At 42.5% G+C, this 144,179-nt stretch overlaps 4 protein-coding genes across 19 annotated transcripts; 2 read left to right on the top strand and 2 right to left on the bottom strand.

Moving 5' to 3' along the window:
- Positions 1-13,175: 13,175 nt before the first annotated feature.
- IL4 (interleukin 4) lies at positions 13,176-21,022 on the top strand. The gene is made up of 4 exons (XM_069592823.1): positions 13,176-13,366; positions 13,642-13,689; positions 18,431-18,556; positions 20,827-21,022. Exons 1-4 carry the CDS (start codon positions 13,232-13,234, stop codon positions 20,923-20,925), a joined length of 408 nt encoding a protein of 135 aa, XP_069448924.1. The 5' UTR covers positions 13,176-13,231; the 3' UTR covers positions 20,926-21,022.
- An 8,037-nt stretch (positions 21,023-29,059) lies between these two features.
- Positions 29,060-105,409, bottom strand: KIF3A (kinesin family member 3A). 5 transcript variants are annotated; one of them, XM_069591489.1, is made up of 19 exons: positions 105,211-105,397; positions 101,824-102,097; positions 89,342-89,486; positions 89,118-89,202; positions 72,674-72,779; positions 49,392-49,531; positions 48,800-48,997; positions 48,114-48,288; positions 43,193-43,291; positions 41,476-41,547; positions 39,396-39,404; positions 36,196-36,352; positions 35,774-35,954; positions 35,232-35,342; positions 34,624-34,749; positions 33,148-33,201; positions 32,567-32,635; positions 31,871-31,995; positions 29,060-29,495 (listed from the first exon to the last, which is right to left on the bottom strand). In XM_069591489.1, exons 1-19 carry the CDS (start codon positions 105,214-105,216, stop codon positions 29,447-29,449), a joined length of 2,181 nt encoding a protein of 726 aa, XP_069447590.1. In that variant the 5' UTR covers positions 105,217-105,397; the 3' UTR covers positions 29,060-29,446. The 5 variants fall into 5 exon arrangements, with proteins under 5 accessions (XP_069447590.1, XP_069447593.1, XP_069447592.1 ...); XM_069591492.1 differs by lacking the exon at positions 101,824-102,097 and having other exon boundaries at positions 105,211-105,409; XM_069591491.1 differs by lacking the exons at positions 39,396-39,404; positions 41,476-41,547 and having other exon boundaries at positions 105,211-105,398.
- A 4,309-nt stretch (positions 105,410-109,718) lies between these two features.
- CCNI2 (cyclin I family member 2) lies at positions 109,719-116,292 on the top strand. Its single transcript, XM_069591580.1, has 7 exons — positions 109,719-109,794; positions 110,025-110,537; positions 110,947-111,075; positions 111,565-111,639; positions 113,237-113,377; positions 114,046-114,545; positions 115,180-116,292. The coding sequence occupies exons 2-6, from the start codon at positions 110,097-110,099 to the stop codon at positions 114,049-114,051; spliced, it is 792 nt and encodes a 263-aa protein (XP_069447681.1). The 5' UTR covers positions 109,719-109,794; positions 110,025-110,096; the 3' UTR covers positions 114,052-114,545; positions 115,180-116,292.
- SEPTIN8 (septin 8) lies at positions 113,198-140,133 on the bottom strand. Of its 12 annotated transcripts, none has more exons than XR_011257242.1 (11): positions 139,375-139,666; positions 128,186-128,306; positions 126,993-127,188; positions 126,472-126,658; positions 125,273-125,434; positions 124,610-124,706; positions 124,245-124,413; positions 123,904-124,036; positions 123,627-123,817; positions 114,623-114,808; positions 113,198-114,530 (listed from the first exon to the last, which is right to left on the bottom strand). XR_011257242.1 is itself a non-coding variant. In XM_069591568.1 (11 exons), the coding sequence occupies exons 4-11, from the start codon at positions 127,157-127,159 to the stop codon at positions 121,156-121,158; spliced, it is 1,110 nt and encodes a 369-aa protein (XP_069447669.1). In that variant the 5' UTR covers positions 127,160-127,188; positions 128,186-128,306; positions 130,818-130,945; positions 131,317-131,446; the 3' UTR covers positions 118,306-121,155. The 12 variants fall into 12 exon arrangements, 11 of the variants coding, with proteins under 11 accessions (XP_069447660.1, XP_069447659.1, XP_069447661.1 ...); XM_069591568.1 differs by lacking the exons at positions 113,198-114,530; positions 114,623-114,808; positions 139,375-139,666 and adding exons at positions 118,306-121,159; positions 130,818-130,945; positions 131,317-131,446; XM_069591559.1 differs by lacking the exon at positions 114,623-114,808 and having other exon boundaries at positions 113,198-114,527; positions 139,375-140,013.
- Between the last annotated feature and the right edge of the window lie 4,046 nt (positions 140,134-144,179).

The following is a 144,179-nucleotide window of genomic DNA, read 5'->3' as shown; positions in this document are numbered from 1 at the left end:
TAAAAGTCATAAAGCCTCATTATCTTCACTCATTTCTCGGCTCCACCCAAAAGCAACAGAGCACAGGGTTTGCAACAAACTTTCCCAGATCAACTGATTTCTCGGCAGCAAGGGAGGGCCCCATGACGAAGCCATTTGAAATCCCAGAAGCAATTTTCTACTTACGACCTCACTTTCTGTTGCGTTCTCTCCCTTCCCCTCCTGAGTGTCTTCTCTTGTGGAAAGTGATTCTCTCAAAGCATCGTTCAGAAACGCCCCCAGCCCGCGCTGCCTGGGCAGAGGCTGCTGTGTGGTCACCAGTGACGCAGACGCCAAAATTAAATATAGCAACTTTCATCAGCTCTGCTCTCTGCATCACTTAGACCAGTGTGGGGGCCCTAGGGCTCTTCCTGAAACCTACGAGGGTGGAAAGGCCTGAGCTGGCTGTAGTGACCCCTGTAGAGCTGAGCTGATGGCCTCTGGTGGGCCAGAGGGCCCTGGGCCAGAAGAGGTTACGATACTAGAAAAGCAGTTTCTCATTCATTGCCTTTTCTTTCTTCTAATCTATCTTCCCACATTTTCTATGAATAATGAGCATATGTTCATTTCCCACTGGGGGACAAAGACAAATATATTTAGAAAAATCAAGCAACAGAACATGGAATTGATGCCATGTCCATGAAGGAGCTAATCAAAACTGGGGCTGGGAAGGGCCAGCAGTGCACATGAAAGGCAGAGCCCAGGACCCCTCAACTGAGGTCTAACTGCTCCCTGGGGTCAGCTGACTCAGGGGAGGAGGGGCCCTTTTGTAGGGGCCGAGACCCAGGAGGTCCTACACTATTGCCCACATAGGCCAGATCTTCTTGAACCAATCAGATCCTATACTGCCAAACAGAGAGGAAGATGTCCTATTCTTGGGAATCTTCACCTAGCCCAACCTGCCTGGAGGTGGGGCCAAGGGGATCAGAGCAGGAAGAGAGAGGAAAGGGTGGGTTGCCAGCCCAGTGCTGAGACTGAGGTGCCCTGGGGGCAGAGGGACAGCTCCTGCAGACTCCTCAGCCGGCTTCCCTCTCTTTCGGGAGAAGGGACTGCTTTAGCATCTGCTTGGCAAAGACAAGTCCACAGCCTGCTTCCTTCCTTTCCTCCTTGTCAGGGGTCCTCCTGGGTCTATACCCAGAAGCCCACCCCCTTACCTTCTCCAGGGTTCAGGGCAATGACTTCAGCATCCAAACAGCCCTGGTTTCAAGTCCCAGCTGTGCCCTTGACTTCCCCTGGTGTGACTTAGGCAGAGTTTCAGCTGCCCCTGTGTGAAATGGAGCGCCATTCATTCAAGGATCTCCTGAGGCCTTTATCAGGTGCTAGAAACTTTTCCAGGAGCTGGGGACTCATGGTGAAAAACACAAGGTCACTTCTACTGGAGGGACAGGATGCACAAACAAGAGAACACAGGATGTGCAGGGGGCGGGGAGTGTTGTATGGGGCAAAAGAGTGGTTAGGGGGCAAGCAGGGGCTGCCATGTTGTGAGAGGAGGTCAGAGTCAGATATATACTGATATATACTTATTTGTGTATATCATTTATATCAATATTACATATGATACAGTAATTATAAATACATGTATATTATAAGTACATAAATGTATATACTAAATATATATTTAATTTTTCTATCCATATAAAGTTTAAAAATCTTTTACTATAGGAAATTTTCAAATATGTACAAAAGTCACTCTCAGATATCCATTACCCAGCTTCACCACTTAGCAACGCATGGGCTTCTCTGGTGGTCCAGTGGTTAAGAATCCGCCTTGCAACACAGGGGACACCAGTTCAATCCCTGGTCTGGGAAGACCCCACATGCGGTGCAGCAACTAAGCCTGTGCACCAGAACGACTGAGCCCGCTCTCTAGAGCCCACAAGCCACAGCTACTGAGTCCACACACTGCAATTACTGAGGCCCGTGGGCCTAGAGCCTGTGCCCCGCAACAAGGGAAGCCACCACAATGAGCAGCCCACGCATCTCAATCAAGAGTTGCCCCAACACTCTGCAACCAGAGAAGGCAGCACGCAGCAACGAAGACCCAAGACAGCCAAAAAATAAAATAAATAAACCTTAGAAAAAAAAGTTAGCAACTCATCTATCTCTGCCCTACCTGTCCCACTTCTGAGCCAGCACACCATTCAATGCTGACTGCGGTCTGAAGGCAGAGACTTTGGTGGCAAACTGGGTGTAGGGCACAGCAGGTTTGCACCAGGGTATGAGCACCCTGGGGGTGGTAAAGAGTCTGGCCGCAATGTGGGAGACCTGGCTTCCACCCCTGGGTGGGGAAGATCCCCTGGAGAAGGGAATGGCGTGGAGAATCCCATGGACAGAGGAGCCCGGCAGGGGTCACACAGAATCGGAGATGACTGAGCAACTCACACACATGCACACCCGCACGCGCACGCACACACCAGCACCCTGAAGAATGGAAGTGCCGTTGACAAAGGAGGCCTGTGCTTGTGGCCCCATTTAAAAAAGTGACTACTGATCATGTGTTGTCCCCCATCCCTTGCAGCTAGTACCTCAACATAGCTCACCTTCCAGAATGCGCTCATGCCGCTGTTTCCATTTCATGAGCCCACACACTCCAGAAGCCAGCTCCATGATGTCACTGACTATCTCCTATCACTAAATCTAGCAGAAGCCCTTCTGCCCTATCTCATCTGACCCTGAGGAACACGCGACACTGCTGACCTCTCACTTGTCCTCCAAGGCCCTCACGCCTGGGTTCCCTCTAGGGCGCTTGGTTGCCTACCTTCTCTTCTTCCTTCCCTCCCTCCAGTGTCACTGAGGTGCCACAGTCATTTCTAGTTCCCTCTCTTCCGTTTCTGCCCACCCCAGGCAGGACTGTTCCCTTGGCATCCCCTCACTCTCTGTCTACCATGCAGCCCCTCCTCGGGTCAGAACTAGACCCAGCAGCAGGGGCCGCCTCCCACCCACCTTCCCTCCCTCAATGGCCATCTCTGCAAACCGTGGTTCCCCAAGCTAGAATCCTGGGGTCCTCTTTCTCTTCCCCATATTCAGCCAATTCTAAGTGCTATTAATAGTAATGATGATAACAATGATAAAGGTTACAATGATAGCTGGCATCTATGGGTTTCCCACATGCAAGGCACACCAAACACTTTATTACCTCAGATAATCTTCCCAGTTTGACAGAGAAGCCTGGACAGGGTCACCCTTTCCCAAGGTCATCCAGAGAATAAGTGACAGAGCTGAGACTTGGGTCCCCGCTGAGTCCAGAATATTCTATTGCTGCTGAGTAACCCCAGACCCACAGCACTCCATCTCACCCTCCATGCCGGCTCCCTCCCTCACAATGACTGCAGTGTTCTAACTGGCTCCCCCGCTGGCCCGCTGAAGGCCTCTCACTGCTACCCCGCCCTAGCGCCCTCCCCTACTCCAGTCCCCTATGTATTCCAGTCTCTACTAAGCACCACCCCCTTGGAGGAGTATCACCTGTCTCCAGGAAGAAGCCCATGAGGAGCTGGAAGGGCTTTTGTGGGCGTTGTCCGGCACAGCTGACAGAAGAGGAGCAGGGCTTGCGGTGGGATGAGCCATGCGGATGGCGGGCGAGGCAGGAATCACCTGCCAGAGTCCAGAGAGACCGGGCTACTCTGCTCACCCTCCATGCCTTTCCCCTGCATGTTCTACAGCTCTCAGTGGCACCTGAAGTTAGTGATAGTCTGGGTGTAACTGCTCTCCTAGAGGGAGGTGGTGGGCAGGTATGTGCAGACACCATTTTCCATTCCCGTGGACTACGGGTGGGGAGGTAAGGTTCCCCCCGGAGGAGTTTGTGGGTGCTAGGAGGCAGTGGAGGCAGCAGTCCCAGGATCCCTGGATGGCAGCCTGAGGACATTCTTGGGCTCCCAGCCTGTAATGGCAGCCTCATGGGTAGCGGTCCTCCCTGCGGGCCATTTCTCTAGAGTTCTGAACCCAGCCTGGAGCCTTCTCTCTAACCTCTTAACATTTTTATAATACCTACTTTCCTGCATTCAAAGCTTTCTGCATAAGGTGCCACTGCAGTATTTGTTTCCTGTAATGAATCCAGATAAATAATCAGAAGGGCCACAGTGGAGCAGCTAAGAGTGACTCTCCAAACAGGAATGGAGCCTCAAAGGAGGAGATGCATCCACGAGGGACACGGGTGGGGAAGTGGCCACTGGCAAACCTCCACTGGTGCTGCTTGGACTCAAGCTTGCCTGACAGGTAAAAGCACCACAGCTTCCCAGATGACCAGAGATATGGCTAATGTTAACTAACAGCACTCACTAGGCGCTGGGCACCGATCTGACTGCTTCAAAAACATTAACTTAGTTATTCCTCAGAACAACCTCAGAGACAAGTTCCACTATGATCCCCACCAGACAGAGGAGGCTGAGAGGCATGCCTAAGCCCACACAGCACGAAAGCAGAGCAGCCAGGACCAACAGGACTGGAGCTGGCCCACTGTGTGCCCTGGGGGCTCCAGAACAGCCACCCTCCGTGGAGTTGATTTCGGGCGGCCTCGGCCTGCAGTGGCTTGAAGCAGGGCTTTGGCTCCCCGCCAGAGACTGGGGCCAGGTCGCAGGGTAAGGGCTCCGAATCCTAGGCACTAAACCAGGTTACTGACAAGGCCCTGGTATTCAATTTTGCAGAAAAAGAATTCCCACAAAGACCCAAAGTGGTGAAACGAGTAAAGTACTTACTAGGAGGACAGCAGAGTGCAGCACACACAGGTGGGCTCAGAGAGCCGCCGAGCTGTGCCCTTGTGGCAGCTTGAATTGCTCTATGGGGCCTTCCTTTCAGGTTTTCTTTGGCCAATTATTTTGACTTGCCTGGGTCACAGTCCATATTTGGCATATCTCAGGATCCTCCCATGAGTGCGTACGCATCTCTTAGCCAAGATGGATTTGACCAAAGAGGCCTATGGGTAGCCTAGGTATCACTCCCCTTTTGACCTCCAAGGAGCCTTTCTGCCCATGTGTAGTTTGGGAGGTCTCCTGACTCCGAGAGTAATAAGTATGTGGCCTGGGCAGGACCCAGCCTCCTCTTTCAACTGCCCTGCTATTCTCATTGAGGAATTTCAGTCCACAGGAGATGAACGTCCTATCATTTTTCCATGGAAGCGGGGCCCATCTACTTCCTGCCTCAGGGTCATGGTACTCCCTGCTGCCAACAGCTCTCTAAAGGGTCAGGGCAGCTCCTAAAATAACCACTAAATTAACCCCTTTTAAAGTGGCATACAAATGACCATTCCTTACTCTGGATATGCTGACCCAGAAACCAAGGCTCATCTTAAATACATTATAAACTTGGCCAGGTCCAGAAGGCTATATAAGAATATGGCAGAAGTGTACTAAAGCCCTTTTCAGATGACAGTCCTAGTTACCCTGCTGTAAAACCTGGAGATTGGGCACTTTTAAAGATCTTGAAAAATGAGTCCCCAGGTGACCAGCGACTCCCAAAATGGAAGGGTCTTTACCAAGTCCTGCTGGGTAGGAGTTGGTAGTCAAACTCCAGGGGGTCACCAACCGGGTTCATCCATCCAGGATCAAACCTGTCTCCACTGATATTGTTACAGGAACCTCAAGGCCCACATTCCAGTCATCCCTGTGAACTCACCCCTCCCTCCAAGTCTCTACAGGATCCAGAGGACCCAGAAGAGCCTGAAAGTTCCAGGCAGATGAGTGAGCCACTACAAGACTTGAAGCTACTATTCAAAAAGGATAAAAAATACTTCTGAGACCCTAGGCTAAGTACCCGTAGCTACTAACTGACTGACTGACCCTGACTGGTGCTATTATGATACTACTAACTGCCTCAGCGTCTCTATGCCTATTTCCCTTAACCTATAGGATGGATATACAAATCTCTACTCCACATTGCACAAACTCACGCTTCCTCCACTTGGTTGACTGCTGGATTTGTTTACCCAAGTTAAGTTCTTCATGGGCCATGGCAACCTGTCTATCCCGTGAGGAATTTTAGCCAAGTTCCTGATGAAAATTGGTTCTACCAGAGACCCAAGGTTCAAAGCAGTAATGTATAGGATTAGAACTGTTCATTTTCCTACTAAAGAAAATTCTAATGCCTCTTGCCTAATCCTCCCCTTAGCAACAGAAGGAGAACATGAAATCAAACTGGGAGGATGAAGAATTGGCATTAAAGCACTGCAGCACTTTATAAAGGATCCTCCTAAGTCAGAATTCCAGCTACCTATTTGTGCTCAAATTCTAACTCGCTACCTGAACAAAGGAAGAAGGATCCACCTTACAGGAGCAGGTACTGGGATGGACGTGGATGGAACACATTGAGTACATGATTGGAAAACATTTCCATTACAATAGAAATGGATGTTGCTGTGTCGCTAAGTCGTGTCCAACTGCTTGCAGCCCCATGGACTGCAGCGTGCCTGGCTTCCCTGTCCTTCATTATCTCCCAGAGTTTGCTTGAACTCATGTCCACTGATTCAGTGATGCCATCCAACCATCTCATTCTCTGTTGCCCCCTTCTCTTGCCCTCAATCTTTCCCAGCTTCAGGGTCTTTTCCAATGAGTTGGCTGGGTCCAGTTAGATGGCTAGGTCTTAAATTCTTAAACCCGTTAGTCTGCTGTGCCCTGCCAGCAAACATATGCCAAACAGATAAGAAACCACGGGCCACTAATTGCCTACACAATAACTCCACGTCCACACAGTGTATGCTGGGAGCCTTGAGTACTCCTTTCTCAATCCACTCCTTAAATGAATCCAAGCACTGGGCAAGTTCATTAAACTGTATACTCAGCTAACTCGAGATTTACCTGCTGGTATCCCAGATGGACATGCCTATCTCTTTGGGTACACCTCATTACCATGGTGGGGAGTAGACGCTCACCAACATGGTCTTCAAAACTTATCTCTCACTGCTACAGCTAGTTCTCTTACTAGTTTACAGAAGTCTCTAGATTCGCTGGTCAAGGTGGTACCTGACAACCGTCTGGCCCTGGATTATCTGTTGGCAGAATGAGGAGGAGTATGTGCAGCTGTCAACACTTCTTGTTGCACATATGTTAACACTCCTACCCAGGTAGAGATTGACGTGTAAAAAAACTGACAGCAAGCTACCTGGCTTCAACAGACAATTCACCACCAATCCACCCAATGAATATAGGTGGGGAAATTGAAAATGGTTTCTCTAACTTGTTTTCCTGGATCCCACAAGGTATTAAAAACTTTCCAAGAGGAAGTTTCCATTCTCTTATAACCCTCCCTTTTCTCAGGCATCTGCAACTAAGACCTTTCAGTCCAAGAATGAGGTCTGGGACCAACAGGTTCAGATCTTCCATTACAGAAATAGAGAAAGATACTAAATTTTAAAGCCTGAAAGTAACAAAGATATGCTTACCTTGTACAAGCAGATTCCCAGCCGTGCTTGAGCCTTTGATTATAAGTCTTTTACTGATCTTAAGTCCTTGCTTCTCTAATCTAACTATTTAGAAGCAGGAAGATGGGCATCCCCCCTCACCTCGGTACACTGATAGGAGATTCATTCCCCATGGACCAAAACTCCAAGATGAGAATAGCAGGACAATTGAGAGAGGAGGCTGGGCCCTTCCAAAAACACTTTTCTCACTCGAAGTCAGGAGACCTCCCCAACTACACATCAGCAGAGAGCCTCCTTGGAGGTCAGAAGAGGAGTGATGCAAACTGATGCCAGACTACCCATAGGCCTCTTTGGATAACTGATATGTGTGCACAGCTGGGAAGATCCTGAGATATGCCAAATATGGACTCTGAACCAGACAAATCAAAATGATTGGCCAAAGAAAACCTGAAAGAAATGCCCCATAAAAGTAATTCAAACCATCTCTGACGGGGGTAGGTCAGTTTTGCAGGTAGCCGTAGAAGTCCCAGTAGGGGACTGCAGATAGAGGGGAACTTAAGAAACTTTGGGAGACCACTGTAAGTTAATGATCTATTGGAATCTCACTGAATGAAGCAGGCTTAACTGTAAAAGCTTGCTTATAAATAAAAGTATGAGATATGCCCCAGGTCATTAAGTGAAAGAAAAAAAGTCACACCACCCTACCATGAAGCAGGCTTAACTATAAAGACTGCTTATAAACAAAAGCATGAGATATGCCTCAGGCCATTAAGTGAAAGAAAAATGTTACCATCTCTTTACTGATTCAAATAAATGCTATGAACATCCTAGTTTGACCTCACAGGGTCAGATACTCTCCTGCCTGATACGAAGGAGAAGCTAGAAATTTAAGCCTCACGTCTACTCAAAGAAGACTATCTTTTCCCTTCCCTCACTTTCCTTTGACTATAAAATTTATTCCTGGGTTGGGAAGATTCCCTGGAGGAAAAAAATGCCAACTCATTCCAGTATTCTTTCCTGAAAAATCCCATGAACAGAAGAGCCTGGCAGGCTACAGTCCAAAGGGTTACAAAGAGTTGGACTGGACTGAGCATTAAGCATGCACATAAAATTGTAGCTCACTTAATCCTCAGGGCATAGCTCCCTCGCCTGCCCTCTTGCATCTCTTACAAGCATCCTATATTAATAAATCTACTTCTTGCCTATCACTTTGCCTCTAGTTAAATTCTTTATGCACTAAGACACAAAGAACCTGAGCTTCATTAAGTCCAGAAACCAGGTGTGTGATCTTCGTTGGAAGATTGTGGGTTGTGGCCAGGTTCGAGTCCCAGTCATGTGGATTGAAGTCCCAAACGATTTTGGCTGGGCTTGAGTTCCAGCACATGGGTTCAAGTACCAACTGAGGTAAATGATTTCACCACAAGAGCAAGACTCAGCGGCTCTCTGAGTCCGACTGTGGGTCTGTCTGCACATACTATACTTCTTTTCCTCCTAATCAGTACTTTACCCATTTCACTACTTTCCATCTTTGTGGGAATTCTTTTTCTGAAAGGCAAATGGCCAGGGCCTTGTCACTGACCACTGGTCTAGCGGCTAGGATTCGATCCTTTCATTGCCAAGACTGGACCTCAATCTGGTGGGAAACCGAAGCTTGGCTTCAAGCTGCTGCAAGCCGATGCCACCTGAGATCATATTTGGTGCCGAAACCTAGGAATTCAGGAAGTCAAGGTAACCTGCAGGCGCCGCCCAGTTTGGACTTGAGGCAACCAACTTTCACTCTTGCTTGCTTTCTCTTGGTCTCGACTTTGTTTTCTTTCTGAGACCTGCAAGGCATACCCTCTGTCCACTCAGAGCCTCGTTCGTGGCTCCCCCAGCCCTGGGGGAGGCAGACACACTCCCCAGCCTGTGCAGACTCAGATGCTGTCCTTCGGAACATGGCACTTCAGTGCTGTCCCACCTGCCTCGCCATCCTGGCCCAGAGCTGCTGCAGGCTGGGAAAGGCTCCTCCGTCTCACAGGGCTAGGCGCTGGCTGCTGTCTCCGGCACGCAGGTCCCCACCTCCCCAGCTTCTGAACACCCAGCCACACGCAGAGCTGCCATGGTTCCACCCTGCAGGCAGGGTGACCATTTTTAGCTGCCACTCTTTGAGAGGACCTTCTGGTCACTCCTGATAGTCCAGAGAGTTTATCCTTTTTTCTCTGGCCTCATCCAACCACTGAAACAGCAAAAAAGAAGCTGTATTCTGCTTCTGAGCTATGGATACCAAATTATATTCCTTTTCTGACTCATATCTTTAACCCCAGAACCCCAAGCCCAAGGTTTGGCCCTCAGCATAGGTTAAAAAAACAAACAACTGTTCAATATGTAGACAGCTTTTCCCTATTGCCTCCCACACATGCTGGGATTCTGGTGAACTCTCCTCCTCTCCAGCTCTGCCTCAAACCTCAAGTCTTTAGAGGTGTGCTCTACAGCCCTTGAACCTTTTCTTAAAAAAGGACTACCATTTTACTCCAAATGACAGCTAATCTGGATTTGAAGTCTCTATCTGTTCTGGAAGGAAGTCTGCCCTTCTCATTAACTCCCCCTATTTGTGTAGCAAAAAATAAACATACCCTAGCAAAAACCACAAATAATCAAAATTTAAAATGTCTAAAATTTGTACAGACACTTTTCCAAAGAAGATATATGAATGGCCAACAAGTTCAGGAAAAGGTATTCAACAACACTGATCATCAGAGAAATGCAAATCAAAACCACAATAAGATAATACCTCCCACCCATTAGAATAGCATCAACAAGACAAGAACATTGGCAAGGATGTGGAGAAAAAGGAACTCTCATGCACTGTTGGTGGGAATGCAAACTGGCAAAGCCATTATGAAAAACAGCTATACAGGTTCCTCAAAAAATTAAAAGATTAGAACTACCACATAATCCAGCAATTTCACTTCTGGGAACGTATCCAAAAGAAACAAAATCATTAACTCAAAAAGATACCTGCATTCCCATATTCAAAGCAGCATTATTTACAACAGCTAAGGTATAAAAACATCCTGTGTTTATCACAGACAAATGAATTTTAAAAGTTGCAGTACATATACAATGGAATATTATTTACCCATAAAAAGGAAATCCTGCCATGTATGATAACAGAGATAGATGCTGAAGTGAAAACTCTAATGCTGTATAATCTCACTTATATATGAATCTAAAAAAACCCCACAAAACTCATAGAAAAAGGGATCAGAGTTTTAGTTACCATAGGTGGAAGGAGGAGGGGTGGGGAATTAGATGAAGGCAATCAAAAAGTAAAAACTAGGGACTTCCCTGGTGGTCCAGTGGCTAAGACTCCAAGCTCCCATGCAAGGGGCCCGGGTTCTATTCCTGGTCAGGGAACTAGATCCCACATGCCAAAACTAACACCCAGAGAAGCCCAAAGAAAGAAAGAAAGAAAAACAAATTTTTTTTTTAAAAAAAGGTACAAACTTTCAGCTGTAAATAAGAACTGGGGATATAACATAAAACACGATGACTATAGTTAATACACTAGAATGGAATATTTGAAAGTTGTTGAGAGTATAAATCCTAAGAGTTCTCAACATGAGGGAAAATATTTTTTTCTTTTTTTGTATCTATATGAGAGAACTGATGTTAACTAAACTTACTGTAATCATTTCACAATATATTGATATAATTTAAATCATTATGTTATACAGTGACATGTCAACTGTATCTCAATAAAACTGAGGGGAAAAAGAAGTATTATAAAAAATAAAAAAAGAACTTACCCAGAGAAGTTTGACCTTTGTCCTGGCTCTGGGGAGGTGACCTGTAAAACCTCTGAATAAAGAATCTGACAGGTCTTTGTCACCAGTTCCTGGAGGTAGGCCGTAAATCCTTGGGATCTTCCAAGCTACAGGAGTGTCTTTGCTGTCTGTGGCAGAACCTGACAGTTCATGCTAATAAGGCCACTCAAGATGGAGACCAGTTACACTATTAAGCTGTTGCATCATCAGCCCATCCTCCAGGGAGGCAGCTGGAAGGTGAGGTCAACCAAGTGGCCATGGATTCAATCAGTCACATCTACTGAATGACACCCCAGTAAAGCTGGACACCAAAGCTCTGATGAGCTGCCTTGGTTGGCACGATCTGTGTGGAGTCACACATCAAAGTGCCAGGGAAGCGATGTGTTCTGACTCCAGGGAGAGAACAGAGGAAGCTTCGTGTCTGCAACACTCCTAGACCTCAGTCTCCATGTCTCTTCTTTTGGCTGAGTCTGACTGGTATTTTTTTGCTGTAATAAAACTACAACCTTACATATAGTGCTTCTCTGATTTCTGTGAGTCATTCTAGCAAATTATGAATCCAAGAGGATAGTGGGGACTCAACTTTGCAGCCAGCTGGACAGACGTGAAGGTGGAATGGGGACCCCTGAATGACCAGCCAGTGTATGAAGCGAGGACAGCACTGTGGAGGCGGTGCCCTTAACCTGGAAGTCTGGCCCAGCGTCATGCAGTTGGTGTCAGATGTCACTGCGCTGAGCCCGGCAAATTCGCTGCACAGTCCCAATGGAAGGATCCTAAATATGGTCCAAGGACCTTCCTGTTACAATTGTCCAGATTCTTTCATGGACTACAAGTTACCACAAATAAGAGCCCAAGTGCAGGAATGACCTTAGTCATCATTTCTGTATGACCTTCCAGAGGAAATCACTGGAGAGGAAGGTGAGAAACCAACAGAAAGGAAGTTGAGAGGAAAGAGAAGGAAGGGCTCAGGGAGGACTAACCAGTGGTGTGCCGGGACGCAGGCATCTGAGTCAGTGGTATGGGTGTGCAGCACCCACAGGAATTAGACTGAGGTGCCAGGGCAAGTGGTGGCACCTTGACCGGGACAACTGATTTGCACATCTGTGAAAATATCACTCTTTTCTCCTAATTAACTGAGGTTGTATTTCAAATCCATTTTCAAAGTGATCATTCCTTTTTTAAAAAATTACTTTTATTATTTATTTTTTTTGCCACACAGTATGTGGGATCTTAGTTCCCTGACCAGGGATCAAACCCATGTCCTCTGCAGTGGAAGTGCAGAGTCTTAACCACTGGACCGCCAGAAAAGTCCCTCAAAGGAGTCATTCCTGAAACCTTGGGATAGGCATACTTTGCCTAGAGCCTCCTTACTGTTAAAGACCTGTGGACCTGACATGGTCCTAATGAAGCTCCACCACGTATTACACGTCCTTGGCCAAAATCCTAAATGTGGAAGAAAGGCATGTTTAAATGCTACAAGAGAGAATCTGTGCCTGTTACTTTCCTTCTACCCAGAGAAAAGAACCACAGATCAGCTTTTCCACAAAAGGAGAGTTTCCCAGATGCCACCCATACTTGGAAGAAGCCAAGGTGAAATACTAATCAAGTCACACTTTCTTGATATTACTCTATCTTTCCCCAGGAGGGCTGCACTAAAACAAACTCGGACACCTGTGGCCTCTTCCTTCTATGCAAAGTAAAAAGCCAGCAGCAACCCCAAGCTGATAAGATTAATCTAAAGAGAAAATTATGGTGTAATTTCCTATGCTGATACTTTGTAGTTAATTTTAAAAAAAGGTTTCATTTTCCTACTGGTCTGATTTCACAGGAACATTTTACCTGTTTTTGTGAGGCATTTTTTCTCCTGGAAGAGAGGTGCTGATTGGCCCCAAATGACTGACAACCTGGTGTAATGAAAATTTCCAATGTAAACTTATTTTCCCTCAGTTTCAGCAATTTTTAAATCTATATATAGAGATATCTTTATCAGAATTGCATTGTTGGCGTCTCCTGGTAAACTAATTGTCTCACACTGTCAGTGCAAATAGAGATACTATTAATGGGTCTCACCTCCCAGCTGATCCCAGCGCTGGTCTGCTTACTGGTATGTACCAGCCACTTCGTCCATGGACACAAGTGTGATATTACCTTAGAAGAGATCATCAAAACGCTGAACATCCTCACATCGAGAAAGGTGAGTAAGCTATCTGGCACCATCTCTCCAGATGTTCTGGTGATGCTGTGCCTATTTCTTAGACTGTGAAAAGAACACAACAGCTCCTAGAGACTTGGTGGTTGATGGTAGGATGGTGAGCACTGTGGAGATTTTTCTCCTGGTGTTTTTTTTTCCCCTCGAGGGACTATAGGAAGTTTTCTTAGTTTGAGATTGTCAGAGCTGTTCAGCAAGGCTTACCCTGTGCAGTTGAAGGTAACTCACTCTCTTGTTCTCTTGTTCCTGCCTGGGCCAAGAATTCATGCATGGAGCTGCCTGTAGCAGACGTCTTTGCTGCCCCAAAGGTAAGAGCTGTCCTGGGTCTGCTTTGGCAAATGGGTGACTTGGTGAAGAAAGCCATTCACAAGTGTTTAAACAAATTTAACAGAAAGCAAACAGGCTCAAACTAACTATAATGTATGAAATATTTTCAAAGACTGAGAGTTCTGATCTTTATTCTCAAATGCATTTTAGTGTTTCTGGTTACACTTGACTTAGAAGATATATGGTAGAAAGCTTGGGTTTTATAATCATAATTTAGACCTCAATCAAGGAAAAGCTCTTTAAGATTTTACCCAACCCAGGTCTAATACCTGGAATATAGGAGGCACTCAATTAATGCTGCTGAAGGAGAGAATTTTTCTGGCCCATACATTTCTGAAAAACCAAATACTCTCACAAGAACAGATATTGAGATTACAGGTTGAGAGAGCTTTCATTTTGTCTAAGAGACTTCCTATGGCAACAGAAAATGTATCGCCAGAGCCCCTCCTCTTCCGCAGCCTGGTCACCTAACAGCCCACCAGCTCCGGGCACGGCTGTCCAGAGACCCTCAGCTTTCTCTGTCCTGCACACTCCCCTCTGGCCAGTCCAGAACCATCCTATCAGACAGGGGCCAACGTATCCCTGCCTCCGGCTGCTCCTGCCAGGGCATCTCACCTTTCCTCCTCCTGTGCCTCACCCCCGCCCCCCGATCTTCAGTGGGAGGAGATAGATTTGACAGCTGATAGTGTATTTTCTCTGACAAACACATGACTACAGCCATATCAATAGCTTTCAGCACATCAGTTCCTGTTTTCATGGAAACACACAAGTGAGAATGAAAAACCCAAAGCTTCAATTTACCAGTGGTCTCCTAACCACCTGCTTTCCATGTATACCAGTGGGTAACTTGGCCAGGGCCAGAGCGTAGGCCTGTCCTGCTCATGAGCAAAACTATTCTTCAGGCCTTTATCCAGACTATCTCATTTTGCATTAAAGATTATTCCAGGAGTCAGAAATGTAATAATTATATAATAGCATATAATATAAACATATGTACTGTATAATACATATTATATAATTTTATCCTTCAGAATTTCATCCTGTATCAGAAATCCTGTAACAGCAGGTTGGAAGGATTTTATATATATGTATACATAAAATTTCATATCTAGTGTATAATACTTTATATATTTAATATTTTATGTATATATCTTATATATAATACTTTATCTATCTTAATATTTCATATAGAGAGAAATAAAATAGCCCAGAGTCACTGAGTCATGCTCTGGGTTCTCCAGGGGGTGGCTCACTGCTGAGAGGGTGCTATCAAAGCCAAGGGCAAGGCCCAGCAGAAGCACTGTGAGGCTGGAAGTGAGACAGTTGGTGGCTTTAGCCCCAGCTCTGCTATTCACTATGTGGCCTTTGACAAGCCTCTACACCTCTGTGTGCCTCAGTTTCTACATCTGAAGATATAAAAGCAATTTTGAAAGTTGGTTGGAATCCAACTCTTGAGTTAGTGGAAAATGTTACTATATAACTCTTGATTAAAGGCAAAAACTGGTTGTAGAGAAGCAATCATTCTGAGAGAGAGGGGCCAGGGGTTTGAAATCATCAACCCTCCATGACTGCGAGCCCAGGGCAACCCCACTCTGGGCTTCTCTAGAAGACAGCCAATCCTCTCCCCAGCCGAGGTGCAGGTCAGTTCCCACTACCTTCCTTCTCTCCTACCTATCTCACGCCTTCCTGAACTGCTTTCTATTCCTCCTGGATTAACAATTTCGTTTTTCCATTCTCTTTTCCTCAAAGACTCAGCACTGCTTACTTACCTTTCAAGATACTTCAGAACAAAGAAAGCTTGTCACTTTCAAAACCCACAAGGGTGCTATATGGGAGGAAAAGTTACTTTCTTGTGTTCTCAAGAATATCTTTCCAAAATCAAGCATACTAATTTTAGTGCTTTTAGAGATCCAGAGGCCCATTAAGCTCCAGTTAGGTGGCATCCTGCTCTTGGCAGATGCTGGAACAATGTGCTAATCTAAATGCTGGGTTCTGCAGGCAGTGCTCCCGGTGTCTATGAAGTAAGGTGAGAGAGGTAGAAAGCAAGCAAGCTGGCAGGTCTAGGAAGGACTTCTTTGGTGGACTATTAGTTGGAGGCATTTGCTACTACCAAAAGGTGCAAAAGTCCATAATTTTTCAGAGAGCTCTATGCCAAACCTCAAATGTTTTTTCAAAAGTGAAAGCAGAGGACTTTTTTCACATATAGCATTGGCTGATTAAATTTGTGCATAAGGGGAGATAATGGATACAATACATACAGGATGGATCTGTCTGTCCCGAAGAGACGCTAGTCAAGACCCTAGTTAGAACTCTGGCAGAAACCCTGCACAGAAGTCTCCCGAATGGTGTGCCACCACTGTCGTACTCCCAGGAAGGGCAGGCTTCTTTCTGGCAGGAAACCAGGTCTCCCTTTTGAGCCTCTTTCCTGAGCAGTTCTGAACTGTAGAGTACACATGGCTCCTGAGAGTGTGCCCCCTGAGACACGAATGATCTACTCCAGGCAGCGAAAGCTGGACACGCAGATGAAAAGCCAGGCGGTACAGAGTGTCACCCTATTGCTACAATCCCACTGGAACTAAAACATTAAGGCCTTTAACTAAAACTGCCTTTAGAATTTCTTTTCTTAAAGGTTTTCCATTTGATTCAAACTCTTTTCTATACTTATCCTAATCATCTTTAGAAATCATTTGAAAGTTCTTTAGAAGATGTTTTCTCAAAACCGAGGCAGTATAAGTTCTAAGTCCCTAGTCAAAGAAGTCAAAGTTTTAGAAAAGTCTCATTAGATTCTGATGGAAAAATAAGCAAAGGATCTCTTCTCCTTTTGACATTCTTGAACCTCACTGTTCTGTCCCCAACAGCACAGGCATCTGCCTCCATCTGCATACACAGCTGCTGTCTGTCTTCTTGCCTCATCACCTCTGTTCACCCACAATGCCCCCCAGAGATATGGTGATTTATGGGAGGTTTCTTGACTCCCAGAGCCCAGAGACACCGGTGCTACTCTTAAACTTCCAGTTAGAGTCAGGACCCAGGAGGGTTCACGGCTGTTCATTATATACACGTCCTTCTAAAGGCCCTGACCATGGGCCATCAAGCTCCACAAAGAGGAGCTTTTGTAGTCTGGGATACTGGTGCCTCGGTCTGCGTCAAGGTTTTCCTGGAAAAACCCTAAAAAAATCAACAGCACGTCTAGAATTCAGCCTGAAAAAATAAGAGATGAATTCAAAGATCTATACAGATGACTTGAGGCTACTGTAGTGATATAAGTAAAAACAGTGCAAAGGTAGGGGATTGATCAGCTGTGGCACAAATATGCCCTACGTTCCTCCACAGCTCTCAAGCTCATGTTCTAAAATACTACTGAAGGATTTAAGGAATTGCTAGTACTATATGTGAAGTGTAAAGAGGTTAGAAAAGAATATCACTAGTTGGTCCCTATTGAAAAAAAAAGTATTAAAGAGAATCTGGAAATATAGTTACCAAAATTGTAATAGTAGTTCTCTCCAGCTGATGGTTAATGAAAAAAAAATCCATTTTTGTTGAATGCATATAACTTTTACAGTAAAAAGCCTTGATAATCAGAAAAAATATGGGAGAACCCAAAAAGCTGCTTGGACAGAGCTCCTCATATAAACCCCCTGGAGATCCTGTCAACACAGATTGATTTAGCAGGTCTAGAGGGAAGCCTGAGATTCTGCATCTCTAACAGGTTCCCAGGTGACGTCCGTGCTGCTGCTTCATGGACCTCACTTTGAGTGGCAAGGGATGAGAATAGGTCCTGGCAGAGACTGAAGACAGGTTTATCTGAGCTGGATTGGGCTCAAGCTTAAGACATACCATCCAGGCTCCATGACTCTGTCCTACAGTAGAACGAGAGGACACACCAGGCCTGACCTGGCCGAGACATATTCCCTCTCCCAGGTTCATAAAAAAGAGAAGAACCATGTGGCCAGACTCACATCAGAGCTGTCAGCATTCCAAAGAGGTTCTGACCCTGCACATTCAAGGCCAAAGGGCCCTTAGAGAAACTCCGTCCAAGGGCCAGCACTCTCAGAAGCTGCCTCTCATCTTCCCAGGCCCACCTCCTGGGGCACCTGGCCCTGATCCAGGAACTCACCTCCAGCTGTGAGGGGACATGTCTGTCTCCTCACACTGCTACCTTCCAGGAGGAGGGCTAAATGGGAGAGTGCTGGGGCGAAAGCAGCACTGTCCAGGCCAAAGGATGGACATTCATTTTCTCAATAAGCATGTGGGATTTCCAGGGAAACCTAGATTCAAAAACTATAAATTATAGGAGTTAAGAGCAGACTCTGATTATGAGCTTATGTACCTAAGATTCCCTCCACAGAGAGAAGAGCTTGCACAGGGTGAAGAGATAGACATGGGCTGTAGACAGGTAACCCTGCATTCAGACTCCACTCTCTCATTAACTTAAGTTGAGTGACTTGCTTCAGGTACCCTTTCAATAAAACCCTCCAATGGAAAAGACATTGGGAGGTTTCGGTAAAAGGCTACTGCATGTGCAAGTAACTGGGAGAGGCTGTTTACTGTGATGAGCAGCCTCCATTCACATGGCAGGAATACCTGAATAGCTGGACCACAGGTGAGCAAACTCGCCTTCTCCACTTGTCCCCCTGGAAAGAAGAAATCAAAAGGAAATCCCTCTCTCCAGTGTTCAAAATCGAGCTGGCCAGTGGCTATCTGTAGCATCTCTCTTTCTAGAATGCAACTGAGAAGGAAACCTTCTGCAGGGCTGGAATTGAGCTTAGGCGTATCTACAGGAGCCACATGTGCTTGAACAAATTCCTGGGCGGACTTGACAGGAATCTCAGCAGCCTGGCAAGCAAGGTAAGCTGTGCTCTGCCAACAGCCTGCCTTCCAATGGATGGCAGTACTACTTCTTAAAATATTCCTCCTCATGACCACTAGTACACTTTTAATCAGCTTGTTCGTTCATTCGACAAATTTTATTTGTTGAGACTCTGTGAATGTTGCTTATAGGTACTGTTCTAGGCACTGGGGATACATTTTCTGCTCTCACAGAATGCTGTAATGGGTCAGTGAGAAAAGCATATAGCATGATGTCCAGTAGTGATAAGTGCTATGAAGAAAAAGGAGTAAAGAACATAGGGGTCAAGAGGGAGAGGGCTGATTTAGTAGCTGGCGACATCATCTAAGCAGATATTTGAATTAAGCAAGAGAGTTGGCCACATCACTAACTTGGAAGGAACATTCCAGGCAGAGGGAATGGCTGTACAAAGGCCCTAAGGTAAAAATGAACTTCATGTGTTCAAAGATCGACAGGAGGGCCAATGTGGCTGGATCTGAGCAAGTGAGGGGCTTTTAGGAGGAGACCACACAGGGCCTTATGGATTCTGCCCCACACATGGTGGGAAACTCCCACAGGGTTCTGAGCAGGGCAGAGACTACCACCTGATTTATGTGATTTTAAATGATCATTCTGGCTACTGTGTGGTAAACAGACTGAGTAGGGGTAAGCACAGAAGTAAGACGGCTTGTTGGGAAGCGACCACAGTACTCCAGCTGCAGACGATGGTGGGTGTTGCAGAGTAAGCTTGGCAGACATTGTTGGATTTGGGCTATGATCAAAAATAGAGCCAGGAGGACTTGCTGACAGATCTATGGTGCAGGGTAATAGAAAGAGGAGAAGATGGTCTCCTGGTTCCTAACCTGGGCCCCTTGGATGGTTGGCGCTGTCTACAGATATGGAAGACTAGGGGTGATCAAGGCTGGAGGCTGTGAAGATACTGACAGGACTGTTGAAAAAGTCTGAAGCTTAAGAGAGAGGTCAGAACTTGTGGTATTAAGTGAGGAGTTCTCAGAAAGATCTTTAAGTCACAGACCTGAATGACACAGAGAAAGGACAAGATCCAAGCACTGAGCCCAGAGGCACTCATATAGAAGTCAGGAAGAGGAGGGACCAGCAAGAGACCGAGTAGCAGCCGGTGAAGCAGGGGGAAATCACAGAGTGAGCGGTATCCCAGAAGGCAGGAGAAGAAGCTCTTGTAAGGAGGAGGGAGTGTGTCGAATGTACTGAAAAGTCAAGTAAGATGAACACTAAGAATGGTCATTGAACTCGGCGTGATGGAGGTTACTGATGGTGCTGACACAGATAGAGATGTGGGAATCAAAGTCTGAGAAGAGTGGGTTCCATAGAGAACAGCTGTGGGGAGGAGTGAAAAGAAAGGGGTACTGAGTATGAAAAACTGCTTTAGGGTACTTTTCTGTAGGGTTGCACAGAAACAGAACAATAGCTGAAGGCAGGTATGAAGTGAAGGAAGTTCTTTTAAGATGAGGTCTATACAGAGCATGTCAATATACCAGTGGGAATGACCTAGTAAGAGGGGAGAACTGATGATGGAGAGAAAGTGTCAGAGTCAAGAGCGGATGTTACCTAAGGCCAAGTAGAGGACTGGGGACGTTCATCCTCTCTCTGGGCACACTGCTTGATTTATAAGGTAACAGAACAGGGAGCAGATATTACACTCATTGTCTCTTTCAACCCTTCTAATGATCTTAGTAAGTAGGCACTACTGTTGCCATTTTATACAAAGGAAAAAACTGAAGCTTTTATAAACTAAGTAGTTTGTCTTAAGCAATACAATCAATAAACTGGTAGAGCTGAGATTCAAACTGAAGCAGTGGCCAGGTGGTAGGCAGCAGGAATCCTTCCCAACTGAAGTGCTGCCAACCTGTTATGTTGCTGTTTAATGGGCAGGATGGCAAATGGACTGAATCTGTCTCTCAGTAGTCCAGGTGGCCACACAGAATGCCCAAGATGGCAGTGGGCAGGTCTGAGCCTCCACATCCCTGCTATGCCCCTGAGCAGCACCTAGCTGTGACACACCTGTCCAGGGATGGCCACACCCTGAAGGCAGACAGTTACGGATTTACAGTGGCCATTTCTGGAATGTAAGCAGCATGCACGAGAAACAGCTAAACCCTGTTAGCCTAGCAGCAGAGTCAAGCCAGACTGGCAACCTTGGTTTGATCACCGTTCAAGTGGCAAGTGCAAGCACAGGCTTGACCTGGGTAGACTGGCACGAGCAAGATTCAAATACTTAGCAATGCAAACTAATGAAATATTTCTTTTGTAGACCTGTTCTGTGAATGAAGCCAAGACGAGTACAAGTACGCTGAGAGACCTCTTGGAAAGGCTAAAGACTATTATGAAGGAGAAATACTCAAAGTGTTGAAGCTGAATATTTTAATTTATGACTTTTTAATAGCCTTATTTTAAACATATTTATATATTTATAACTCATCGTAAAATAAAGTATATGTAGAATCTGATGCATGATGTCACTTTAATGGCATAGGCTATATTTGCTTGCCAACTGTTGGGAAAACCCACTTACTGAAGAGACCAAAATTGGTATGAGTCAAAAATGAAACACTCCTTCCCTCTCAAGTTTTCTCACTGGGGACATAATGCATGGTATGATTAAAGAATACAAGGCCACATAAGATGTAAATGATAATTAAAAGAGCTTGCAGATTAAGTGCATAAGTCACATGGATTATCGAAAAATTCTGAATTGAAAAGGTGTCAACTGGATGCTTAGAACATTCTTCTCCTATTGCCACGAGGGTTGTTATATTTAGTCCACGAGCACGGGGGTGGGAGGAATAATTCTAGCACACTACACAGCACTACAGTAAACAAGGGTTAAAGTCCTAATAATGTAAATCCCTTTGATTCTCAAGTCTTAGAACCAACCAATAGACAAAGCATGGAAGACTTAATTATGCTTACAGAACAGACTGTAAATGATATCAAACTGAAAACATAAAAATAAGCTGAAAATGATTAAGAGGTAAAGAGTAAAAGAAGAGAAAGAGAGGTGGGGGCACCAATACCCCCCACTCAGGGAGAGGTCAGCAATATTGTCAAAGGTTGATGGAACATGAACAAGTCAAATATTTATTCAAACTGCAAAAGTAACAGAAGATGTAAAAATAGCTTACTACAAGAATTTGGAAAGGGTAGTATAAATAAGGCAGACTCTCATTTTTCAGTGGAGAAACCAACACAAAATATCTACAGTTTGATAAAAACAGTTGGCATGGTGGTCATGTGTTGATGAATATTGTAGTTGGAGAGGGGTACATGAAGTTTGGTTGCATTACTCTGCTTTTACATGTTTGAAAGTTCTTACAATGAAAAGTGGGGAGGAGAGAACAATAGTGAGTAAATCAAGAAATCCTTGGAATTACAATGGTAACCACCAGAGAAACTAAAAAAAGTGGGGGAAGGTGGATTGTTGAGGATGGGACTTGGAATAAGGAACAAAGGGCAGGAGATTCTTGGCTTTCTACTTGAAGTCTGTGTGTATGACCATGTGCACAAGTGAGAAAATGCTTTTAGAAGTTTAAGTTAGGGGACTTCCCTGGCAGTCCAATGGTTAAGATCCTGCACTGCCAACGCACAGAGTGTGAGTTTGGTCAGGGAACTAAGATCCCACATGCCATGAGGTGCAGCCAAAAGATTAAAACAAATTAAAGTTTAAAAGTTAAAGCACTAAAATTAAAAAGATAGTAACACACACTGGTGCAGATGTGAAAAAACTGAACTATCGCACATTGCTGGTATGATTGGAAAATGGTACAGCCATTCTGGAAAACAGTATGGCAATTCTTCAAAAGATTAAACATAGCTACCATATACTCCAGTAATTCTAATCCTAGGTATCTACACCAAGAGAATTGAAAACATGCCCACAAAAAAATCTCCACACAAATGTTCACAGCAGCATTATTCATTTATAGCAAAAAAGTAGAAATACCACAACTGTCAATCAACTGATGAATGGATAAACAAAATATGGTATAGCCATACAAATATTACTTGGCAGTAAAAAGAAAAGTATTGGCATATGCTATGAAATGGATGAAGCCTGGAAACACTATGCTAATTCAAAGGAGCCAGACAATAATGCCACATATGGTATGATTTCATTTATAAGAAATGCCCAGAAGAGGCAAGTCCACAGAGGCAAAAAGTAGAATACTGGTTGCTAGAGGCTGAGGGGATGAAGGAAGACTGAATGACTGCTAATAGATACAGGCTTTGAGAGTAATGAAAATGCTTTGATATTAGATAGTCGTAATGGCTGTACAACTCTGTGAAACTACTAAAACCCACTAACTTATATACTTAAAAGGATGAATTTTACAGTATGTGACATACCTCAACAAAGTTGCTATTTTAAGCAATTAAAGGGCAAAAAACAAATGTCAAGTCATTGAAATGTGCCTTTAAAGACATGTCTGCAAGAATATGGATCTAGTAACAGTGAATGAGCATTCTCTTTTCATTCTTGCTCACACACATATGACAAAAATTAATACTAGTACTAAAATTATACCAAAACATGTAACATCTTTTTAACCCTTTCAAAATAAGGGAACAAATCAAAAGCTTAAAGTCTCACCCTGACCACAGCCAGTTTCACCCTGCCCACATAAAATACCAGCATGCCAAGGGCAACAAGTAACTAAGAGAGTCATGGAGCCTTCTAAGGCCACAATGAAAACTTTTAATTCATTTGCATTCAATGGCTAATGTGAGCTGTAGTCTGCCACAGGATATGACTTGTGGGTTATAGTTTGTGTATGAGGCCAGGATGGTAAAAAGAAAGGCAGTCGGAACAAAGAGAACAGGCCATGGAAGGATCGTACGTAGGCTCCAGGCACGTCTGTCTGTCATGGATGGAAATATCCAACAGTAAGCACTGGGGTTTAGCAAGGGAGTGAGAGAACATGAACCGAGGAGGACACACGTAAGAAGGGCGAGCAGAGAAACGTCAGGATTAAGTGAAAGTTGAGATGCTAATCGCTTAAGCACGCTCACTTAGGAAACTTAGCTACAGCCCACACCTACTTCATGGGACGTGCGTCTTGTCTACACTTGGAATGTGTGACACGGACAGCACAGGCTGACCCTACCTCCACCTTTTACCTATGAGCAGACTGTCTCTAACTGGCATTTGTAGAGAATACTTACTGAATAAGCAAATGAAAGAAAAGGCAGGTTGCTCAAATCTATAGCTGAATGATCTTCATTGAAACGCAAGCTAGAAATGCCAGCCTCTGATAAAAGTGCACCAAAGGCTCTCTTGTTGCTAGTTGTCAGTGCCCTGTCTGACTTTTTCCCACCCTTCTCGGCAGGTCCTCTTGGTCAGCTTATTAGGGTGCCCACATCACCTGAGAATGCAGAGTTTCAGGGCAAAGCGCAGGGCAGTTTTCTCATGGCCTGGCCTCTCAGCATACAGGGTTAGCCTTGCAATTCCTACCACCTGCCACTGAGGACAAAGCAAGCACTTTGCCTAGTCTCGGAGTTGATTTCCCAGTTCAAGTGATCAGTGCAACTGGAGCTCCATTCCCACGTGGAGTTTCCAAACCTCCTAGTTAGCTGCCTTTGCCCTTGAACACTCAAATTTTCTCCTCAGCTCGTGTTTCTTTGGATCCATCCTTCATGTCACCTTCTTCCTTGTTCAATGTTCAGTCTCTAGGCTGTCTCTTCCTTGCTTGCTTCCTATTAGCCAGCATTAAACCAAACACAAGCATGTTCAGATGTTTTAGGTGGTGACTGCATACCTGGGTACCTGCTATGCAACATCAGTAAAGAAAAGTAAAGATACATAGGTTCCCTCAGCCTAGGGACCAGTCTTGAGGGCAAGACAGCCAGCAAGGAGAGGAGGACGTTGGCTCCTCTGGCCCATGACTGTCCCAGCCTCCAAGGCACAGGTGTGTACATCATCTGCTCTCCCAGCTCCTCTGAATCTAATCCTTCACAATCTTTTCAGCAGTTGCTTTTCTAAAACATAAACAACGTGAGTCACCCCCTTAAGATCCTTCTGTGGCTTCTCACTGCTTAAAGAAAACTCTTCAACAGCTGGATCCTGGCTTGTCTCTTTCCTCTTCAGGATCATCAGTCCCTACCTCTTTTGCCTTACTTCAAGCAGGCCCCCAAGGCACATAAGACTCACATTACTCCTTCTGCCTGGAATGCCTTGCCGTTCCACTGCTTTAACACCTTGAACAGCACTTCTGGGGCAAACCTTTTCTGACCCTCCAGTCAGACAGACATGTGCTAGGCACTGGGTCAGCTGCTAGGGAGGAATGCTGTGCCTGGTAGCTCACCATTCACCCTCCTTCACTACAGCCCTTGACATGTCATTCTCCACTCATATGGGCATGAGCCCTGCATAGGTCCACAGCAAATACAGAAGACACCTGGTGATTGAGCGGCATAACCCATGATGGAATAGAAATCAAGGTCAACATAATATTTCTGTAATGACTCTAGCAGTTTAGGTTGGGTTAGGCAATATCCTCTTGTTAAGATTGGTATCAACTCTGAGAAATATTCTATTCAGTTGTAAAGTCCCAGTTAAATTCCTTTGTAAAGCTGGAGAAATAAACTCTTTGATTAAAAACTAAAATTTCCCCAGGCCTCTAAAAAGGGGTGGGGGAGGGGAGCAGGTATAGAAGAATGTCTGATCTGTCATATTCTTTAGTCAGAGCCATAAACGTGTTTGGGTAAGACAAAGTGATGTTCTGATAACATTGATAAAAGTAACTTTAAGATTGGGTCACAGGAAGCCCAAGATAAATGCTGAGAGGAAACAGGTTCTTTTTGAAGTAGCCTCTTCGTAATCATTTTCCCACACATGTGTTCAACTTCCGAAGGAGGACTGAATACTTGATTTGCTTTGCAAATGAAACAGCTTAAGAATGAGACATTCAGATAATCTTATAGCTTGTTTAGAAGGCTCACTTCAAGTTTAGGCTGCAGCTTCAGAACTGTGTTAACAGTTCCTGTAGGCACATGTGAATTGAGGTACTTTAGGCTGGTACTTGGGATTTTTATTTTGCTCTGTTTTTAGTACTTGAATTTAAAAGAGACTCTCGATGGTCTTCATAAGAAGGTGGGATGAACAATGACCTCAGCAGCATCCTGACAACACAAGCAGCAACAGGCTCCCTGAGGGTGTGCCTTAGTGGTGTTGCTTGGTGAAAGTGAATATCTTAGCTCCAGAATTCAACTGGGGAGGAGGGGCAGCAAGTACTGATTCTCTTGCTTACACTACGGCAGGCCTCTCATCTTACTTTCATATTCTACACATGTGTAGCAGTTTTACACCAACAAGCAGTTGGGAAGAGCGAGAGCAAGATCTGAAATGACCAGAGGAGTCCCCTCTCTATACAAAAAGCACACGGAAATCCTTTGAAACTTGCCGACAAATCAGAACTTCGTAATGTCCACTGTGAACTTCTTGCAGCTGCCTAATAATCAAAAAGTGTTTGTGAAAAGAATGCATGATTAACAATAATTCAAGCAATATTATGGCTTGAGATATTTTGGGCAAATTAAGTTTTTGAAAGAGATGATGATACCATTACCACTAAGATATGTCTTTTACCTTTTAGCGAGATACATTTTCCATACATACTTTTTTAAGTTTCTGTTCTCAAATACCTATTGACAAGGATAATAAAACTTGGATTAAAATTTTTTTTGGTGAAGATAAATTTTTATCAATGAGAAGCATTTTTAAAAAACATCTCTCCCAGGTTTCTGTATCATGATGACTTCTGTTTAAAGACCCGCAACATTAAGAGTTCCTGGTACAAAACTACACAGGCTTCTCTTAACCTCATGAAATTGAGATGTCAAGCACAAAGAACCTGCTTATTAATTATTAAGATCAAGATGGACACAAACACAAAAATAGTTGAGTAAAGAAGCAGACCACAATTACAGGCATTAGGCTAAAGATTTTTATTTCTTAAGCATGCTGTATGTATACATACAATATCACTATATACAACTTGAACAAATACAATTTATACATAAAATACAGGGAAAGTGTGGCTTTTGAAATTAATGCAACAAATTCATCAAACAATTTGTAATTCTGGCCAGCATACAGTATTGTAGTAATGCTATTGAAGTTACTGATGATTTAAATTAGACTACAGTAGAAGTTCAAAGGCACTAGGAAGATCTATGTTTTCTTCTAGCATTTATATCAAAGAGTAACTAAAAAGGAACACAGATGCATATATTAATAAACTGGGCAGACACTGATGTACTTAAATGTAAACTCTACCCATCCTTTAATTTACAGCCCTGAAGAAAAGAGGGGGACTTTCCTTATGATAACAGTTAAGGGAAAAATGTTATTAACAGATGAAAAAGAAACACAACAAACTTAAGCTATAATCATAATTTTTAAAAATACGTTACAGTTGAAGTAGCACCACCCTCTCCCCCAAAGTAACCTTAAATTTCTTGCGGTGAAAAAAAGGTCCCCTTTTCTCAAAAAGTAGATGACACAGCATGTGAAACTGATTCTACTTGTGGGACGAACACATGGATGTAAACCTCCCACCTTAATTACCTCTACACTTCACAAGAATCTAAACAAAAATGGGGAATACTATCATATTTTAATGTCCCAGTTATTACTACATATATTTGCAAGGTTTACTAAAGAACATACCACAAACAACATTCTACCAAGGCTTCTCTTAATAAATATTACTTTTTTAAATTAAAGAGAAAAAAATCGCCATTCACATTCAATAACCTACTTATATGTGACACTCATTTTAAATGTTTCTTATTTCAAATAATAAGCAAATTTATCTATATCTTCTCATGAAACTAACACTGAAGCTACAAAATATTTCATTTGTGGACAACGACACAAAGTAAATATGAAGAAACCACAGGACTGCTATGACTGGAGCTAAGTGAACAGCTTTAACATTAGGTTCCTATGCTTTCACATGGATACTCAGCCCTGGCTCCAATATCTAATCTTGATATCAGTTCTAAAGTAATGCTAAAGCAGCCTATTTTTAAAATTTCTCAATGTTTTGACTTTTTATAGCTTTCTTTTTGTCACTGCAGTGACATGGAAAAGAAAAAAATCTAAGATACTGACAAATTTTCCTTAATGTTTTAAAGCTTAATGCAAAAGTTATCCCTTTTCTATTAAATGGATGGTTAACAGCTAGACCTGTGGACTTTTAAAAAGAAGACATAGTCATTTTTTTTTTACTGATAAAGATTTCTCTAGAGTAATTACTAATAGAGTTAAATGTGCATCTATAACTGCCAAGATATTCTGCTTACACAAAGCTTTTACAAGACATAAGTTCACCTCAAGTCTTCACAGTATCTAAACAATGCCCCACAAAGATAAATGTCTAACTATCTTGCACATCACAAAGAAAACGCTGTTAGTTAAATCCAATTCTTCTTACTTAGAAAATATTCACCATACACAAGATATTTAGTACATTACCTCTGAAATGTACTTTAAGTTTATGGACACATTTTTACACAACTCACAAGTATGCTACCTTCACTCTCATTCTGTACATAGCTTTGCAATTGTAAAACAGTATTTAACCAAACTTACTAATTTATGCAGTCTTAAAACGTGTAGCCAATGTATTTCAGGGGTGACTACATAATTTCAAAACTCCTAAAAGATAAATATATATATATATATATAGTGGTTTTAGAGTAGCATAACTTAAAAAAATAAAAGTTTTTCAAGCAGCCAACAAAAAACAATAATTCTATCTATGACAACTTTTCTTTTTTTTGCTATAAAATAAAAATAATTTCTATTTTAGAGGTATGGTCTAATTGGAATTGTCAATGGAAGAAATTCAGGGAAGACATTTTTCTTTATAAAATAAGAATAAAGACAAAACAAAGTGTTTTAAAGGCAAAGAATTAAAAGGTATTTTTCCTGCGTTGGTTGTATTTTCCAGAAAATGGAGATCTTTCTTAATTGGGAGAGACAGAGCAATTTCCCTCAAAATTTAGAAGTCAGACACAGGAAAATATCTGTTAATCAAGCTTCAAAGTGAACTTAAAAAATAATACCTACAGAGGCAAATATTAGTGACAAATACTTAGCTTAATTTTCTGTAACTGGGTGACTCCTTTATATTTAGTTACAAATTCAATGTTTCAAGAAATATGAAATCAAAATTTTTGACCTGAAGTTAAAGTGGCAGAAAAGGTCAAGAGAGGTCCAGATGAAACATATTTTCAGCTTTTGTTTCTTAAACATGTATACTTCTAGACTATCAAATCATAAAAGTATTCTATAGATCAATAAGATCATCCATCTCATACATTAAATGCAATGAATGTGAGTATAAAAATTAGAACATATTTTAGAAGGCCAGGTGGGTGTTAGGATTCCATCATCTCTTAGCTATGCAGCCCATACATTCATATGCAACAGGAAACCACAGGACAACTAGACCTGCAACTTTCTATGTGCGAAACAGGACTTTTTCTTTTTTTTTTTTTTTCTATGTTGAATATCTGTCCAGTTATCTAAATAGATAGTAGTTGAGTAAATCACTAGTAGACTTATGCATACATTTAAACTGCAACTCTCTATAGTATGAACTGCTCCTTCAACTTCCCTGCTCAGTATAAGTTGAAAAAGTAATTATGACAATTTGAACAATTACCAGTGGTACAATTTTAATGTTATATTAACTTAATATATATGGACTAAAAGATATTAGGCAAATTATTAGTTTCAGTCTTACTCCATGATTTACAAGTTGCATTACTGGAAATTACACAAAAGTCTTCAATGTTTTAATTAAATATTTTATCCAGGCATGAGAATATCACTAATTTTTATTCTGACTTTAAGTCTGTAACGTTTACTGAAGTAAAGAGTCAATTACAGTTTCAGGCTTTGCAGAACGCTTTCTGTTTGGAGAAGAGAAAAAGAAAACATGAATGCTTCCCTAAAAGACAAAAGTACAAACACTTTACATTATGCAGCAGATAATATTAAGCACCCAGAGAATCTAGAAACCAGTCAAGGTTTGACATGCTATGTTAACAGATCAATTAATGCCTGCCTTTCCAGGCTAGGGAAAAGTCACTTAGAGTGAGCCCAAGAGCATGGCACTGCTCTCCACCACCCACAGTGATGAGGGAATGAGTGAATGATAAATCAAACTAGACAATGTGGACAGGCCGAGTGGTCTGCATGCCTGCCAGATTTGAACTCCTTGATTATCTCTTCTGGAGTGTGCTAAAGGTTCCAGCTTATTCAGTGAAAATCAGAGCCACAAACTACCCGGAGCAACCCCTCATAGATGACTGTGTAGGAACTGATGGAAATGCTCCATTAATCTATCATGTTTAGTGCAGTTTTGCTTAGTACACTGAACTATATGTTTCTAATGAGGAACATCACACTGAACATTATTAACTAATGTAATTTAATATCAAAAACCATTTAATGTGTATATTTGTCTATATTTATGACCATTTACTGTTTTCACAATACAGCAGGCTAATTCTGGTACACAGAGGTGCTGGGTTTGGCTCATCTAATGTTCACTCACATTTTTTTTTTTTTAGATTAACAAAAAAGTACATTATTTTAAAATCAGCATTCTGAAATCTGTATCCAAATACCTTACTAAATTATTTGCTTGGCTGTTTTAGGTCCACATAGTTTCTTAAAAGTGACTAAAAACAGAGACTTCATATAAATAATTCTTATTTCTGGTTTCTCCTTTGATACAGGGAGATCCAGAAACAATGGGCCCTCTTCCCCCAAACTCACTAGAAACAGGGCAGCAGCTACTCAGACCACGCTCTGTTCCATTTTACCCCAGCACATCAATGCCTATTTTTCTCCTGCATTGAAGCCAACTGTCTTACCATTTATCATCACACTTGTCTGTTACTTTTTTTTTTTTTTTACTAACTGCAAAGTTAGGAGGAAAATACCTCCATTAAAAGTGAAAAACTTAATGATCTAGAGGAATTTGTATTTCTTTGAACCAATTTGCTTCATTCATTAGTAATACATGCACAGCTTCCTTTGGCATATGAAAAGCTTTTCATGTCTGACATCTAAATGCTGGAGAATGTAAAAATTTGTATACTTTTAATATGCTGATTTCTCCTTCCAAAATTTATAAAAGTTAGGTTATGCCTATAAGATTATATAACACAAAACCATTAAAACTTAAGACTTTTGAATTACATGTAGGATGAAGGCTATGGACTCAAAGTAGGGAAAAATAAAACCTTATTATTTCCTATCATTTTAGGAGCCCCAAAGTCTTACAGTCAGTTTAAATAAGCTGAACAGTATTTGATGTAAGGAAGGGACAGAATAAACAAGCTCCAGCCCAGGACTTTCATATCCTGGTTTCCCTGGGCTACATTACAATATGTTTAAACTACTCAACAGTCAAAACTAGACCACAAAGGAGAGGGAATGGTAGTCAGAGAAGTTATCCTTAACTGGTAACTGAGGAAATCAAGGTTCTTGAGGCAATATTCATGACAGAAAAAATGAATCAGTTGAATACAATACCTTGAGAGTCTAACCTAGGCAAATTAATTGGCATCTCACCAGAAAAATTAATACAAGATCGAGGAATTTGCCTTATTACACATTTGGAAAGAACAAAGTAAATTAGAAATAAATTCTACTAGTCAGGAGGGCTAAAGAAGTTAGAAGACCTTATTTCTTTAGCCAGATCTTTATTCACTCAAATCCGAACTATATAAGGACTTGAATTATTTAGTTAAATAGTTACCATGTTAATTGGGTTTCCCTTGTGACTCAGCTGGTAAAAAATCCACCTGCAGTAAGGGAGACCTGGGTTCAATCCCTGGGTTGGGAAGATCACCCACTCCAGTACTCTGGCCTGGAGAATTCCATGGACTATACAGTCCATGGGGTAGCAAAGAGTTGGACACGACTGAGTGACTTTCACTATCATGTTAATTAAATTTCCCTTCAATTCTGTTCAGTTGCTTAGTCATGTCCGACTCTTTGCAACCCCATGAATCGCAGCACGCCAGGCCTCCCTGTCCATCATCAACTCCCAGAGTTTACTCAAACTCATGTCCATCGAGTCGGTGATGCCATCCAGCCATCTCATCCGCTGTCATCACCTTCTCCTCCTGCCCTCAATCCCTCCCAGCATCAGTCTTTTCCAATGAGTTAACTCTTCGCATGAGGTGGCCAAAGTATTGGAGTTTCAGCTTTCGAATCAATGTACCTAATTTGAAAATCTCATTGCCTTTGGCTCATGGGACCCAGTTCTTACCTTCTCCCAGTCTTTGGCCTTGCTTTTCCCTTTGAAGTCCGTGGCCTCTCTAATTTCATCAAGGACTGCCGAAGGCTCTCCTCAGTATAGGCAAGATACACATGAGAAAGGTCCACTTCAAAGGGCTATATAAAGGAAAGGAATAAGACATTCTAACACACAGATTTGAGGGAAGACTTAAAATACTGAATAAACTCCTAGAAAAAAGCCAGAGACAAAACCAAATAAGTATCTACAGATATATTTTTCTAATGCCATATATTGCAAATGTATTCACCAATCATTGGTGAAGAAACCCTGACCCACTATAAATTCCTCAGTAGTAAAGAGAAACTGTTGGTTTTTCCCTAAAGCTGTTGCTTTCTCTTGTTAACCTAAGATTAGGACCAGCTTTGAGAGGGACAGACACATTCTAGTCTCTAAACAAATCCCCAAGACCCAGAGAAGTGGTAAAAGTTTCTGAAGAGGACTCCATGCCCCTCTTGTGATACAGAAATGATAAGCTGCCCCCATGACTGCAGGTAAGCAGAACTGTCCTAATAATCACCTGATTCTAGAGCCTCTACTCTCAAAAGATTAGCCTATTTTTCAGCAGAGCTGATTTACAGATATCATGATAACACAATCTAGCGACCACATTCCTTATAAAGAACCAACTGTAATTTGTTTTCTTAAAAAAAAAAAAGGCACTCTTACATCTTTCTCCTTTTTATCTGGAACTGGAGTCTGCTTTCTCATGTTATTTCCTGTGTAGGCAACACATTTCTCAAAAAAGAGAAAAAAGACAGGGAGAATTACCTTAATTAGCAATTAATACTATGAATGAGGCAAATCACTATGAGATATTCTGAGGGTACACTCATAAAACATGATTTGAGGGATTTCCCTGGTGGTCCAGTGTTTAAGAATCCACCTGCTAATGCAGGGGACGTGGATTCAAGTCCTGGTCAGGAAACTAAGACCCCACATGCCACGGGGCAACTAAGACCCAACACAGCCAAATAAGTAAATAAATGTTTTTTTAAAAAAAGAACAAAACATGACTTGAATGCTGGGACAGAAAGGGAGACCCAGAGGTCATTCAGTCCTACACACCAACCAATAATACCATCTCTCCTGAATATTCTGTGTTATAACCTTTAATCATCTTATCCATCCTAGTGGATGACCATCGGATTCATCCTCTGGACCAACCTCCCCACTGTGGCCAGCACAACTCCCGTCTATAGGAAGTATTCCATTAACTGTTTCATAAAAGGATGAAGGTTAATACTCACTAGCTGCCATTCTCCTATGTCTTCATTCCAATGGACATAGTTTTCAATCATTTCCTTTTAAAAGAGTCAAGGATGATCTACTTTTAATATTAGTAACATTTAAAATACTGAGTTAAACATGGAACTAAAATCTTAATATATTAAGTGAAAAAAGTTAAGTTTCAAAACATTATGTATTGCATGATGCCCTTTTTGGGCTTCTCAGATAGCTCAGTGATAAAGAATCTGCCTGCCAATGCAGGAGACACAGGAGAATGAGGGTTCAATCCCTGAGTTGGGACGATCCCCTAGAGAAGGCAATCGCAGCCCACTCCAATATTCTTGCCTGGAAAATCCCATGAAAAGAAGAGACTGCCAGGCTACAGCCCATGGGTTTGCAAGGAGTTGGACATGACTGAGCAACTGAGTAAGCACATGCAATGCCTCTTTTATAAATTTAAAAATATATACCTTCAAGGAATATAAGTAGATGCAATTAAACTATATAAAAATAAAAAGCAAGGAAATAAAGAATTTAGGATTCAGGATGGTGGATACCTTGAGTGTGAAGAGGTAAAGGAATGGAAGAGGGGAGAGAGAAACCATTTGGTTAGAAATAGGTCACTATAATGGTCCTAGATTTTGTTCTGGGTGACAAGTTAACTACAAAATAAGTAAATAAAAGAAGGCCATCCAAGGACCATCAAGAACAGTGTACTGTGAACCAAATATTAATTCTAAAAGAAAGAAAGAAAAGAAAATTAAAGAGAAAAAGAAAAAAATATTAAGCTTATATTTAGACAAATTTCTTAAAACTGTACACAAATTTAAAAGAAAATTTAAAAGGAAAAGAAAGAAAAAAATTAAAGCTTATATTTAGACAAATTTCTTAAAACTGTACATAGATTTAAAATAAAATTTAAAAATCAATGTTAAAGTCTACTAAAATGTACTGGAAAGAGATATTTGGTGAAAAGAGTAATAGAGGCTCTGATTTTAAAACTATTCTAGTATTCAGAGTTAGCATCTATCTAGAGATGGATGGCAGTGATCATTGCACAATATTGTAAATGTACTTAATGAAATGTACAAAAGTTAAAATGGTGAATTTCGTATGTCTATTTTACCACTTCACCTCAAATGCACAGAATTAGCATCCGTAAACAGGAAAAAAAAATTAGCACAGTTCTGTTTATTCTATTCAAAGGTAAAGAATGTTGAAAAAATAAATAGGACCTATGCCTTTACATGAATTACATGAATCTGGCCTTTCTCCTAAGGAATGAGGAATTCTTATTCAGATAGATAGTTACTCAAATGGAGAATAATATATTAAGAAAAGTTAACAGCTGGAGTGAAATGTGATGGAATTAAAGAAAATGTTATCAGCAAATGACATGTAAATATTTACCGCTAATTAAATTAGAAATTGCATTTCTTTAGTCCTTAACCCCAGCCAAGTGACCTAATATTTAAGTCAGAGAACTTCCCACTTACTTGATAATCCTGAGGTATAAAGTTATCAATAATAAGCATCTGAAGTCTCAGTTCCCGGCTAAGTTGTCGAATGTTCTCCAAGAGGCCTTCAATTTCCCTCTGATGTTCTTGTTGGAGATCAGCCATCTACCAGAATCAATGAAAATACTAAGGACAAGTAAGATTTTAAATACAAAACAATTTCATCTGACAGGGCAGTAGTCTAGGAAACCTTGTAAAAGCTTACCCAGTTCTCTTGCAAAAACAATGGACAGAATAATATAACACTATCACTGTTTACCACATTAACAGCTGAAATAAACTATTTTTACTAGCTTAACAGATGAAATTTAAAATTGCACAAAAGGCGAAAATTTCATTTCTGTAAAACTGTAAGCACACTTTATGACTCCCCTTTAGGATTCTTAATCATACTTGCTGCTAAGTCGCTTCAGTCGTGTCCGACTCTGTGCGACCCCATGGACTGCAGCCTACCAGGTTCCTCCGTCCATGGGATTTTCCAGGCAAGAATACTGGAGTGGGTTGCCATTGCCTTCTCCTGTATAATCATACTTAATCAAAGCTAAAAAATTCAAACAACAATAATAGGTAATTTCTAAGAGATCAACCTCTGACTTTGCAGCCATCAGCATAGTCCAAACTTTCTTTAATTTCTTGGTCTTTCCTTGTGCTTCTTCTTGTAAACTGGTATACTTTTCTTCAATATCCAAGCGTTCTTGCTATGACAAAAAGTGGTGAACTTCAGAATAATTTTCTTCATTAAAACTTAATTATTTAACAAATGATATAAATGTTTAGCAAGTATTATCTTTCAAAGTGAAAGTGAAGTTGCTCAGTCGTGTCCGACTCTTTGCGACCCCATAGACTGTAGCCTACCAGGCTCCTCTGTCCATGGGATTTTCCAGGCAATAGTACTGGAGTGGATTGCCATTTCCTTCTCCAGGGGATCCTCCCAACCCAGGGCTCGAACCCAGGTCTCCCGCATTGTAGACAGACGCTTTACTGTCTGAGCCACCAGGGAAGTCACTATCTTTCAAAGCAATCCATAGACATGCTTTAAAATTTTATTAAGATTATAGACGTTCAGCTTTTCACTATAAAAGTAAATACCTCAGATGAAACATCAACCAATAATAAAAATTCACATTACCTCTTTTTCCTCAAGTTCTCTACGAAGTTGCTCTGCTCTTTTTCTCCTTTCTTCCAGTTCCATGTTGGATTCTTCAAGAAGTTTCTCTTGTTCCTCAGCTTTTGCCAACAAATCAACACCACCAACAATTACCTTCTTCTCCAGTGCAGATAATTTCTCTAGCAAAGACTGATGCTCCTGTCTGTTAATTAAAACGAGAATACACAATATCCATCAATTATGTACTATTCTACTAAATTTACCCAAATGTAACAAAAATTTAGATATATAATTTCAAAATAGGAATGTAATTACATCTCTCTCAAATTACACAACTGGGTAGTATTGCTTTTAATTACAATTCAATTTTCTTGCTTATGAATACTGTAAGAAAAAAACCAGAAATTTAAATCACAAATTCATCTCAATTCAGTAATACTCACTGGGCCTTAAGAAGATCTTTTTCCCGTTTCTCTAACTCAGCTCTAGCCTTGTTTCTTTCTTCTTCTTCCATGTCAAGCTTTGTTTCAAGTGCTTTTCTCTCTTCATCAATTTTTGCTTGCATTTCAACCATCTTATCTGGGGAAACTTTCTTTTTACCTGTTTGAGTCATTTAATTGCAACAATCACTTCAGAGTCAGTATTTCAGACGTACACATTATATTCAAAAGATACACTCCTCAAGAAGACAAAATCAAATCTCAACATTTTAAGGAAATCAACTGAACAGTATTTTTTATTTCTACTTATTATGTTCCTAAGATTTTTTTTAACTGCTAAATTCAAACTGTTGTCCAACTGTGCAATGATAACTAAGAACAAAAGTAAGTAAAAGAGAAACATGAGACGAGTAGGAAAAAATAAGAGGGAGATTAACAGGAAAACCAAATAAGTAAAAAAGCAAAGACCTCTGTATCTCCAAATAATATATTTCATCAAAAAAGCAATATCATTATTTAGTTACTTTTTTCTGATAACCAGGTACAAAACCAAGTTGCTTCTCAAAACACCTTCCCACAAAATTTATTAAAATAAATGAATAAGTAAAAGTCACACACAAATCAGACAGAATTTATATCAAGTAGTTTTTAACATTGAATATATCTCCAGAGGTTTTTAAAAATTTTACTTGATAAAATTACTTGAAAGTATTTTATTTCATAGCATACTTTCTTTTTTTTACTTTAATTTACAATACTGTATTGGTTTTGCCATACATTGACATGAATCCACCACGGGTGTACATGTGTTCCCAAACATAGCATACTTTTAAAGGAAGTAATGCTACACTAATTATGTAACAGTTACACAGTAATTAACCAGGCATTTTTTAGTTGCTGAGCTGTTATGACATATCATCAAATCTTAAATGAACAACTAAATGACTTATTATGTCAAATTCAGGATCCTAAATCTCTCTAAGTCAGATTAAACATTTCAAGTGTTAAATATAAGTGGAAATATTATCAAATAATACAGCTAGAAATACAATTTCCAAATGACTATTTTGATTATAATGCCTAACATAATGTTTTATATATATATATAAAATAAATGTTCATTAAAGATTTAATGAATTTCAAAATCATGAAATTAAAATGAAAAATAAAAAAAGAAAAACCAGCTTATTAAACTCGTTATGAAACCGAATTAAAGATAATTCATTTCTGGTAATACAATTTCTTTGAAATGTACTTTCCTTCAGAAAAAACAATCAAATTTTTCGTAGAACTGGTCTGAGGCGCTCCTGAAAGCTTTCTGTCATTCTTAACTTCCTTCCCAAAGGACCACAGAAGAGTGTAGAAGAATTTATAAACTGTTAATGTCTCCACCCAAAAACTAACCCCACATGCTGACAAGGAAAGAGAACTGAAAAATAAAGATGATGGAGATATATATATCTGAATAAACTCTTTCAGGAACCACAAGACGATGAATCATTCACAGGCTTTAATTCTTTGGGTTAAAATCATATAAAACCCCCAAATGTTTAAAATACATTACCCTTCACTTCTTCAGAAATATAAGTCCAAAGCAAACTAAAGCCACAAGATGAATAAGTTAAATAAAAGAGTAAACAAAAGCACTGATCCAAATTCATGCTTTGGTGTGGTGTGATTCATTGCATCCCGAAGTCAGGATACAGACCTGACTCTATTGGCTTTTTTGGCACAATCACCTGCATTGAACACACTGAACTATACTGCTAAAAAGTAATATTAAAAAGTAATTTAACTCTTATTCCCAATGAATTCCTAGAAAGAATTTCCCATCAGTAGTAACTATTTCTCAGAAATTTGAGGGGGAAAAGTGTAAGTTCAGGTATAAAGTAAGTGTATGCACTAAAATAATTGTGACTTCCTTTAGATTCTAAAACTATGGTGAAGAAAAAATGGCAAATACGTTAAAAATTGTACATGTGAAAACTGTATGTGTATAGAGGAAATGGTCCCGTCAACACACGTACATTCCTTTTTTAGGCTTCTAGGGTTGCAACTGTGTTGTTAGTTAAAAATACAAAGTTTCCAAATGCATTAAAAAGCACCTAAATAAGAAAATATAAATATGTGTAGAGATACAAAAGCACATGCCTACTGATGAACTACTACTATGCCTGAACTGCCTCACTTATTCAAAATCATTCAGGTAACATTTTCAAACTAATGTTTTAGCAGCAAAAATCTTACTGTGTTCTCACAGCATTTTCATAAAAATGACCATATATACATAGTTTCAGTTTCAAAAGTCTGATATTTAAGTAATATATTATTTTAGTCAGAATTAGTCTGATGAATTGTATTTATTGTAAGCTAAATGTGGATATGTACCAACTCCAACAAGGCACTTAAAAACATGATATTATGAAAAGTTACGTTTGGATTTTTTTTTTAAGATTTAAAAAAATATTAATGAATCAAACCAACCAACCAAAAAAAAAAAAAAAAAACTTCTAAAATTGTAAAAATTTAACACAAAGTTTCAGGTAAAAAAATCTAAAAAGAATGTTAATGCCACAGAATATTTAACTGAGCCAAAGAGGAGTGATAATATTTTAATTCCCATCTACCACATCCTCTAACCAAAACTGAGGTGGACTTCAGCAAGGCAAAATTAAAGGGAAGAATTTTAGGAACTATTAATTGAATTAACTTCATTTCCATTACATGAGTATTCATGGCCATACATAACCAGGCATTTGAGTCCTCGCTTTAAAAAAAAGGAGAAAAATGCTCATATATGAAATCATTTATATTTCTAAAATTTGGCTTACTAGGTCTTTAAGAATTTAGAGAAATGATTATGCCATGTGGTTCTGGTGATATATTTATTTTTATTGTTTATTTTGTTAATTAGGTCTAGAATATACAATGTGTTTGTCAATGTAAAGCTTGTAGTTCAGAATTGTTTCCTTAAGAAGGTAATTTGGAAACTAAAATGTTCCTAATACCTTCGTTAATAAAAACTGAAATAAGTTTTTTAAAAAAGGAATTAAAAAAAGCTAAAGCTGAAAGATACTTTAAAATACAAGACAGATACTTACCTTGTAAAAAAATGAATTAAAAAATTGTAATGTGGTTAAATAACAAAGTTCTCTATAGTTTAAATAATTGTACCACGTGGAGTGCAAATCAATCACACCAACCTGCTTGATCTTTCAACAAGTAGTAGTAAGCAAATCGGAGACAGGAAGCATACGCACAGAGATGAAGAGGAAAAAAGAAAAAAACATTATTTCTTTTGTAAAACAAAGAAAAATGTATTATAGCATTTATTTACAGTATAAGTATAGGAGTAAAATTATTATACAAACTGAAATAGAGCAGTTTTATGCAAAAAGAAAAGTATATTCAACATAATCAGAGATGATAATTTAAGCAAGGATAGTAAGATTAATTTAGTCATATTTCTAATCAACCTTGACTCCCAAACTTGCAAATATAACAGTTGAGCAACAAATGGAGGACATGGAATTGGGAACCTGCTAAGACCTGGCAAGTAATATAAAGAGCAAAACAGGAAATAAAGCCAATTTTAAAAATTAGTAAGTTAAAAGTAGCAAAAGTTACACTGTCCATTTTCAAAATTTCCCAATTCAATGACCTCTAATAAGGATACATTACAGGTGTGCCCCCCTTTAAGAAAATCGAACGCAAAACCTTCAACCAACTAAACAAACTAGAGAAATTTGCAGTGATCATGTGACTAACAAAAGCACTTAATAATTTTTAAAGATAGCAATTCTCCCAATACAACTGATTTCCCAACTTGATTTATAAGCATTTTCAAGAAATGCTTATTGCATAAAGTGAAGTACACCTGTACAGTAACAAACTTGCATTCAATCTATTAGTAGACTGTTAAGGGTAATTATAATGATTCTACAGAAGTAAATGATCAATTGATGATTCAAGCAAACAACACCTTAAAAAAAGGGCCATTCATATTTTTAAAAAGGAAGGTACATACATGTTACACACAGCAACCACATGCTGGGGCAACCATCTTTCCACGTCATCAACATACCCACAGTGCAACAAAAGAACTTAACATTATACACTAGGTCCACAAAGAGTAACTAAAACTGCTTGAACTACAATTCATTTCATAACAAATTTTCATGTAAATACTTTTGAAGAATTAAGGTAAAATTTTAAAACAGAAAATTATAGTACCTCCCACTCAGATATTTTCTTACATTTAGCAATGTATAATATACAAAATGAGACTTCTATGTGGTTTCTAAAGCAACGTCATGTCTTTTGAGTTAGCTTATAAAATTAATTGTCTTGAAAAAAATATAAGAACAATAGAGAAAATAATTCCTAACATTCTGAGAATTCTTCCTCTAGAAAGCTAAAAGCATGAGAATAACCAAATGTTTTTGTTATTAGTTTTGGAAAGGTAAGAATATATAGATAATGCTTTAAAAAGCAGTAAGCTGCAAGCTAGTATAAGAAAGCATCAATTCTCTTTTCTTCTGAAACTAAAATATAAATAAAATTAATAATACTTTTCAAAATAATCGATTTAAATTATGGTTTAAGAAAAAGCTTTAGGTTTGAAATAAGTCAAGACAGATCCTGCACAATTTCTTGTGGATCGGAATTCTCTAATCATAACATAGAAAGTTTCTTAAAATCAATCAGGTCATTTAGAAATAGAGATAAATGGTCATTTGATATAAAATACCATTCAATTTATCTTTACTTGCTTCAAAGTTTACATTTTTTCTTTATTTGGGAGCTTTTGGTCTTAAGTTACCCCTAAGAATAGGACACCAAAGCATAAAATCTTTTTAACTACAAGATATGTTATAATGGGCACCATTGTACTTCCAAATATAATGTATACCGTTGAAATTCACAATTTTGTTTTTATAGGTAGGTCCCTTGCACTGACTAGGATGTATGATGAAACACGAAAAGGAACCATAAGTTATTCTCTTATACAGCTTACTAGCTCTCTTTACATTATCTCAACTGCAAAAGCATGAATCTCTCTTCCATTGTCTCAAACATAAGCTTAAGCATATGTTTTAACAATTATGGTTAACAGGAAGCAATGAAGAGGGGAGGAAAAATCACCACATGCTTTGTTTTACTCAGAAGTCCAACATATATTCTTTAAGTCATGACAGGGAGCGGTGCAGCATTTCTCAAATGAAGCCCATGAGTTATGGAAAAGCCAAAGCTCTGTTAGAGAATTTAAGAGCTACCACTCACTAGGCAAGAACTTATCCAGAGGTTTCTCTATGACAGAACATGTGGAGTCTGAACTACTGCTGCTGCTACTGCCTGGAAGACAAAGAAATGAGCCCAACGGGAACCAAAGAAAGAGGAAACAAGAAAATGAACACATACACAGAGAAAGAATTTTAAAGGACAATCAAGTTTTGTATTAAAGAACCAAAACTTACTTTCCCTTAAAATCAGTCTTGGCAGTCTATGTAGTATTCTCTAATTACAAAGCCATACAGGGGAATTAGAAACTGTATTCCTTTAAGTATCCACTGTAGGCAAACCTCACTATTCACTTAAAGTATAGTAATTCAGAGGTTTGGAATGACAAGAATAAAAAACAAGTCACTTGGTGACAAGTAAGTCTATTTAAACCATTTACGTTGATAAACTAAAAGAACTGAGCTTTCAAGTCCTGCACGATTAAAGTTATAGGAATGATAAATTACCCTTTAATACAAACAGTTTGGGTATGTCTCCAATTTCACTCTTTTATCTCCAAAACATCAAACTAACAGATATACATGTTCAAGGTTTCACAGCAGAACTTTAGAAGGCTTACTGAAATTTTGAAAATTTCTAAGCCTGGAAGGAAGAGGTTACTATTAAATGTTTTAATATAGTAAGTAAGCAGTAGCATTTTTCTAAATTCAAATTTTCATTTTTAAACAAATCTATTATCTGTCTTAGCTTTGAGTAGCTTACTCTGAAAAAATAGGTATGGACACAAAACCGTTTCTCTGAATCAGGGATCAGCAAACACTTGCTGTAAAGGGACAGAAGATAAGTGCTTTAGGCTTCACAGGCCATACAGACGCATGTGAAGACGGCTGCAGACTGTATGTAAACAAATGAACATGGCTGCTTAATAAACTATATTTACAAAAACAGGTGGTGGGCTGATTTTGGTCAGCAGACTACTTGCCAACTCTTGCTCTAAATTATATTTTTCCTGCCTTTTGAAGGATTCTCTATGGCTTTTAAATTTGGGACACCTGATCAAACAGTGATGAGTTATTTTCAGCAAGAACACTTTAATAAGACAAGCAAAATATGCACCAGCTCGAAAACAATGATCCACATTAATGGAAGAGAGTTCTGAAATAAATATTCAGATAAAAAGATCTGAAATGTAGGCCATTATAATGTATCTCTCTCTTTTGCACTGTCATCTGTATCTTTATCACAATATACAGCTTTAATTGATACTTGGAAACAAACACTCCGTTAACAGACCAGTACATTTTATAAAGAAAATACATTTTACATGCTATTATATAATAGAACCCTTCTACAAATTTATTAAAAATTCAATAACTTCTAAAGCTTAATCATATTTGAAAAAAATTCACAGTATCTTAACTTCCTAAAGTATCCAGATTTCTAACACAGATAAAAGTCCCCACATTAAAATCCCACATGAAATTTAAAAATGGAATATACACTATCACAGATTTTTATAATTCTAAGTAGTATAAAAAACTAGAACATACTGTATGCTGATTCATCTAGAAATAACAGATCAGTATAGGAGGAAATAATAATGCAAAGTTAACCAGGTATATGGCAAATCCTCTGTTCAAACTGCTGCCACAATTAAAAAATGGCAAAATAAAAAGCATGTACTCAACAGCCTTAGGAATGTTAAACCATCATTAGGCAGCAATCTCATTTAATTTCTAGAACACTGAAATGAACTTACTCCTCCTTTTTTTCCTTTTCTCTCCATCTTCTCCAACCTCACCCTCTTCATCATCCTCTTCCTCTGAACCGCTGATATCAGAGCCTGATATTTCTTCCCCTTGAACAGAAATTTAACACAATGATATTTATTCTGTACCAGGTCACTGCCTATTCAGGAAACACCTATATCAACTTTCTTCATTAAGTTTTTGTGCCCTAAACAAACCTTATTTTAATATTCCTAGAGAGTATATCAGATATGTTAGCCTCAGAAACAGATATGATATACACAGAGGTTTTATTTTTAAAGTTCCTAAAGAGAAGTTAGACCTAGACCTATTTAAACTTTCAAGTGATTAGTTTACAGTTTTAAATGTTACATGTTAGAGGTATTATTTCAATGTTTGAAAAATATGATCACTTTGGGAAAGCATTTTTTCCTCAGTTTTCTATTTAAGATTTCATTTATTTACTTTTATAAATGCGACATCTCACTGGCTCATTTCTTTTGCTTCTTTATTTTTTGGCTGCACTGGGTCTTTGTTACCATCTGCAGGCTTCTCCAGTCGCAGCTGGCAGGCTCTAGAGCACGTGGGCTCTGTAGTTATGGCACACAGGCTTAGTTGCAGTATGTGGGATCTTAGTTCCCTGATCAGATATCAAACTTGGACCCCCTGCATTGAGAGCATGGAGTCTTATCCACTGGACCACCAGGAAAATCTCTAAGATTTTAAATAATTTATTCAACCTTTTTATATTTTAAGAGCCATACAACTGTCGTCTAACACATGATCCCACTCTTAGGACTATATCGAATCAAGTAATAGAAGGGCTTATTTGTACAACAAATATGTTAATTTAAAAACATTTTTTAAAAAGGAAATTATAAAGCTAGTATTAATGCAAATCAGTACTATGGCACCTTCAAAGTAGTTATTTAAAATTACCACTGTCCACATATGAAAGGTCTCGGAAAGTAAAGATAACTGGGTGGGAGGGAGTAAAATCTACCCTAATCCTAACAGCTGAACCTAAAAACCAAAAAGCGGAAAGAATTCAGTCTTGGGAGAAGAAATTCATTAAACATATATTTCTTCAGGCCCAGAAACAATACCACCCTGGCAGCAATGAGTACACCCAATGCCTATATCTTGGTTTCTAAATACCATTCTCTGATGAAAGGAACCAGGGAGAAACAGATGATTTTAAGAACAAGGTAAGGAAAATATAAAAATGAGCCCCAAACACCCGTGGTGCCAGAAAATGAAGAAGTGATAAGCAAGCAAACTGATGAGAGCATGCTGAAAGGATACAGGAACTACCCTGAAAGATCTCCTAATGGCCAAAGCTGGAACAATTTGAACAATGAAATAAGTAATATTACTATATTATAAACCCACAGACTAAAATAAATACCCATGAGTCCATACTGACATTAAAAACTACTCAAACAAACAGGGGAGAGGAGACTGATCTTCCTTACACTAAAATTCAGAACACTAAACATTAGAAAGAAAAATGGGAAGAAAACGTTATCACTGAACAAATCCACAGAACTACTGCTGGATGCTAAAATTAGTGGAAGAAAAGTATGATGAGAAACAGAAGTTTTGTATAATGTCAAAAGTATATCTCCACAAGATATAAATTAATTACAAAGGAAATAATAAAATAAATTTACAGTGGAGAAAATCTGCAGAATAATTATGAGAAGTGAAAGTCAAAGTCACTCAGTCGTGTCTGACTCTTTGCAACCCCATGGACTATATGGTCCATGGGCTTCTCCAGGCCAGAATACTGGAGTGCGTAGCCTTTCCCTTCTCCAGGGGATCTTTCAGTGGTGAAAATTTGCAGAATAATTATGAGAAAACTACAGATAAATTTAAATTGAGGAACACTCTACAAATATATGACCAATACTCTTCAAAAATGTCATGATTACAAAGACTGAGGAATCAGAGACTGAAGGAAATTAAACAGACACGACAACTATCAATAAATGCCATGCATGATCTGTAACTGGATCCTGAACTACAAAAAAAGGGCAGTAAAGAGGAAACTGTCAAAATTCTAGTAAGAATCTATGGATTAGTTAATAAATCTGTATCACTGTAAATTCCCTGGTGTGATAATCATCTTACATGATTATGTATGATGTTAATACCAGAAGAAGCTGGGTAACAGGTACATAGGAACTCTCCTTGCTATACTTGTGAGTTTTCTACAAACCTAAAATTATTTTGAAATAAAAGTTTAAAAGTTATTCTTTTAATATTTTTGCCTATTTTTAGATTACTCCTATGATCAACTCTATTAACTGGATTATAAGAAATGTCCTAAGAGTATAAATAAAATGAAGTTTATTAAAAATAAAGTTAGCATTACCATATATCTAGCAACTTCACCTCTGGATATATATCCAAAAGAACTGAAAGCAAGGACTCGAACAGGTATTTGTACACCCACATTCATAACACCATTATTCCCAATAGTCAAAAGGTAGAAGCAACCCAAGTATACATCAACAGATGAAAGGATAAAAAGAAACACGGAAGAAAATTCTGACTCATGCCACAATATGGATGCCTACTGAGGACCTTATGCTAAGTAAAATAAGCCAGACACAAAAGGAGACATTGTATGATTCTACTTATATGGGGTACATAGAATAGTCAAATTCATAGAGACAGAAAGTAGAATAACAGTTACCAGGGGTTGAGGGAGAGAGAGGGACGGGGATTTAGCATTTAATGGGTACAGAGAGAGGTTCATTTTGGGATTATTAAAAAGTCCTGGAGATGGATGGTGGTGACAGCTGCAGAACACTGCCAATGTACTTAATGCCACAGAACTTCACACAAAAATACTTAAAATGGTAAATTTTATGTTATGTATTATATATTTTACCACAATTTTTAAAATGTAAAAACTGGGTCAGAAATGTAAAGGTATGAACTCAATACTAACAAATCTAAGAAATTTTACATCTTTGAAACATACTGACTATAAATACCACCTAGTGGTCACAGTTAAAATACCAAATTCCATTATCTAAGAGGCAGCTAAATTATAGCTCTTCCTCAATAATCTTACTCAAATTTATTGAATCAGCACCTTCTTCAAATGTTTGCAATGTCTGGATCTGGATTTTACATCTGATTTAACCAGTTTCCCCATAGACTGGAGAGAGGCAATTTCAAAGCCCTTTATTCACCAGGTATGTAAAGGAGCCCTGTGCCAGCTAGTTCATAGCATGAAGATTCAGGGGGTTACTGACCACCTAACAATGGTTGGTAAATTTCTCACCCTCATGACAAGGTCTTCAAATTTTCTAAACATCTAACATTATATCTTGTTAGAAAAGGATTTCCAAAATAGAATCTCGTTCAAATTTAAATATGAAAGCATATTTTCAAGGCCATGCAATCAATTTTTACTTACAGTAAACTAGGTTTACATGAGCAGTCAATGCACCGATTATGTTAGAGCCTTTGTTTGTGTGGATCACAACTGTGGAAAATTCTTAAGGAGATGGGAATACCAGACCACCTTACCTGCCTCCTGAGAAACTTGGATGCAGGTCAAGAAGAAACAGAGCCAAAACAACTGACTGGTTCAAAACTGGGAAGGAAGTACAACAAGGCTGTACATTGTCACTCTGTTTATTTAACTTCTACGCAGAGTATATCATGCGAAATGCTGGGCTGGATGAATCACAAGCTGGAATCAAGACTGCTGGGAGAAGTTTCAACAACCTCACATATGCAGATGATACCACTCTAATGGCAGAAAGTGAAGAGGAACTAAAGAGCCTATTGATGACGGTGAAAGAGGAGAGTGAAAGAGCTGGCTTAAAACTCAACATTAAAAGAACTAAGATCATGGCATCTGGTCCCATCACTTCATGACAAATACAAGGGAAGAAAGTGGAAACAGTGACAAATTTTATTTTCTTGGATTCCAAAATCACTGCAGATGGTGACTACAGCCATGAAATTAAAAGACACTTGCTCCTTGGAAGGAAAGCTATGACAAATCTCGACAGCATATGGAAAAGCAGAGATACAAAAGCAGAGGTATCACTTTGCCAACCAAGTTCCACATAGTCAAAGCTATGGTTTTTCCAGCAGTCATTGATGGATGTGAGAGTTGGACCATAAAAAACTGTGGTGCTGGAGAAGACTCTTGAGAGGACCCTGGACTGCAAGGAGATCAAACCAGTCAATCTTAAAGGAAACAAACCCTGAATACTCATTGGAAGGACTGATGCTGAAGCTCCAATAATTTGGCCATCTGATGTAAAGAGCCAACTCACTGGAAAAGACCCTGATGCTGGGAAAGACTGAAGGGGGCAGCAGAGGATGAGATGGTTAGATAGCGTCACTGACTCAGTGGACATGAATGTGAGGACACTCCAGGAGACAGTGGACAGGGAAGCCTGATGTGCTGCAGTCCATGGGGTTGCAAGGAGTGGAATGCAACCTGGCAACTGAACAACAGTAACAAACAACAAACTAGGTTTACACATAACTCTGTGATTGCTTTATTTACTTCAAATAATAGTGCCTGACATCAATTACAAAGAACTCTGGTCATAATAACTAACTACATGTATGGTAGAACTCACTCATATAGAGAGAACCAAAAACTTGTTTAATAAGTGGTCTTATGAAATCTTTAGAGAAGATCATGAGGACTGAGATGGAGGTTTAAATCAAATGAATTTTTAAATCACTGCACAAATATTACATAATTTTACTTGAGCTTAATGTGAAAATGCTTAATAATGTTAAGTAGCAAGTTACTTTGCAAAAATATTCCCTTAAACATCAATATCAGAGGTTCAGAGAATTTTTAATAGGTGGTTTTATTAGAACACTTATTGGTTAAAAACACATTTTTAACCAACATTAAGATTAATATTTTCAAGAAAACGTTACCTTCTTCAAGCTTTTTTTTCAGTTCTTCTATTTCCTTCTGAAACTGACGAAGCAAAGCATCCTTTGGATCCTCATTAATTCTAGCTTTATTTTTAATATTCTTAGCACGATTAGCATACCGCAACGTACTGATGGTTTCATCATAATTGTAATCTGCTGGCCCAATATTTGCACACTGTTGAATTAGGAACACAAAGCATTTTGCTGTACACATGACACAGTTCAAAACCTTTTTATAAATAAGTAATATTTATATTATTTTTTTTATTATTACATTTTTATTTTTAAAATTTATTTTTATTTTGGCCACACTGCATGGCATGCATGATCTTAGTTCCCTGACCATGGATGGAAACTGCAGCATCCCCTGCAATGGAAGCACGAAGTCTTAATCACTCACTGGACTACCAGGGAAGTTCCAACACACTTAAAATTGATACTACCATTATGCATGTATCAAAGAATTCTGGAACATATTTCCACTCTGGCTGTGAAAAAGAGGGCATCACCCCATGGGTTTCCAAACAATACAATTATAGGCTAGCACACATGGTGTGCTAAAAGAATTACAAATTTTAAAAAGTAAAATAACGACAGGTTTTAAAATGTTATGAATATCAACTGCTGGCATCAATCAGAATCTTAAAATTTTCCTGATGGTAACTAAACCACCAATTAAGTCTTACCATCATGGTTTTTGAATTTCCTCCTAAGGAATCCTGAAGAAGACGAGTCAACTTAGAGTTACGATAAGGCACATGAGTGCTTTTTCCATCAACCAAGGCAGAAATAACATTACCAAGGGTGGAAAGCGAAAGATTGATTTTTGTAGCTTCTTTTAGGCGCTGTCCAGTAGCTCCAGTTTTTGCTTGTCTTTCTGAACCCTAGCAATAAACAGAGACAGAAGTAAAACTAAAACAAAAAAATACAGAATATTCTTCCCAAAGTTAAAAAAAAGTATCTTAACAGTAAAAACTCTTATGATATCTGGAATTCACTTCAAAATAATACTGGAAGGGAAGTGGCTGAGGGTAGAGAAGAAATAGAACTGGACATGAACTGATAACTATTAAAGCTGGGTGATGAGTACATGGAAAATTATACTATTCTTTGTTTGTATAGGTTAGAAACAGTCCATAATTAATAGTTAAACACACATATAAAACTTATATATATACATATAAAACCACCCCTAATAACTTTTGAGTTATTACTCATTTATAAAATAAATAAAAAGAAGCTACCAGAGTTATTCTTAAGTAGCATCCTCTTACTTACAGCAAGATCTACAAGATGAAGCTTCCCCATCCTGACATGCATGTTACCATCAACACCTTTCTCACTGCATTCTATAGTAATTGTAAAGATGGCATGGGAACGGGAACTATGTTCATTCATATTAGTTGCACCAACAGAACCTTGAATAAAAGAAGGAAACTCTTTAAAACTATTAACAACAGGGAATGAATCTAAAAATAATATCCAAAATACTAAATTTTATCACAGCCAAAAGCCAGAGAACATGGTTAAAACACAAAAGCTTAGGTGTATTTAAATTTCTGACATTTATGTTGCTAACAAAAAACTAATTTTTTCACATTAAAGAGGTACTTTTAGGACAAAATACTTAATTTCATGTATTACTGGCTTAAAAAATTAACCGACTTTAAAATATATGTTAAATAGTTCAAAAAATAAACTTCTGTTTCAGCTGTCTCTAACAGGTATATTCTGGGAAACAATCACAGGAATATTTTCACATATACATTAGATGATAACAAAAATCATCAGGGTAAAACCGTTTGCAACAGCAAGACATCAAAAACAATCAACAGGGCAGCAGTTAACCAATTATGTTAATAGAACAGTCACACTATCTATGACAAAGCAGTCTCTTAAAAAAATAAGGTAGATCTTAATGACATGGAAAGATACCCAAAACATATGAACTAGAGAGAAAAAAGTTAGGAGTATAATCTTATTTCTGTAAAACAAAAGCATCCATTCAAAATATGGTAAGAATTTGAGTGTGTATAAATGTTTTTTACATGAATATATTATGCAAACAAAAAGATGCTTTCCATATGACCCAGCAATCCCACTGCTGGGCATACACACCGAGGAAACCAGAATTGAAAGAGACACATGAACCCCAATGTTCATCGCAGCACTGTTTATAATAGCCAGGACATGGAAGCAACCTAGATGTCCATCAGCAGGCAAATGGATAAGAAAGCTGTGGTACATATACACAATGGGGTATTACTCAGCCATTAAAAAGAATACATTTGAATCAGTTCTAATGAGGTGGATGAAACTGGAGCCTATTATACAGAGTGAAGTAAGACAGAAAGAATAACACCAATACAGTATACTAACGCATATATATGGAATTTAGAAAGATGGTTAACAATAACCCTGTATGCAAGACAGCAAAAGAGACAGAGATGTATATAACAGTCTTTTGGACTCTGTGGGAGAGGGCGAGGGCAGGATGATATGGAAGAATGGCACTGAAACATGTAAAATATCATACGTGAAACGAATCTCCAGTCCAGGTTCGATGCATGATACAGGGTGCTTCGGGACTGGTGCACTGGGACGACCCAGAGGGATGGGATGGGGAGGGAGGTGGGAGGGGGGTTCAGGATGGGGAACACATGTACACCCGTGGTGGATTCATGTCCATGTATGGCAAAAACCAATACAATATTGTAAAGTAAAATAAATACATAAAAAGATGCTTTTTTTTTTCACAGTGGGCATGTATGGGTTTTTTCCTTAAATTCCAAAGTATTTTAAAAGCAGTATGTTAATTTCATCCAACACCAAAATTATTTTCCTACTATACATTCATGTACAGGCCAGCTGTGATTTTAGAATTTAAACATTAAAAGGGCACTCTTTATCAGCAAATAGCTATATTAGAAGTCAGATAACCAGAATGTAAATTGCACAGATAAGGAAAAGTAAAGCTCAATGAAAGAACATAAATGGAAATCAGTGAGGGAAAATGGAAGGATTTGTGACTCCTCGTACATAATCTTTTCCTATTTTCTTTTAAATCATGAATCAAATTTATGAAATTAAAAATTTAATTTAAAATCAAATTTAATAATCAAACTTATGAAATTTTCCACAAGATATGAAAAAACAAACAAATCTAACATCACTTCAAATCATCTAATCAGAAGAAACACACTATACATATTTCCACAGCATCAATTCAGTTCAGTCACTCAACCATGTCCGACTCTTTGCGACCCTACGGAATGCAGCACGCCAGGTTTTCCTGTCCATCACCAACTCCCAGAGCTTGCTCAAACTCATGTCCATCAAGCTGGTGATGCTGTCCAACCATCTCATCCTCTGTTGTTCCCTTCTCTTCCTGCCTTCAATCTTTCCGAGCATCAGGGTCTTTTCCAATGAGTCAGTTCTCCACATCAGGTAGCCAAAGTATTGGAGTTTCAGCTTCATCATCAGTCCTTCCAATGAACACTCAGGACTGATCTCCTTTAGGATGGACTGGTTGGATTTCCTTGCAGTCCAAGGGACTCTCAAGGTCTTCTCCAACACCACAGTTCAAAAGCATCAGTTCTTCAGTGCTCAGCTTTTTTTATGGTCCAACTCCCACATCCATACATAGCTACTGGAAAAACCATAGCTTTGACTAAACGGACCTTTCTCGGCAAAGTAATCTCTTGCTTTTTAATACACTGTCTAGGTTCGTCATAGCTTTTCTTCCAAGGAGCAAGCGTCTTTTAATTTCATGGCTACAGTCCCCATCTGCAGTGATTCTGGAACCCAAGAAATAAAGTCTGTCACTGTTTTCATTGTTTCCCCATTTATTTGCCATGAAGTGATGGGACTGGATGCCATGATTTTCATTTTTTTGAATGTTGAGTTTTAAGCCAACTTTTTCACTCTCCTTTTTCACTTTCATCAAGAGGCTCTTCAGCTCTTCACTTTGTGCCATAAGGGTGGTGTCACTGCATCTGAGGTTATTTATATTTCTCCCACCAATCTTGATTCAAGTTTGTGCTTCATCCAGCCCGGCATTTCACACTGATGTCTGCATCAAAGTTAAGTAAGCACACTGACAATATACAGCCTTGATGTACCCTTTCCCAATTTGAAACCAGTCTGTTGCTCCATGTCCTTTTCTAACTGTTGCTTCTTGACCTGCATATGGATTTTTTAGAAGGCAGGTAAGGTGGTCTGGTATTCCCATCTCTTGAAGAATTTTCCACAGTTTGTTGTGATCCACACTGTCAGAGGCTTTGGCATAGTCAATAAAGCAGAAGTTTCTCTGGAACTCTCTTGCCTCCTCTATGATCCAGCAGATGTTGGCAATTTGATCTCTGGTTCCTCTGCCTTTTCTAAATCGAGCTTGAACACCTGGAAATTCTCAGTTCATGTACTCTTGAAGCCTTGCTTGGAAAATTCTGAGCATTACTTTGCTAGCGTGTGAGATGAGTACAATTGTGCAGTCTGAACATTCTTTGGCATTGCCTTTCTTTGGGACTGGAATGAAAACTGACCTTTTCTAGTCCTGTGGCCACTGCTGAGTTTTCCAAAACTGCTGGCATATTGAGTGCAGCACTTTCACAGCATCAATTTTTAGGATTTTAGGGTTCCACAACATAGGTCTTATTTTACCTTTTTTTTTTTTTGCACTTAACATTATCTCTACATATATTTCCATGTTAAAAACAACTTAAAATTTTTACTAAAATTGATTTTGTTATTGTCTTGCTGAGAGATATTTGGAATTGCTTCCTAGTTATATTTTATAAAGGAAACTATTATGAGCATCTGTGAGCAGATACCTCTTTTCTCTTTAGAATTATATCCATGGGATGTATCTTTTAAACTGGAACTACCTTATGAAAGGACAGGAATAGTTTTATAGCTATGTAATTATCCAATCAAACTATAGCAGTGTTTTAATTTGGAGAGGAAGTCTAATTTGAAAAAGTCATATTAATATTTCAATCCCTACTATTTTTGCAATGTCAGTAGCGCATGCTACTTACGATTTCGATTTCTCTCTCTTTCCGGTTATGAAAACAAGCCAATGTGACAGACACTGTATCAGAAGTGCCCTACATGACATTTTGCAGTGATGCTAGGAGAGAACAGCTTGCAGCAACTCAGCAGATTCAATACCCCACCTAATGATACGGCACATAACGGAAATAAAACTAAACACCTCCATTGCTGTAATTTTTGTCAAAATGTTTAGTTTAGAACATAAAATGAAATGTTTTTTGTTTTTCAAGATGATACAAAAAACTGATCCCAATCCTCCTCCCCACCACCCTCTCTCCTCCTCCTCGGCAATCACTAGTCTGTGTTCTCTATCTATGAGTCTGTTTCTGTTTTCATAGATATGTCCATTTGTGCTGTATTTTAGATCCCACATATAAGGCATATTAGATGGTGTTTGTCTTTCTAACTTACTTCACTTACTATGAAAATCTCTAGGTCCATCCATATTGCTACAAATGGCACTATTTCATTCTTTTTTGTGTCTGAGTAACTGAGTTTCCCACATGGCATTAGTGGTAAAGAACCCACCTGCCAATGCAGGAGATATAAGAGACACAGGTTCAATCCCTGGGTCAGGAAGATCCCCCGGAGAAGGACACGCAACCCACTCCAATATTCCTGACTAGAGAATTCATGGACAGAGGAGCCTGGCAGGCTATGGTCCATGGGGTTGCAGTCAGACATGACAGAAACAACTTAGCATGCACATATGCATTATATGTACATACCACATTATATGTATATATATATTTATATGTACATGCTTTACGTATTAATGTGTACATGTGTATGTTAATATATACATACATGTATTACTTTATATACCATATATATATGTTAGTATATACACACATATATTAATTTACAAACACACACACCCCACATATCCATTTATCTATCAATGGATATTTAAGTTGTTTCCAAGTCCTGGATATTGTGAATATTAATGCCATGAATACTAGGTTGCATGTATCTTTTTTTTTCTTAAGTTGCTCAATATATATTTTTTTAATTGAAGGATAATTGCTTTACAGAATTTTGCTGTTTTCTGTCAAACTCAACATGAATCAGTCATAGGTGTGTATATATATTTATATATATATTCCCTCCCTTTTGAACCTCCCTCCCATCTCCCTCCCTCCCACCCCTCTAGATTGATACAGAGCCCCTGTTGAGCTTCCTGAGACATACAGCAAATTTCTGTTGGCTATATTTTACCTATGGTAGTGTAAGTTTCCATGTTACTCTTTCCATATATCTCACCCTCTCCTCCGCTCTCCCCATGTCCATAAGTCTGTTCTCTAAGTCTGTTTCTCCACTGCTGCCCTATAAATTCTTCAGTACCATTTTTCTAGATTTCTTACATGTGCGTTAGAATGTGATATTTATCTTTCTCTTTCACTTCACTCTGTATAATAGGTTCTAGACTCACCCACATCATCAGAACTGACTCAAATGCATTCCTTCTTATGGCTAAGTAATATTCCATTGTGTATATTTACCACATCTTCTTTATCCATTCATCTGTCGATGCACATCTAGGTTGCTTCCATGTTCTAGCTACTGTAAATAGTGCTGCAATGAACAATGGGATACATGTGTCTTTCAACCCTGGTTTCCTCAAGGTATATGCCTAGGAGTGGGATTGCTGGGTCATATGGTGGTTTTATTCCCTTTTTTTAAAGGAATCTCCATACCATCTTCCATAGGGGCTGTATCAAATTACATTCCCACCAACAGTGCAAGAGTGTTCCCTTTTCTGCACACCCTCTCCAGTGTTTACTGTTTGTAGATTTTTTGATGACGACCATTCTAACTGGTGAGAGGTGATATCTCACTGTGGTTTTGATCTGCATTTCTCTAATAATGAGCGATGTTGAGCATCTTTTCATGTGTTTGTTAGCCTTCTGTATGTCTTCTTTGGCGAAATGGCTGTTTAGGTGTTTTGCCCACTTTTTGATTGGGTTGAGTTTCTAGCATTGAGTTGTATGAGCTGCTTGTATATTTTAGAAATTAATCCTTTGTCAGTTGTTTCATGTGCTATTATTTTCTCCCATTTTGAGGGTTGTCTTTTCACCTTGCTTATACTTTCCTTTGCTGTGCAAAAGCTTTTAAGTTTAATCAGGCCCCACTTATTTACTTTTGTTTTTATTTCCCTTACTCTAAGAGGTGGGTCATAAAGGATCTTGCTTTATGTCATCCAGTGTTCTGCCTATGTTTTCCTCTAGGAGTTTTATAGTTTCTGGTCTTACATTTAGGTCTTTAATCCATTTTGAGTTTATCATTGTGTATGGTGTTAGGAAGTGTTCTAATTTCATTCTTTGACATGGAGCTGTCCAGTTTTCCTAGCACCATTTATCAAAGAGGCTGTCTTTGTCCCATTGTATATTCTTGCCTCCTTTGTCAAAAATAAGGTACCCATAGGTGCATGGGTTTATTTCTGGGCTTTCTATCTTGTTCCATTGGTCTGTATTTCTGTTTTTGTTCCAGTACTGTCTTGATGACTGTGGCTTTGTAGCATAATCTGAAGTCAGGAAGGTTGATTCCTCCAGCTCCATTCTTCTTTCTCAAGACTGCTTTGGCTATTTGGGGTCTTTTGTGTTTCCATATGAATTGTGACATTTTTTGTTCTAGTTCTGTGAAAAATGCCATTGGTAATTTGAGAGGGATTGCACTGAATCTGTAATTGCATTTGGCAGTATAGTCATTTTCACAACATTGATTCTTCCTACCCAGGAACATGGAATATCTCTCCATGTTTATGTTGTCTTTGATTTTTTCATCAGTGTCTTATAATTTTCTGTACACAGTTCTTTTGTCTCCTTCAGTTCAGTTCAGTCGCTCAGTAGTATCCGACTCTTTGCGACCCCATGAATTGCAGCACGCCAGGCCTCCCTGTCCATCACCAACTCCCAGAGTTCACTCAGACTCATGTCCATCGAGTCAGTGATGCCATCCAGCCATCTCATCCTCTGTCATCCCCTTCTCCTCCTGCCCCCAATCCCTCCCAGCATCAGAATTTTTTCCAATGAGTCAACTCTTCGCATGAGGTGGCCAAAGTACTGGAGTTTCAGCTTTAGCATCATTCCTTCTGAAGAAATTCCAGGGCTGATCTCCTTCAGAATGGACTGGTTGGATCTCCTTGCAGTCCAGGGACTCTCAAGGTCTTCTCCAACACCACAGTTCAAAAGCATCAATTCTTCAGTGCTCAGCCTTCTTCACAGTCCAACTCTCACATCCATACAGGACCACTGGAAAAACCATAGCCTTGACTAGATGGACCTTAGTCAGCAAAGTAATATCTCTGCTTTTAAATATGCTATCTAGGTTGATCCTAACTTTTCTTCCAAGGAGTAAGCGTCTTTTAATTTCATGGCTGCAATCACCATCTGCAGTGATTTTGGAGCCCCCCAAAATAAAGTCTGACACTTTCCCACTGTTTCCTCATCTATTTCCCATGAAGTGATGGGACCAGATGCCATGATCTTCGTTTTCTGAATGTTGAGCTTTAAGCCAACTTTTTCACTCTCCACTTTCACTTTCATCAAGAGGCTTTTTAGTTCCTCTTCACTTTCTGCCATAAGGGTGGTGTCATCTGCATATCTCAGGTTACTGATATTTCTCCCGCAATCTTGATTCCAGCTTGTGTTTCTTCCAGTCCAGCGTTTGTCTCCTTAGATAAGTTTATTCCTACATATTTAATACTTTTTACTGCAATGGTGAATAGGATTGGTTCCTTAATTTCTCTGATTTTTCATTGGTAGTATATAGAAACGTAAGTGATTTCTGTGTATTGATGTTGTATCTTGCAACTTTGCTAAATTCACTCATGAGCTCTAGTAATTTTCTGATACTATCTTTAGGGTTTTCTATGTACAGTATCATGTCATCTGCACACAATGAGAGTTTTACTTCTTTTCCAATCTGGATTCCTTTATTTTTTTCCTTCTCTGATTGCTGTAGTTAGGACTTCCAGAACTATGTTGAGTAATAGTGTTGAAAGTGGATACCTTTGCCTTGTTCCTGATCTTCGGGGGAATGCTTTCGGTTTTTCACCATTGAGAAAAATGTTTGCTGTAGGCTTCCCATACATGCCCTTTACTATGTTAAGGTAGGTTCCTTCTATGCCCATTTCTGGAAGAGATTTCATCAAAAATGGGTGGTGAATTTTGTCAAAGGCTTTTTCTGCATCTATTGAGATTATAATATGGTTTTTATCTTTCAATCTGTTAATATGGTATACCACATTGATTGATTTGCATATAATGAAGAATCCTTGGATTCCTGGAATAAACCCAACTTGATCATACTGTATGAGCTTCCTGATGTGTTGCTGAATTCTGTTTGCTAAAATTCTGTTGAGGATTTTTGCATCTATGTTCATCAGTGATATTGGCCTACAGCTTTCTTTTTTGGTGTTGTCTTTGTCTGGTTTGGGTATCAGCGTGGTGGTGGCCTTGTAGAATGAGTCTGCAAGCGTTCCTTCCTCTGCAATTTCTTCAAAGAGTTTTGGAAGGATAGGCATTAGCTCTTCTCTAAATGTTTGATAGAATTCTCCTGTGAAGCCGTCTGGTCCTGGGCTTTTATTTTTTGGGAGATTTTTGATCACAGCTTCAATTTCAGTGCTTATAATTAGGTTGTTCATAATGTCTACTTCTTCCTGGTTCAATCTTGGAAGATTGAACTTTTCTAAGAACCTGTCCCTTTCTTACAGGTTATCCAGTTTATTGCCATATTGTTGTTCATAATAGTCTCATAATCCTTTGTATTTCTGCATTATCTGTTGTAACCTCTCCTTTTTCATTTCTAATTTTGTTGATTTGAGTCTTCTCTCTTTTTTTCTTGATGAGTCTGGCTAAAGGTTTGTCAATTTTGTTTATCCTCTCAAAAAACGAGCTTCTAGTTTTATTAATCTTTACTATTGTGTCTTTCATTTCTATTTCATTTATTTCTGCTCAGATCTTTATGACTTCTTTCCTTCTACTAATTTTGGGGGAGTTTTTTGTTCTTTTTCCAGTTGTTTTAGGGGTAAAGTTAGGTTGTCTAGTCTATGTTTTTGTTTCTTGAGGTAGGATTGTATTGCTGTAAACTTCCCTCTTAGGACTGCTTTTGCTGCATCCCACAGGTTTTGAGTTGTCATGTTTTCATTGTCATTTGTTTCTAGAAATTTTTTGATTTCCCTTTTGATTTCTTCAGTAACTTGTTGGTTATTTAGAAATGTGTTATTTAATCTCCATGTGTTTGTGTTTCTTACAGTTTTTTCCTGTAATTGATATCTCGTCTCATAGCGTTGCGGTCAGAGATGTTTGATATAATTTCAATTTTCTTAAATTTACTGAGGTTTGGTTTGTGACCCAAGATGTGGACTATCCTGGAGAATATTTCATGTGCACTTGACAAGGTGAATTCTTCTGCATTTGGATGGAATGTCCTGAAGATATCTATGAGATCCATCTCATCTAATGTATCATTTAAGACTTTTGTTTCCTTATTAATTTTCTGTTTTGATGATCTGTCCATTGGTGTGAGTAGGGTGTTCAAGTCTCTACTATTATTGTGTTAGTCAATTTCTCTTTTTAGGTCTGTTAGTGTGTCTTATGTCTTATGTCTTGAGGTGCTCCTATGTTGGGTGCACAGATATTTACCATTGCTATGTCTTCCTCTTGGATTGATCCCTTTATCGTTATGGAGTGTCCTTCCTTATCTCTTGTAATCTTCTTTAAGGTGTATTTTGTCTGATAAAATGACTGCTACTCCAGCTTTCTTTTGCTCCCCATTTTCATGGAATATATTTTTCCAACCTCTCACTTTCAGTCTTTATGTGTCTTTCGGTCTGAAGTGGGTTTCTTGTAGACAACATATATATGGGTCTTATTTTTTTATCCATTCAGCCAGTCTGTGTCTTTTGGTTGGAGCACTTAATCCATTTACATTTAAAGTAATTATTGATATATATGTCCCTATTGCCATTTTCTTAATTGTTTAGGATTGATTTTGTAGATCTTTTTTCTTCCCCTGTATTTCTTTACTATATAAGTCCATTTAACATTTGTTGTAAAGCTGGTTTGGTGGTATCACATTCTCTTAACTTCTGCTTGTCTGAAAAGCTTTTGATTTCTCCATCAATTGTGAATGAGATCCTTGCTGGGTACAGTAATCTTGGTTGTAGATTTTTCCCTTTCAGTACTTTAAATATAGCCTGCCATTCTCTTCTGGCCTGCAGAGTTTCTGCTGAAAGATCAGCTGTTAAGCATATGAGGTTTCCCTTGTATGTCACATGTTGCTTCTCCCTTGCTGCTTATAATGTTCTGTGTTTCGTCTTTGTTAGTTTGATTGGTATGTGTCTTGGGGTGGTTCTCCTTGGGTTTATCCTGTATAGGACTCTTTGTGCCTCTTGTACTCGACTGGCTATTTCCTATTCCATGTTGGGGAAATTTTCAGCTATCTCTTCAAAAAATTTTTTATATCCTTTCTTTTGCTCCTCTTCTGGGACCCCTAAAATTCAAATGTTGGTGCATTTGATATTGTCCCAGAGGTCTCTGAGACTATCTCCGGTTCTTTTCATTCTTTTTACTTTATTCTGCTCTTCAGAAGTTATTTCCACCATTTTATCTTCCAGGTCACTGATTTGTTCTTCTGTTTCAGATATTCTGCTATTGATTCCTTTTAGAGTATTTTTAATTTCAATAATTGTGTTGTCTCTGCATGTTTATTCTTTAATTCTTCTAGGTCTTTGTTAATTGTTTCTTGCATTTTCTCCGTTTTCTTTCAAGGTTTTTGGTCATCTTTACTATCATTATTCTGAATTCTTTTTCTGGTAGTTTGCCTATTTCCTCTCCATTTATTTGGACTTCTGTGTTTCTAGTTTCTTCCTTTGTTTGTGTAGTATTTCTCTACCTTTTCATTATTTTTTTTAACTTATTGTGTTTGAGGTCTCCTTTTCCCAGGCTTCAAGGTTGAATTCTTTCTTCCTTTTGGTTTCTGCCCTCCTAAGGTTGGTCCAGTGGTTTGTGTAAGTTGTGTATAGGGTGAAATTTGTTCTGAATTTTTGTTTGTTGGTTTTTCCTCTGATTGGCAAGGCTGAAGTGAAGTTGCTCAGTTGTGTCCAACTCTTTGCGACCCCATGGACTGTAGTCTGTCAGGCTCCTCTGTCCATGGGATTTTCCAGGCAAGAGTGCTGGAGTGGATTGCCATTTCCTTCTCCAGGAGATCTTCCCAACCCAGGAATCGAACCCGGGTCTCCTGCAATGCAGGCTGAGTGAGGTGGTAATCCTGTCTACTGATGATTGGGTTTGTATTTTTGTTTGGTTTGTTGTTTAAATGAGGGTTCCTGCACAGGGTGCTATTGGTGGTTGGGTGATGCCGGGTCTTGTATTCCAGTGGTTTCCTTTGTGTAAGCTCTCACTATTTGATACCCCTGGTTGGGTGATGCCGGGTCTTGTATTCAAGTGGTTTCCTTTGTATAAGCTCTCACTATTTGATACCCCCAAGGGTTAGTTCTCTGGTAGTCTAGGGTCTTGGTAGCCCTGAGCCTTGATTTCTGGTCAGAAACAAAGATTCCACAAGTGGTTTGTTATGGCATTAAGTGAGATTAAAACAAATATCCAAAAATGAGAAACCAAAGATGATCCCCAGACAAAAAGCAGTTACAAAATCAGGCAAATAATAATAATGGAGTATACACATATACATATATACCCATGAGCAAAGTCAAAACAGTCCAACAAAAATCAAGTACAACAGACTGACCCAGCAAACAAAGGAAATAAAAAATTACATTTTGAACAGTGGGAAAAGCAAACATGGGAATAAATGTAGAAAAATAATAACAGATTTTCAAAATCAAAATAAAGAGAAAAGGAAAAAAAAAGGAAAACTCCCCAGAACTGCAAAAGCCCAACATAGAGGCAGAGATTTACAACAATAAAAAAAAAATGTGACTGAGAAGAAAAAGAAAAGAAAAAAAAAGCTCAAAAGCTTAATTAGATTCCATAGTGCCAATAAAATTGACAACTACAATGGAACGGGGAGGGAAAAAAAGGGAAAAAATCCAAAAGAATATACAGAGCAAGTCAAAACATAAGAATAAAAAATGTTTTTCTTGAGTAACTGCTGTCAGAGTCCGTTCCCTCGCTGGGAGTGACAGTCCACCTCACTTCCCTAGGATGCCCTCTAACACCGTGCTGATCTCTGGACCTGCTGTGGCGGCAGCTCAGATCCTAACCTGGTCCTACTCCTCTCTGTGTTCTTGCCTCCAATGTCCACAGCTATCAGAACTAGTGCGTTTTCTTTTATGGGAGCTCTCAATGACCCTTTATATATTTCACAGACACAGAGTCTGCCTAGTTGATCATGTGTATTTAATCTGCAGCTTGTACAGCTGGTGGGAGGGTTCTGGGTCTTCTTCCTTAGTTACACTGCCCCTGGGTTTCAACTGTGGTTTTATTTCCACCTCTGCATGTGGGTCGTCCCCTGGGGTTTGCTCCCAAGGCTGCCCTGGAGGACTTGGGTCTGCCCCAGTGAGGACCAGGTATAGAGGTGGTGCAGTCGCTTGGGTCGCAGGGGTTCTGGAAGCACCAGGTACTCAGGGGAGTCAGCGGCCAGGGGAGCAGGAAATATAGTGCTCTAGAACCGTGAACTTCCAGATGTTCAAGCTGGTTTTAGAAAAGGCAAAGGAACCAGAGATCAAACTGCCAACATCTGCTGGATCATCGAAAAAGCAAGAGAGTTCCAGAAAAACATCTATTTCTGCTTTATTGACTATGCCAAAACCTTTGACTGTGTGAATCACAATAAACTGTGGAAAATTCTGAAAAAGATGTGAATACCAGACCACCTGACCTGCCTCTTGAGAAATCTGTATGCAGGTCAGGAAGCAACAGTTAGAACTGGACATGGAACAACAGACTGGTTCCAAATAGGAAAAGGAGTACATCAAGGCTGTATATTGTCACCCTACTTATTTAACTTATATGCAGAGTACATCATGAGAAACACCGGGGTGGAAGAAGCACAAGTTGGAATCAAGATTGCTGGGAGAAATATCAATAACCTGAGATATGCAAATGACACCACCCTTATGGCAGAAAGTGAAGAGGAACTAAAAAGCCTCTTGATGAAAGTGGAAGTGGAGAGTGAAAAAGTTGGCTTAAAGCTCAACATTCAGAAAACGAAGATCATGGCATCTGGTCCCATCACTTCATGGGAAATAGATAGGGAACAGTGGAAACAGTGTCAGACTTTATTTTGGGGGGCTCCAAAATCACTGCAGATGGTGATTGCAGCCATGAAATTAAAAGATGCTTACTCCTTGGAAGAAAAGTTAGGACCAATCTAGATACCATATTGAAAAGAAGAGACATTACTTTGCCAACAAAGGTCTGTCTAGTCAAGGCTATGGTTTTTCCAGTGGTCCTGTATGGATGTGAGAGTTGGACTGTGAAGAAAACTGAGCGCCAAAGAACTGATGCTTTTGAACTGTGGTGTTGGAGAAGACTCTTGAGAGTCCCTTGGACTGCAAGGAGATCCAACCAGTCCATTCTAAAGGAGATCAGCCCTGGGATTTCTTTAGAAGGAATGATGCTAAAGCTGAAACTCCAGTACTTTGGCCACCTCACGTGAAGAGTTGGCTCACTGGAAAAGACTCTGATGCTGGGAGGGATTGGGGGCAGAAGGAGAAGGGGACGACAGAGGATGAGAAGGCTGGATGGCATCACCGACTCGATGGACGCAAGTCTGAGTGAACTCCGGGAGTTGGTGATGGACAGGGAGGCCTGGCGTGCTGCAATTCATGGGATCACAAAGAGTCCGACACGACTGAGCAACTGAACTGAACTGAGAAGGGTATGACAATACCCTTTGGCCAATACGCTCCAGTATTCTTGCCTGGAGAAGCCCCCTTACTGCCAGAGAAGCCTAGTAGGCCACAGTCTACAGGGCTGCAAAGAATCAGACACTACGTAAGCGACCCTGCACGCATAGGTGCAAGACTTTTGCCTGTGGCAGCTTTGCCCCAGTGAGAATTGAGCGTGAAGGTGGTGCAGCTGCTTGGTTCGTGGGGACCCTTGCCACGCCAAGTGTGCAGGGACAGGGACTGCCTCTGCTGCAGGAGTTATGGCCCTATCAGTCTTTTTTCTAGCCTCTTGCAGCTGGCGATCAGAAGGCTTCTTTGGCCAGTCTCTCTCCGCACAATCAGGCACTGAGAGGCTTGCCTGGGGTCCTTCTCTGTTGTTCAGAGCAACAGGCACATAGAAGGGCCCCCCTGGCTGGGGCCCTACTCTGTAGTTCGGTGCATCAGGCGCTTGATGGGCCAGCCTCTCTACTGTTCAGCTGCACATGCTGGCATGTGGGGGCAGAGAGGCTCTGGTAATGGCTCCAACCCCCTACGCGTGACTCAGCAGCATGACCTTGCTTCCATAGCTGCCCCCCTTTCCTCCACAGGCGTTTCCCACCTTAATCTCCTCCCTCACATCCCCTCCGTCTCTCAGCAGTCTACAGCAGCCCTCGCCGGAGGGAAAGGCTCCACAATCCCTAAACTCCAGCCCCCAGCCGCTGCGCCATCTGGGGTAAGTTTGGCTGCAGCAAGGACTCTCATTCCATTTAGGCTGCCACAGATCAGCTGTTTCACTCTCAGCCTTACATGTTTCTCCTCTGACTCAGACAGTTGCCCCGATGTGGGGACCAGACCTCTGCTTCAGCTCCCCCACCCACCGAAGGCAGGTCCGGTCCTACTAACACTCCTGTTTTTCTCCCTAGTTCCTTCCTCCTACTCAGTCTTGCATACTGAGTTTTGTGTGAGTCAATATATCCTTTTCTGCCCGTTCAGGTACTCCTGTCCACTCTCAGCTGGTGTTCTGCACACACTTCTGTGTCTGAAGGTGTATTCCTGGAGAGAGATGTATGCCACATATACCTACTCCTCCACCATCTTGTTCTCTGCATGTATCTTTTCAAATTATACTTTCGTCTGGATATATTCCCAGGAGTAGGGCTGCTCAACTATATGGCCGACTCTAGTTTTCTAAGGAACCTCATACTATTTTCCATAGTGGCTGCACCAAATTTGCACTGTCACCAATAGTGTAGGATTCCCTTCCCCCCTCCCACTCCACCCTAAACATCTAATTTTTGAACTCAATCTATTTATTAAGATTATTTTCCTTCCTGCTATCTTAGGTGTTCAAATCTCTTTACCTTCCTTTCATTTCTCTCATTAGAATTTTTTTTCATTTTCCTTGGACAAACCTCACATCTCAAATTAGTTTTTAAGTAGTTAACAGACGGTTTTGGTCACTATTATGAATACATTATGTTAAAATTTTTCATTAAATAAGCAATACATGAACATATTCCTAATACAACAAATCTAAAAATACAAACATACATAAAAAGAGAAAGCTTCCTTACACCCCTTTCTTTCAATCTTATTTCCCTTCTACTAAATGTAACCACTATTAAATGTCTTTTCATTCGTACTTCACATACACACATGTGCACGCACACACACAATGCCTAAATATATAATAGTTTAATAGTTTGGCTTTCTTAACACATACATAAATAGGATAATGCAGTACATACTTTGCTAGTTAGCTTTCTTTTTCACTTACATCTGTAAAGTCTTTCGAGTCTCTACATATAGATTTAACTCAGCATTGTTTTTTATAGCTTCATTATAGTCCATAGTATTTTTGCACCATAATTTACATAACCAATATTTCACTGATGATTAGATTGCATCAAACTTCTTGCTCTTACAAATGCTGCAATAAGGTATTTTTTATTCACATCAAAAAATATCTTTCTAGAATATATTCAATATATCTAGAAATAGAAACAGTGGGTCAAAGGACTGCATTCTTAAAGTTTCAACAGATACACTTATATTACCCTTCAAAAAGGCTGTATATTTCCATCACCACTGACCATTTCTTCAGAGTATCACCAACCTGGATATCCTTTCATCCAAACTGATGAGCAAAATATCTCCCATTGTTGTTTTAATATACATTTCCTGATTACTTGTGACGTTGAACATCCCTTCATATACTTACTGCTGTGGATAGTTCTTCTGTGAACAACATATTCACATATATCTTTTGCTTGTTTTCCTGTAAAAATTTTGGTCTTCTATTTTTCTATTATTTGGCTTATTAGAAGGCAATTGATTTTTTTAAATTTTTGCTTCATTTCCCTGAATTTACTAGATTTCAGTCTAGTCACATTTTTTTTTTTCTTAAATGTTTACCTGAGACTGGTTCAAGATGGTAGAAGGACGTGCACTCATCTTTTCCTGCGAGAGCACCAAAATTGCAACTAGCTGTTGAACAAACAACAGGAAGACACTGGAAGGCACCCAAAAAAAGATACCCCCACATCCAAAGACAAAGGAGAAGCCTCAACGAGACGGTAGGAGGGGTGCAATCATGATAAAATCAAATCTTAAACCCACTGGGTGGGCAAACCACAAACTGGAGAACAGTAATACCTAGGCCCCACATCATGCTTTCCAGCCTGGGGATCCAACAAAGGGACTGGGAATCCCCAGGTAATCTGTCTTTGAAGGCCAGCAGGATTTGATTACAGGACTCTGGGGAAACTCCACTCTTGGAGGGCACAAATAAAACCTTGTGTGCACCAGGACCCAGGGGAAAGAAACAGTGAGCCCACAGGAGACTGAGCCAGATCAACCTGTGAGTGTTTGAGGGTCTCCTGCAGAGGTGTCAGTTGGTGGTGGCCCGTCACAGGAACAAGGGCACCAACAGCAGCAGTCTTGGGAGATGCGTCTTGGCCTAAGTCCTCTTGGAGGTAGCCAAGAGCCCTATCATAGAACCTACAGACTCCAGGACTGGGTTGCCTCAAGCCAAACTTACAGGGAGGGAGTGCAGCCCCCTCATCAGCAGACAACTGGATTAAAGTTTTACTGAGTATGCTCTGCCAAGCAGAGCAAGACCCAGTGTTCCCCAAAACCAATCCCTACCATCTGGAAGCTTGCACAAGCCCCTTATCCTCATCTACCAGAAGGCAGACAGAAAAAGCAGTAACTATAATCCTGTGTTCTCCAGAACTAATACCATAATCACAGAAAGCTAACCAGAATGAAAAGAAATAGAAATGTCCCAGATAAAGGAACAAGATAAATCCCCAGAATAACAACTAAGTGAAGTAGAGATAGATAACCCTCTAGAGAAAGAACTCAGAATAATGACAGTGACAACAATTCAGGATCTCAGAAAAAGAATGGAGAAGACGCAAGAAATATTTCCAAGACCTAGAAGAACTAAAGAACAAACAAGCAGAGATGAACAACACACTACAAGGAATCAACAGCAGAATAACTAAGGCAGAAGAATGGATAAGTGACTCATAAGACAAAATGGTGTAAATCACTGCTGCAAAACAAAATATAGAAAAAAGAATGAAAAGAAATGAAGACAGTCTAAGAGACCCCTGGGACAACATTAAATGCACCAATTTTTGCACTGTAGGGATGCTAGAAGAAGAGAGAGAGAGAAAGGACCTGAGAAAATATCTGAAGAGATAACAACTGTAAACTTCCCTAACATGGGAAAGGAAATAGTCAACCAAGTCTAGGATACAAAGGGAGTCCCAGGACAAACCCAAGGAGGAACATACCAAGGCACATAGTAATCAAACAGACAAAAATTAAAGACAAAACTAATAAGGGAAAAAAGACAACATACAAAGGAAATCCCATAATGTTATCAGCTAATTTCTCAACAGAAACTCTACAAGCCAGAAAGGAATGGCACAATATATGCCAAGTAATAAAAGAGAAGAACCTTCAACGAAGAATACTCTACCCAGCAAGACTCATTCAGATTAGATGGAGAAATCAAAAGCTTACCAGACAAGCAAAACCTAAGAGAATTCAGCACCATGAGACCAGCTGCGCAGCAAATGTTAGGGGATGTTCTCTAGGCAGGAACACAAGAGAAGGAAAGGATCTACAAAAATAAACCTAAAACAATTAACAAAATGGTAACAGGATCATATATATCGATAATTACCTTAAATGTAAATGGATTAAATGCACCAACATAGACTGGCTGGCTTGGTGGATACAAAAATAAGACCCATATTTATGTTGTCTATAAGAACCCACCTCAGATCTACGGATACATAGAGATTGAAAGTAAGAGGATGGAAGGAAGTATTTCATGCAAACGTCAATCATAAGAAATCTGGAGCAGCAATACTCATATCAGAGAAAATAAGCTTTAAAGCAAAGATGGTTTTAAGAGACAAGGACACTACATAATGATCAAGGGTTCAATCCAAGAAGATATAACGATGATAAATATATATGGACCCAACACAGGAGCACTTCAGTATGTAAGGCAAATACTAACAAACATAAAGGAAGAAATAGACAGTTAACATAACAACAGTGGGGTACTTGAATACTCCACTTCTATCAATGGACAGATCATCCAGACAGAAAATCAGTAAGGAAACACAGGCCTTAAATGACACTATACACAAGTTGGATTAAATCGATATTTATAGAATATTCCATCCAAAAGCAGCAGACTATGCATTCTTCAAGTGCACACAGAACATTTTCCAGGACTGACCACATGCTGGGCCACAAGGCGAGCTTCAGTTAATTTAAGAAAATCAAAACCATATCAAGCATCTTTTCTGATCACAATGCTGTAAGATTATAAATAAACTACAAGGAAAAGACTCTAAGAAACACAAACATGTGTGTTTAGCTAAATAATATTCTACTAAAGAACCACTGGGTCACTGAAAAAAAAAAATACTTAGAGACAAACGAAAATGAAAATACAACAGTCCAAAAAATAAAGGGATGCAGCAAAAGCGGTCCTCAGAGGGAGGCTGACAGCAATACAACCCTACCTCAAGAAACAAGAAAACCTCAAATAAACAACCAAACTTTACACCTAAAACAACTAGAGAAAGAAGAACAAACAAAACCTAAAGTTAGCAGAAGGAAGGAAATCATAAAGATCAGAGAAGAAATAGAGATGAAAACAATCATAAAGATCAATGAAACTATAAGTTGATTCTTTGAAAAGATAAAAACATGGATAAACTTTTAGCCAGATTCATCAAGAAAAAAAAGGAAGGACTCAAATCAGTAAAATTAGAAATGGAAAAGAAGTTATAACTGACTCCACAGAAATACCAAGGATTTTAAGAGACTACTAGGAACAACCATATGCCAAAAAAAATGGACAACCTGGAAGAAATGGACAAATTCTTAGAAAGGTACAGTCTCCCCAGACTGAACCAGGAAGGAACAGAAAGTATGAACAGATCAATCCCAAGCACTGAAGCTGTGATTAAAAATCTCCCAATAAACTAAAGTTCAAGACCCGATGGCTTCACAGACAAATTTTATCAAACATTTAGAGAAGAGTTAATACCTATCCTTCTGAAACTGTTCCAAAAAGTTGCACAGGAAGGAAAACTTCCAAACTCATTTTTTTGAGGCCACCATCACCCTGATATCAAAACCAGACAAAGATACCACAAAAAAAGAAAATCATAGGCCAATACCACTGATGAACACAGAGGTAAAAATCCTCAACAAAACACTAGCAGTTTATATCCAACAATACATTAAAAAGATCATACACCATGATCAAGTGGGATTCATCACAGGGATGCAAGGATTTTTCAACATCCGCAAACCCATCACTGTAATATACCACCTCAACAAACTGAAGAATAAAAACCACATGACCATCTCAATAGATGCAGAAAAAGCTTTTGACAAAATTCAGCACATTTTTATGATAAAAACTCTCCAGAAAGTGGGCACAGAGGGTATATACCTCAACATAAAAAAAGACCATATATGACAAGCCGACAGCTAGCATCATACTCAATGGTGAAAAGCTGAAAGCATTCCCTCTAAGATTAGGAACAAAACAAGGATGTCCACTCCCACCACTTTTATTCAACATAGTTTTGGAAGTCCTAGCTACAGCAATCAGAGAAGAAAAAGAATAAAGGGAATCCAAATTGGAAAAGAATAAGTTAAACCATCACTGTTTGCAGATGACATGATACTGTAAGTAGAAGATCCTAACGATGCTACCAGAAAACTACTAGAATTCATCAATGAATGTGGTAAAGTTGCAGGTTACAAAATTAATACACAGAAATCTGTTGTATTTCTATACAATAACAACGAAAGATCAGAAAGAGAAATTCAAGAAGCAATTCCATTTACCACTGTATCAAAAAGAATAAAATACCTAGGAATAAACCTAAGGAATAAAATACCTAAGGAGACAAAAGATGTGTACTCTGAAAACTAAAAGATGCTGATGAAAGAAATCAAAGAAGACATAAACAGATGGAAAGATAAACCATGTTCATGGACTGGAAGAATCAATATTGTCAAAATGACTATACTGCTACTGCTACTGCTACTGCTAAGTCACTTCAGTCGTGTCCGGCTCTGTGCGACCCCATAGACGGCAGCCCACCAGGCTCCCCTGTCCCTTGGATTCTCCAGGCAAGAACACCGGAGTGGGTTGCCATTTCCTTCTTCAGTGCATGAAAGTGAAAAGTGAAAGTGAAGTTGCTCAGTCATGTACAACTGTTAGAGACCCCATGGACTGCAGCCCACCAGGCTCCTCCATCCATGGGATTTTCCAGGGGAGAGTACTGGAGTGGGGTGCCATTGCCTTCACCTAAGCTAATCTACAGATTCAATACAATCCCTATCAAATTACCAATGACATTTTCCACAGAACTAGAATAACCAAAAAAAAAAAAAAAATCTCAAAATTTGTATGGATTACAAAAGACCCCAAATAGCCAAAGCAACCTTGAAAAAGAAAAACAGAGCTGGAGGAAATCAGGCTCCCTGACTTCAGACTATACTACAAAGCCACAATCATCCTAACAATATGATACTGGCACAGAAACAGAAATATAGATCAGTGGAACAAGATAGAAAACCCAGAAATAAGCCCATGAACCTATGGTCAATTAATCTATGACAAAGGAGGCAAGACCACACAATGTTTGAAGTTGGTCTCTTCAACAAATGGTGCTGAGAAAACTGGACAGCCACATGTCAAAAAATGAAATTACATCATTCCTTAACTCCATACACAAAAAAAAGTTCAAAATGGATTAAAGATCCAAATGTGAGAAGGGACACCATAAAACTCCTAGAAGAAAACATAGGCAGAACACTCTCAGACATAAATCACAGCAACATCTTTTTTGATCCATCTCCCAGAATAATGGAAATAAAAGCAAAAATAAACAAATGGGATCTACTTAAACTCAAAAGCTTTCGCACAGCAAAGGAAACAATAAACAAAATGAAAAGACAACCCACAGATTGGGAGAAAATATTTGCAAATGATGTGATCTATCAGGGATTAGTCTCTAAAATTTACAAACAGTTTATGATGCCTAATAGCATCAAAACAAACAACCCACTCAAAAAATGGGCAGAAGACCTGAATAGAGATTTCACCAAAGAGGACATACAGATGGCCAACATGCACCATAATGTTCACTGCAGTACTGTATGCAATAGCCAAGACATGGAAGCAACCTAAACGTCCATCAGCAGAGCAACAAATAAAGATGCGGTACACACATACAATGGAGCATTATTCAGCCCTTAAAAAGAATGGAATAATGATATTTGCAGCAACATGGGTAGAGCTTAAGGGCGTCATACTGAGTGAAATAAGTCAGAGGAGAAATATCATATGACATCCCTTATATGTGCAATCTAAAAAGAAATGATACAAATGAACTTACTTACAAAACAGACTCAGAGACTTAGAAAATGAACTTATGGCTGGGGGGAGGAGGTGGGGGACTCAGGGACTTTAGGAAGGTAATGCACATACAGCTATGTTTAAAATGGATAACCAACAAGGACCTACTGTACAGCACATGGGACTCTGCTGGATGTTATGTGCCAGCCTAGATGGGAGGAGGGTTTGAGGAAGAATGGATACATGTGTATCTACGGCTGAGTACTTTGCTGTTCACATGAAACTACCACAAGACTGTTAACCGGCTATACCCCAATACAAAATACAAAGTTTCATGTTTAAAAAAAAAAAAAAAAGTTTACTTTCTATGTTCTTATCTTTTACCTCAAACTTCTAATTGCTGTTAGCACATCATTAGTACTGGGACAGGGAGGGGCAGAGGGAGACCAGCAATACTGCACAAGTTTTTCATTCTTTATAAAAAACCTGAAACTTACTAAAAAGAATGCCACTCTGTTTGCCTTCTTAGCAATAAAAGGAAGGCATAGTGCCGGGGGTGTTTTTAAGCTGAATATATATTTTTAATTTTTTAATTGGAGGATACTTGCTTTACAATGTTGTGTTGGTTTCTGCCTTACAACAACATGAGTCAGCATGACTATATATATACATATATATATACATGAACTGAAGTGAAGTGTGCAGTGCAAGTTGCTCAGTCGTATCCGACTCTTTGCAACCCCATGGACTATACAGTCCACGGCATTCTCCAGGCCAGAATACTGGAGTGCGTAGCCATTCCCTTCTCCAGGGGATCTTCCCAACCCAGGGATCAAACCCAGGTCTCCCGCACTGCAGGTGGATTCTTTACCAGCCGAGCCGCCAGGGAAGCCCATATATACCTACCGCCTCCCTCCCAAGCCCCCCGGCCAGTCCGCCCTCTTGGTTGTCACAGGGCGCCAGGCTGGGCTGTGTTAGGCAGCAGCTTGCCGCTAGCTAGCTATGCAACACACGGTGGTACACGTAGGTTGATGCTGCTTTCACAATACACCCCACGCTCTCCTTCCCGTCGTGGCCCACAAGTCTGTTCTCTACATCTGTGTCTCTACTGCTGCACTGCACATAGGTTCATCAGCACCATTTTTCTAGATTCTATGTATATGTGTTAATATACAATATTTGTTTTCCTCTTTCTGACTTACTTCACTCTGTATAACAGGCTCTAGGTTCATCCACCTCAGTTCAACTAACACATTCGTTCCTTTTTGTGGCCGAGTCGTTACTGCTAACTAACAGTGCAGATTCACATACTCATTCTGACACTTATTAAACAGTATATGACCTTAGATAATTTACTTTAAATGTCAGTTTTCTCAGCCATAACATAGGAATTTAAAACCGTAATAAAGTCCATTCTGAGGATTAAAAGAGACCATTCTTACAAAGCATTTGCACAAGCACTTGCCACATGGTAAGTACTCAATAAATGTTACCAATATTATTATAGCTAACAAGAGACAGTGATATGAGCATCTCAGATACAGCATTATCAATAAGCAACAAAATCGTGGACAACATAGAAAGCAATCTGTGATATCTTTCATTCATATATCCTTTCCACACAGTAAATAATCAAAGATAAATGGTTTACAAGAAACTAAAAAATCCAATCTTTATGGTGCAAAGTGCCATAGCAACTTTGCTTCTAAACCAGACTACTCAACATGTAACTGTTTAATCACAATTAAGCACTACACTTACGATTCTTGTGGCCCAGTGTCATAATTCTATCCATATCATCAGCATTATTGACCACATAAGCTGATAAATCCTTGATATAAACTCCCACATCAGGTCTTTCTTTAACCTAAAAAAAAATTAAAATACAGATTTTACACATATATCCATAATTCTTCCACAGGTATTTACCAAATATCTACTACATGCTGGATGCTGCTAGATAGTGAGGATAGGGTGATGAACAAGGCAGAGTTTCTACACGGTGGAAGTAAAAATCTGCAGGGAGAACATACAAATAAATAATTACACACACAAGTTATTTTAACTGTGATAATACCATAAAAAAAAATACAGGAAACTACAGAATACATTATGGAGAGACTTAAGCTAGTGAAGCAGGGACAGGAAAATTTTCCCCAAGATGATGTTTAAGCTAAGACCGGAAGAAATAGCAGGTTCAATCTGTGTGTTAGAATAGGATGAAAGAGTACGTGCAAGAAGCCTGAAATAAGAAAAAACCAGGTTATTAAAAAAATGAAAATCAACTAAACAAACACAAGCCAAGTAAAGAGTAGGCAGCACAGGGGGAACAGGTGGGATATCTGGCTAAAGAGGTAAGCAGAAATAAGACTAAGCACAGTTATCGGACAAATTTTATTGAACTATAGTTGATTTATAATGTTGTGCTAGCTTCTGCAAGGTGACTCAGATTACATACATATACACACATTCTTTTTCATATTCTTTTCCATTATGGTTATTACAGGATATTGTACTATATGGTAGGACCTTGGTGCTTCTTATTGCATATATAATAGTTTGCACCTGCTAATCCCAACCCCCTAATCCATCCCTCCCACACTGCCCCCACCTTGGCAGCCACAAGTCTGTTTTCTATGTCTGTGAGTCTGTTTCTGTTTCACAAATAAGTTAATTTTTAGCTATATTTTAGATTCCACAAAAAACCAACATGTGGTATTTGTCTGACTTGCTTCACTTCAAGTATGATAATCTCTAGGTTCATCCATGCAGCTGCAAACGGCATTCTTCCGTTCCTCTTCATGACTGAATAGTATTCCACTGCACAGATACACCACATTTTCTTTATCCATTTATCTGTCGATGAACATTTAGGTTGCTTCCATGTGTTGGCTACTATAGTGCTGCTGTTTATATTCTGACTTGGACCCTCTATCCACATCCTTCTCTGCTTCACCAAGAAATTAGTGTCCACTTAAAAATATGCACAACCTAAAGTTAAGAACTGTGTTTTTATTCAGTGGACACACTGAAGATTTAAGCCCGAGAGACAGCCTCAAAGATGGCTCTGAGGGACTGTTCAGAAGAGGTAAGGGAGCATGTATATTTCCAAATTAGAGTTCTGACTGGATATATACACAGGAATGGAATTGCTGGGTCACTTTGCAACTCTATTTTTAGTTTTCTGAGGAATCTCCACAGTGTTTTTCATAGTGGCTGCACCAATTTACATGCCCACCAACAGTGCAAGAGGACTCCCTTTTCCACACACCATCTCCAGCATTTACAAACTTTTTAATGATGGCCATTCTGACTGCTGGGAGGTGATACCTCACTGTAGTTTTGATTTGCACTTCTCTAATTATTGGTCTTTATCTCAAGAGCAATTTGAAACCACTAGAGTATTTCACACAGGTGAGTGAAATAATCAGATCTATGGTATCTATGTAAAAATATTATCTTTCGGGGAGTAACTTTATGAGAACTTTGACCCAATTTGAAGGTTGTATTTAGGATATGTGTATCTAAAATACACATAGTATTTTAATACTAACTGTACAATATACATAGAAATATAAAACTCATTTTGCATGGCCTACAAGTCACCTCCAAAAATCAACAGAATAAAGTGAAACTCAGGTAGAGGTCTGTGGCTGCCAGTGGGGCAAGCCATTTCCACAGGTAGTAAGACCTCATAGACAAAGATGAGAAAACTTTAAAAAACAACATCAAAGACAAGGTCACAAAAGCAAATACTCTGAATTCTAGGTGTTGATTTTAAATCTAATTAGCGTGTGGGGGCTTTCTTATAAGATATATTTATACATTACAAAAACTGCCTTTTCTGTCATGGGATATATGTTAATTCCTAATTTTAGTAGCAGTAAATAAATGTGTTGGTCTCCATAAAGCAGTGGGTTTCAGACTGTGCCCTGACAAGCACTAGATGGCCTAGTGGTGGCAATAAGGGGCCACAGTGCGAGTCTGGGGTTTTTCAGACCCAGACAAATTCTAAAGAGAACTTTACGTTCATGTATTTTATAGACTGGGCTTCCACATAAGGTCTGGTTTAAGTGTTAAAATGTTTTAAACCTTTGTTTGAATATTACTGGTCTATATCAATGCTCAGAAAATCGATGTTAAAAAATAATGTGTATATTTCTAATGTAGAAAAGTGGCATATCTGGGGAAAAAAAAAATCATGCCCTTGGATGTCATGAAAATGTCTAATTGCAATGAAAGTTTTCAATCATGTACTTTCACTTCTATGCTTATCTTACTGCAGATGGGAAACATTCTTCAAACTGGCATCAGTCTGCAAAGTCTGAGGTCATTTCCAATCACAAGTTATTAATTCTATATACAATTATTAAGCATAGATAAATTATATATGAAAAATGAAAAAACTGAATATGATTCTGAAATAAAGCAGGACCCTGAGACAAGATGGTGGAGGAGAAGGATGTAAGCTCACACCGTATCAAGAAAACACAGAAGTCACAACTAACTGGTAAACCACCACCACCACCAACAACAACAAAAAAAAACACTGAAACTTACCAAAACAGATATCATATATTCAAAATCAACAGAATAAAGTGAAACTCAGGTAGAGGTCTGTGGCTGCCAGTGGGGCAAGCCATTTCCACAGGTAGTAAGACCTCATAGACAAAGATGAGAAAACTTTAAAAAACAACATCAAAGACAAGGTCACAAAAGCAAATACTCTGAATTCTAGGTGTTGATTTTAAATCTAATTAGCGTGTGGGGGCTTTCTTATAAGATATATTTATACATTACAAAAACTGCCTTTTCTGTCATGGGATATATGTTAATTCCTAATTTTAGTAGCAGTAAATAAATGTGTTGGTCTCCATAAAGCAGTGGGTTTCAGACAAAGGAGAAGCCACAGACATAGAAGGGGTGCAATCACAATAAAATCAAATTCCATTTGCACCTGGTGGGCAACACACAAACTGGGAAATAATTACATCATAGAGGTCCTCCCACAAGAGTGAAAGTTTTGAGCCCATATCAGGCTTCCCGTCCTGGGGGTCTGGTGGTGGGAGGAGAAGCCCACAGAGCACAGGAGTAAGGGAAACAGAGCTCTGCTCCTGGAGGGCACACAAAAGGTCTCACGTAGAACAGTATCCAGGCGGAAAGCAGTGACTTTATAGAAGCCTGGGCCAGACCTCCCTGCTGGTCCTGGATAGCCTCCTAGGGAGTCAGGGGCTGCTATGGATTACTGTGTGGAAAAGACACTAGCAGCAATAGTTCTGGGAAGTACTCATTGATGTCAGCCCTCCTGGAGGCCATCATTTTCTCACAAGAACCAACCCCACCCAACAGCCAGTAGGTTCCTGTACTGGAACACCTCAGGCCAAATGACCAACAGGGCAGTAACACAGCCTCACTCATCAGCAGACAGGCTGCATAAAATCTTACCAAGCCTACAGCTGCATGTTAAACACACCCTTTAACACAGCACTGTCCACCAGAGGTACAGGGTCCAGCTCTACCCTCCAGTGGGCAAGACACAGTCCCTCCCACCAAGAAGTCTGCACAAGCCTCTTAGATCAGCCTCACCCACCAGTGGGCAGATGGCAGAAGCAATAATAACTATAACCCTGCAGCTGGTGGAATGGAAACAGCAATGACATAAAGGCAGACAAAATGAGATGGCAAGAGAGTATGTCCCAGACAAAGGAACAAGATAAAACTATAGAAAAACAGCTAAGTGAAATGGAGATAGGCACTCTAACTGAAAAAGAATTCAGAGTAATGAGAGTAAAGCTGATCCAACATCTCAAAAAATAACAGAGGCACAGACCAAAAAGATACAGGAAATGTTTAAAAAGAGCTAGAAGATCTAAAAAACAGAGATGACCAACACAACAACTGAAATAAAAAACACAAGAGAAGGAATCAGTAGCAGAGTAAATGAGGCGGAAAAACAGGTAAGTAAGCTGGAAAACAGAATACTGGAAATCACTGCCGTGGAACAGAAAACAGAAAAGAAAGAAATGATAACAGTATCAGACACCTCTGGGACAACATTAAACACACTGCCATTTGCATCAGGGGTCCTAGAAGGACCTGAAAAAATATTTGAAGAGATAACAGCTGAAAATTCCCCTAACATGGGAAAGGAAACAGTCACCCAAGTCCAAGAAGTACAGAAAGCCCCATGCAGGATAAACTGAAGAAGGAACATGCCAAAACAAAAGAGTAATCAAACTGGCAAATAATGAAGACAAAGAGAAAATATTAAAAGCAACAAGAAACAAGCAACAACTAACATACAAGGGAATCTCCATAAGATTATCAGCTGATTTTTCATCAGAGACTGCAGGCCAGAAGGGAGCGGCAAAACATATTTTAAGAGATGAAAGGGAAGAACCTACAACCAAGAATACTCTACCCAGCAAGACTCTCATTCAGATTTGATGGAGAAATCAAAAGCTTACTAGACAAGCAAAACCTAAGAGAATTCAGCTCTGGGAGACTAGCTATGTAACAAATGTTGAAGGAAAATCCCTAAGTGGAAAAGGACACAAATAGAAAAAAGAAAATTGCAAATGGAAGCACTCACCAGTAAAGGCAAACACACAGTAAAGGTAGGAAATAGCCACACACAAATGTGATATCATAACCGTAAGAAGAAGAGATCACAAAAGCAGGGTACTGGAAAGGACCAGCATCTTAAATCAATCTTCTTTATATACAAACTACTATATCAAAACCTCATGGTAACAGCAAACCAAAATCTACAATAGATACACACACAAAAATGAAAAAGGATTCCAAACACAACACTAAAATTAACCATCAAATCACAAAAAAAAACAGAATAAAAGGGGATCAAAAAGACCTACAGAAACATATCCAACACAGTGAACATACATACCAATAATTACCTTATATGTAAATGGATTAAATGCTCCAACCAAAACACACAGACTGCCTGAATGTATACAAAAACAAGACCTATATATATATGCTGTCTACAACAGATCCATTTGAGATCTAGGGACACATACAGACTAAAAGTGATGAGGTGGAAAAAGGTATTCCATGCAAATGGAAATCAAAAGAAAGCTGGGGTAGCAAAACTCCTATCAGACAAAACAGAATTAAAGACAGTTACAAGAAACAAAGGACACTAACATAATAATTAAGGGATCAATCCAAGGAGAATAAATAATAATTGTAAATATATATGCACCCAACACAGAAGTACCTCAATATATAAGGCAAATGCTAAGACCAGGAGAAACGGACAGTAACACAGTAACTGAGGAAGACTTAAACACCGCACTTTCAACAACAGACAGATCATCCAGACAGAAAATCAATAAGGAGAAACAGGCCTTAAACGACACTGGAACAGAGAGACAACTGATTTTTATAGAGTATTTCATCCAAAAGCAGCAGAATATACATTCTTCTCAAGTGTACATGGAACATTTTCTAGATTGATCACATACTGGGTCACAAAGCAAGCCTCAGTAAATTTAACAAAATTGCAATCATATTAAGCATTTTTCTAATGCTATAAGATTAGAAATCAATACAAGAAAAAAAAAAAAGCTGTGAAAAACACAAATACTTGGAGGCTAAACAATATGCTACTAAACAACCAATGGATCACTGAAGAAACCAAAGAGGAAATCGAAAACTACCTCGAGAGAAGTGAGCACGAAAGCAAGAATACCCGAAAGCCATGGCATGAAATGAAAGCAGCTCTAATAGGGCAATTTACAGCAATACGATCTTACCTCAGGAGACAAGAAAAATCTCAAATGAACAACCTAGCCCTGCACCTAAAGCAATCAGAGAAAGAAGAAAAAGCAAAACCCAAAGTCAGTAGAAGGAAAGAAATCATAAAGATCGGAGCAGAAGTAAATGAAATGGAGACAAGGATAACAACAGATCAATAAAACTAAAAGCTGGTTCTTTGAGAAGGTAAACAAAATTGATAAACCTTTACCTGGACTCATCAAGAAAAACAGAGCTCAAATCAGTAAAATTAGACGTGAAAGGATTAATTACAATGGACACCACAGAAATACAAAGGATCATAAGAGACTACTACAAGCAACTATATGCCAATAAAATGGGACAGCCTGGAAGGAGTGGACAAATTCTTAGGTAGGTACAACCTTCCAAGACTGAACCAAGAAGAAATAGAAAACAGGAACAGACCAAACCCATGTACCTGTGGTCAAGTAATCTACCACAAAAGAGGCAGAAATATACAATGGGGAAAAGACAGTCTCTTCCATAAGTGATGTTGGGAAAACTGGACAACTACATTAAATAAATGAAACTAGAACACTCCCTATCACTATACACAAAAATATAAACCCCAAATGGATTAAAGACCTAAATGTTAAGGCTAAATATTTTAAAACTCTTAGAGGAAAACATAGGCAGAACACTCTGACAAAAATCACAGAGAGATCTTTTTCAATCCACCTCCCAGAGTAATGAAAATGAAAACAAAAACAAACAAATGGAACCTAATTAAATGCAAAAGCTTTTGCATAGCAAAGGAAACCATAAACGAAACAAAATGGACTATCCACGGAAAGAGAAAAGATATTCACAAAGTATGCCACCAACAAGGCATTAACCTCCAAAATATACAAACAGCTCATGCAGCTCAATAACAAAAAGTCTACAAATAACAAATGCTGGACAGGGCATGGAGAAAAGGCAACCCCCTTCTACACTGTTAGCGGAAAAGTAAATTGGTACCACCGCCATGGAGAACAGTATGGAGATTCCTTAAAGAACAAATATACAACTACCACATGGGACTTCTTAGTGGTCCAGTGGTTGAGAATCCACCTCCCAGAGGGGACACAGGTTTGATCCCTGGTCTGGGAAGAACTCATATGCTGTGGGGCAGCTAGGCCTGAGTGCCACAACTAATGAAGTCCATGTACCCTAGAGCCCACACTCCACAACAAGACAAAACATTGCAATGAGAAGCCTGCCCACTGCAACTACAGAGTAACTCCTGCTCACTGCAACTAGAGAAAGCCCGCACACAGCAGTAAAGACCCAGCACAGCCAAATAAGTAAACGGAAAAAAAAAAACAAAAAAACAAAAAACTACCATATGATCCAGCAGTCCCACTCCTGGGCATAAACTCAAGAGAAAAACGTCACTTGAGAAGACACATGCACTCCATTGTTCACTGCAGCACTTTTACAACAGCCAAGGCACGGAAGCAACCTGAATGTCCATCGACAGAGGAATGGATTAAAAAAGATGTGGTACACTTGTACAATGGAAAATCATTTGGCCGTTAAAAAAAATGAAATGCCATTTGCAGCAACATGGGTGAAACCAGAGATTATCATACTAAGTTGAGTAAGTCAGAGAAAGACAAATATATTTACTTACATGCAGAATATTTTTATTTTAAAAAAAAAAAAGGTACAAATGAATGTATTTACAAAACAGAAAGAGGCTCTCAGACTTCAAAAACCAACTTATGGTGACCAAAATGGAAAGGTTGGGGGGCAGGGTGGAAAGGTTAAATTAAATGTTTCAGCCTGACACATACACACTAATATGTTTAAAACAGATAACCAGCAAGGACCCAGGGAGCTCAACATTGTAATAAGCTAAATGGAAAGATAATTTGAAAAAGAATAGATACATGTACAACTCAATTACTCTGCTGTACACCTGGAACTAACACAACACTGTAAATCAACCACACTCCAATATAAAATACAAAAGTTTAAAAAAGACCGGACCCTGCGGGACCCTCCTGTGTACAAAAGCCACTCCATGTTCCCCGTTTCTTGTTTGTACAGAAAGGATGTAGTCTGCTAGGCCTTTTCTGAATTCCAAAGAGCAGAGTCAAGCAGTCACTAATTAAGGAAGGGAAGGAATACAAAATCAAAGAAAAAGCCAAGAAATTGCTCTTTGTAGCTGAAACAATAGTTCATCTATAATCAGAGTCCTAGTTCCTCCTTGAGGAATATATTCAACAATCCCATGCATATCTTAGAACTGTTCTGCAGAAACTAAGACCCCTATCCAGCTTGAGGATGACGACTACATGCTGACCACAAGCACCAGACCCCAGACTGGACTAAACTAGGAGGTTAATGATTAAGATTCGTAAACATCACCCTTTAACTTAGCACCGACCAATCAGAAGAAAGTCAAGCACCCTGCAACCCTCAACACAAATGTTGCCTTTAAAAACCCTTTCCTGAAGGACTTCCCTAGTGGTCCAGCAGTTATGAATATGCCCTACAATGCAGGTGACATGAGCTTGATCCCTGGTAAAGGAACTAAGATCCCACATGCCGCAGGGCAGCTGAGCCCAAGCTCAGCAACTAGAGAGTCCATGTGCTGCAATGAGGATCCCACATGCCACAACTAGGACCCCAGGCAGCCAAATTTTAAAAAAAAACCTTCCCCGAAAACAATCATTAGGGAGTTTGTGCCTCTGGAGCATGAGTTGCTCGTTCTCCTTGCTTGGCACCATCCAATAAAACACTGTGCTTTCCCTCAACACAAACCCCTGTCAATAGATTGGCCTTGCTGTGTGACAGGCAAGCAGACCTAAGTTTGACTCAGTAACAACTCTGGTGACCATGAAGGCACAGCCACCCTGAGAGGCATCTCATCACTGTACATCAGCCCCCGACTGACAGTGGCACTCAGATCTTGCCCACCAGGTGCCTGAGCATTTCTGTCTCAGGGACACCCCAAGTGCTTACCACTAATGGCATCACTGGCCCACAGTGTTTTCAATGCCCTGGTAAAGGAAACAAGGTTCTGGTCCTGGTCTGTAAGAGATCTCTAGTAAGTGGTGCAACCACTCATGTTCAGGGCATTCTTCCCTAGTGGGTTGCCTTGACTGGAATTTTACTTTTGGGAGGGAGGGAGGTATAGGACTCTGTCATCTGGTTTTGAGCACACTACCACTTTAATTGGACCTTCCTTTCCATCAAAGAGTCCCTTCACTGTTCATCACTGCCTGAGCAGTAATCGAGAAACTCCCTGTTACAGCAAGGCTCATCTGCACCCCCATTCTCATGCCAGGTAACTGTGACCCTGAGAAGACTCCAGATACTGATGTGCTAATCTGTTTCTGCTAACATCACTCATGTGAAAGAACAATGGGTAATGAAAGCTATCTTCCATCTTGTAGTTCCCTAAGGTGTATTTTGTAAACCTGGAAGATCTTAAGCTGTACTCCCATGAAAAGAAAGACAATGATATTTAACTGTAACACCACATGGCCCTAATATTCTTTACCCTCTAATGAACAATGACCCCTCAATTGTCTTTAGACTGTAACACCTACATTCAACTAGAACTGTTTTTTAAAAGGGAAAGAAAATGGGATAAAATTCCTTATGTAAAGGTTTTATGGTCTTGCATCAAAATGAACTTGACTTTTTTCTTGGGAGTCTCAGTACATGAGTGTGAATTCTGTTTCCTCTCTGGTTTCGACCCTCATTAGGGGATCCTGGACCTGATTTGGGAGGAGACCTCACCATGAGAGAAAGGAAATGGAAGGATTAATCATTCTCAGAGACACCCCTGACACTGATCCTCATTAGAGGACCCTGGTCTTCACCTTTGTTAGAGTCCTGGTAACTTAAATGTGGTCTAGACACTCACGGACACTAACAGTCATGAGGCTGAGTCAGAGCTGGCAAGTTCATCTAGAAGTGAGGCATGTGAATTGTTATATATAACATGTGAGTGTTATATATTACTGTCTATGGCTACTATTTGTTTATGAAAGCTCTTAAAATTTGGATGGCAATCCTAGCAAAGAATTTTTATCATAAAAACAAAGAAATTTAATTTGTATAACAAATAGCTTGTGACACCAAAACAATGGATCTCAATGAAGGCAGCTACTCCCCTGACCAGACTGTTTTAGAAACTTGAGGGGGAGTTTCTGGTTCAGTTAAGGACACTATTAGTATTTGCAGGCAGGAGACTGGGATACTTAACACCCTGAAGTAGGTGGGATGGTCACAATCATGAACGGTCCCATGCAACTTTGAATGTCCTACCAGATAGTCACATGGGTGAAAAAAACAACTTATTAATTTAATTATCTGAATTTAGATCCTAACTCTACTTTACCTATAAAGACAAAGTGCTTTCCCATGGTAATAATAATATAGGAATGCAGGAAAACTGAGGAAAGAACTACTTTATTTCCCTCAGAACTCCACCAAGAGCTAGATACTATTGTAAAGGACCATGTCATTGAGTAACACCAAACAAGTTGTTTAGATTACCAATTCAACACACTTGTAACAGTCTGCATTTGTGGGTATTGCAGTCATAATGATTTAAATATGCCTCTATTTATATATGTCATTGAGTATGATCACATATAAACATTTATATTATATATTGAAATACCAGTACTTTTTAAAAGTAATATTATAATTGGACAGTACATTGATATCTTTAAAATTATGTGTATAGATAGATTTTATCATCTATGAATTTTATTTCAGGATAATCAAAGGGGCATTACAAACTATATGTTATAAAAAAGGAACACTGGGTCTACTGTACTTGAGAACCACTGACAAGACTATTTCTGAGAATAAATGTGATCTATAATTACTATTATAAAAATGGAAATGTTGTTTCCAAATGGTTTTTATTCTAATAATCTGTACAAATAACAAACTTTTAAAAGGTAAAAAGCATAGAATTAAGGGAGCCATCAAAATCAAAGATGACCAGAAAAAAGAAACTTATCTGTATATTTGTTGTCTATACAACATTATGGATTAAGTCTTCATTAAGGTCCAACAAATTCAAATAATATTAACACCTACACCTGTAACATATTGCTCCAAAAGTTCAGTTCATGTAGTAAATCTTTTTTTAAAAAAGCTAAAATTTATTAAATACTTTATTATGTGTCAAGCAATAATCTTAAAATTTTGTATTAATTTATCTTTGGCAACAATACTATAAAGTAGATACTATTATTATTTCCATGTTCATGTGGCAAAACTAAGGTTCACAGAGGGTAAGTAATCTGCTTAAGAGATCAGAGCCAATATTCAAGCTAAGGTGTTAAAACCTCAGAAATCACCCTTTAATCCTTAATCCATTTACCTTACACAAGCAAGTCAGGAAATTCCTCTAGGTTTCATTTTTTTATATTAACAAAATTGAACTGATGAAAGGTTAAATGAAATAAAATATGAACTACTACCACCATTTACTACACTAAATGCCTACTGCTGCATTATAAGAGCTTCTTAATAATACTCTATTATTCTACGGTTATTCTCAGTATATTCCACACTGTTCCACAACGGAGGCTACCACGATTCTATATTCTATTCTATTGTTATTCTAAACACATTATTCTAATTATTTTATCGACAATATCATTCCCATCAAAATTCCAATATTAATATTTTAAAGGCTAACCTTTGGTCTCATACACCAAAATCTTAATGTATTTGGCAATAATTACTAGTCATCTACCACTCGATTCAGCAATCCTGTTTCAGGAATCTATCCTCAGAGAAGCCTGCACATGTATGAAATGGTGTAATGACAAGGTTAGTACAGAACTGTTTGTAAGAGCAAAAGATTTTAAACAACCCCACTGTTCATCAATAGCAGGGTGGCTAAGCAAACTAAAAGTTATGTCCATACTAAGGATTCTATGAGGCAGAAAGGGAAAAAAAAAAAGACAAAAGAATGAAGAAGCATTTCTCTTTACTTATATGGAAAGACCGTCATAATCCATTGCTCAGTTAAATTTAAAAAAAAAATGTACAATGAGGGGGGAAAAGTCTTTCCAATAAATGGTGCTGAAGGACTTCCCTGGCAGTCCAGTGGTTAAGATTCTGCACTCCACCTCAGGGGGCGTGGGTTCAATCCCTGATTGGGGAGCTAAGACCCCACACAACACGCAGTTACAAAAAATAAAAATGGTGCTGAGACAACAGGATATCTGTATGTATGAGTGAAGCTGGTCCTCTAACTCACAAGACATATAAAAAATTAACTCAAAACGAACCAAAGACCTAAATATAAAAGCTAAAACTATAAAACTCTTAGGAAGATAACAATGGCACAAATCTTTGTGACCTTGGATGAAGCAATGATTTCTTAGATACAACACCAAAAACCACAAGAAACAAAACTAAATGCAGATAAAGCAAATATGATCAAAATTTTAAACTTTTATGCTCCAAAAGGACACCATCAAAAACGTAAAAAGACAATCCATAAGAGAATATTTTTGTAAATTCCTATTATCTGTTAACAAGCTTGCATTTAGAACATATAAAGAATTGTTGGTAAGTCACTAAGTCATCTCCAACTCTTTGGCAACCCACACAAACCATGGCCCTCCAGGCTCCTCTATCCATGGGAATTCCCAGGCAACAGTACTGGGGTGGGTTGCCATTTCCTGCTCCAAGGGATCTTCCTGACCCAAGAATCGAACCCACACCTCCTGCACTGGCAGGTGGATTCTTTGTCACTGAGTCACCAGGGAAGCTCCATATAAAAAATTATTAATATTTAATAAAAAATAAAGACCCAATTAAAAATGAACAATGGATCTGAACTGAAATTTCTCCAAAGACGACACACAGATGGTATAAAAAGATGTTCAATGTCATTAGCCATCAGGGAAATGGAAATCAAGCCCACAAATGAGATACCACTTTATACTCACTAAAATCGCTATAAAAAATGACGATAACAAGTGTCGATGAAGATATGGAAAAACTGAACTCCACAAATGAGATACCACTTTATACCCACGATAACAGCTGTAATAAATGACAATAACAAGTGTCGATAAGGATATGGAAAAACTGGACTCCTCATACATTACTGACAGGAACGCAAAATGGTACAGCCACTGTGGGAAACAGTCTGGCAGTACCTAAAGCAGAATTACCACATTATCTAACGACTGCATTCACTGATATATAACCAAGAGAATTTTAAAAATATACAGTTCAAAGATACTGCAGGTTCAGTTCCAGACTACCACAATAAAGAGTACCATGAATTTTTGTTTCCTCAGTGGATATAAAAGTTATAGTTACATTATACCATCCATAGACTATAAATGTACAATAGCATTATGTTTAAAACATGTTTGTACCTTAATTTAAAAATATTTGATTGCTAAAAGAGCTGGTGTAAAGTTTAAAATACTGCAAGAATTACCAAAATGTGACACAGACACATGAATTAATCAAGCAAATACTGTTGGAAATACAGAGCTGTACAGCCTTGTTCCATGCAGGGTTGCCACAAATATTAATTTGTTTAAAAAGAAAAAAACAGTATCAACAAATATAATAAAGTGAAGCACTATAACGTGAGGTATGCTTGTATTCACACAGAAACTTTTACAAGATGTTAAAAGGAAAATGAAATACTGATCCATGCTACAACATGAATAGATCTTGAAAACATCAAAAAAAGTGAAAGAAGCCAGACACAAAAGACCACAATTGTATGACTCCATTTAAATGGAATGTCCAGAATAGGCAAATTCATAGAGACAGAAAGTAAATTACTGGTTACCAGGAGAGAGGAGGGGAATGGAGAGTGATACCTAATGGGCATGGAGTTTCCTTCAGGAATAATGAAAATGTCCTAGAACTAGATAGTAGTGATGCTTGCACAACTTTCTGAATATACAAAGAATCACTAAATTGTATACTTTAAAAGGATGAATATTATGCTATGTAAATTACATCTCAATTTAAAAAATGATTTGAGGAAGAATGGAGTCTGAGTCCCTTCACTGTTCACCTGAAGCTACCACAACATTGTTAACTGGCTATACCCCAACACAAAATAAAAGTTTAAAGTTTGAGGAAAAAAAAGAAAAAATACTGAATGTGAATCAGCTATAATGAACCAATCCACAATTTTTGTGATTACTGATAGTCATGCATATAATCTCACATTCCCCTTCTCTAAGATGTAGGATTAAAGTAGTGCCAATATTTTACCCAAAAGTATATAAACTAGAGTTTCTCAATCAGAAAGTCTGGTTTTTCCTTCAGGTAAAAGAAAGATTAAAAACACAAATATTTGTGACAACATTCATAATTAGTATTAATAGCTACATTTCTGACACTGTAAAAACTTAGTAAAGAGTCCGCCTGCCAATGCAGGAGACATGGGTTTGATCCCTGGTCCAGGAAGATTCCACGTGCCACAGAGCAACTAAGCCCATGTGCTGCAACTGCTGAGCCCAGGCACTACAGCCCACAAGCTGCAGCTACTAAGCCCCTGAGCTGCAACTACTGAAGCCCATGCACCCCAGAGCCTGTCCTCTGCAACAAGAGAAGCCACCACAGTGAGAACCCCACACACAGCAACTGGAGAGTAGCTCCCACTTGCCACAATTAGAGAAAGCCCACGCACAGCAACGAAGACCTAGCACAGCCAAATTTTAGTTAGTTACTCAAAATTAAAAAAAAAAAAACCCACAACTTCTGACTTTAAATTCTGGAGTACTCTTGGGCAATCATACCAGAGAATGAAAACTTATGTTTGTGTAAAAATCTATGCGTGGAGGTTCATAGCAGCTTTACTCATAACAGCCCCAAACTGTACGTAGCAGGTGAATGGTTGTCCTTCAGCAGGTGAATGGTTAAATACACCATGCAATATTACTCAGACATAAAAAGGAATGAGTAATTGATACATGCAACAAGTTGGATGAATCTCTAGGGAGTTATGCCAAGTCACAAAAGCCAATTCCAGTAAGTTACATATTATACATTTACATTTACATAACACTTTTGAAATGACAAAACCACAGAAATGGAAAACAGATTAGGGTTGTCAGGGTTTGGGATGGGGACAGAGGGGAGTGATCACCAGAGAGGTGGATATGGCTATAAAAGGGCAACATAAGGCATCTTTGAGATGGAACAGTTTAGTACCTTGTTGCAGTAGTGGATATAATAATCTACACATATGATAAAACAGTATACAACAGAAATGACTGCAAGAAAAACTGGGGCATTTAAACAATGGATTCAAATGGATTATATCTGTGGATTATATCAAGATCAATATCACGATTATGATACTCTTTGCGACCCCATGTAACTATAGCCCACCAGGCTCCTCTGCCCATGGGATTCTCCAGGCAAGAATACTGGAATGGGTTGCCATTTCCTTCTCCAGGGGATCTTCCCGACCCAGGGATCGAACCCGGGTCTCCCGCACTGCAGGCAGACGCTTTAACCTCTGAGCCACGGGATCTTCCCATTTGCATTATAGCTTTGTAAAATGTTATCTCTGGGGAAAACTGTGTAAAGGGTAATCCTCTGTATTATTTCTTACAACTGCATGTGAATCTATCTCAATAAAAATTTTAGTTTAAAAAAAGGTGCAGATCAATGTATATAGGGTGCTACATTTAGAGTAAAAATAAAATTATATTTGTGGAGAAGGAAATGGCAACCCACTCCACTATTCTTGCCTGGGAAATCCCATGCACTGAGGAATCTGGTGCACGATAGTCCACATGACTGAGCGACTGAACAACAACATAGGTGGAGATTGCATTGTTTATTGGCTGTTAGAAAACTGGTGAATATTTTATGTCTTAATTTATGTGTCATTTACAGATGATGGTCTTTTAGCATGTATTTCGCAATACAGTTGACACATACTACTTGTTAACATTGTAAAATGCCTTTTCTTTTTGGATATGTACTTCTATAGTAGATTTAAAAAACTATGTTGTTTCCAAAAAATTGTTTTAGTCATATTCTTCATTTTCTCATTTGTTTTAAATTGTAAACAACTAATTATGAAAAGTTAATTATTAATTGGGTAAGCTTGGTTTTGGATTATTTACTGTTACAATATATAATGTATGTTTAGAATGTATTTATATACAGTAAGTTTGCAGAAAAAAAAAATTATATTTGTATTTACATAAAAACACTGAAAGGATACCGAAAGTGGTTATCTTTAGGGTGGGGAGAAACAGGGTAGGAACCAAGACTTTTCAATGTGTAAGTGTTTAAAATAGTTGTATTTTTGAAGCATGTTACCAAGTTTCCTGGTCAAAAATAATAAAATATTAAGAGTACCTTTTCTTCAAAGAAGAACTTAATTCAGTACACATTCTCTTGCTCTGGAAAGTACTCCAATTTCAATTATCCTTACCTCTAACCTCTGTGTCTGATCCTTGCCCAAAAGGTCACGAACTTCTTCATTATATATTTCCAAATAAGACACTCGAACCAAAAATCTGTAAAGAAAACATCATTCTTAAATACAAAAAAAAAAGCAAGCAGTGAAATATTTATTAGAACAGTTTTAAAAACATGTTTATAAAGGTTGTACATCTTATGTTTGTACTTCTCAATATTAGAAAATAATTATTTTACCTCGTATCACCCTCTGCTTTTGCAATATGACCAAATATGTGAGCAAAGGAATTTGGAATGATTCCTCTAAGTTCAGGAACAGCTCGGACACCTTCCATGGTAAACGTTTTCCCAGTTCCAGTCTGTCCATATGCAAAAATAGTCCCTGAAAACAATGAAGAGAATCACTTTGTAGAGTCTGACGCTATAGAACAATAGCTCTTAAAATTAGTTCTTTTGACACTGTGATGCAATTTCTAGCCTGGATTTAAAGTTTATTCTAATATAAATTTCTCCTTTATTACCAGCAATCACCATGAACTGTGGAGCACACGAGCACAGTACTGTTGAAGTTCTAGAGCCAATGAGATAAATGTAAAATCAAACAGTTTAGCTAACCCTAAGACATGTATGTTACTGACTTAATGCGGACATTAAATTGGAGAAGGTAGTATAGTAAAGGTTCCAGAGTAGAAAGACTTCAGCGTGAATCCACACATTTGCCACTTTTCAGACACATGACCTTAGAAACTATCTACCCAAAGATTATCTCCTCAAAAGTACAATGAGGATAAGAATAACTATTCTGCACTGGTCACATGAAACAAGTAAGAATCCCACGAAACAATTTACTTCAAGCAACCAACATGACACCTAGCAAATAGCTTAATCCTAAAATAAGTATGTTATTTCAAAATAAAAGTTTTAAGTAACAGCTGTAAGGAATAGGGGGAATTAACAAAAGGAAGTGACAATATATTAAAAGTAATTACAGATACAACTTAAATTTTCTAAATATCCAAATTAATTCACTCAACAAACACTACACACCTGAGTCTGGCATGGTGCTATGCTTCAGGGACACAATGACAAAGACAAACACAATCTGTAATCTCACGGTATGTGTCATCCTGGGGAGGACCTATCAGCCAAATAATCATAACCAAGATGAGTGCTGGCAAGGAGAAACACAGAGCTCTGCATGAGAGTCAGGGACATAATCGAGGCAAGAAAACTACGGAAGAAGGAAAGGGGAAGAGGTCAAAGAAGGCTTTCCAGAAGAGTCCATCTAATATATGAGCATGACTTAGAAACAGATGGACAGCAAAAGGCAAAAAAGTGAATGGAGATTTTGCAAAACTGCAAGGAGACCAGAATGGAAGAAACAGAGATGGAAAAGGACAGTGGATGCGGTTAGAGCTAAAGAAACTGAGGGGATTAATTACACAGGGTGATGAAGAACATGTTAAGGTTCTAGCTGCTGCTGCTGCTGCTTCAGTCGTGTCAGACTCTGCGACCCCGCAGACGGTAGCCCACCAGGCTCCCTCGTCCCTGGGATTCTCCAGGCAAGAACACTAGTTTATCTTAAAAACAAACTGAAGACACAGAATGATTTTTCAGTCAAAAAAGTGTCACCATCACTGGCTATACTGTATACAAAGAACTGGAAAAAAGCATGGGAGAAGTGAAGAAACCAGTTAGAGGGCTGACACGGTTATCCAGGTAAGAGATAGTGCTGACAACAGAAGGGGATGAGAAAGATGGAAAGTATTTCACAGACATTTAGCAGTTAGAATCAAGATGCCTGGGAAAGAACTAGTCAAAAGGGGACCAGGGTAAAGGAAGAATTGAAGGTGACTTTCAAATTTCTGGCTTGACCAAGGGAATGTAACGCTAAGCTATGTACTGAGGTGGTGAACAACACTGGAAGAAATAACAGTTTGAAACGGAAGATCATACACTGAGTTTGGAGGTAGTGAGCTTTAAGTCTACGATACACTCAAATGGATGTGCCAAGCAAGCAGGCGGATGGATGAGATTCATTTGCCAGCTGAAGCTATGGCACTGGGTGAGATTTCCTCAGGAGAGAGAACAGTAGATAGCCTAGGAAGTGACAGCATAAATGCAAAAGGTTGCTTAACTACTACCACTCTATTCAGTTAATACAAATGTCATCACTGTCAAACTTCTAATGAAAATAATCACAACATAAACCATTTCTGTATGTGGGAATAAAAAAGTAAATTTTTTCTAACTCCCTAAATATTTCAAACTCTTTCATTAAGAATATAACTTACTACATTTAAAGGAGCTAAAAATACCATGAACTCATATATTGCATCTTAGAAAAGACAAAACAGCTATCATTTACTGATCATCTGCTATGTGCGATGTCACATACTTTATATGCATTCCTATTTAATTTTCACCCCAATCCTAAGCGCTAGGCAGTATTTATATCCCCACAGTTTAGCTGAGGAAACAAAGGCTTAGAGAGGTTGAATTACTTGCTCTATATCATTTTAATCTGAACATACTCCAGTTGGCTCCACAGCCCAAGTATTTTTTACCAGTATATAATGACCAAAAAAATGTTTTAACTCAAAATTAATACCTACTTAATGCAGAACTTCCTTAGTGGTGCAGTGGATAGGAATCTGCCTGCCACCACAGGGGACACAGGCTGGATCCCTGGTCTGGGAAGATTCCACATGCTGTGGAGCAACTAAGCCTGCGTGCCTCTGAGCCAACACTCTAGAGCCCGCAAGCCACGACTGCTGAGGCTGTGCGGCACAAGTATCTAAGTCTGCGCACACTAGGGGCCACAAGCTCCAACTACTAAGCCTCTGGGCCACAACTAATGAAGTCTGTGTGCCTAGAGCCTGTACTCTGCAACAAGAGAAGTCACTGTAATAATAAGAGGCTCACGCACCACAACAAAAAGTAGCCCCCACCTACCACAACTAGAGAAAGCATATGCAAAGCAACGAAGACCTAGCACAGCCAAAAAAATACATAAATAAAATGAAAGCAATTTCTATGAGTGTATTAAATACATGATCATTACTAATTTTAAAAGTATATTAAGTAACTAGAGAAAGAAGAACAAACAAAACCCAAAATTAGTAGAAGGAAAGAAATCAAACAATCAGAGGAGAAGCAAATAAAGACAAAGAAGCAGAAATAAATGAAATAGAGACAAAGAAAACAATAGAAAAGAACAATCAAACTAAAAGTTGCTTCTCTGAAAAGATAAACAAAATTGATAAATCTTTAGCCAGACTCATTAAGAAAAAAGACGATTCACATCAATAAAGTTAGAAATGAAAAGGAAGTTATAAAGGACACTGCAGAAATACAAAGGATCACAAAAGACTACTACAAGCAACTTAATGTCAATGAAATGGACAGCCTAGAAGAAATGGACAAATTCTTAGAAATATACAACCTTCCAAGACTGAACCAAAAAGAAATACAAAATACAAACAGACCAATTACAAGTTACAACAGGGATGGTCTTGATCACTGCCTCCAGTAATGTTAAAGAAGCTGAAGTTGAACAGTTCTATGAAGACCTACAAGACCATCTAGAACTAAAACCCAAAACATTCCTGAAATGTTCACTGATTCCTAAAATGCTCAATTCTCCTGCTCAAAATTCTCCAACCAGGCTCCAACCATACGTGAACCGGGAACTTCCAGATGTTCAAACTGGATTTAGAGAAGGCAGAGGAACCAGAGATCAAATTGCCAATATATGACAAACCCACACATTCTCAACAGGGAGAAACTAAAAGAACTTCCTCCAAAATCAGGAACAAGACAAGATGTCCATTCTTGCCACTTTTATTCAACAGTTTTGGAACCCTTAGTTACAGCAATCAGAGAAGAAAAAGAAATAAAAGGAATCCATACTGGAAAGGAAGTAAAACTGTCACCATCACAGATGACATGATACTATACATACAAAATCCTAAAGATGCCATCAGAATGCTACTAGCACTCAGTGAATTTGGTAAAGTTGCAGGATACAAAGTCAAAACACAAAAATCTGTTGCAATTCTATATACACTAACAACAAACGATCAGACAGAGAAATTAAACAATCCTTTACCACTGCATCAAAAAGCATACAGTACCTAAAATAAACCTAAAGAGGCAAAAGACCTGTACTCTGAAAACTGTAAGACACTGATAAAAGAAACCAAAGGTGATACAAACAGACGGAAAGTTATACCATGTTCTTGGACTGGAATAATCAACATTGTCAAAATGACTATACTACCCAAGGCAATTTACAGATTCAATGCAATCTCTATTAAATGACCAGTGGCGTCTTTCACAGAACTAGAACAAAAAAAAATTTAATGTATACTGTAACACAAAAGACCCAGAATAGCCAAAGCAATCCTGAGAAAGAAAAAGGAGCTGGAGGAATCAGGCTCCCTGATTTGAGACTATCTGACAAACCTACAGTCATCAAAATGGCATGGCCCTGGCACAAACCAGAACCATGGATCCATGTAACACTACAGAAAGTCCAGAGATAAACCCAAGCCCTTACTGCCAATTAATCTATGACAAAGGAGGCAACACTATACAATGGAGAAAAGACAGTCTCTTCAATAAATGGTGCTGGGAAAACTGGACAGCTACATGTAAAAAAAAAAGAAATAAAACACTCCCTAACATCATACGTGAAAATTAACTCAAAATGGATTAAAGGTCTAAATGTAAGACCAGACACTACAGAACTCTTGGAGGAAAACATAGGCAGAATTCTTTGACATAAATCACAAGACTGTTTTCTATCCACCTTCTAGGGTAATAATAATAATAATAATAATTGTATCTAATTAAACTTAAAAGCTTTTGCACAACAATGGAAACCATAAACAAAATTAAATGGAATGGGAAAAAAACATTTACAAAGTATGCCACTCATAAGAGATTAATCTGCAAAATATACAAACAGCTAATGCAGTTCTATATGAAAGAACCAAATAATCCAACCAAAAAACGGGCAGAAGACCTAAACAGACATTTCTCCAAAGAAGACATACAGATGGCCATAAAGCACATGAAAAGATGCTCAACATCACTCATTATCAGAGAAATGCAAATCAAGACCACAATGAGGTACCATTTCACACCAGTCAGAATGGCTGCGATCCAAAAGTCTACAAGCAATAAATGCTAGAGAGGGTGTGGAGAAAAGGGAACCCTCCTACACTGTTGGTGGGAATGCAAACTAGTACAGCCACTATGGAGAACAGTGTGGAGATTCCTTAGAAAACTAAAAATAGAACTGCCTTATGACCTAGCAATCCCACTGCTGGGCATACACACTGAGGAAACCAGAACTGAAAGAGACACATGTACCCCAATGTTCATTGCAGCACTGTTTATAATAGCCAGGACATGGAAGCAACCTAGATGTCCATCAGCAGACGAATGGATAAGATAGCTGTGGTACATATACAATATGGAGTATTAGGAGTATTACTCAGCCATTAAAAAGAATACATTTGAATCAGTTCTAATGAGGTGGATGAAACTGGAGCCTATTATACAGAGTGAAGTAAACCAGACAGAAAAACACCAATACAGTATACTAACACATATATATGGAATTTAGAAAGATGGTAATGATAACCCTGTATGCGAGGCAGCAAAAGAGACACAGATGTATAGAATAGACTTTTGGACTCTGTGGGAGAGGGAGAGGGTGGGATGATTTGGGAGAATGGCATTGAAACATTATACTATCATGTAAGAAATAAATCGCCAGTCTAGGTCCAATACAGGATACAGGATGCTTGGGGCTGGTGCACTGGGATGACCCAGAGAGATGATATGGGGAGGGTGGTGGGAGGGAGGTTCAGGATTGGGAACTCATGTACACCCGTGGTGGATTCATGTCAATGTATGGCAAAACAAATACAGTACTGTAAAGTAAAAAAAATTAAAAATAAAGAGCACCAAATAAATAAATAAATAAAAACATAACCTGAATATTCCTGTATCCATTAAATAAATTCAATCTGTAGCTAAAAACCTTTCCATGAAAAAAATTCCAGGCCTAGTAGGCTTCACTGGTGAATCCTACCAAACACTTAGAGAAGATATAATACTAATCCTAGGCAAATTTTTTCCAGATAATTAAAAAGGAGGGAATACTTCTCAACTCATTCTATGAAACTAGCATTATTCTGATACCAAAACCAGATAAAGACACTACAAGAAAACTACATTACTTACATCCCTCATGGTCACAGTTGCAAAAATGTTAAACATTTTAGCTAATCAAATCTAACATTATACAAGAGGATAATATACCATGACCAAGGGGCATGCCGATTTCACATTTAAAAATGAATCAATGTAATGGATCATATTAAAAAACTTTTAAAAATAATTTAAGTGCAAAAAACTGCATTTGGCAAAATCTGATATACACTACTGAAAAAAAAACTCTCAGCAACCTAAGAACAGGCAGGAACTCAATCTGGTAAAGCGTCTATGAAAAATCTACAGAGAACATCACATTGGTAAAAGTATGAATGCTTTCTCCATAAGATTAGGAACAATACAAAAATGGCCCCTTACCATTTCTATTCTACACTGTACTGGAGGTTCTACTCCAGTCAGGGCAATTCAGGTAACAAAAAGACTGGAAAGAAAGAAGCCATTTTCAGATGAGCTCTCATGTGTAGAAAATCCTAGGGAGTTTATCCGCCCCCCCCAAAAAAAGCCTACTAGAAATAATAAATTTAGCAAGGCTGCATTATACAAAATCAACATACAAAAATCAGCCGAAAAACATGAGCTCCCACATGAGAGATCACACCCACCACATTGTCTATAATCAAAAAGACAAACAACAAGTTTTGGCAAAGATATGTGGACATGGGAAATCTCACATATTGCTGGTGGGACTGTAAAAATGGTATAGCCATTGTGGAAAACAGACTGGCAATTACTGTTTTTTTTTTTTGGGGGGGGGGGTTGTTTTTTTTAATTGAAGGATAATTGCTTTACAGAATTTTGTTGGTTTCTGCCAAACACGAACATGAAGGCAGTTAGCCTTTTGACTCAGCAGTTATATTCCTAGGTACCTAAGAAAACTGAAAATATATGTCCACATTAAAAACTTGTACAATGTTTTTGTGCAATGTTCTTGTACAATGTTCATAGCAACATTCTTCATAAAAGCTAAGAAATGGAAACAACCCAAATGTTCATCAACTGACGAATAAACTATATAGTATATCCAGACAACGGAACATCATTTGGCCGTAAAAAAAGAATGAAGTATGGATACATACAACAGCATGGATGAACGTCAAAAATATCATACTAGGATTTCCCTGATGGTCCAGCTGTTAAGAATTTGCCTGCCAATCAATACCAGAGACACAGGCTCAATCCCTGGACTGGGAAGATTCCACATGCCATGGGGCAACTAGACACACATGCCCTAGAGCCTAGGTTCTGCAACAACAGAAGCCACTGCAGCTAGAGACAGACCCAGTGCAGCCAGGAAGACCCAGTGCAGCCAAACAATACAAGTAAGTAAATTTTAAAATCATGTTAATAAGAAGCCAGACACACCAGAATAAATGGTATGTGATTCTACACATTAGAAATGCCCAGAACAGGCAAACTCATACACACAAAGTAAGTGATCGCCAGGGTAGGAGAGAGAGAATTGGGAGTAACTGCTAATGGGTACAGAGTTTCTTTGAGGGGTGATGGAAATGTTCTGGAAACAGATACATGGTTGCATGTATGAAGGTACTAAAAGCCCCTCATTTGTGCAGTGTAAAATGGTCAAGATAGCGAACTTATTAGGCCTCCCTGGTGGCCAGGTTCGATCCCTAGGTCAGGAAGATCCTCTGGAGGAGGAACAGCAACTCACTCCAGTATTCTTCGAGAATTCCATGGACAGAGGAACCTGGTGGGATACAGTCCATGCGGTCGCAAAGAGTCAAACATGACTGAAATGACTAACAGTTTACCTCTTACTCATGTTATTTAAAATTTATCTCAATTTAAAAAGTCTAAAATAATCTACTGCGTTTCTATACATGAACAATGTGCAATTTCCGAAAGAAAATTACGAGAACAATTCTGTTCACAATAAGCATCAAAAAAATACTTAAGAAAGTTTACCAAAAGTAGTACAAGATCTGCAATTAAAAACTACAAAATACTGATGAGAGAAATTAAGACATAAATAGATATATCATGTTCATGTATTGGAAGATTCAGTACTGTCAGAATAGTAATTCAACACAATCCCTACCAAAATCCTAGGTGGTTGTGTGTGTGTAAATTGACAATGTGTTCCTAAAACTTTTATATAAAAATGCAAAGGACCTAGAAAAGTAAAAACAACTTTGACAGAGTAGCAAAATTAGAAAACATACACTACCTAATTTCAAAACATTTTACAAAGCTATAGTAATTAAAACAGGACAGACATGGAATAGAAGACAATCCAAAAATAAGCCCACCTATTTGCGGTCAGTTGAATTTTGACAAAATTACCAAGTTAATTCAATAGAGAAAGAGCATTCTTCTCAATAAATGATGCTGGAACAATTAGATATCCACAAGCAAGATAAGGAAAAAGGGAATGAGACAGAGAAAGGGAAAAAAAAAAAAAACCTCACCCTAACTTCACATCGTATATAAAAATTAAAATGGGCCAGAGGGCTTTCCCAGTGGCTCAGTGGTAAAGAATCTGCCTGCCAATGCAGGAGACACGGGTTCAATTCCTGGTCCAGGAATCTCACAGGCTATGGAGCAACTAAGCCCATGTGCCACATATACTGGGCCTTGTGCTCCACCTAAGGAGATGCCACTGCAATGAGAAGCCTGCACACTGCAACTAGAGAGCAGCTCTGGCTCACCACAACTAGAGAAAAGCCCGTGCAGCAACGAAGACCCAGCACAGCCAAAAGATAAATACAATTATTTTTAGGAAATGTAAGATCTTAAATGCAGTGATGGTGACTGCAGCCATGAAATTAAAAGACGCTTACTCCATGGAAGGAAAGTTATGACCAACCTAGACAGCATATTCAAAAGCAGAGGCACTACTTTCCCAACAAAGGTCTGTCTAGTCAAGGCTATGGTTTTTCCAGTGGTCATGTATGGATGTGAAAGTTGGACTATAAAGAAAGCTGATGGGGAACACGTGTACACCCGTGGCGGATTCATGCTGATCTATGGCAAAACCAATACGATATTGTAAAGTAATTATCCTCCAATTAAAATAAATAAATTTATATTTGAAAAACTGAATAATAAAAATCATATAGCCATCTCAATAGATGCAGAAAAGCTTTTAACACATTCAACAGATATTTATGATAAAAGCTCTCAATAAAGTGCAATTAAAGGGGACAAACCTCAAAATAATAATAGTTTTGTCTGACAAACCCACAGCCAATATATGATGCTCAATGGTGAAAAGAAAAAAGTATTTCCTCTATATCAGGAATAAAATGAGGCTGCCCACTCTTGCTAATTTTATTCAACATACTAATGGAAGTCTAAGTCAGAGCAATCAGGCAAGATAAAAAAAAAAAAAAAAGAAAGCTGAGCGTACAAGAATTGATGCATTTGAACTGTGGTGTTGGAGAAGACTCTCGAGAGTCCCTTGGTCTGTGAGGAGATCCCACCAGTCCATCCTAAAGGAGATCAGTCCTGGGTGTTCATTGGAAGGACTGATGTTGAAGCTGAAACTCCAATACTTTGGCCACCTGATGGAGAACAGCTGACTCATTAGAAAAGACCCTGATGCTGGGAGGGACTGGGGGCAGGAGGAGAAGGAGACAACAGAGGATGAGATGGCTGGAGGGCATCGCCGACTCAATGGACATGAGTTTGGGTAAACTCCGGGAGTTGGTGATGGAAAGGGAGGCCTGGTGTGCTGCGATTCATGGGGTTGCAAAGAGTCGGAAACCACTGAGTTGCCGGGGTCCAGCCCCGGTGGATCCAAGGAATTCGAAGGGTGGACGGCGTTGGCGTGGAAAGACTTGTTTATTTATTAAAGTAAGATTAGATTAAGAAACTATAGTGTAGTAAGAAGATTAAGTGGAGGAAGAGGGCTGAATAGCTTGGTTTACGCGGAAGACCAATAAAGTTCCAGACAAGGAATTTGCACCATCTACGTTGGGCCACCGGCGCCCGCTTGAATATCTAAGGGTGCCTAAGCTCCCTTTCTCAAGGGTCTTAACAGCCAGGGCAAGTAAGTAGACCTGGCGAGCCTCCGCGCTCCAGGTGGAGATTCAGCCTGAAGTTAAAGTAAAGAGCAGAGAGAGGGAAAGAGAGAGAGAAGAAAGAGAGAGAGAGACACGGGGGGAGCCAGAGCCCCAAGAAACCAGGCCGGGAGACTAGTTAGAGAAACTGGTCCAAGAAGCTGGCCCCTGGCCCCTGGCCCCTGGCCCCCGAAGCTGGCCCCTTCCTTTATCGTTCAGAAGGCCTTTTATACTTTTGATAAAACACGGAGATCAATGGGTAACACAAAATTATGTAGCGTTCGAAGCTCAGACTCTTTCTATACATCATTTTGTATACAAAAGGTCTCAGGTGATTTACATTATCTTCTGGCCAAGAGGCTTGTTAACACTTTTTGGCTCTCTTCCTTAATGAATGTTAATCTTGTTTCCCCTGAAGTGTTTTTCTTTAATCTACATCTCCTTAAAGCATTAAAGTTACATCTCTATAGAACAAAGGTGCAGTGGGATATAACAAAGAAGGTACTTAACTCAAAGATCTAATGTTGCTAATACAAGGTCTACTACTTGTTTTTCTGTATACCAACTATATCTACAAATAAAGGATGTGAAAATTTGGCAGCAAATACTGACCCAACAAATGAAACCTTTAATCAGTCCTATTCTAAAGATTTTGACTCCTCGGAAGCCCCTACATTCCTAGGATGTTTTAAGCTTCCTGTGCCTCCTGCGGTCAGGAGGCCTCAAACAATCACACGCGCAGCTGTAGGAGTCCTGCAGGCAGGCTAGAAAGCCATCAGAGGGTTTTTTGGATTGAAACACTCTTTCAAATGCAGAAGACTAAAGCCCTGAATTGACTTTTTCCAGAAAATGTCAGAAGAGTGGAAAAGCAGAGCACAAAAGCCGGCAGATTTTTGTTGGGGTACATGCTTAGGAATTTCCAGAGGGGTCCCTGAAGTCTGAGCATGCCTTGCGTATGTCAGCTTCCTTCCTCATGACCTTGTCACGGGCGGGATTCCTCACACTGGCTCCCGGCATTGAGCGACTGAACTGAACTGAAGATCTAAATGTTAACAACTTCTAGATGAAAACACAGGAGAAAATCTTTGTGGTCCTGGGTTTGGAAAAAATTTCTGAGCTATGTCACCAAAAAAACATGTGATAAAAGAAAAACTGATAGCGAGACTTCAACAAAACATAAAACTTTTCAAAAAACATCACTAAGAAAATGAAAAGACAAGCCACAGACTGGGAGAAATATTTTCAAATCACACATCTGATCACATATATGAATCCAATATATAAAGAGCATGACTGAATAATAAGAACACAGGCAACCGAATTTTAAAATGGGTAAAATAGGTTAAGAGATATTTTACCAAGAAGATATATAAATGACCAATAAGGACACAGATGTTTAATGCTGTTAATCATTAGGGAAATACAATGAGATACCACTACATATCCTCTAGAATAGCTATAATTAAGAAGAATGATAGTTTAAGAGTTGGTGAGAATGCAAAGAAATTAGAACTCTCATACCATGCTGTTGGGAAAAAAGAAGCACAGTCACCACTACAGAAACCTGTTTTGCAGTTTCTTCAAAAGATAAACATACATAAACCACAAGACACAAGCAATTTCACTCCTAGGTACCTATCCAAGACAAATTTTGAAATTTATCTGCACAAAGACTTAATGCTTTTAAAAGACAAAAGAATGTTCCTAACAGCGTCATTTTTAATAGCAAAAAACTGGAATCATTCAAATCCCCAAAGATCACAAAAGGTGGTATTTTCATATAATAGAATAAAACTTAACAATAAAAAGGAACTACTGATATAAGCCACAACATGGATGACCCTCTAAAATATTACACTAAGTCAAAGAAAGTGTTAGTCACTCAGTCGTGCCTGACTCTTTCAGACCCATGTACTGCAGCCCACCAGGCTCCTCAGTCCATGAAATTCTCCAGGGAAGAATACTGGAGAATTCTTCTCCAAAGAATCTTCCCAACCCAGGAATCAAACCCCAGTCTCCTGCACTGCAGGCAGATTCTTTACTGTCTGAGTCACAATGCTTGGATGACATCACCAACTCAAGGGACGTGAGTTTGAGCATACTCGATGAGATAGTGAAGGACAGGGAAGCCTGGCATGCTCCAGTCCACGAGGTGGCACAGAGTTGAACACAACTGAACAAAGAAAACAGACAAAGACAAAATACTGAATAATCTGATTTATACGAAATTCTAAAGAAAGGCAAAACTAGACAGAAAGCAGGTCCATGGTTGCTGGGGGTAGGACTGCAAACAGACACAGAACTTATGGGGATGATAAAACTGATGGTTTCACAACTGTATGTATTTACTACAACTCAAACTGTACAGTTCAATTATACAATTACAGTGGGTAAATTCACTGGGTATTATTAATAACTTGATAAAAAGTTGTTTAGAAGTAAACTACTCACCATTGTAGCCTTCGAGAACAGAATCAATAATAGGTCTGGCAGTTAAGTTATAAACATCTAGTTGTTTACTCTCTGGTCCAAAAACAGTATCAAAAGTAAATGTCTTTGGAGGTTCATTGGAAGAATCAGTCTTATGTACAGTGATAGTTCCCCTCATCTCATCCACACTGACAGCCTGTTTGTAGCACATTGATTTCTCTCTCTCATTGAGGGGCCGGCACCTAACAACCACCTTCACATTATCGCAGCTTTCCGGCTTCTCTGATTTATTGATCTGGTGGAGAAAATATTTACAAATAACGAAAAGAACATTTACTTTTACCTTCAACAGATTAAATTTAAAACTTGAAAAGGCTACTTTGCCACCTCAGTGCCTTGCACACATTAAACACTCCATAATTATTTGTTAAATTTAATTAAAGATCTTACAGATATATAGAAAAACTTACTAAAAAGGTATAAAAATAGCTTCTTTTATAACACAAATAAGGGAAGAGGTAATTTAATTTACATTTATAGTTAATGCTATTCAGGCAGAAAATCAGAATGTGTAAGAGACTTGTCTTTCTGCACAAAGTCCCTGACTTCCTCTGAGTCTCTTGCCTATAGAAGAACAAATGTGAATGTGGTTAATAACTTCAATCAAGAATCCAGTAGTAGGTCCTCTGTGCCCTCTCAGACTTTCAACTTTCTTTTCTACAATGCATTAGTTTAAAAAAAAAAAGAAAGAAATTAATCAAATAATATATCCACATATGGTCTACTTTTTCTATATTAGTGAAAGACAGAAAAACAGCCTAATGGCAGAGAAGAACATGTCTTGGAAAATTTTTTTTAATGACTCTACCCTTATGAACATTTGTACATGTAAAGTTTCAAACTTTGAAATTCTATGATTAAGCATCTATACTAAAATTCAATCCAATTATTAAATATAATCCAATTACTATCCAGTTTAACAGTTAAGTTGAACAGATACTAAACTCCTACTCTTTCAGATACTCTTCTAAGCATCAGAGAAACAAACATGAGCCACTGTCATTCACAAGGAATAGATGATATCAACTCAACACACTTCTTTCCATCTCTACTTTCACCACCTTATTCCAGGTTATCTTGTCCCGAATTATAAGAAACTCCTAACTGTACTGCTGGGCTTCCTGGTGGCTCAGCGATAAACAATCTGCCTGGCAATTCAGGAGTCTCAGGGTCAATCCCTGGGTTGGGAAGATCCCCTGGAGAAGAAAATGACAACCCACTCCAGTATTCCTGCCTGGGAAATCCCAAGGTCAGAGGAGCCTGGGAGGCTCCAGTCCATTGGGTGGCAAAGAGTTGGACATGACTTAGCAACTAAACACCACCAACAACTGTATTGCTGCATCTAATTAGGTTCCGATATGGTCTGTTCTCTACCTGGCAGTCAGTTTCAACTAATCTAATTAAGTCACTCCCCTACTCAGAAATCTACAATAGTTTCCCACAGATTTGGGGATAAAAGTCAAAATCCTTACAGTGGTCTGTAAGATCTGGTTCTGGCCCATGTCCACTTCTCCAGCTTTATTTCACAAGTTACTCTGCTTGGCTTTCTTTTAGGCCTTTTCTTGTCTTCATGCTTCCTCTCACCACACTCCTTTCCAGGTGCTGTTTCTTATGCCTAAAACATACTCCCCCCTCTTCAATTACTTTGCAGAGCTCAGCTCAACAGCTCCTTCACCTGGGAAGACTTCCCTGACTAGAGTTGACCTAATATAGGTCCTGATAGCACCATTCTTTCTTCTGCACTGGTTACACTTTTTTTTTTTTTTTGGCTTCTTATTTTATTAAAGTCTGTGTCTGTATCTAACTGAGAAGTTCCAAACAGGTACTCAGTCAAGGGACTAAATTTAGCCCACAAATGTCTTTTGTTTGGCTCCTATTATCTAAAAATCTTTTAAGTCAGTTGCTAAAATTTAAAAATTAGAAATCTCATTAAAAGAACACTCTCTAGATTCTCTGAAAAACAGATAGATATCTGACATTTGTAAGCCAGCATTCCTACATGGCAACATTTAAACAATTCACCAGAGTCTACTTCTTTCTATTGTAGGCCACTGATCCACTTCACTTAGTTAAGCATCCTATCACTATGTGTGGTTTTCACCTCTGCCCTACAGGGCAAGCTTTTCTCTTCCCAAGTTCAAGAACCTGGCTGGTTTTGCTCAATATTGTATCTCCAGTGCCTAGTATGTAGTTGTTGTTGTTTAGTAGCTAAGTCGTGACCCCATGGACTGTAGCCCGCCAGACTCCTTCGTCCATGTGATTTTCCAGGCAAGAATACTGGAGTGGGTTGTCGTTTCCTTCTGCAGGGGAACTTCCCCAACCAGGGACCAAACCAGCTTCTCCTGTATTACCAGGGGGATTCTTTACTACTGAGCCAACAGTGTGGCTGGTGCCCAGTAATAAATTGTTGAATAAATTGATAATTAAATAGAAAGCAACAAGGAACAAATATTAAGCATTTAATGCTAAAAGTCAAGCACTGTCCTTCAAGCCTCCTGCGTATTATCTTATTTCATCCTGATACCCCCATGAGGAAAAGTTTAATTATGCAGGAAAGAAGAACCCAGAAAGATAAATTACCCAGGGCCTCGCAACCGGCCACTTCTCAGCTGTTCTCCATGACCCTATAATGGACTTACGACGCCTGCTTATAACCTGTGAAATCCTACAAGACGAACATACGACCATCCACCACTCACCCCCTCACGTAAATAACCGGCCACAGTCGGAGGGTTCCCCATGACTGGACTTACGACGCCCCCTTATTAAGTCACACGATAATAATCTGTGAAATCCTACAAGACAAGCATACCATCACCCACCACTCACCCGCCTCACACACAAAGACGCCTACGGATTACATTCTGCACTGTCAGCTGGGGCGCCACGAGAGGAATGACAGCTCGAGTCAGGAGCCTGGAGTAGGGGCAGACAACCCGTGCTCTGCTGCCTTCCAGAGCCCGGCTCCGCGACGCAGAGCCCCACCTGGCATCCAAGAGCCAACCCTCCGCGGCCGCTCCTAGACGCCCTACCCAGAGAACAGGGCTGGGAGCGAGCGCGCATCCTCCGGCACAGCGCCTTTATGTCAAGCACCCCAGGCCTTTCGGGGTGCAGCAGCGACCAAGGTGGCAAGGCCTGCTCCGGGCCCCTCCCGGGGTCGGGTGGACCCCCACATGCCCGGGCCCAACCGCCTGGCTCCCACACCGCCTGGCCCGCCCGGCCCGGCCCGGCCCGGCCCCGCCCCACCCGGGCCGCCAGCCTGCTCCGCGCCTCCATGGTAACGGCCGCGCCACCCGGCCAGGCCGCAGAGATGAGGAGGAGCCCCAGCGGCTGAGTGACTCTCCTTACCGGCATTGCGGCTTCCTCCCGTGCCCCGCGGACGTCCCCGCCCGGGGTGCAGTCCAACAACGCCGGCTTCGCGGGAGAGGCGGATCAGACACTCCTCAAACACCTCCTTGGCGCACCCAAGACTGCGCCTCCTCTGGCGAGAGCTCGCTGTGCGCAGGCGCACTCCGGGCTCGCCCCGCCCCATCCCCGGGCACGAGGCTTCCTCCGCCACTCGGATTACGCCTGCGCCAGAACTTTCCGAGTCCGTCTCCTAGGAAGCCAGGCTGAGGCTGCGCTTGCGCAATGCTGCCATTCCGCTGCCGCTGGAAATCTGACCGGATTTGGAGGTGGGATATCTGGCTACTACGGTTGGGGAAGAAGAGGCACAACGCCGCCCATCTTCTAGCGCTTGCTATGTTCTAAATATTATAAACAACGATAGCAATTGTACATTGTGTTTCCTCAGAAGAGCCACTTTACATACGTTATTGTGCTTGATTGCCAACTTATGACCTGTCTCACCATTAGCTGAGGAACTTTGTCAGTATTCTCAGTTACCTCCAGAGCCTAGAATAGAAGCTGGCACAAGGTGGATTTTCAATAAATACTTGTGAAAGAAAGAATGACCTATCTGAACCACTCCCCTGAACACCGCTCTGCTTGGACGTGCAATAATTTCAAGTTTATTATGTCCAAAATTGAACCGTTGATTCCCACTTCCTATCGCCTACTAGTACCTATGCCACACCTGTTAAATATAAACAACTTTAAAAGTCCATCACAATAATGTAAGCTGGATTCTGACCATTGATCAGGTTAAATCACAGTCTTTTTCTCTCATACTTAATATCCAATCTTTCTACAGAACTAGAACTAGTTGTCTCTGTCTCAGAAGTAGAACCAGAATCTGACCACTTTGAGCACCACCATCTCTCGCCTGCATTACCAAACAGCTCAGAACTAGTTTCCTTGCAGTGCATCCTTGCCCATCCTAGTCTACTTTCAACACAAGAGGCAGAGTGCTCACCGGTAAAGAATCTGCCTTCCCATACAGGAGATGGAGGTTCTGTCCCTGGGTGGGGAAGATCTCCTGGAGAAGGAAATGGCAACCTACTCCAGTAGTCTTGCCTGGGAAATTCCATGGATAGAAGGGCCTGGCGGCTACAGTGGGTGGGGTTGCAAAAAGTCTGACACGGCTTGGCAACTAAAACAACACTGTCTTCATTCATAACCTGCCAGTGATTTCTCATCTCCCAGCATAAAAGTCACAGGCTCGGATCACAGTCCTTGGTTCCTGCAATCTTCCCTCTTACTCATCATTGCAAGCTATCCCTCTCGCACCAGCTGCACTTGGCCTCCTTGACTCATCTGACCTTGCAGGCATGGTTTCATGATAGAATACAAGGCCTTTTATGCTTGCAGTAGGAGCTAATAAAATAGTGTCAGCATACTGTTCTAAGTGCTTTAATTCCTTTTAAATTATTAATGTAATTCACATAAAAACTTTTCGAAATAGGTACCATTAGTCATTTTAATAGAAAATAGAAGGAACTGTTTCACAGATTTAAAAAACTGAGGCATAGAGCCATTAAGTAACTTGTCCAAGGTCATGCATATGGGCAGCGACAAAGCCCAGATCCAAAGCCAGGCCCTGCCTAGAAAGCTCCTCGATAAATATTGCCTGACTCCCTCATTGCCTTCAGAATATCTTTGTTCACATATCACCTCCTTAGTGAAGCCTACCAATGATCTCTCTACTTAAAATGCCAACCTTCAGATATTTTCCCAGTGGTCCAGTGGTTAGGACTCTGCTGTCCAATGCAGGGGATGCAGGTTCCATCACTGGTCAGGGAACTAAGATCCCACATGCCACAGGGTACGGCCAAAAACTAAAACAGAAAACAAAATTTCAATCTTCAGTCCCAGCCTTGTTATCTTCCCTCCCTGCTTTATATTTCTCCGTAGTACTTATCACTCTCTGATATATGATAGATAAAATATATATCTGCTTTATTAAGATTCACCAATTTATACAATTCAATGATTCTTACTGTATACAGAGCTGTGTGTAAGCTGGATTCTGACAATTGATCAGGTTAAATCACAGTCTTTTTCTCTCCTACTTAATATCCAATCTTTCTACAGAACTAGAACTAGTTGTCTCTAGTTATGTGTGACCATAACCACAATTGAGTTTAAACATTTTCATCACACCCAAAAGAAACACTTACAGCTGTCACTCCCCCTTTCGCCTTGCAACATCCCAGCCCTAGGCAACCACTAATCTTTCTATATCTATAGATTTGCCTATTTTGGACTTATCATATAAATGGAATTATATAATATGTAACCTTTTGTGAAATGATGTCTATCACTTATAATATTTTCAAGCATCATCCCTATTGTAACACATAACAATAATCCTTTACTTTTTATGGCTAAATAATGTTCTATTGTATGAATATACCACATTTTTATCTATTTATCAATTGATGAACATTTGGGTTGTCTCTACTTTTTGGTACTATGGATAATAAGTTTTTGTGAACATGTTTCATTTCTCTTGGGTATATGCTACAAGTGGAATTGACGGATCATTTAGTAACTCTAATGTTTAACATTTGAGGAACTATCAAGTCGTTTTCCAAAGTGGCTGCACCACCAGCAATGGAAGAGGGTTTCCCTTCCCACCAGCAGTGTATGAGGTTTACAATTTTCTCTACATCCTCGCCACCACCTGCTGTTGTCTTGAATTGCTTATTATGGCCATCCTGCTGATGTAAAATAGCATCACTTTGTAGTTTCTATTTGTAATTCCTTGATGATTAGTAATGTTGGACATGATTTCACACACTCTCTGACTATCTGAATATGTTCTTCAGAGAAATGTCTAATCAATTCTTTGCCCTTTTCATTATTAAGTTGTAAGAATTCCTTATGTATTCTAAATACACGTCTCTTTTCAGATTTATGATATACATGTGCTTTCTCCTATTATGTGTGTTGTCTTTTGAATCACTAGATGCTGCTCTTTGAAGCATGAAAGTTTTAAATTTTGATCAAGTCCAAACTTTTCTTTTGTTATTTTCTTGTATATTTGGTGCAAATCTAAGAAACCACTTCCTAACTCAAGACATGAAGATGTTCTTTTTTAAGTTTTCTAGTTTTAGCTCTTACATTAAGATCTATGATCTATTTTGAGTTATTTTTGTATATGATATGTTATTGGGATCCAGTTTCATTCTTCTGCACGTGAATATTCATCTGTCCTATCACCATTTGCTGAAAAGAGTGGTTTCCCCCACTGAATTATTGTAGCAACCTGGGCAAATAACAACTGGTCATAAATATGAGGGTTGATTTCCAGATTCTCAATTCAATTCCATGGATCTATATGTCCATCCAGTACTATATTGTCTTGATTACCATAGGCTTGTAGTAAGTTTTGAAATTAGATACTACAAAGCCTATATGTCTGCATTTTCAAGGTAGTTTTGGTCATTCTGAATTCCTTGGTTGTTCATAGGAATTTTTAAAATACAGTGTTAGTTTAGATCTATGATCTATTGTCAGTAATTTTTGTATATGATATGATATAGGGATCAAAAAGACAGCTAGAAACTTACAGGGATTATGTTGAATTGATAGACAGTTTTGGAACTATTGCTATTTTAATAATTTAGATCTTCCAGCTCATAAACATGGAATGTCTCTCCATTTATTTAGATCTTCTTTAATTTTTTTCAGTAATGTTCTGTAGTTTTCTATAGCATACACACATATTCCCCAAGGGTAACCACTATCTTGACTCTAACATTATAGATCCATTCTTTATGCTTTTTATAAATGAAATCATACAGTATGAATTCTTTTTTATCTGTCTTCCAACAGTCAATATCATGTTTGTAAGATTCTTCCTTACAATGTGGTATGCTAAGCTAAGTCACTTCAGTCGTGTCCGACTCTGTGCGACCCCATAGATGGCAGCCCACCAGGCTCCCCCATCCCTGGGATTCTCTAGGCAAGAATACTGGAGTGGGTTGCCATTTCCTTCTCCAATGCATGAAAGTGAAAAATCAAAGTGAAGTCACTCAGTTGTGTCCAACTCTTAGCGACCCCATGTACTGCAGCCTACCAGGCTCCTCCATGGGATTTTCCAGGAGGAAATCCTCCATGGATTTTCCAGTCCATGGGATTTTCCAGGCAAGAGTACTGGAGTGGGGTGCCATTGCCTTCTCCCCCACAGTGTAGTATAGTATCCCCTATATCGTGTGACTATACCACAATTTGTTTATCCCATTCAACTATTGATGGACATTTGTGTTGTACCCAGTTTAGGGCTATTACAAATAGTGCTTCTATGAACATGTACGTTCACATATGCATTTCTGTTGGACATATATCTAGGAGTGGAATTGCTGGGATTTTCATATATTCTACGCAAGCTTTTCTCTTTCCTGATTAGATTATAAGTTCCACCTCTCTTCTATTCACTGTTATGTTCCAGCGCCTAACACATTGCAGCCTTCAATAGATAACCTTCTCCAGGGCGGCTTGCTCACCAGCCGCCCCACCACGGCTGGGGACTGCGCCTGGGGGCTTTAGGTGCGGAAGAAGGGCTCAATGGGTGGGCGTGGGGTGGAGTAAGAGTAGAGAGGATCTTTCACCCACCTGCGCGCTCTCCCTCCCGCCGCGTCCCAGGCCCGCGCCCCTCACCTCGGGAACAAAGGGCCGGGAGGAGTGGGCCCCCGCGCGCCAGGGCAGTCCCAGGGCCAGGGTTGAGGGGTGGGCCAGCTGAGCCCGCTCCGCCCCGCCCCGCCTCGTGGCCTCCCCAGCTGCAAATCACTGACGCTGGGGTAGAAAACGCCGAACTAAGCCGGGACCCAGACCCAGGATCTGACGCATCCATGGCTTCCGGAGGGCAGCATGCGCCGCAGAACTCGGCCTCGGAGGTTAGATCCTCTCGGTGTCCAGGTAAGAGTTCGCACGAAAGGCTAGGCGAAATGGCCCTTCGCTGTCCGCTCCCCCCGCGGCCGTGGAACGTCTCTCTCTCCGCGGCAATCCGGAAAAGTTTCTCGGAGGCGTGCCTGCGCGATGCGCTCCGGCTCCCCGCGCCTTCGTGGACCAAATCCGTGCGGGGGGTAATGCGGGCTCAGCCAGCTGCAGGCCCCGACCCCGCCGCAGCTCGGGGGCCGCCGCCCGCACCATCTACGCAGCCCCCAGTCCCCAGCCCGCCCAGGCTCATGCAGAAAACCTGGGGAGGCTTTCCGGACCAGCGCCGGCTGCTCGCCTACCTGACGCAGGCCCAGGGCCGCGAGGCGCGTCTGTGGCGGGGTGGCCAACTCCAGGTACCGGTACCCTCGCGGGGCCCTCCCGGAAGCACGGTCATCCCCCTCCCTCACGCGCGCACGGGACGAGCCCGGGTTCCACGTGCACCCGCGACCAGGTGAGCCGCACCCTGGAGCCTGCACCTTCCCCAGGTGCGTCCCTCTCACTCCCCAGCTTATCTCACTGAAACGGTGCTTCACTAGAGGGCTTTGGAAGAGGGCTTGTTTGAGTCGGGGAATTCAGCTGAAGACCCAAAATACGGGCGCAGGAAGGAGAGGGTCTGAATGGGGGAACAACAGGACAAAGAGAGACAGTTTTACGTGACCGCTATTTAGGGTGAAGGGGCTTCTTACAACCCCTCTGGTCCAGCCACTGATGGACTGAGACCAACGACCTTCTCTGCTCTCCCCCACCTCCTCCTTCCAGCAGGCGGAGATTGGCGAAGCCTTCAGGGAAGTTGTGTTGTGGCTCCTGAGCGTTGAGAACATCTTTGACTTCTCTCAGACCACTTTTAACCTGGCTCTCACTATCTTCAGCCGCCTTATAGTTTCAGTAAAGGTAGGGGAGTTGTGAGGGATCGTGGCAGATGGGTGGGTGTGGAAACTGACCTTTGTTTCCTGTTGCTACCTGACAAGGGAGCCACCCCAGGTGCTCAAACCCAACGTTATAAATTAAGTCAATGGCTCCAAGAATAGAACTGGAATTGGAAAATCCTACCACCTTACCTGTCTGGCTCAGTGTTGTGTGGCCATCAGTGGTCAGCCTGAGGCCAGGAGGGGGCTGTGTGTTCCCTGAGATGATGCTGTATTTCCCATCTCCAGTCAGTCTTCTAACAAAGAGCTATTCACTAGTCATCTGTGGTTCTGAAACCAGGAGGTTTTCACTGGTCACATCTAAAAATGGGGCTAAATTCCTTGCAAATAAATACAATGTCGTTTTTAAAAATTAAAAAAAACTCAATTTCTTAAAAACAACAAAAAACCCACAGATGCTTTATGATGAGTCTCTGACACTCATATTTTCAAATGTGTCTCTTCCACACGGCAGATAAAAAAGCATTTACTCCATTGTGTCACAATTACTTCCTTGAGACTTGCTACAAAAGTTAATGAAGAAGAGGAGGTATGCATCCCTGGAAGCTGATTAAGGGCTGCTTTTGAGGTTTAGGGGTGTATAACATTGGAAACTCAAGTTTCCTGAAAGGTCTGTGGTCTTGGGAATGGGCATTTTGGAAAAGTCACACCTCCCAGGATCTCTGCTGTCCCTTCCTTAGGCTTGTCAGACGCTGGTGGTGGTGGTTTAGTCGCTTAGTCCTGTCCGACTCTTGCGACCCCATGGACTTATAGCCTGCCACACTCCTCTGTCTGTGGAATTTCCTAGGCAAGGATACTGGAGTGGATTGCCATTTCCTTCTCCAGGAGATCTTTCCAACACAGGGATCAAACCTAGGCTCCCTGAAGGATTCTTTACCCATCTGAGCCATGGGAATTCTGGTACCCCACAAATGGGAAAATAGAACAGCTGAATTGTCCTGGTCCAGCAAACCCAGAAGCCTGACCTCCTGGCAGATATATCTTGCCTCATTGGTTGATGGAAGATGCCACCTCCCACTAAGCAGAGGAAAGTGGCCTCCCAGACCATATGGCCTAATAGCTATCCCCCAGAAACTATATCTAAGAAAGCTACTTGAGACTTAAGGTTGCCTGTGTCAAAGAAACTGGTCTTCAGGGAGTCTGGGACCCTCTTCTGGGAGGGGCAGGAGGGCCACGAGCAGTGGGTGGAAGAGAAGCCCCCGTAAGTGCTTCAGGCTTGCTTGAATTTCTCCATTTCACTATGGCTTCTGTTCAGAAGATCCTCTCCCAGTATCCTTCCCAAACCTCCCTTCCTACTTCCCTTCCTCCAACCTCTCCCTCTTTGGGGAACCACTGCCATTTATACAAGGTCCCCTTAGCTGATCTCAAGGTCCAAGGGGCCAGAAAAAGGCATGGTGTGTCCAGTTCCAAACTTGCAATAAAAACCATTTAAACCCTGTTTGTTAGAATGTAATGTGTGCCCTGCAAAGATGCTTTTGTCCAACTAAGAACCAAGTAAATAACCCTTAAAAGAACTATTTCTAGAGGTTATATAATACTTTGTTTTTCTAAAAGAGTAGGACCAAGTCTTCAGTGCACTTGGTACTTGAATGTTTACTCATAGACAAGCCTTATAATTTCTCTGGGGAAAAGTCATAGCCTTCAATAAAGGCTGAAAGGAATGTGTTTGCAGCTATGGTGTTACCTGGTTCTGGGAGGTTTTATCAGTGAGTCTGTCTGATGCAGACCAGGAAGCTCAAAGGCCTACCTCTATGACTTAACAATCATGGTAGTGATTGGAACCAGGAATGGGTAGAGTCCACAGCTGGGAAGTTTGGGGTGAGTTCTTACAGGTCAATGTGGGAGACGGCACAGTCCCAGCCTCCCAAAGCACCTTTGGGCAGGAGTTGCCGTGCAGCTGGGGATCGAGACCTGCTTGCAGCATTTACTACGCACTGTCACAACTACCTGGGGCCTTGACAGATAGCCAAGATCTGGTTTGGTTTTTCTTTCAGAAGCGTTTTCTGTGGTGGGTCACTGGAAGACAGCTCTCCTGGGGTCATGGATGCCCAGTCCCCAGCAATAAGAAAACAGAAGCTACTATGACATAGTGTAGGGCTTTGGCCTCTTTTATTTTCTTTTTACAGTTAATTCCACGCATAAAAGACTTCATAAAGCATTATGGCTCTGGCTATTCCCCGAATGAGCTCCTCAGGATGGAGCTGGCTATTCTGGACAGACTGCACTGGGACCTCTACATCGGGACACCGCTGGACTTTCTGTCCATAGTAAGTACGAGGAACTTCCAGAGCCTACCCTGGACTCATTGTGCCTTTGGAACAGCTGTTCACAATATAGGACGGCAAAGCACACGTCCTTAGACATGCAGCACAGTGACGTGACCCACAAGGCTCACGACATAACGGCAGAGTGAAATATTATCTTACATCCAACACGGTTCCACCAGACTCCCGCTTCTAAAGGACATTAACTTTACAAAGATATTTAGACGGCACTATTATGGTGAGCTTCTCTTTTAAATACACACTGCAAAAATATTTAACTTTCCATTCTATGAATACTGTACATAAAAATCTGTCTGCTTTTGCTGCACTTTACACACATTCACTTAGCTGTCTTTTACTCACCTACACACAATCTTTACTGAGGCTTTAGACCATATTGATCTGGCACTTAAAAATGTCATGTTAGTTTGTATTTGTTTTAGTTAGAGAATGATGGGTCATCCTTAAGGATAGGATTCTGTTAGTAAGGCAAAATTATGTAATATGGAAATGTCATGGGGTTTTGGTCTGTTATGAAGTGTGACGATTAAATCACGAAGGGCTGTACCATTATAAAAACTGACCAGTGTGGCCAAGCATTTCTTATGTCGAGCACATATAAGTAACTTCTCTGCTACCTTAATCTTGAACTGTATGCTTCTGTTTTTCAGAACTGAAACACTGTCAAGTGGGTACTTTAGGCTCTTAATGACCATGTCACAAAGCAGACTGTCTTTTTCTCACCAGGGTTGAAGCATAGCTTGGCCGCACAGTGGGTATTAAGCCTCAATCCCCTTCTGGGGCCATGGATGGGATCGAAAAGGGTTGGGCAACATTTAATGTTCCCTGATGAAAATGTAAATTGTTTTTTGCACTTTTGGTCATTGATCTATGAAAAGTATGGGGTTTTCTGTTCTAACATAAAAACCACGGTCTCCAGTTCCACGCCCTGGTGGTCCTGGGCTGGCCCCACGTGAAGGAGCTGATGCCTCAGAGGAATCCTTCCCTCCACGTCGCGTCCCTGACCAGGCAGCTGCAGCACTGTATGGCGGGCCACCAGCTGCTGCAGTTCAAGGGCTCCACACTGGCCTTGGTCATCATCACCTTAGAGCTGGAGAGGCTCATGCCCGACTGCTGTACTCCTATATCTGATCTGCTAAAGAAAGCACAGGTAGACATCAACTTTGCCCCACACCAGGCTCTCAGTTTTGCCCCTTCAGCTGATGCACTCTGCCCCCAAAAGAGTACCTGCGGCCCCTTCTCGGCCCTTGTGGGCTCCAGGAGATACTCTGGCTGTGATGACTCTGAAGAGGCTTCCTAAGGGCTAGGCTTTCCACACATGGCATATCCTCTGGACTTGAGTATTAGGTACACGTTCCCTTCACCACAATGGGCTTCTCTGACACTGAGCGAAGCTGTATCTCAGTGGCAGCCCTAGTAGTCAAGAGGATGTGGGGACATGTTGAGCTCAGGAGGAAACAACGCTGAGCTTAACACTGGGGAGTGTAAATTTCAGACCCTTTACCCTTTATATGGTACCAGGCACCAGGGTACTATGAGGTAGGTACGGGGAGGTCAGAATCACTCAGGACGGACAGCATAACATGGAATGCAATTAGAAAAATGACAGTTTTTACTGAGGTTGAAGATGGGTGTCCCTGAGATGGTGGGGTTAATGTTCTCAAGTTGGGTGGTTGGAACTTCCTGGAATTGCTCCATGCTGACGTTTCTGGCACTCAGTTGCTCATTGTTTAGAATTTTAAAATGGTTCTGCCTCAAGGATGACCACTCCGTTTTAATTACAGGTTGGTATTGGGCAGTGGAACCGCTGCAGAGAACTTGTAAAGGAGCAACTGGCAAGCCTTTAGTCACCCTCCTGCACGGACACTTTCTGGCTCGCCTGCCAGCGTCTGTGCCCTACCCCCAGGGCCCTTTACAGCATAATGGCAAATCTGGACTTAGACTCCTCTTCTAGGCTTTATGGATCCTATAACAAGGAAGCAAGGCCTTGAAACAGCAACTGAGAAAAGCCTCCTGATTCTTCAGGGAAAAACAAAAACAACAAGGGGGCAAAAAGACAGGTCAGGGTCCCTAAAGGGAAAGGTAGTCTGATAAAGCAAACTCAGACTCCCGCCTCTCTCGCAAACCTGGGCCTGAAACCAGGGAGAGGGAATAAATGCTCATAGTGCAGCTTGCTTTTCCTTCCTCATCAAGGGCTGTATCAGCCTAGAAGATAGCTGGACGATGAGGTCAGAGGCAGGCCTTGCTCAGGGCAGAAGGGCCAGGCTGGTGCTGACAGACAAGTTGCTGCTGCTCCACCTGCCAGAACTGGCCGGGTCTTTCCAGCTTCCCAGGCCTGTACCAAGAGCATGTGAAGGCTTCAAGTTCCAGGTACTCTGTTCGCCTTTGCAGAAATGGGATTTACCCTGACTTGCCCAGCATCTAAGTCTTTTCTTTGTAAGAACTCGATTAATAAAATGTGCTTTATTTCATATACAGTAACCAGAGCAAGCTATAGGCATGTTTCTGCTTGGTTACTCTTAGTTTACAGGCTTAACTAGAGGAATTTTTATGTTTAGAAAATGACACTTCGAGGTGATCCTTGTGTTGGGAAGGCACAGCTCCCCGAGTTTTGGTTGAGATGAGCAGGTCCTGAGGCTGAGCTCCCATTACTGCAAGGAGGAGGGAGAGACCACTTGCATGGCTGTGAGGGAGAAGCCAGCTGCCCCTGGGAAGCAGTGACACTATGGAGCCATTCTCTAGGCAGCAGAGTCCAGCTGACAGTGATGCCAGCTGGGACTGTGGAAGCAGTGCTGGGGATGTGAATGGCTGAGCCACACATTTAGAGGTCATCTGTGAAGTCCCTCCACAGTGAATAGTTTTCTGTAAATGTTCAAATACACTTCCTTTCAATCCTTTCTGGGTCTTATTTTACATGTACTAGATACTGTGCCGGAGAAGGCAACGGCACCCCACTCCAGTACTCTTGCCTGGAAAATCCCATGGATGGAGGAGCCTGGTGGGCTGCAGTCCATGGGGTCGCTAAGAGTCGGACATGACTGAGCGACTTGACTTTCACTTTTCACTTTCATGCATTGGAGAAGGAAATGGCAACCCACTCCAGTGTTCTTGCCTGGAGAATCCCAGGGACGGGGGAGCCTAGTGGGCTGCCGTCTATGGAGTCGCACAGAGTTGGACACGACTGAAGCAACTTAGCAGCAGTAGCAGCAGCAGATATCGTGCATTGAGATTTGACAGAGTCAAACACACGTGAAATGCAATCTCTCAAACCCTATCAGTAACTGTCCTCTGCTGCTGCTAAGTCACTTCAGTTGTGTCCGACTCTGTGTGACCCCATAGACGGAAGCCCACCAGGCTCCCCCATCCCTGGGATTCTCCAGGCAAGAACACTGTCCTCTAGCCCAGCACAAATGAACGTGCTGGGGGGCAGCCTGCTGCTCATGGCCTCAGCTTCCTCTGCCTCCTTTCTTCCACTGTGAGCAGCACTGTCATTGGCGGAACAGAGGCTAATCCTGAGGGCCCACGCCTACTCAGGCTATTTTTGACTTCAGGAAACAGGTAGGAATTACCTGGACCCTCCCCCTCCGAACCAAGTAGCTCTGGATGTAAGCTTTATTCCCCAGAGCTAAACCAACTCTCCATCTCTTGGGAAAAGAAGAAGGTAGACCTGTGAGCCACAGTATGGGGGTAAGGGACAGCCTTGTTGCCTCATCTTTCTGTTTGTTTTTAAGTTTTTATGTTGTTCAAGCTTGCCTTGGAGCCCTAAGTTCTATCTTACTCTCCTCTAACATTTTTTCCCTGCAGTTAGGAATTTCTATCCCACTTCAGATTAGAGACTGGGGTTCACTGTGATGGAGAAATAAGGACATGATCCATCTTCCATTTGTCACCATTTACATAGGGCAGAGATTGGTAAAGGGCTGTGACTGCAGAAAACAGAGACGGGACAGGGCTCAGAGGCAGATGGGCTAAGAGAGGAACACAGTAGATGAGTATCACAGACACATCTTAAACTTGTCCAAATATTACCTCCTCATTTGGGTTAGCCAAGTTCCTTCCACCAAGGTGGCCCTATTTCCCCTGGATTCCTGGAAAGTCTTGGCCCTTCAAAGCTTGGTGAAGACTCTGCCTCCCTGCACCTGCCTGCCCAGGGGCAGAGTTGTGTTGTACCTTCCCCGGGGAAGCCAGCATGCCAGTCTCCCTGCTGGACCTAGTCCTCCATCTCCTCATTTTGGTCTTCCCAGAGATTAGCCTAGTGTCCAACAGAGAAAGCACCTCGACAAATGGGCCCTGGAGATTGCCATCCCTTCCTCAACCGAATATTTGCCTACTTCCTACAGCATCCCACCTCAGCAAAACCTTCTTAGGTCCACCAACCTATACTGTCAAACTGCACAGGAATAGGGGTACAGGATAGCAATATTTAAACCTCAATTCCTCCAGTTATGAGCTGTGTGACCTTGGGTACCTCTCATGCCTTGCCTATAAAAAGGAGAAATGGTACCTAATCATAGGATTATTATAAAGATTAGAGGAATTAATACATGTAATGCACTTTAGAACAATGACTAGCACACAGTAAGAACTCGAATGTTAGTGGTCCTATATGTCAAGCCTCCTGTAAACTTTTCAAGGGCAGGGTCTGCCTTCTCTCGTGTCTTGCCTGATAAAGATCCTTTGACCACAGGCTGCAACTTCTCTTTCCTATCTTGCCTCCATCCCACACCCATTCGAGAGCTGTTCACAGACGCCCGTGGCAGGATTCACTATTAAAACATAACTCCTATAAAAGCTGATCAACCCCACAAAGTTCATGGAAAAAACAAGCTGTATTTTACCACAGCTGTAGGGATTAATAGAAGAAACATTAAATCAGAAAAGCCACTGCCCAAAAAAGACACCACAAAAACTCAAAATAAATGCAAAATTTAATGGAAAAAAATGAGTACAAAGTGAATGAAAAGGAACAAAAACAGTCAATGAATGAAGGAATAAATGAATTAACAAGTGAAGCAGTTTTAGAAAAGCATGTTAACGTAACAGACTAGCAAGCCACACTTCCCTTGGGCCTCTTATCCAGTAACAGGAGCCCCACTTAACAGAACCCACACAAAGACATACACAACATATATGGAGTCGGTCTGCACAAGTACAGACCACCTAGACTCAGGTTACCCATAATTCGGGGGACCATACCTCCCAGTTTGCCTGAGACAATCATGGCTTATGCATGTCGACTTGGCATAATTATTAACAAAATCTCCTTTCACTCTCAAAAGTCTCAGCTTGGGCAATAAATTATATGGTGATTCTACCCAAAAATCAACTTGGTCCATGAAAGACATGATAGTAAATGCCAGCGATCCCACTGACAGCCCTAACAATGCCAACAGATGATACGGAGACAGAAAATGAGGGGGAATCAGATCCTGCAGACAGGGGTCACGTTCCATGAGGCGGGTAGCTTGTTAAACAATGAATGGTAAGCTTTTAAGCTCACCTTGTGCACCAAAGATTAATTTGGTCTCAGCTAAAAATGACAAAATTCTAAACACAAACAGCATGAGAGAAAAGTGCAGTGAGGCTCACTAAAGTCAAAGGGTCCTGTGGAGGCAGCCCAGACCCCAGAAAATGTAACAAGGACAGGTCTCCCCCGAGATTCCTGGGGCCTGCAGGCAGATAACCAGCCACAATTCTAGCCACCCAAGTATGCCCTGGGTGCAGCCCCATTCAAATGGGGGTGGATGGGCAGCAGGATCTGCCCGCTGGAAGAGTCCCCAGATTGGCCAGGAGTCATTTCTTACATAACTGAGCCTGCTGGGTCATTGAGCCTCATCTTCAGAAATACACTAGCTGACAGAGGCTATTGTAAAGGTCATACTTCCATCCAACTGGATACACTTTCAGACATACAATGACCCTAGAGTTAAGCCACTTGCAGTCCACATCTGCCTTAGATATGCTGATTTACCTTTTTAGGTACCCACACTGAAGCATCAGTTACCAGTTACCATCACAAGTGGGTTTACTCTAAAGCTAATGAAACTTAATTCTCAGGGCCTCTTCCAAGGCCCTGTACCTGATTTTATACTCATGTTCTCTTAAGAAGGCTTCTCAAGTAGTTTGAGCCCTTCAAAAATCTGTATCCACCCGTGGTCATGGCATAACTTTGGAGAATTTTCACTTTGAGTCTCAACAAAATCTGCTCTGCTCCAGGTGAAGCAAAAAAGACCACCTTTTCCTGGTCATACCTCAGTGGATACATACAGCTCACCCTCCACCCCTCTCTGAATGGAACACGATCTGAGAAGGTCAGGAGGGAGCCAGAACCTAGCCTTGGAAATCGGTAAAGCAAGCCAAGGCAGGAAGAAGGAAACGAAGATGGGAAAGAAAATGAAGGACATAAAAACACAAACCGCCAATCCAACAATGTATTAGCACAGCTTCCTAAGGCTTCCAACTAGGGAGTGCACTAGACTGTGAGCTCCTTGAGGGCAGAGCTGTGCGGCGCTCTGGGTAGCCTGTGCCCAGCACAGTGCTTCATCAACATTAAGTGGAATCCTTCATCTATTCATTTTTTTATGTCCCATATTATCAGGCCATACTTTCAACCCTGACAGTCTCAGTGGCTTGCCAACCAACAGGAACAGAGAAGAATACTGTACTTTCCTAGAAGGTTCTCTTTAAGAATGCAGCTGAAAGGGAAAAAGCTCCTCTGCTGGTAGTTTTTTTCTTAATTGTTCACATACATCAGGCACCTTCACCTCTTTCCCTGCACCTCAGCCAGGAAAAAGGAAAGAATGACCCAGAAACCTGTTCCCGCTGAGCACTCTTTGCATTTGGAACAGGCAGGGTTGGGCTGGGGGCGGGGGTGGGGGTGGGGTGGGGTGGTGGCGGTCTTAGTTAAGGGTCAAACACTTAACACACACTCATGGGGTTGGTCCCTGTTCACAGGCAGCACCTGGGTTGGGGGGAGCTCAGAGATAACGGCTGCGGGCTGCTGTTCCATTTACACTCGCAGTAACAGCACTGAACGTGGCCTTTTTCATGATCCACTTTCATTCGTAAAGAAATCCCAAACACTGTCATTACAGGACGTTTATTACCCACCTCTCCCTATATTTTATAGGGATACTTTATACATAAGAAAGGTTTAGAGATATTTTTAGTTTTTAAAAATCAGGGAATCTGTGTTACTTACGAAAATAACGGGAGGGGGTATTATTTGTCTTTACGCTCGTGCCAAAATAAAAATTTAGAAGTGCTTTAAAAGTTATTGAAATTAAGCTCTAGGTTAGAAAAATTAAAATGAAGGGGCGTGGGGGGAATTCTGCAGCATGTATACCACACCACGTGGCCACACCTAGGGCACTGCGTGAGTTGCCATCTTGACGCTGAACAATTAGGCCGAGCATCGCCGGCTGGGGCCTCTGCTAGAGCGGCACAAAACTGCTCCGTCAAGGAATAGTGACACTGTAAATGGAAGACCAGCCACTGGCTCTGAAAAAAATAAACCTCATCAGTTTTGGATTCCAGCAGTCATGGCTTTCACAAGTTTGCATAGAGAGGGTGGCCCACCAGGCCTGGGCAGCCTGGGGCACGGGGTGGGGGACAAAGCAGGGCTGTAAACACTGGAGTCTGTACCGGCTCCCAGTCCGTCCTCACACCATGATATGGGAGAAGGGTCACAAGGTGTAACTCAAGCAACTTAACACATGAAAGTCTAAAGTCCGCTCTTGACAAGTAAGTCTGTGCGTGCGTTAACTGAAAAATAAAAATAAAACAAACAGAACAAAAACAGACACATTAAAAGATACACAGACGACCAAATCAAACAGAAGCAAAAGACAGCGAGATGAACACTGGGAAAGGACAGTCAGTTTGGCACTTGTGACTCGTAAAGCAGAGAATTCACTTCAGTTTATGGCATCCCAGGCTGAGGGGTCAAGATCTGATTGGGAAGTAATTTTGTAAAAATGAATTAAAATTTAAAGAATAAGTACAATCAATCAAAGCCATTCAACTAAATGGTCACAAAACAACATCCCCTCTCCAAATGTACTCCTGACCCATCCCAACCAGAGCAGAGGGAAGGGGTGCTCCCAGCCAGCCCACCCACCCCACTCCTGGCCTCCGCAAGGCCAGCATGGGAGGAGAGGGCTCTCTCCCAGAGGCCAAACTGACTGAAGCTTTCTGGAATGTCCAGCAAACAGAAAAGACCTGTTCTCCAGGCCTACATCACATGAAAAAAAGCAGGGAGATCTGACATCAGTGATGAGCCCCACCCTGAGTTGGCCTGGTGCCCCAGCAGCCGGCCTGCACCCCAACCCCACTGGCCCTCAACACCTTGACCTGGCCACAGGTCCTTGAGCTGCTTTTGAATGGCTTCTCCATAGCTTACTTCCTAGGGGACTCTGCCTTTCTTTTTTTTAAAGAAAAAAACAAAAACAAAAAACAAGATGGCCTGGGCTAAGCTGGCAGGGAGCAAGGCAAAGTGTCTTTGGGAGCCAGCACTGGGTCATGGATAGCATACCACTTCCCAGGAGAAACCAGATTTCTGAGCTACCAGCTCAGAATCCACATGGGTTGCAATTCACAGAGCCTGCATGCTCACCAACATCTAGACAGGCACCAGGGCCGGAAGCAAATGCAAAGCAGAAGGGAAATGTGCACGGTTGAGAGGAGTGTGGGGCTGGGGACCAGCAGGGGCTTATCTGCTGCAGCAGGGCCAACGGCTGGTGGGGGCGGGGGGAGGGGGGGCCAGTCAGCAGGATGGGAGAAACTACAGGGTCTGTCCCAAAGCAGGAGACAGGCCTCAGGAACCAGAATTGGCATCCAGTTCCTAAATGCCTGCTTCTGTCCCCCTGGTCTTCCCCAGGGAGAAGCTTTTTAAACTTCGATGTGTCTGTGCCTCTGTGCCTGTGTGTCTCGGAGACTGTGTGTGTTTAGTGGACATGTGTCTGGATCTGTGTATGTGATGGGCCAAGAGAGAGCGAGACAGTGTACATGCATCATGCATGTGTGCAGCATTAGGGAACGCAATACTGGGGGGCAAGGGGAGGGCCAACGCCACAAGCAGCACCCCGGGGCCACAGTTAGCTATGCACTGACTGCATGGCCCTAACCACAAGGCTCCACTGCCACCAAGGAAGGAACGGCCTGAACACACACGTTCCCAAACATTCAAGAAGGAACTGGAATTCCAACAGAATAAGAATGAGGGCCAAGGTGAGTATACCTGCTTAGTTTCCAGGCTAGCAAGAGAAAGAAGGTACCGGACACAGACCAAGGGCAGGGAGAAGCCGGGGCAGGCAGGATCCCCAAGGGGAGATGCTCTGGGGGACGCTGAATGAAGTGGGGCAGGGAAGGGAGGCACCCCCCACCCCCACCCAGAGCCAGGGCATCTGGGATCCAGCTGTGACCATGGAAACAGGCTATGCCAAGGAGAAGAGGCTTAGAGCGGCCCCCACCACGCCAAAGTTGACTGCACTCCTGGAGGCCGGGAAAAGCCTCCTCCTCTCCCCCATCACTCCATCTCCTCCCCTCTCCCATCACTCTCTCTCCTCTAAGGCTACCCTCGGAGGCACAGCTCCAGCCTCTGCCTGAGGAGCAGCTCCTCTCTTCAGCAGGACTCACACAGCCCTCCAGGGAGCTGCTGTCCTTCCTTTAGCGGGTCGTGACCACAGTGTCCGGGGATCAGTGCTGGCTGGGCTCAGGTCTCCACTGCCCTCAGTTACCACCCACCTGCCAAAACGGGACCCATGTCCACAGCCTCAGGACTGCGGGGGAGGCACCACGGCTGTCCAAGCAGAAACCACAGGAGCATTTGGAATCTGTCTGGAAAGGCTGACATTCCCAAGCCCTGACCATCTCCTGGCCTGAAGGACCTTCCCTGGGACCCTAGGACCCTCTCAGGGGCCACTCCCTGCCTGTGTGGCCCAGCCTTCTCCACCCAGCTCTTGAGGGGGCTGCAGGAGAAAGAGAAAAAGAGACAGAGAAAAAAACAGGGTGTGGGGTGGAAGAGTGGGGGGAGGAGCCACTCGTGCACAAACACAGGAGTGGGCATGAACGCTTGACACCTGAAGATGTGAAGGTCACCACTGAAAGAAGAAAGGTGAGCAAGAATGAGGCGGGAGAGCGAGTGAAAGGAGACAGCAAAATGGCGAGCCAGCGAGAATGAGTGAGCGCGAGCGCGAGCAGGCCAGCGCGGGGCAGGGAGCCCACCACCTACTTCTTCTTGTCCTTGTCCTTCCTCAGAGGCTGCTGCGAGGTGGCGTGCAGGGCCTGAGACTGCAGGGCCTCCACTGCTGCCTTCCTGCGGTTGAAGGCGTTGGTCTCCTCCTCCAGTTCCCGGCGCTTCTCCTCCACCTTGCGCTTCTCCTCCTGGTGCAGCCGCTTGAGGTGCTCGAACTTCTCGTGGAGCTGGGAGCAGAAGGTGGGGAGGCTGGCTCTGTGTGGGCCCTCCTGGCCTGGCCTTGCCACACACACCCCCCGAGCCCAGCACACACCTCTCTCTCCTTCTCCTTCAACTCCAGCTCCGTCTCCTTCACTTTGTTGACAAACATCTGCCTCATCTCTTCCTCCTTCCTCTGGAGCTCGCTCAGGAACTCCTTCCTCTTGGCCTCATATGTTTCCTGGAGGCTGTGGAGACCCAGAGAGAAGAGGCCAAGGAGGGGATCACAGTGGGACGGGGCTGGCCAGAGCCAGAGGGCTGGAATCTTGTGGACACATGGGGGGTCAGGGGAGGATGCTACTGTCCCAGCAGCCTCTCTCCCCACCTGGCTCCCAAGCCCCTGGAACAGATGCTGGCATGGCAAATCTGGTTGTGGCTGGGGAGACGGGCTGTCACCTGAAAGGCTGGCTGTCACCATCACTGTCCTGGAAGCCCATCTCCTCCAGTTTGCAGCGCCGGTAGAGCTCATAGTGCCGACTGTGTGTCTGCTCGCGGAGGTCCTCCATGTTCACCCGGATCAACATCTCCCGAAGCTTCACGAAGTCACAGTGATTCTCATTCTCCACTGGAAGTGGAGGGCACGCGGGCATCAGACAGGGACCCGGCCAGCAGCACGGAGGGGACAGGGTGCAGGACAGCGGTGGGGTGTCAGAGGCCAACCCCAGAGGGAAGGCAGGCAGCAGATGGTCACGGGGAGGACACGGGACAGGGGACTGAGTCCAGGCGCCCAGCCAGGGCTGAGCTCTCACCACCACACTCACCCTGCACCACGCCCCAAGGGTACTGCCGCGCTCGCACCAGTTTGTTCCCCACTTTCACCTCCTCGGTGCTGCCCACCACGGCAAAGGGCAGGTGTGCCTGGAAAGGGGCCCAAGTGGATGTGAGCACTGCGCAAACATGCGCTAGTGGACAGACCCACCCTCGCTGCCCCTGGGCCCCAGGGAGGGGTTGCTCAGACCCAAACAAGGCAGGGCCAGATGCTCACTTTCAGGCTCTCCTTTAGAGAATTATCCTGGGATCTCCAAACAAGGGAGTGGGCTGAACCCACAACCCTGTTCCTCTTATTATAGGGTATTCTTTCAGCCCTTGGGCTCCCCAGGGGCCAGTAAAAGCTCCCTCAAAAGACCTCTGGGCCTCTCTTCTAGGTTCCCAAGTCCGGGCATCCTGCCTGCTCAATCCTGCAGGTTTCAGGTCCCTCCCTTGAGTTCATACCTTGGGGTACTTAAACCTGGGGAAGTTCCAGCACCAGCCCAATACCCGATTCTTCCCATCCCCTGTCCAGAGGATTTAGGACTGGCCAGCTCCTGGTGCCCAGCCATCTTTCCTGGAGAGCTAAGGCTAGAACCCAGGGAAAAGACAGTGGCCAAGGGGCTAGCTCCAAGCCCTCCAACCCCAGAGCCCTCAGGCCCTTGCCCAGCGCTCACATTCATGACTGCATTAATCTCGGCAACAGCCTCGTCATCCGTGGGAAACTGGTAGATCTGGACCCCATTGCTGACCAGCTCACCCATGATCTTGATCTTGAACTTGTGGAGCTCACTCTTGGAGATGGTGTCAGCTTTGGCAATGATGGGAATAATGTTCACCTGCCAGCATTGTGGAGAGGGGTCAGGGGTGAGTTGCTCCCTGACTGTGGATAGCCCTTCTCAGGTCACAGCCCTGGGCAGAGGGGCAGGAAGCCAAAGAGATGGAGCTGCTCCCAAAGCTCCCCAGTGGAGTCCCAGCCTGAACCCAGCCAGGTGGGACCATTCTGACAGGTTGTGGCAATTGGTTGCAGTGCTTCTTACGGCCCCTCCCTGCTAAACCTCCATGCAGCCCCAAATTTGTCCCATGGGCATACCCAGCTTTGACCCAGAGTGTTCTGAAGGTCTTAGCCAGTGTGGGGCCTGACAGGGGTGGCAGCAGGGGGTTGTGCCCCTACACAAGTTAGATGACCCATTAGCAGTAGCCACAGGAAGACCTTAGTATCTCCCAGGCCAAAGTTATCTCACTGTTTACAGTGAAAATTAACTTCTGAGATGGGGACACATGAGAGCTGACAGGTGACCCTGGGGCTGTACACCCTCCACAACCCCCCATCGCTCCTGTCATTCCCATGAAGTTGCCTTTTTAATACACACTCCTCATTCCTACTCCAATTCTGGGGCTTAACTCTCCTGTTTCTGCTGGCCTCAGGAGGACTCCAAGGGAAACTCACAGAAGGAAGGACAGGGGAAGTGAAGGGAGCAGAGGAACTAGGCATTGAGAGAGAGAAAAAGAGCAGAGAATTGGCACGCTCTGGGGAGCGGAGGTCAGGGGGCAGAGGGACAGGGGCGAGGTGGAGAGGTAACTCTAGGGGGACGGGGAGGATGTCAGGAGCCACCAGGCTGAGAAGAATCATCATCTCAGCTGGAGGGAAGGTGCCCAGGGCCAGAGGCAAGGACAGAGCTCTGAAGAGGTCAGATCAGTGGGGGCCGGCTGGAGCCACAGGGACAGACACAAGAGAAGACAGCGAGAGAAGCAAGCCAACTCTGCAAGCCCCCAGCCCCAGTCCCCGGGGACTGCAGTGGACAGTCACAGGCAGCCAGCACATCCCGCCCCTGGGGACAGGGCGCCCACAGACACTGCCGGAAGAGGGCCACACCTTGCTGTCCAGTTTCTTCATGGTCACCAGGTCCAGGGACTTGAGGGAGTGCCCCGTGGGCGTGATAAAGTAGAGGCAGACGTGGATCCTCGTGTCGTGGTAGTCGAAGAGCGAGCGGCGGATCTTCAGCTCCTCCTGCAGGTAGTTTTCAAACTGTGCGTCGATGTAGTCGACGATGGGCCTGTAACTACAGACAGCTCCGTCACAAGGAGGCAGACAGCGCAGCCGCAGCCCCGGGCCCGGAGCCCAGCCGAGCGGCCCACCAGCCTTCTCTCTGTGAGAACAAACAGCTTCTGCCTGGGGATTCCTGCCTGGGTACAGGTGGCTGACCCCTTCTCCTGGTCCCCCTCGGGGGCCTCAGGACCTTAGGCATTCTCCAGGCAGCCCTCCCATGGACCTCATGGAGTGCGGGCTTGGTTACTTGTCTGGGGGCAGCAAAGAGTGTGGAGCGCTAGGGCAGAGTGTTAGAACCACGGCCAACATGGAGGGACGGGGAAGACACCGCCCTTCCTGCCTCTTGCCTCTCATCCTTATTGATCTGATCTCCAAAGCCCACGGCATCCACGATGGTCAGCTTGAGCTGCACGTTGCTCTCTTGGAGATCGTAAGTCTGGGGCCGCAGGCGCACACACTCCTCATGGTGACTGGCTTCCTCGGTCTCAAAGGTCGTGTTGAAGAGCGTGTTCATCAGTGTGGACTTGCCAATGCCAGTCTCCCCTAGGGGAGCGGAGAGTGGGCAGAGGGGCTGTCACAGACTGGAACTGGGGCTGTCCTGGCTCCTAGCTGGGCCAGGAGGGGCTCAGGCACCCTTGGTCTCCATATAAGAGAGGGGCAGGCCTCCCACTCCATCCCTCACTGTCCCTAACCCCAAGAACCATCCCTTCTTAGTGGCCTCAGAAATAACATGTGGAAGGAAAAGCCAAAAGGCTGGCTTGGACTTAAGACGTGGCTATGCGGGTTGTGTAAGATGTTTCTGCTGGGAGTGAGAAGAGGCAGAGCCAGGCAGCTGGGAGACACCAAGGGACCCTGGCCTGTTCTGGCCTCAATGGGACCTGGTCATGTGCTCTGCATGCCGTTCCTCCTGGGCCTAGGAAGGCCACAGGGCCAGCAGGGCCGAGGTCTAAAGGCACCAGTGGCTCAGCCCACCTGTCATGGGTGGCCTCAACTCCATGAAGCTTTAACCGGGGCGGGGAGGTTCGGGAGAGGCTGCTTTCCAAGGGGTTCCCAGAGCACCTGTGGAGGGTCTGTCAGAACTTTGTGTGGCCTGAGACACATGGAACCTTCCAGTGCCTCCCTGTTGGGGGGTATATTTGTTTAGATGAGTACTGAAGTTCTTACTTCATGACAACATAATGGAGAGAGAGTCTGGTTTAGCACAGTGTCCTTGACACACGGGAAGAACAACAATACATGTTTTTTAAAACAAACAAATGGATCCCAACCACTGTGATAAATACTCTTAGTTTACAAAGCACTTTCAGGTACCTAATCCTGTTTATTCTTCATGGCAACTGAGTCAGGCCCTGGCTCCAACGCTATCCTTGACCCTGGCAGAGACACACACCAAAGCCTCATCCTGAACCCCCAAAGTGTCACTCTGCCTGGGAGGTCCCCTTGCAGCTCATCAGGTAGTCAGGACAGCAGCATCTCATCTCCCAGGAGGCCTTCGTCCATCCTCAGTGGAGGCTGTCCCCTGGCCAGGCATGACACTCACCCACACAGAGGATGTTGAAGCTGAAGCCCTGAGTGACTGACTTGCTGACCAACTGGTCGGGGAGGCTGTCGAAACCCACATGACCGCCCAGGGAGAGGCTCCTGGGCTCCGGCTCTGCACTCTGCAAAGAGAAAAGAAGAGACGCAGTGAGCCCACTGCAGAAGAGGCGTTGAGAAGAGGGGAGGCTAAACCTGAGTCAATACGCCCCTCAAACTTGTCTCAGTTCTCAGCAAATCTCAGGACACATCGTTGAGGGCACTGGAACTCCAACTCCAGGCCAAGTTTCCACACAGGGAGTCCCACGGGCCTCAGGACCCATCACTCGACCTGGGAAAGGCCCTTTCCCCTGGGGCCCTGCATCTTCTGCTGGCAAGGGACGCCTGAGCCTGAAGTGTCTCCTGGCAGAAGGCCCCAGGTCCACGGCTGCTGCTCCAAGGGCTCACCTGCCTGCCTGCCTGGGAGGCCCCAGATGTTCCCTAGATCTTAAAGATGTCAAAAGGCCATGCTCCTGGGGCCCTCTCCTGCTGAAGCAGGATGCAGACAGGGGCAGGGCTGGCTTGACCCCCTCACACTCACACTGTTGGAGGGCCCTCCCATCAGGTGGGCTCACATCCTCCATGGGCACCCCTTGCTTCTCATGTACCCAAGCATGGAACGCACACATGAGCCCTGCTAAAGGAGCCAGTACTCGCTCAGACCCACCACTGGGTCCCAGGACTGGTCTCAGGGGCATCATGAGCCCAAGGCCTCAGCGGTACTCTCTAGGCACTCCCAGGCTCTGGCTCATGCCCCCCTCCCAGCCCCGCCCCAGTCCTGGTTGCTTAGATAGAGTATTCTGGGTGAGAATGTGGAGGCCTGCCCAGAGAGGCGGGCAGCAGGTCCTGAGCGAGCATGGGTCACTGAGCTGGCCCACAGCACTATAAAAAGACCCAGCAGGACCCTAAGCAGAGGGTCAAGGTCAGGCTCCAAGTTCTGTGGACTCTCTGCTTCCCTGGGAATGGGGGTGGAATGTTGTCCTGAGGGAAGGTTCCCAGGCTCAGCCTTCCTGGGTCTGGCCCCCTCAAGGACAGACCCCAGGCAGCTCCGTATAGGGCAGAAACACAGCTCCTCTGTCCCCTAGGCCTTCTGCCCTGACTGCCAGCCAGTCAGAGAAAGGACAGGACAGGATGATGGGTCTGAGTCTCATCCTGCCATTCAGCCCACAGCTCCAGAGGGGAGGAAACAGGCCCAGCTGAAGACAGTCCCAGGGGCACAGATCAGGACAGTGGCAGCCCTTATGTGGGTGCAGGCCCAGGGGGCAGAGGAGGCTGAGGACCAGCCAGTAGGGCCCCGGCTGCCTGCCCTCCAGCACAGGGGTCTCCGGAGCATCTGCGGCCCCTCAGTCTCTCTGCAGCCACAGCCTGTTGTCTCAGCCTGAACCCTCCAACCATTCTTTCCTCCCAACCAGAGCCCCTCGACACTTAAACCCAACCCTCTCTTCTTCATTAACTAAGTCCTCCTGCCTCTTCCCCAAGCCCTTTCCCCAGCTCAGTCACAGTATGCCCGCATCAAAGACTCCCAAGTGTGCACATGGGCAGCCTAGACGTCACATGGCCCCTTGGGGAAGCTCACAAATCAGAGTTACCCCTAAGCTCTTCTCTCCAACGACCCTCTTTCCACAGAGTCTCTGCTCTCAAAGCTGGAGTCCCCTATCCCCAGGGAACTGAGTCACAACCTTCCCAAACAAGTCCAGGTCCCTCCAGGCCTGCAAACGTAACAACAAAGAGGCCCCAAAGGCAGCTTCCTCTCATTGGTAGCCACAGCAAAACCAGTAAATAGAGCATAGGATGTGCTGGGTCAGGTCCAAACTCCCTAGCATGGCATTCCAGGCCCTTTACCATCTGAGGCCATTTTCCCAGGCTTGGTTCCTGCACAGCTGGTTAGCTCTGGATATACTTTTCAAACTCGGCCCCCTCCCTGGGCTCTGGAGCTCATTACCTTTTCCCTGGCACCTGCCCTGACCTGGCCCCTAAGTACTGTCACTGAAGACCCTTCACTTGGCTGTGACCCCATTTCCTCGCACTACTAGCTGCCCTGATATGCACTGTGACTTTCAGCTCTTCCATGAGCTCCTCCAAGTGGGCCATAGGCTGGGGGAGGTCAGTGTTCCCATTCTTCCCACCCTCCCACCACCACGGCGGACGTGCTAGACAACACTGCCATTTATAAATCATAGCACGGCTTCACTGCCGCAGCATCGGGCGCATCTGCCCACCTTACACAGAGCTGCATTATTCCATCTCTGTCCCACCTGCTCATGGCAGCTTGAGGATCAAATGGAGGACAGAGCTGTTAGTCTAGAGCTTTTTTCTTTTCGGGCGAGACTGAGAATCTCCAAAATTTAAGGCGTGCTGTGCTTGCAGAGAAGGCTATGTGTTTATTCATCCTCTTCTTCCAAGGGTGACACAATCAGGATGCAATCCAACATCCTGTAGTCTGCCGCCAAAACCCACCAAGTCGGCTGTGTCTGGAAGCCACACGCACGCGTACTCCCCCAGTTACAGAGTCCTTGCAAAGATTCAGAAGCTATCCTACTCCTGAGTTTCCCCGACTCCAACAGCAGCACTCGGGGGTCTCACACAAGTCCGCCTACCTGTGTTCAGTGGGCCCTGCCTTCCTTCCTCAAGCAGCTGGGCTCTCCGGAGAAGTGTGTGGAGTACAAGGCAGTCTCCATCCCCAAGCTGTCGCCGAAGCTGTGCTGTCAATCCAAGGGCCACAGACCTAGGGTAATCGATCCTGCTCAGGAGCCTCAGGGATCCCTGGAGCATCAATCCCCAGAGCATGCGCACACACGCACACAGAGAATGGCTGCTAGTCCTCATGGGGACAGAGTGTTTTTCTCCGGTCTTGAGAGACTGCCCTAACCTCCCAGCTCTACTGAGGTGTGACTCCCACTAATGCCAGCTTCCCTGATCCTACATTTGGTATCAACAACAAGTGACCCAAGGTGCACCGCTCTCTCCAAGATGCCTGCCCAGGTGTGTCTGCTGACTTGCATGGGGTCTCAGCCCAGGAGGAGCCAGGAGCCTACAAAGCACCTCTGACACAGCTACCACAGCTCAGGAAAGAACATCAGATTTCCCACTGGTTACCTGCAATTTGTCAGGGAAGCCCTTAGCTCCAGCTCCAGGGCTGGGTCCTATTAGTCCTGAGCCAATCAGCATGATCCCACGATGGGTACAGGCAGGGGCAAGCGACCCTGACTGAACCTTCACGACCATCCTGTAACCACAGGGGAGTCAGCCTAAGACTGAAGCCCACTCACTGAGGACTACAGAGCCAAGCGCATCACAGAGGAGAGACAGCCAGCATCCCCCACCCCAGTTTCTCCCTCTACCCCAGCCACGTCTCCCCTCCACTGCTTAAGCTAGCTGAATGCGGCTACCTATTACGTGCAACTGAAAATATCCTGATGCTACAGTCCCCAAAGTGAAACTCTGAACACAGAGGAACAGAGAGAAAGCAAGGAGAATAAAGACAGGGAAGAAAAAAAGTGGTGTTACAACCACAGGAAAGAATGAACATCAGATGATGACACCAACACCCCGCCAAAGACACCTGTATGGGCTAAGCCAAGTGACTTGCAGTCTCCTATATAGCCCTTAACCACCCTGTGTGGCGGACACTATTATTATGCCCGTTGTACAGGTAAGGACACTGAGGTGCACCTAAGCTAAAGAACTAATCAGGGTGGAGTAGGGATTTGAGAGCAGCCAAGCCCATGCTCCAGAACACTGAGCTACACAGCCCCCTACTCTTAACTATGCTCCCAACTCATTCATTCAGCCACAAAACACAGGCTCACTGGTCACATCCACCGGGTGTCAGGTACTGGAATGGCAGCCAATGAAAAGACGAACACACCAGATCCTTGACCTCAGGGACCCAGTCTAATGCAGTCTAGACTCAAATGGCTGTGGCGGCCTGGCAGGTAGCGTAAATGGGTGAAAGACGGTAACAAAAATGGCAACAACCCCACGGAACAGGTATCACCTGCTGACCAGCTATGACTCAAATCTCACTTAGTCCACACATCAGCCCTGTGAGGTAGGCTGTATATTATGCCCACTGTATAGAAAGAGACAGTTGAAGCCCCAAGAGATGAAGTAAGTTTCCCAAGATCACACTGCTCAGGAGGGCGAAGGCAGAATCTCAAGGGTGATGGCGTGACAGCACAAGCCACACTTCTAGCCGCGTCACTCCGCTCTCTGCTGGACGAAGGCCCTGGTGACTTGGCTGAGCATGGGGCCCTCGGGGAAAGGCAGGCGCAGCGGGGAACTGCAGAGGCTGGGCTCGGTCCACGGTGGCTATGGTCCCGTGACTCCAGCCAACTGTGGGAATGCAGGCCTAGTGCTGCCAAATCTTCCAATTTTTAAAGAGAATCCAGAAATCCAGATTTTTATGTGAAATGAACTAGTTTTCAAAGGTTGGCAACAACTGCCAACGGAGAAAACCATTAGGACCCAGGTCAACATGTCTGAGGGCTGAACCTGATCCATGGCCTGACAGTCTGCAACCCCAGGACTGGCAAGATGGTGACCTGGAAGGACAAAACACCCAGGGGGCACCCATGGAGCAAGGAGACCTACAGGAGGCTGCTCTGGGGGAGGAGCCTTTGGGCTGGACCACTCAACCTAGACTCTGATGAGAGGCAGACCCAGCTGCTTCTGACTCTTTCCACACACCCAGCTCCCAGGGGGCCAGTTCAGGGGGCTCAAACTGTACTCAAAGCTCCAGGATAGAGAGCTGGCAGCTCTGAGCTCTACACACACAATGGGAAACTCCACAGGGCCTTTATTCCCCTTCTAATCACTAACAAGCTTCTGGCTCCTGAGCCAGGCTCCAGGCTTCTATGTCATCATTTCTTTGGCACATCAAAGACAACAACCAAAATAATAACTGCTCAGGCTGACTGCGTTCCTCCATGCCCGGTCACCCAGAACAAAGTGGAGAATGGCATTTTGTTATGCAGCCCGGTGGATAAATAGGACGTCCTTTTCCTGACCAGGAAATGCTGTCTGAGCCTTCTGGAGCAGCCCCAATCGCCAGCCGAAAGAAGCCGCCCCTTTTACCAAGAAGAGAGGTGGGATTTGGGGGGAAACCATGTCTTGCACTTGCCCACACAGAAAGAGGCTTTTATCCAGAAGGAAGTGGAAATCTGCTGAATGTCTGAACCAACATAGGCAGAGAATCTATGGGTGAAAAGAGCCCCTTGAGAACGAACCTCCCAAATGAGGATAGTTGTTGGGGTAGCGGTAGAGGCGGCACTCCACCGTTCAAGCATTTGGCTCCTAAATCCTAGGCAAAGAGCAGCCCCACTCAGGGCTTCCACAGAGTTCCCTCCAAGAGCATCAGACTTCGGACTCTTCTCTCCCCTCAGGCTCCTGCCACCCTGAGCACCCCACAGGCAGGCAGGAGAAGGCTTGGGCACTTGGGCCCCAGGAGGCCGCCAGTCAGCTCCAGGAGGCCCTACAGAGTCCTTGTGCAGCGGACCCAGGAGTCACTGTGCGGTTGGGAACCCCCTCCACCCATGAGCCTGGCACAAACCGCTCTCCCCTCAGCTCTCACCACTCTCAGCAGCCTGGGCCTTAAATAGCCAGAGCAGAGGCCTCTGGCCAGAACCCGTGGTCACGGCACAACTGTCCTTGAGTCTGAGAGGAATCCTAGGAATTTTCCCAGGAAAGGCTTAGGCTCTAGTCCCAGGATTCCACAGCAAGCCTCTAAACCCAGGTCAAAGGTTACGGGAAATAACCACAGGGATGTGAGTGGGGTAGAGGTGGTGGGAAGTGGGGGAATATTGCCACCCTGGACCAGGAGAGAAGAACAGAGACAGGATATACCTGTCCCCACTCAAGAGGACACCAGAGAACCAAAGTGTCTCTCTCCTGTGGCGGCAACAAACCTGGGAAAAAGACACAACCAGGATCAGCCTTCTTGGTGCCAGCACGGTAGCAGAAGAGGCCAGAACGGCAAGGTGGCAGCTGGGCTCCAGGAGAAGGCTGCCACTCACTCTCAAGGCCCGTCATCCTCTCCCCCACCCTGAGAAGTGAAGGGACTTTGGAAGCAAAACTATCCCTAGGAGTCCAAAGCTACTCAGTGCCCTGACCCCAAAATTTCAGTCTTCCTGCTCCCTGTTTCACTGAGGGCACTTTCCTCCCTCTTGCTGCACACAGCCAGCCAGGACTGCCACTCAGGAATTTGGGATGGTTTGTTTCACACTTCCCATGTCGAAATCAGGTTTCCAAGAAGCCAAGAGCCCAGTTATCGGCCTCTGGGCCCACCCAGCCCTCCCCAGATCCAGGACACAAAAATGCTCCTAGGCTTTGTGGTGTTGCGCCTCCCGTGGGAGGGAATGGTGCATCCCACCACAGAGCAGATGGGGAAGGCACTCTGGGCCACAGAAGGTCCTGGAAGCCGAGGTGTTCACACTTTTCCACTTGGGACTTGGGGATTTCCCTGCAGCAGGGATGACCACAGGGGTCTAGACATCGTGGGACGGAGGTGGCCTTTGTTCCACCCAACTTCGGAACGAAGAATGTGGGCAGCAAAGGCGATCATGCCCCCCCTCCTACCCTAGGATGGATGCCGGTGCTGGGAAGAAGCAGAGAGCTACATGAGCACCAGCGTGAGCCAGCAGGGGCTCAGGGCAGCACGGCGATCCTTCTCTGTTGCTTGCACCACTTACCCCAGCACCAGGCAGAGTGTCACACTTGCACCCAGGCCCCACAGCCAGATCTGGTGGGTGGACTTGGATCCATGGCCCACAGCCCCTCTCGAAGCACAGCCCTCAGGTGGCCCAAGCCCAGGAGAGCCTTCAGAAAGAAGCCAGCACCTGTGATCTGAAATAGGCTCTTAGTACTTCCTCTCCTGGTTCCGTCCCTCTAATGCAGCTTCCAAGAGAAAGACCAAGAACCATCTGCAAGCCATGTGTTCTGAGGAGGAGAACATCTGATTTGCCCCAGTGCCATCAGGGGCGATGGATGTTACAGCCCACACGCCCCGTGCTTCGTCGTCCACCACCTCTTCCCAGCCACGGGTCCTCACGTGAGCCCTGAGGATGCAGACAGCTCCAGTAAAGAGCACCCCAGCTCTATCATGAGGGCATGTCGACCTTGGGAGGCATTCTTTCCCCAGGCACACGTGTCTCCCTCCTGCCTGCAGAGCTCCAAACCTAGTTGTCTGGCAAAGCCTGTGCCTTGGGGGCCAGGACTTGGGATCCTGAGAGAAAATCAACCTGGCAGCAGAGAGGCAGGAAGACCGGAGAGGCTGCAGGGGACACACAGAGGCCAGCCAGTCCTCAGGCCCTTTGCTCCGTCATCCTGCTGCAGCTTCCTTCTGGGAGCTGGACCAGAGCCACAGAAACCTGCATGGTGGTTATTGCCCCAAATACATACCTCCACCTAGCTCATCTTTGGGCTCCAAACTCAGAGGGCTCCACCCTCTCTGTCATCACAAGGGGTCCACGGGGGATGAGGGTAGGTCTCAGGTGAGCTGCTGGCATCAAGATGATGGACACAAAGCACCCAGCACCCTCCATGCCATCCAAAGCTTTTGATAAATATCTGGCCCTGGGTTCCCAGCCTCCATCTGTTCTCCTGCACTGCTAGCACTGTGGCCAGTCTCCCTCTTACCACCCGCTCTGCTCCTACTCTGGTCAATCCCTTGTCAGGTGCCCCCTTGGATCACCAGCGCCTTCTCATCAGTGTCCCTGCTCTGGTCCATGCCAATCCAGATCCTTTAGGACCTTCCTAAAGTGAGCACCCATAGCATGGTACAATGCCCATGGGGGGCAGAGCAGGGTGGACCAACCTCCCGGGGAAGGGCATGGAGCTTCAGCTCTGCAGGCGGTGCCCATGTATGACCCTCCCCACCCCCAGGCACTGAGAGCTGCACAGATGTCCCTTGCTCAGTTCTCACTTCTCCTTCAGAGCAGCTCAGCAAAGAGGTCTCTGGCCATTTTGATAGGATAGGGAGACACCCTCTGTGACACCCCTACTTGAGTAAGGGGTTGCTGTCTACATTCCTTCCCACCAGCTCTTGCCTTGAGGACAGAATAGGCATTCCCTGGATAGCCTGCTTCTTGGGAAAGTGTCAAGATTACAGGGGTGACAACGGAAGTGACAGATGGTGCTGGGGATAAAGTGGAGATGGGGGTGGGGGCAGCGACTGGCTGGGAGGAGTGCCAGGCTCCAGGCTGCCATGCCACACGCTTCTTCCCTCTCTCCCTCAGATCTTCATTTTCTCCAGCCCCTCCTCAGTCCTCCCCCACCATGGAGTTTGAACCCTGCCCCATGAGATTCTGACAGGAGAGGCACAGGAGATGGCCCCTGGGGCAGAAAAAGAGTCTGGGATCCAGCAAGGAGGAAGGGCAGAGGAAGAGTGGATAAACCCTAACCCTAACCCTAACCCCAGAGGGCTGTCCCAGACATGCACATCCTAGGAGATTTTGATCATAACCACAGGGCTGATCTAGGATTGAGCAAGGCCCAGTCAAAATGTAAAGGTCACTCAGCCTGTGGACAATAGGAACCCAGCACACACTGACCTCAAAGTACCATTCCAGGGACCTCCTTAGCAGTCCAGTGGTTAGGACTTTATGCTTCCAATGCAGAGGGTGTGAGTTCAATCTCTGGTCAGGGAGCTAAAATCACACATTTCATGCAATGTGACTCCCCCGCCCCCAAGAAAAAGTATCATTCCATATGCTCATCTAAGCTCCAGGTTGGGACAATTCCCATGCCCTCCTGAGCTGGTCTGACCACCAAGCTAGCCTGAGGAACAGTGTCAACCTGCCACAGCTCAATCAAATTATAACTTCATGGCTACTGCTTAACACCCAGTTCAACCCTGCAGCTGGTAAGACAGCTAAACATATCTCCAAACATGTCACAGACTGCAATTATCTTCATAAACGCTTTGAAGAGTATCAGCAGGGTTGTTCCACTTTATAGCAGGAGAAAGGAAGAAATTATTTTCCCAGGGTGACAAGATAGAAGAGGAGAATGGAGTCCAGACTCCGAGATTCAGGCCAAACCCAACCCAAGGTCTCCACCCAAATTCAACCATGTCCAAGTCCTCCCAGGAGGCTGATGGCTCAGAGTGTGAAGGGTGTGGAAGGTATCCATCCTGAACTCAGGCTGTACATCCTCACTTGAGTCAGTTCCCTCTCTATGCCTCAGTCATTATTACCAAGGTGATAATACCTGAAATCTTTACAAACACAGGAATCTAAGGGGAAGAGCCTTTCCAGCCCATTGCCTGGCATTGCAGCTAGACCCCTCAGCTCAGCCTCTGAGGATAATCTCTGGGTGGATAGTAGTGGGGAGCCCCTAGGGAGGGTGCCCTGGAAAAGAGCAAATTCATTCTCTGCTACCTTCTTACACAGAGGGGCAGTCTTCACATCCATACGGGTGCTAAGTATCATGTATCATTTACTGTGTCTTCATCATGTGCCAGACACTGTTCTAAGTACCTCATCTCGACCCTCTCATTAAATCCTTCCTATAACCTTATGAGGGATGTAGTATTTTTATCCCATTATACAGATGAGAACACTGAGGGGTTAAACAACTTGCCCAGAGTCACACAGCCAACAAGTAGTAATCTAGGATTCATGTCAAGCAGTCTGATTCCAGTTACTCTACATAACCGCTCCCACCTGCAAGACCAACTGTTAGAGCAACCTCTGGCCACAGAAAGACAAGACCCAGACATAACTTTCTGGTCAGCTGGGCACAGAAAATGCACACAAGCATGCAGGCAGAGAGGTGCAAACACGCACAGGTCTGCTGCTGGCCTCCAGCTAACCAGCAGGTCTGCTGGGATTCATGCACAGCCCTCCTGGGGTGCATAAACTCTCATTCAGAGTGCAAGGCTGGGGTGAATCTCTGATTTGCCCAACCTCTGAATCTGCTCCTCCTGTATTTAAACTCAATGAACTGACTCGCAGCCCCCTCATAAAACATTCAAGTCTAAAATTATGACACCAAGAGTTCCTGCTTTAGTTACGTATGTTTCCAAAATAGACCAACAAATGTATTTTCAGATTAAAGAGAAAATTTACATATATAAACTCAGATGACAATATTTATAGCATTAATTACGTAAGTCCTGAATCCCTTATTTAGCCCCAGAACCAATACTTTATCAGTCACATATTTAGCATTTACCCCCCTACCCACAACATCCCTGGGCCCTCCTCCCTCCCCCTTAGCACTAACCAGGGCCTCACATGCTGCCAAGAGGACACAGTTTCCTTCAGTGTCACAGCTCAACCTCCCAGACACACCCAAATCCAGCCTTAGACATTGGGGGACACGCAGATACGATCCCCAGAAGGCCTCTCTCCCTGGGGGGAGTGGGGTGGAGGGACAGATCATAAAAGCCTTTGGGAAGTTGGTTATTAGCTGGCTCAAGTCCAGAGAGACCTCTGCAGGGACCACCAGAGATGATACCCCTGCAGGAGGCATACCCGGACTGGGGCCCAAACAAACATCCACTGGGCTGAATGTGGAATCGCTCCAGTTCCTGGGGAACGGCTGCCTCAGACCCGACCACTGAGGCACCCACTGGAATCGCACCCCGGATCCTGGCGCTTGGGAGGGGGGGTGGGGCGCGGGGGTTGCAGCGGGAAGGAGCAGGAGGCCTAGATCTTCAGGACCCAAGTCTGCAACTGCCCTGAGCTCATTCGAGGGACTTCCTAGGATCCCTAGGGCTTCATCGTCACCGACTGTGCCCATCCAGCAGCACCTGCGCGGCCAGGAATCTCCCCAGCCGTGCAAAGAACACTCAGGGAGAGGGGGCTCCGGAGAATCCTAGATCTTTCCCTCTGATCCGCGGGGCCCCAGTCTGTCGTCACACCGGGCCACAACCAGGCGGGTATTTATCTGCTCGTTTCGCGAAAAGGGTCTGCTTTTCTTCGCCCAAGGAGGGCGACCCCGCCAGCCTCCCGGCAAGGCGCCCGCGCCCGACGCCCCGGGACCCGGGACCCGCGCCGCGAAGAGCCGGCTCCAGGGTCCCCCGGCCCGCCTGGCGTCAAGGCCCGGCCGCGCGGCGCTGACAGCCCGGCTCGCGCCCCCGGCCGGCAGCAGGGCGGCCCCCTCCCCGCGCCCGCGCCTCCCGCGCGCGCCGCGGCCCAGCAGGGCCCTCACCGAGAAGCGCTCCAGGTCCGTGGCCGCCATGGCGAGCTCCGCACCGGGCGGGCGAGCCGGGGCGAGCACCCGGGCCGCGGCGGGGACAAGCCGGTTGCGGGACGCGCTCCGCCCGGACGGCTGCGGCTGAATGGATCCAATATGGCCACTTCCTGGAAACTCCCCTTGGCGGCGGCGGCGGGAGAAGCCGCGGAGCCGCCCCCGCCCCCGCCCGCGGGACCGGCCTCCCCGCTCGGCCCGGTCCGGCCGCGAGCGCAGCCCAAGCCCCTCAGCGGGGACAGCCGGGGGTCTCTGCTGCGAGGCGGGAGGTGCTAGCCACGGGGACTGCTGGGACTTGTAGTCTCCGAGCTGGGGGGCCGGGAGGGCAGTGCCTGGTGGCCGGGACCGGGGTCTGCTGGCCTGCCGCGTGTCCCCGAGAGGCTGGGGCCGAGCCCCGGAGGGAGTGTCCGGCTTCCGCGCGCTCGGAAGTCCGCTCCGTCCCGAGGAGATTGGGGTTGCCGCGTGCGCCCTAAGGGTCTCCCCCACCAAGCCGCTTCCAACCGGTCGGCCGGAGTCTGCAGTGCGCTGGGACCACCGGCCAGAGTGTCCACGGACTGCCTGCGGCCCGTGGGGTGCAGGAGAGGCGCCTCAGCCTCGAATGACCGGTCCCTGGGCCCCACCTGATGCTCCAGTCCGAGCCAGGGCGGCACACAGGGCGGGACCCGCGCGTCCGGCCGGGCGGCCTTCGCGGGCCAGGGACCAGCCTTCAGCTTCTTGCGCAACGAACGCTCAGGATGCGCAGTTCAGTCTCGGGATTCATGCAATAGGAAAGCCGAGCTCGACAGTCAGGACATCAGATTGCAAGTGACTGTCACCCTTCCTGCCCCCAAGGGCTTGGGAAAATGTCTTAATGGAATCTGGGCGCTGTGCAGAAAGGACTAGGCTCCCTAAGCATGCACATTCTTTCTGCTAATCTCACTGCTCAAAACCTGAAAAAACGTAGAAAAACGAATACCTTTGCCCAAGCCAGAGGCCTCAGGGGGTTCTGGACCTTTTCACTGACTAACTATATCAAATCCATCTCTAAATGCTGTGATATTCTTTTTCTTTCCCTTCTCTCTGCCTTTCTCTCTGCTCTCTCTCTTGAAAATATATATAGCAAGGCTTGCCTCCTGCTCCTCCAGTGGCCTCATCCGGGGTGTATCCACCCTCCACACCCCTCCCACCCACCAACAGTTTCCTGAGAAACAACCCAGCCTGTCCCTCTGACTCAGGAAATTGTCCTGGTTGAAGGTGCCCAAAGACCATATGTGGACTTGGCATACCTGGCTTTAAGAGGAGCCCCTCCCTGTCCCATCTGCTGACTTTCAGGTAGTTGATCCTGTCACCCTGAAGTGGCATTCCCCTCCCTTCTCTCCAGGGCAAACACTCACTAAGGTGAACCGACATCCTGCTGGTCCTTTCTGATTCAGTGTGTTCACTTTGTTCCTCCCTATCGTGGTGTTTCACAAGCTATGTTGTAGTTATCTACAAGAACTGGGCAAAGCTGTGGTTAAAGAAGCTGGACTTGCAGCAAACTGCCGGGGTTAGAACCCTGACTCTATCCCTTGCTATCTTTTTAACTTTAGGCAATTTACTTACCTATGCCTCTCTTTCCTCATCCTAAAATTGAGAATTAGGGCTTGCTTCCCTGGTTGCTTAGCTGGTAAAGAATCCACCTGCAATGTGGGAGTTTAGTTCAGTCACTCAGTCGTGTCCGACTCTTTGCGACCCCATGAACCGCAGCACTCCAGGCCTCCCTGTCCATCACCAATTCCCAGAGTCCACCAAAACCCGTGTCCATTGAGTCGGTGATTCCATCCAACCATCTCATCCTCTGTCGTCCCCTTCTCCTCCTGCCCTCAATCTGCAGGCATCAGGGTCGTTTCCAATGAGTCAGCTCTTCGCATCATGTGGCCAAAGTATTGGAGTTTCAGCTTCAATATCAGTCCTTCCAATGAACACCCAGGACTAATCTCCTTTAGGATGGACTGCTTGGATCTCCTTGCAGTCCAAGGGACTCTCAAGAGTCTTCTCCAGCACCACAGTTCAAAAGCATCAATTCTTCAGCGCTCAGCTTTCTTTATAGTCCAATTCTCACATCCACACCTGACCACTGGAAAAACCATAGCCTTGACTAGACGGACCTTAGTTGGCAAAGTAATGTCTCTGCTTTTTAATATGCTGTCTAGTTTGGTCATAACTTTCCTTCCAAGGAATAAGCGTCCTTTAATTTCATGACTACAATCACCATCTGCAGTGATTCTGGAGCCCAGAAAAATAAAGTTATCCACTGTTTCCACTGTTTCCCCATCTATTTCCCATGAAGTGATGGGACCAGATGCCATGATCTTAGTTTTCTGAATGTTGAGCTTTAAGCCAACTTTTTCACTCTCGACCTGGGTTCAATCCCTGTGTTGGAAAGATCCCCTAGAGAAGGGAATGGCTACCCACTCCAGTATTCTTGCCTGGAGAATTCCATTGACTGTGTAGTCCATGGGGTCTCAAAGGGTCAGACACGAATGAACGACTTTCACTTATAGTACCTCTGCCACAGGATTAAACACAATAAAATAAGTAAAGGGCTTTAAACTATGTTTGAAATAAAATGCATAATAAAATCTTCCTGTCAAGATGACAGATGCCTTAATATCAGAACCTAGAGAGGGGGTGGGGGGTGGGGCGGTCACTCGGTGTTGAGTTGATCATCCCAGACCAGATCTGTTATTTCCTTTTTCTCCACTGTAACTGGCAAGAAATCTGTCCCAACTACCATTTTCTGCATCACAACTTTCTGAGACCTGCCCTAAATTATTTCTAAAATGATTCTTCCCACTAGCCCCCAGTGGGTCATATTTCAAAATGATCTACTTCTAGCAGCCCTAGTTGCTGGCTGTAAGAAGGAAGAGCCCAGATTACAGCTGACTTCCTTCTCTTGGGATATGTTTGCTCAGCTTTACTAGGAAATTTTACATCTACTCCCCAAACCTCAAATTTGTTTTTCTTTCTTTCTCTTGTCCATCTCCTTCTTGTTCCTCTTCTTCTCCTTCCTTCCCCGCTTCTTCTTCATTCTCTGCTCCTTCTCCTCCCCTCCCCTCCTCCTCTCCTTCGCTCCCTCCATCACATTCTCCTCCTTCTTCTTTGCCCCGTCCTCCTTCAGTGTTGCTGCTGGTCAGAACTACTGAAGGAGGGCGAGTTATCTGTGAAGATGCAAAGCTGAATACAGCAATCATTTCTCACATGAGGTGAAATGTTATTTCTCAAGGCAGCATTTCCTGATAGTGATAGTGAAAGTCACTTAGTCGTGTCTGACTCTTTGCGATCCCATCGACTATATAGTCCATGAAATTCTCCAAGCCAGAATACTGGAGTGGGTTGCTGTTCACGTCTCTGGGGGATCTTCCCAACCCAGGGATCAAACCCAGGTGTCCTGCATTTCAGGCAAATTGTTTACCAGCTGAGCCACCAGGGCAGCATTTCCTAGTGTTTCTTAGAAACCCTGGAGAACTTCATAGCTGTTACACACACATATACACACAGTGGTCCCACAGTTAAACAACTGTATGTATGGAAGGCTTAGTTCCATACAGGAAAATGTTTCTGTACAAGTCCTCAGAGCTTTTTTTTTCCCTCAGAGCTTTTGATAAGGCAATATACATTATCACTGTCGGAGTGGTAAAGGGAATATGCAGCCCTCCTCAAACTTAATTGACCATCTCTATGCCCCTACCCCACATACACACTGAACTTGACCTTGACAGTCCTCATTGTTGCATTGTCATACAAAAGTTTAAAATGTTGATGTTGTAAAATTTACCTGTTATTTCCTTTATGGTTTTCACCATGAAATCTCCTTTAAGGCGGATTCTTTACCAGCTGAGCCACAAGGGAAGCCCCCTTTTTAAAAAAGTCCTTCCATATCTCAAAGGCATAAAGGTATTCTCTTTGTATCTTCTAATGAAACATTAATTTTTTTCACATTTAGATCCTCAGTGGTTTATGTGTGTGCCAAACCTACTGTTTCATCATCACTTGATGTACAATGCAAATGGTATCAAAGACTAAATTTCTATTTGTGTGTGTAGGTCTGTGGCTCAGTTAGGATAAGGTTTACTTGTTTTAATAAGGTAGATATTTCTTTCTCACATTATCCAGATAGGCAGTCTCGGTGATGTGACATTCTGTCCACACCTCCTCTGTTGCTTTGCTTTGAAAAGCCTGGACCTCATGGTCCCACGTGGTGAAGTCAGCATTCCATACAGTGGGAGGGAATGGAGGTAATAAAGAACAATGAGCAAACACTCCCAGATGGTTCCAGAAACTGCTACATGGCACGTCTGTTTATATCCTATTGGCCACTGCTGGGAAATGGGGTCTTTATTTTGGCCATCGTGTGACAAGCTAAAAATTCCATAAAATGTTAGGAGAGTAGACTTTGGGAGATGGTAGCAATCTCTGCTAAATCTGTTTCTGAATGTGTTGAGTAAGATGCCCGAAATTTTTTTCTAATTCTTTAATTTTTAATTTATTTATTGAGAAATGAAAATTTTTAAAAATGGCAAGAAAATAACCAGCTATATACACCTTTCAGAATCAACCACAGAAATGACCTTAATATTACATCATTCCAGAAAACCCACTATGCCTAGTTACATACAGGAGAAAATATCATAGAGATATTTTGTAAGAATTGAACAATAATAGAGATGCCATTTTAGTAATTAAATTTAATTTTGCTCAAATTTAAAAGAAGTTTAATTTAAAGAAGTGAAACCGAAGGAAAAGTT

Source organism: Ovis canadensis, chromosome 5 (genome assembly GCF_042477335.2).
Source record: "Ovis canadensis isolate MfBH-ARS-UI-01 breed Bighorn chromosome 5, ARS-UI_OviCan_v2, whole genome shotgun sequence".
Classification (NCBI taxonomy): Eukaryota; Metazoa; Chordata; class Mammalia; order Artiodactyla; family Bovidae; genus Ovis; species Ovis canadensis.
The sequence above is the reverse complement of the archived record's forward strand: the minus strand, read 5'-3'. Positions and strand labels throughout refer to the sequence as shown.

Coding starts and splice junctions, on each gene's coding strand:
- IL4 (XM_069592823.1), top strand. CDS start 13,232: ATGGGTCTCACCTCCCAGCTGATCCCAGCGCTGGTCTGCTTACTGGTA. Junction 13,367..13,641: donor ACATCCTCACATCGAGAAAG/GTGAGTAAGCTA, acceptor GCCTGGGCCAAG/AATTCATGCATGGAGCTGCC. Junction 13,690..18,430: donor ACGTCTTTGCTGCCCCAAAG/GTAAGAGCTGTC, acceptor CTCTCTTTCTAG/AATGCAACTGAGAAGGAAAC.
- KIF3A (XM_069591489.1), bottom strand. Junction 41,548..43,192: donor GAAAAGGAAAAAAAGGAGGA/GTAAGTTCATTT, acceptor TTTGTCTTCCAG/GCAGTAGCAGCAGCAGTAGT. Junction 32,636..33,147: donor ACATAGGAGAATGGCAGCTA/GTGAGTATTAAC, acceptor CTCTTTTTTGAG/AAATGTGTTGCCTACACAGG.
- CCNI2 (XM_069591580.1), top strand. CDS start 110,097: ATGGCTTCCGGAGGGCAGCATGCGCCGCAGAACTCGGCCTCGGAGGTT. Junction 110,538..110,946: donor GGCGGGGTGGCCAACTCCAG/GTACCGGTACCC, acceptor TCCTTCCAGCAG/GCGGAGATTGGCGAAGCCTT. Junction 111,640..113,236: donor AAGTTAATGAAGAAGAGGAG/GTATGCATCCCT, acceptor TTCTTTTTACAG/TTAATTCCACGCATAAAAGA.
- SEPTIN8 (XM_069591558.1), bottom strand. CDS start 139,404: ATGGCGGCCACGGACCTGGAGCGCTTCTCG. Junction 125,435..126,471: donor TGAAGAAACTGGACAGCAAG/GTGTGGCCCTCT, acceptor CAATGCTGGCAG/GTGAACATTATTCCCATCAT. Junction 114,531..123,626: donor AAGGACAAGGACAAGAAGAA/GTAGGTGGTGGG, acceptor TGCTTTCTTTAG/CAGATCAGATATAGGAGTAC.